General features: G+C 45.5%; 5 protein-coding genes and 1 long non-coding RNA gene across 6 annotated transcripts; 4 read left to right on the top strand and 2 right to left on the bottom strand.

Moving 5' to 3' along the window:
* The first annotated feature begins 11,808 nt into the window (after positions 1–11,808).
* LOC146185107 (uncharacterized) lies at positions 11,809–15,519 on the top strand. Its single transcript, XM_084605876.1, has 3 exons — positions 11,809–11,831; positions 12,642–12,792; positions 12,872–15,519. Exons 1-3 carry the CDS (start codon positions 11,809–11,811, stop codon positions 13,370–13,372), a joined length of 675 nt encoding a protein of 224 aa, XP_084462002.1. The 3' UTR covers positions 13,373–15,519.
* A 4,844-nt stretch (positions 15,520–20,363) lies between these two features.
* Positions 20,364–23,985, top strand: sNPF (short neuropeptide F precursor). The gene is made up of 2 exons (XM_084605471.1): positions 20,364–20,449; positions 23,806–23,985. The coding sequence occupies exons 1-2, from the start codon at positions 20,368–20,370 to the stop codon at positions 23,964–23,966; spliced, it is 243 nt and encodes an 80-aa protein (XP_084461597.1). The 5' UTR covers positions 20,364–20,367; the 3' UTR covers positions 23,967–23,985.
* Positions 23,986–31,269: 7,284 nt separating this feature from the next.
* Positions 31,270–49,395, top strand: LOC146185105 (uncharacterized). The gene is made up of 6 exons (XM_084605875.1): positions 31,270–31,344; positions 36,787–36,889; positions 39,640–39,725; positions 41,480–41,587; positions 43,536–43,589; positions 49,096–49,395. The coding sequence occupies exons 1-6, from the start codon at positions 31,270–31,272 to the stop codon at positions 49,393–49,395; spliced, it is 726 nt and encodes a 241-aa protein (XP_084462001.1).
* A 6,148-nt stretch (positions 49,396–55,543) lies between these two features.
* LOC146185104 (uncharacterized) lies at positions 55,544–57,273 on the top strand. The gene is made up of 2 exons (XM_084606090.1): positions 55,544–55,918; positions 56,534–57,273. The coding sequence occupies exons 1-2, from the start codon at positions 55,633–55,635 to the stop codon at positions 57,151–57,153; spliced, it is 906 nt and encodes a 301-aa protein (XP_084462216.1). The 5' UTR covers positions 55,544–55,632; the 3' UTR covers positions 57,154–57,273.
* Positions 57,274–58,713: 1,440 nt separating this feature from the next.
* LOC146185103 (uncharacterized) lies at positions 58,714–62,531 on the bottom strand. Its single transcript, XR_014707775.1, has 3 exons — positions 62,409–62,531; positions 60,324–60,453; positions 58,714–58,874 (listed from the first exon to the last, which is right to left on the bottom strand). It is a non-coding gene; the product is annotated as an uncharacterized LOC146185103 (long non-coding RNA).
* A 6,056-nt stretch (positions 62,532–68,587) lies between these two features.
* LOC146185102 (nephrin-like) lies at positions 68,588–139,046 on the bottom strand. The gene is made up of 21 exons (XM_084605470.1): positions 138,986–139,046; positions 134,007–134,156; positions 130,096–130,217; positions 125,454–125,511; positions 124,409–124,561; positions 123,133–123,300; positions 117,853–118,143; positions 116,210–116,424; positions 104,208–104,295; positions 101,112–101,248; positions 98,880–99,033; positions 98,485–98,543; positions 97,037–97,277; positions 95,084–95,371; positions 81,630–81,911; positions 79,811–80,110; positions 78,754–79,050; positions 77,827–77,997; positions 74,467–74,589; positions 73,776–73,777; positions 68,588–68,830 (listed from the first exon to the last, which is right to left on the bottom strand). Exons 1-21 carry the CDS (start codon positions 139,044–139,046, stop codon positions 68,588–68,590), a joined length of 3,603 nt encoding a protein of 1,200 aa, XP_084461596.1.
* Between the last annotated feature and the right edge of the window lie 3,567 nt (positions 139,047–142,613).

Genomic DNA, 142,613 nt, shown 5'->3' with positions numbered 1-142,613 from the left:
AGACGTATTGTTGGAATCGTGAAGAACCCGAAGTCGGCCTGTCCGATCGCGCCAGCATCGTCTGCGCGCACTACGCGACCATGTAGTGATAGTGCCGCGCTTCATCGTCTGCTGCCAACGACATCATCATGGCGGATTACCCAGAATGCATCGCTTCATGCAAGCTCCCTATATGGACCTCACGCCTGAGCAGAGTAGTCTTCGTATACCTCTGCTTCCCAAACGTATGCATCCAGAGTATCATACAGAGCGCAGAGCCGATCGAGCCCGGCAACTCCAGACACGTTTTGCCGGCCGCCTCGACGTATACATACACAGATGTCTCCAACCGCCCCCTTCGCCCTGCTATGGTTGCGGTAGCACTGGCACCGCACCGAAACTGTCACAACGCCTGCAGCGTCCTCGACGCCGCAACTGTTACCACCGCGGAAGAGGTTGCCATCGCGTTAGCTCTGACCGACCCCTCTACCAAAGTAGTCGTTAGCGATTCTCAACAGGAAATTCGTAACTTCGATGCAGGTCGTATATCCCGACAGGCGGACTCTATCCTCCGATCTCTCCCCTTACCGTCTACACCTCGTCTTCTCATATTGGCCCCAGCCCATGAGGCGCTCAGCGGGAACGCACAGGCACATGCTCTAGCCCGAGAACTCAGCTACCGGGCGGAGCACACTCCTCAGCCTGCCGCTTCCTCTGACACTCCCCAAAGCATTCATTTACGCCTTGTTACGTACACGAACATCCTCCAGCATTATCGGCTCGAACGGTGTCTATACCTTTCACACCGGGAACTACCCCGGCGCGAGGCCGTCCATTGGCGCAAAATACAAACAGGAACCTTTCCAAACCCATGGCTATATAGCAAACTTTTCCCAAATCATATTGCACCTACGTGCAAACACTGCTCACAACCGGCCACTTTCATTCACATAATGTGGACATGTACACGACACAACGCAGACAATTCAGCTACAGTGGGAGTCCCTCCTGCGTACCACCGAGCTCGCCCAACAGCGCCAGCTCATTTTGCGCGCATTGGAGGACGCAGAGTCCCAAAGGATCCCTGCTGACCTTCTCTAAGCAGTGCAACCAGTCTTTCGGCTGGTTCCCCTATTTTGGATGTAAATAAAGAGCTTATCATCATCATCATTGCGCAGAAAGAGCATACTCTACAGCTGTAGCAGATTCTTACCTCCCACGACTCCGGAGAGATAGAGGACAAATGAGAGCCGCGCTGCACAATGACCTGCTCTGCGAATGCGGATAACACGGTCTGATGTCTGTTTTTAGACATTGTTTAATTGCTTAGGTGCATCTAAATAGACTTTCAAAGATCTACCCCCATATTATTGCCCTAATATAATTTTGATATTTCTTCACTTGTGCGCCAGTTCGTAACAGAGGTTATTAGGTCTCACAGGTGTGATAGAAACATTGTTTAATAAGTTCTTGCATTGCACTTGAAAAAAAAAAAAAGAATGTCCTGCCAGCACTTTCTGGGATTTATTGCAGCGTCCTGAAAGACTACAGCGTTATTCTAATTGTTTTACTTTCCTCGCAGTGAACCATGTTGATTGACAAAACAAAAATAAAGAAATCGGATGCACTCTGCGGGAGTGGAACAGGAAATTCTGTAGGTGGTCTCCTTAAAGTAACCGGATTATTATCTCTTCCGCATCAATCTGGCTGACAATAGTTACTTTCCAATCTTAAACTTCATAAGATAAAGTAAAAAGTGATCATACAAATAAGTTGGGAAATGTCAGAAAGTGCTTCAGTCGCACGCCTTTTGGGAGCACATACATGCTTAGCCTGAACTCATTTCCATGGTGAAGGAAGTTGAAAATAGCTGAGGAACAGAACACAGCGACCGCAGGTGCCTGTGTTCGGGCTATCTTAGTGTTTTGTAAAAGGGCAACGCGTGCGATAAGAACGGTATATGCTCAAAACGCTTGGTCCCGCTACCAACACGTCGAAGCGATGACTGTGCAACTATGGGGCATAGTATATAGTTACGAAGCGGCAAGCCGATGAAGACAGGAGACAGAACATGACCGATGACAATGGTAGATGACGTTTAATGAATGTTCGCGGGTCTAGCGCGAGCGCTCCTGCCCGCGCCACTGCCCGCTTCTTCTTCCTTCTCGTCCGTAACATGACCCGGGGCCATCGAGCGATCGTCCCGATCGTGGACGAGGAAGTTTAGCGATGTTAATGATTTTATGGCATGATGATGGGCGTGTCTGGATGCTTGAAGAAGAGGAAGAAGGAAGAATAGAACGGCTTGCCGGTACGATATCTGATGCGTGGGTGATCCGCCTCCCTTGGAGCTGTCAACCATCCGTCACCAGAGTCCATGGGACCGATGGCTCGAGGTCATGTCGGGCAGCTTGGGCGGGGGTTGCGTGTTAGTGTCCATCGGTTCCTTCGGGTCATTCGAGTCTTTCGGGTCCTTCATCTCGGTTCTGATTGGTCTGTTCTCCTTGTCTTCAGGTCCGGGCTGGGGGCTGGACGGTGGTAGTTGTTCAGGTCTGGGCTTGAAGGGCTGGGGCGAAGCTGCTCGGCGATGTCCCTGGGCCCTCGGTGATGGTCCCGGCTTGAAGATGGCCTCGATGCTCCAAGGCGAGGATGGGGATGTCCATCTTGAAGGTAGCGCGAAAAACGAGGACCAAGAGTGGAAGGACACAACACAAGCGCTTCGTACGTCGTATGTCGTACGCCGCACCTCCAACCAAATGTTACGAAGCGGCAAGCCGATGAAGACAGGAGACAGAACATGACCGATGACGATGGTAGATGACGTTTAATGAATGTTCGCGGGCCTAGCGCGAGCGCTCCTGCCCGCGCCACTGCCTGCTTCTTCTTCCTTGTCGTCCGTAACAATATCTTAGTCTCTCTCTCTCTCTCTCTCACACACACACACACACACACACACACACACACACACACACACACACACACACACACACACACACACACACACACACACACACACACACACACACACACACACACACACACACACACACACACACACACACACACACACACACACACACACACACACACACACACACACACACACACACACACACACACACACACACACACACACACACACACACACACACACACACACACACACACACACACACACGCGCGCGCGCGCGCCTGCGGGGCGAAACGGTGTGGCGCCGGTGTGCTGTGCGATGTCAGTGCGCGTTAAAGAACCCCAAGTGGTCGAAATTTCCGGAGTCCTCCACTACGGCGTCTCTCACAGCCTGATCTGCTTTGGGACGTTAAACCCCACAAACCAAACCAACCAACCAACTCAGTATGATTTGAGCCTGTGCATATATAGGGCTCAGAAGCTCGTCAAGCTCGTTGCAGCTTTTTCTTTTGGTGTGCTTTGCCTTCCTGCCAAATAAAGGCTCAACGCTGGTACTGCATCCGCCACGTTTTCCCTGCGCAGTTGTTGCCGCTGTTATTCCACTACAAGGAGGAGAATTAGTCGCGGCTCCGATTCCGTTTCTCGGCGCGGCTTCGCTCAGGTGCGGCCCTCATGACAACGGGGGGAATTCCTCCGGGCAAGCCTGGGCGCTCCGTGAAAGTCGGCCCGGTGGGCTGCCGCTTCCTCGGCAGCTGCCGGTTGGTCCTCCTCCTCGCCTGGTTCCCTCTCAGCTGGTCCGTGAACCTGACCCGAATCGGGGCCGACCTCGTATAAGAGGCACATCCGGAAGCGTCCCCCAGACACCCCACTGCTTCGGACGCACGCAGACATGGATTCTTCATCGCCGCCTCGCTCCGCCGTAACTGCCTCGGTGAGTGCAACGGCCGCGCTCGGACCGGACGCCGCAAAGCTGTCCTTCGAACCTGTGGGTCACGCGCAGAATGTAGCTACCACGGCCTGCCGGTCTGCCCCGATCGTGGATGAAACAAGCAACGCCCTTGCTCCTTTGTATCGCGAAAGATTCAGGGTCAGCACAGCTCCCTCCAACCCTTTCCTGAAACTGCAATCATTGTCTCGGGGGAGCCATAACATGAAATTGCTTATTTATTTTTGTTGATATCTTTATGAGTACAGTGCTCATCAATCACTCATTAAAAACAAAAAGGAATGGTTGCTATTTACAGCATAACATGCCCAATCTGAGAGCATAGGTTAAAGCCAATAGGAAGTAGCTCAGTGGCAATTCGCGCTTTGAGATGTGTGTCAGCTCGAGCATAACGATTGGGCAAGTTGAGTTAAGAAAAGCCCATGAGGACCACAGAACGAGTCAGTAGTATAGGAGGGTTATTCACGCCGTAGTATTTTTTAAATCCTGCCCCTCTCCCTCCTCGTTCCCCCCCTACAGCCAAGTAACAGAAAAAAGAAATCATTGGGCTGGCACTGATTATTCGGTGTCAAGGCGTAGCAGGCACTGAAGTAAGTAGGGAGCGTTCTAGGATCCGTTGAGACGTTTGAAGTCGGCCGTCGCTGCAGTATGGTTGGACCTACGGTGCTGAGATGATCCCGATTTCTCGTGTGCGAATTCTGTGGACTGCTCTAGCCCTTTGGGCCTTTCATTTCCGGAGAGGACAAGGGCAGCGATATGAGGGGCGTGATTATGAAATGGATCGTGTAAATGGAATGCGTTAAAGCTCTTGTCTTTTGGTCAGGGTGGCTCTCTCGCGGTCACTGTGCGCGGGACAGAAATGATTCAGAACAGATAGAGGCAGAACGGGGGTTGCTTCTTCGTTAGAAATCTGGCTGCCCAGACGTGGTACCGGTGGCTTACAATTGTTTGATTATTAATAGTGGCTATTATAACAGGATAGCGGTCAAAGACCTTGCTAAGTTATGGTTATACGAGTTACAGCAGTAGACAAGTTCAAGATATCTGTCCACCCTTCAGCCACACTTGAATCCTCATGTGATTACTACCAGACTCCAGCTCGGGCTAAACTTTCGCCTGTTCACTTCAGTTATGTTCGCCTTTACAGAGTACTGCCACTGGTAAGAAGAGCTTGAATGTTTAGCGATTTATTCGTCTAAGTTCTTGCATGCTGCGAAATAAACAAAACTTTCTTAGCTTTACCACTTTTGTTTTCCATCGCTGTTGTTTTACTGCGAGCCGCGCCCACAGCTGCACGAGCGCGTCGTGAAACGACCGAGCCTCCTCTCTCCTCTCCACCCTCCTCCCTTTTTTTTTTTTTTTTTTACCCTCGCTGAAGAAAATGCTAACTTTCGGCTTTGGCATGACTTCATCTAGCCTTGCATATACGTCAAATATCAGCTTAAGGCTCGAATGCTTCCGGAGGCGAGAGTGCGTAGCACTAGCATGACGGGATCATTGCTATGCGCTGAAAGCAAGCATTCGCAGCGTGGGGAGCTTAACGAAATCCCCGACTTCGACACCTATAAGCACACTGACCAATGAGGCTGACAGTCGATCTTTGCATGCCTAAGTCCGTATGCCAAACCGCAGCTTGCCCATGCTTATAAAATCACAGTGGAAGCCGAACGGTGCGCGTCAATGTTTGTGTTCGGAGATTCGGGCAGGCCGTATGCGTGTCGACTGACTCAAAGCTCCGTTATGCATCGACCCGGGGGAATCCAGGAGGCGCGACGCCCGCTCACCGCAGTGGCGGCCTTCCCCAGACGACGACGCCCAGCGTTGCATTTAAGGTCACCAGACCAGTGGTGTGGGGAGGGGGATGTCGGCGCACGCGAGCGTAACCAGAGCGCGGTTATCAGACCTAACTGTGCTTGCGCAATGCAGCTGGTGAGAGGGAAGAGGACGCGGCGGCGACGTAGCGCTCTGCAGCGTCGCTCGTCTGAATATTAGCCCTTCATTTTGCAGGTCCGCGTACTAAAATATTGAGAGTTTTAGCATACCGGATACAAGTATGCCGGCCCGCACGCGCACTGGCAGATTTTCACTCCATCCATCCCTTGGTGCGCCCCGCCGGGGTGGTGCAGTGGTAAGACGCCCGACTACTGTGCCGGAGTTCCCGGGATCGAATCCCGGCCTCGGCGGCTGCGTTTCGATGGAGGCGAAACGAAGTGGCGTCCGTGTGCTGTGCGATGTCAGCGCACGTTAAAGATCCCCAGGTGGTCGAAATTACTCCGTAGCCCTCCACTACGGCCCCCCTTTCTCTCTATCCACTTTCACTCCCACCTTCATCCCTTCCCTTACGGCGCGGTTCAGGTGTCCACAGATCAAGTGTGACAGATACTGCGCCTTTCCCTTCCTATGAACCAACCAACCAACCCTTGGTGCAAGGATGCGTGTCCATTCGTCATATCAGCAGCAGCCTGACTGCGCTTACATCCATTGTAGGGCAAATGCTTCTAATTAGCTAGGTTCTGTGCTGAGAGCCGGGTGTATCATAAGAAGTTGGTGGCAAAGTACTGCACTAGGGCGGCAAAATTCTGTTCTGGTGTTCCCGACTGTGGTCACCGGGGCCAGGCTGCACACCAGACCTTTCAACGACACGTGACTTTCCTTTTCACCAGTGTAGAATTTCGCGGCACCGGGATTCGTGCCACGATCCTCTTGCAGGCGAAGCGGATGTTCTACCACTACAAACGCCACCGCTGCACCTTCATTCGGTATTCGGCTAAGCTAATACGTATCTGCTATGCTAAATCTCTCAAATACTTTCTTAGAGCTGCATGTGATGTCAGCTGCAGCTTTGCTCTGTAGGGCAAGCAATGAATAGAGAGCCTCCCAAATATAGGAGCACTCGCTACTGGTGTTGGCCACCTCATTAAGACCAGCGTTTTACATCATGCGCAGCCAAAAGTTTTTTCTAATATCGATGTTTATGGACATGCAAGTGCTGCGTTTGGGTAAAGCCGCACTAACCAGTATTTTGGTAGCTAATTTTTTATGCTACCTCAAGAACGCAGAATCAGTGGTCAATTAATACTTATTCACTCGAAATCGCGCAAAGCACAAGAATTTTAGTTGATATTCATGGCTTTTTAGTGGTAGGGTTCATGGGCCATAAGCGGTTCTACTCTCATACAAAGTTTTAAAGCTATGCACTAGTGCCAAAAGAAAAAAGAAAAGCGAATGTTGCGAGACAACGTTTGAATCTAGTCTTGAACGCTAATTTAAGCGGCACCCATTTAAGAGATTGCTAACAAATCCCTTAGCGACTGCTGTTATAACGACTGACAACCCTGCATGCATGCGATATCTGCTGGTGCGACGAGACCATAACACAGGTTTCTCGCGAATGCCCTGCATACAGTGTTGAACGGCAGTCCCTATGCTGTCCTTGCGAAGAAGTATCTTTATCCATGCCTGATGACGGTGCTGAAGATCGGCGGTGAAGGCCGACCAAGCCTTCAGAATGTCGGGCTTGCACGACAGGCTATGACTATGCCGTAGGCTTTACTTTCTTTTACTTGCCTTTCTATACTCCATCCATATATTCTCTTTCCTCTCGGGCGAGGTACCAAACCGAGCGGTTGTCCCCTTTAATCTCCCTACTTTTCTATGTCTTTGTCCTTCAAAAATAAGTTTTGGAGTCTCAACCCTGCTTAAATTCGAGAAAGTATATGTAAAATAGAAGAGTTATGAACAGCTGCAATTAGGTTACTGCTATATCCGTACCCGGGGCCGTATAAGGAACATCGTTTTTCTTTTTATTTCACCTAATTGTACACATCAGTAGCATTGTGTATGTTGGCTATTTATCAAACTTATGTTTCGCTTTTTTTTTTAAAATTTACAACCTATGGTGACTGTTAATGAAAATCTCATCTTGAATAAAATGGTAGATTTTAAGGTGTGCCTTTGGATGCTACGGGTTACGAGCAAAAAAGAGCAGCGGAAAGCGAACAAAGGAATTTGCACAGGTGTGGACATAAGTAAATTCAGCACGCTTTTCCGTTCTAATTACAATCGCGCCTTCTGTATTAGAGATAAGAAAACATTTATCCAAGTGAAAGCGCACTGCTGTCTACTACCAGCCTGAAAATACCACGACTGCCAGTTTAAATTATGCGACGCGTGAAAAATGCTACAAAATAAATAACGTTTACTTTTGTCTGCATCGGTACCTTTTCTGCGCATGTCTTCCGAACGCCAGCAGAAAACAAAGCTTCACTGACCATTCAAGCTTAAAGTCCTGTGCACTCATTACAATCTTGTAAAGTAACTAAGACGATAGATGATCCTTTGTGACGATATAGAAGACAGCTGCAGCCACGTACCGCAAGTGCGTCTTGCTACGTGTGCGAGCAAGCAGTATTCAGTACCTCTATTCCTATTGGTCCGTTGCGTTTAACGCCCAATAGCGACAAATGGGCTATGAAGGGTGCCGTAGTGGAAGGCTCCGGATTTATTTCGACCTCCTGGGGTTCTTAAACCTGCACTGACATCGCTCAGTACAAGGGCGTTTTAATTTCTCCTCCATCAATGTTCGGCCGTCTCGGCCAAGAACACCTGCCGTGCTCTCTCTCAGGCTCGGGAGTCGATCGTCGTAACCAATGAGCCACATCAGAGGGCGTCTGTATAAAGGCGGAAGCCTTTAATGGCTCATCGTTGTCGTCACAAAAGTGTCACGCTTTTGCGGCGGCTTTGATTGGCTGAGGTGGGGATGACGTCATAGAGGTCTCGACCAATCACAGGGCGCCACCATAGTATGCGCGAATGCATGCCTACATGGCCATATGTCAATGATAACTTAAAAATTAATGACTTATTTAATTAATGACGGGCTATCAATTACCAATAACTAATGATCAATTACCAATTAATTTAATTGCTGTCTAATTAATGGTATAATTATCAGTTATCAACGACTAATGATCACTTACTAACTAATGATGAATTAATTTAACTAATTACTAATGAATGCTCCAATGACTACTCAATGACTAATTATCAATTATGAATGACCATTGATCAATTACTATTGAATGCCCAATTATTTATTAATGTCATTGCGTAGACGATGCTTGGAACATTCTCGAAACTCGTCACCACTTGACAGCTCAATGCACTAGCAGAATGTGAGAGTACTCGTAGCAGCATTCATCGCTAACGCGCAACAGTTGCGTAGCAGAATGCGGCACTCAGGCTTTCGCCTTTCACTACTTTAGTCGCTAAAGTCCATCGTAATTTTTTGTCCTAGTCCCAGCCTTTCATTGAAGTTAAACCTTGTGTTTGTTTTAGCATGCACGGATCAATGCACGAGACCAGGGATCGAAAACATTCAATATTATAAAAAGGGGCAAAATAGTTTCGTTACATTATAGATTACTATTTGTTTGCTGCATGCAAACAGTTCTGTCATAAAACACCGAGACATGTAATAGCTGCATGCCAACATGTGGTTCAGAAAACGCAATATTAAGCCAACAGGAAAAACACAAGGCCGCTACCAAGCCTCGAGGAACCGCTCTTACCGGAAAATGGCTTAATGTACTTCAGTGACGCCACCACGCTTTTAAAATTTTTTCGGTGTTAGGCTGGGGGATTGGGCAAAGAAGAAAAAATAAATAATACTCCCGAGGTAGTCAACAGCACAGGCATGTCAAAGGTATATTGTAAGGTGACGAACGCGCGTCATTTTCATGCCAGAAAAAAGAAAGTGAAAAAGAAAAATTGTAATTCATTTTTCCCCCCTAAAATGCTCTGTTTGTTCTTTGAACTTCTGGCGCTGCAAATGCACAGTAGAGAACACAAAAAGACGTCCGCACCAGTGAAGCGCACTTTTCGGTTGGATTTGTATAAGAAGTTGACAAGAGTAATTATTGTTCTGATTAATTTTGCTACCACTGATTAATGACGACTTTTAACATCTGTACTTGTCCCTACTCGCAGACATGACCACATATTTCTTTCCTTTCCCGTTCGCTGAAGGCTCGTAGGTGACTGTAACAATAATACCGCGTATGCAGGTGGCTCCCTCTTATTGCAGACGTAGAACGTCAGTCTGTCTTTGGTGTGTACAATTTTGAGAAAGTGTATCTACTGCGCGTAGTCCTTCAACTCAGGGTGACCAGGATATGTCTCTCGCTTTTTAATTTTTGAAAGAGCGATTTGAGTTTCCACAACAAATGCGCCAGCTTATACAGCGTGTATAGCACTGCGAACGAGGGTAAATAAGGACATCATGCTGAATATTATAGAACGAAAACACTTGCTGAGGCCAAGTATAGGCAACCAGCAATTCAATTTGCTCTGTTACTAACCGTGTCGCCACTTAGTAGCCGAGACTAAATGCTGAGTCATCCAGGTAGCGCTCACTCTATTCGTCGCGGCCTCAGTTTTGGTTAGAAAGTGAGCATTACCGATTTGGATTTGATGGTTATGTCATAAATGATCTAGTTAGGCTCAAGTGACGCCTCAACTACCACTAATCTGCAGACAGAGCAGAAGCGCCGGTACAGATGTGTAACAGACTGGAACGCTACGGTCTTTGTCGCCCCAGGCGACAAAAGATCGCTTACCGATGAAACCTTGGAAACAATTCACCGAAAATTTACGCAACTGCCTTGTGCGAATCCGAATTAAAGCCGTGGATGGGCTGGCCTTGGTGCCGCTACATCGCATTAGCGTGCGCGTAAGCTGGAGGAGGGATTCTTTTTGAAGTGCTGCAATAGACAGGTACAGCAACCAGTAATATGAATCGAATATTTAAGATAGGCTTTTTGAGATGTCAAGAATGCTTCTGCGCCACAATTGTAGCAGTGTTTGCCAGAAAAAAATATTTTACTAGCAGACTGGTGACTAATTTCTGATAATACATAGCTGTCTAGCTGCAATCAGAGATTTGTAACCGGCCCCATAATTAATAGCCATATCATTCTTTTTTCCAATTCGAAAACGCGATTACCCCTGGTGTCGTGTGTCAACAAGTTCTGGCTATACCTCGCACCATAAGACGCTTACTTTCGAAAAACCCGCGCTAACCCTCACCTGCATGCCTGCGAGCCGTCAATTAATGGCGCCGAGTGTCATTGCAGTGGCGCCACATGGCCATTGCAGGTCGCCTATTATTCCAGTATGCAGAAAGGCAATCCCGTTGTAGAAAAACAAACAAAAATAAACGGTGGGAGACTGCCCCTGCAACCCCCCCCCCCCCCCCCCCCCCCCCGTCATCCTCGTGACGAAAAAAAAATGTGTTTTTCTATATTTATGAAAAAAGGGGCGCACTCTTTCGACTGAGAAATGAGGTAACGTGACAAAGCACGTGACGTTCGCACGATGTATAAAGGGAGGCTGATGATGATAATAATGTCCTTCCGCTTTGTGTCAGAACGATAAGTCCGTGTTGCCACTTGTCTCCATGCAGTTACTATCAGCTAGCTTACTTAGCGCACCACCACATGCTCTCAGTGCGAAGACTTACATTCTCCCGAATGACATGATCCTTGTAGCACCATTCAGATCGGCAGCATATACTTAAGCAAGCGATTCGTGTGTCGAAAAGCTGCTTGAAATACAGTTCTCGCCCACGTGGCAAATAGAAAGATGAGGCGACCAACACTCATATTTCACAGCAGCGCGAAAAGGACGGGGGCTGACTCTCAGCTGAATTTTTGTTAGCTATAGCGAATATCTGCACGCATGCCCGCTCTGAGGCCTGAGTGAAAGCAAGCACAATGACTGCGGACATTGTGCACCGACGCGGCGGCTGCTATCAGCGAAGCCGCAGTCGAAGCGAAATTGACAACGAACCACCGCGCGCCCGTATCAATTTTTGAACCAAAGTAGTGCGAGGAAATGCAACTCTTTTTTTTTTTTTTTTCGTAAGAAACCAAAATTGAGCTCTATAGAGCGCAGAAAGCATGGTGTAGAAGCGATGTCCGCTGATGACGTGAGCAGGTGAGCAGTGGCTGCGGCGCACAGTTCGAACGACAAGCGGTATTGCGCCACGTCCTTGTACTACCTTCTTTTGGCTCGCAGCTTGGTGCATGGCTAAGGCCAGTCATTTCTAAATGCGCGATCGTTATTTTTAAGAAAGAAGGAACGAAATGTATGACATGTCAGAGTAGAGAAGGTGGTTCGAATCCACTGTATTACTGTTAAACCCGTAGCTCTTGTTCAACCTGCTGACATCACGTTGCAGGTGTTTGAGCGCTATCTTACATGGCCTCCTCACCACATCACAAGTGTACGCACCTCTACGGCCGCTGCTTCTGAACCCTCGTGAGACGGCAAACGTGCCCCTCTAAACATCGTTGCGGTAAAAGTCAGAAAGTAGGCACAAATTGCGACGCACGTGCGGAAACCGCACTGGTCTTGCTTGGCATGCAGGGGCAGGCGCGAGAGTGCCGTGAGGATGGGGCCAATCTTGGGGGCATGCTTTGCGTGAGAGGCAGGTGGCGGACTCGCGGGCAAGGCGGCGGCGCGTTCGCGGATGTGGGTCAAGCGGCGGCGGTCACGGCCACTTCCTGCCCGGTGGGATCGCTAGCCTCGACGCGAGACAAAGACGCGCCCCGCTGTGACCCCCCGTGACGACGACGCTCCCACCAAGGGCAGCACTGCTGCTCCCGCGGATTTTCGGTGCTCGGCGGAAGCGCGCGCCCCACCGAGCGGGAAACGCTGCGGCCGGCGGAATGCGGTAACAGCTTCTTCTGCTTGTGATTTCTTGCGAGCGCCCAACTATGGAGCGCGCGCCCAATCACTGCCCAGGGTGGGGAATTCGGGGGCACGCACGGCAGAAATTATGGTCACATTGCTCAGCTCTGCGCCGTTCATCATCCAGTGGCTTTTCTGGAATGCAGACTCCGAAGGCACTCTGCGTTCTAATGGTGGGGCAATGGCAAAGGCAACCGAATTTGAAGTATGTACGAGGCGAGTGAGGCCATATTGTGAAGGCATGACTCGATGCACTAATGACACGATGAATGCTCCTTTCGCAGCTGCTCCTGTTGGTTCTCCTGACGCTCGCGTCTGGAGCGTGCGCCGACGCGGCCACCGAGCGCGAGCCGGCTTCTTTCCGGCAGCAGCAGCCGCTGGCGTCATACCCGACGGTGTACGGGCTGGCCTACCAGCAGGGCTTCCCGGCCGCCTACTTGGCCAGGCCGGCCGCGCGGCCGTCGCTTGGCTCGCGCTTGCGGGGCCTGGTCAACGCGCTCTTCTTCCGCCGCCAGCAACAGCAGCAGCAGCCGGGCTTCCCATCGTACAAGCCGGCGGCCGTCAAACCAGACCTGATGGCGGCCGCTTCCAAGCCGCTGCTTCACTCGGCGCACAAGATACACTTCCCGAGCTCCTTCCAGACGGACAAGCTCGGCTATGGAAAGCAAGGGTTGCAGGCGTACGCTTACCCCTACCTGTCCACTGCCAAGCTGTACAACGGCATCTATGGGGCCTCGAAGAGCACCTACGCCACGAAGCCTTTCGCCGGAGCCTACAAGGCCTGAAATCCATCGCCCTGAAGGCCCCGGTGTGAGGGCTGAAACTGTGCCCTGTTGTCTGTTCATTGACTTTGCGAATTGTCGTCGTTCTTTGTGAAGAGCAGTGCTGGGCCCGACGAGTCATTGCTTGCGCTTTTCCAAAACCTCTTTCATCCACTACATCGCACAAATGGGCATCAGTGAACAATGAGATGGTGTTGCTCTAATTGAAGCTGGATTGTGGGACGGCCGGATACGGTCTCTGAGCCCACTCGTGCAAGTTCAAGGATAGTGGGCTTGCCCCCCCCCCCTTTTTTTTTTTTCTGTAGCCAACTCAGCTTACCAAGCCACGGTGGTAGCGCCCAAGAGCTTCACAAAACATGAAAATTATTTTTGCACGATTTGTCCCGCGAAAATATAGTGCTTTCATTGTGCCTTCAGGTTACTACAACAATATTGCTAAGTTGGCTGCAGAAACATTTGCGGATGAAACTCTCAGCAGATGATCAAGCTAACTAAAATCAAAATCTCTACCTCCAGCGATTGTAGGTAAATGTCTATAGTGGCACAGAAAGCCTGTTTTAATGCCTGCTAGTAAAATGTTTTAAGTGCAACAAATGCGAAAATGATAAAAGCGAAAATGATAAATGATAAAAGCGAAAAGGATTTTTGTGAAGTAGTGTATATATGGCTGGATAGCGTGTCGCATATCAAATGGGTCAGCAGCTTTGCTTGTTTTTGTTGAAGGAGTGCGACACTTATGTGCAGAGACTCCAACAACAGCCTTCTGTGCTGTTCCGTCTTGCTTAACCTCCTTTGACGTGCGCCGAGGAAAAAAAAAGAATCGGCATGAACACACCTCTACTCGCCTTTACAATTAAAATTTGGACTTGACCCCAAATATTTACGTCGCCTTTACCAAGAGGCATATGATTGCATTCTGTTTACCCTCAAATCATCCTGCACGCCTACCAGGCGAGAAGCTCCAAATTCTTGGGAAATGGTTGAATGACCAAACGTAATCGAAGCTGAGCTGTCCGGGACAGTGAATGTAGCTTTCAGATTGGAAGCGACCACGTTCGTGAGACTTAAACCTTAAGTTGTGTGTACGATTCAGGCAAGTGCTCAGTTTCTCAGGACATCCAATATGTGGCACGTACTTTCACAGTCACCTTGACGTCGCGCGTGTGGAGATGTGAAAAACAGTGTATAACCCTTGTTGAATCTTGGACGCCGGCCCATAAGAAAGCCAACGAGAGCTAGCTTTGAGCCGCAATGCACAGTATGTGTGCGAGGGGAAGACTGTGGGACGGAAACTAATATTCACATATGCTGTCATGAATGGATGCGAATCGCATAACTATTATGAGTGTGTGCTTGCGTGCATGTATGAGACTTTGTCATGTCGAGCAAACCAATTCAAGAGGCGCTCAGAAAATCGTGTATTTATTTGTGTCATTTTGGTGATCATAATCGAATCCCAACCCGTATTCTCATCGTTAAAGGATACTCGACTTGAAGTTATTCTTTTTTTATTTCTGTTGTAATGGAATGATGACATGCGCAGCCTGCGAACCGAAGAAATGAGAGTGAAAAAAAAAACGTTTCTGACAGATATCCGCATACAGATACGTACGCTCACAAATAACAAAGGACATGTTTTGGAGACATAGAGAAAAGTTATTTTCCGGAAGTGAAGAGACATCAGAGAAGGGGGACATGGCGACCAGAACAAAGACATCGGGGCCCGACAGCCTGAAATGTGGACTTGTCGCTTAACAAAACAGTTCACAATGTTAACATCCAGCCCGGTGCAGGTAATACTGCAGAGCCCCACTGCAGAGCCCCTGAATGAATGGCACTTATGGGAATGAAGGCGCCGTGGATCCCGAAATCTTTGAGAAACGAAGGCAGAAATCATATAACTCCAAATATGAGTGAACGTATGCGCGAGATGTTGACTGTTCGATATGCTCTCGGGAGCCAAAGTCACCAGGCACGTGGCCTCGTATTATTCGCTTGTGCCCCATTCCAACGACGCGGGCGCCGTTTTAACTAGCTACGACGTACGTTTTCCCCACTAAAATGAAAGAGGCCGCAGGTTGTTGTTATGTCTGGTTCCACCGTAATTATAGTTAGTACAATGTCATTATGTCTGCGTAACAATGTTTTTGTGTCATGGTTCTAATAAATTTTTGTGCTGCTCTTATTGTCTCCGTGCCTCATTCTTGTTCTTTTTCTGGCATCGCTCTTCTGGAAGGAGATCAAAGGTGAAAGTTACTCAACGCAATTGACAGCAGTTAACCCTCGTATAACAACTTGCACAATGGCTACTACAGCGTCGATAAAAGAAGAATGTACGGCGGAGAAATGAGCTCCGTAAAAGTGAAAAAAAAAAAAGTAAAATAATGGCTTGCGATCGCTACTAGGGGCATGACACTTGACGTATACTAGCACCTCTCACTTTGACGAGCTTTGTTGGCAGTTGTTGTGGCCAATACGACGCCTGATTGCCGTAAGAAGCGTTTATCTCCTTGAGCAAATGACCTATAATGACCGGTGCAGAGGGAATAGAATCAGTACTGTTAACACTCGGTTAATGCAAGCGTAATTATTTTCACTTTATGATTGTCCCTTTGCATCACTGGATGCCTCTAAGCAATGTGAAGTAGAAAGTTGCTGAGTGTCAAGAGAAGCTTCTTGTGATGCAATTTTCGCATAGGTATGTGAAAATTGCTTTGTATTTGCGTAATGGGGCGAAAGTGTTCTAAATTAGAAATGTTCACCGCGAGAATAGCGGATAGCAGAGGGCAACAAACGGCGCAAGCGAAAAATAACATTTCCTTATTTCATGCCTCATGATATTTAGGTATGTAATCCTATGAACTGAACTGGACTCTTCGCTGGCATAACCTGACATCACGTGCCCGTAATTATACGAGCATTTAAGACTTAGAAGACTGGATTCTTCAAATCAGATAAATTGAATTACAAAGTGAGCCTTGTACAATAAGACATTTGTCGAAAGGGGATATATTCTGTGCACCACATTTTTTGTACTGGACATCAATCGACTAAGCATACGTTACTAATTTACTTAGGACAATCCAGCACGCATTCATTAAATAGATCTAGTTAGACATGTCTAATGCGAAGATTAAGAATGTGTGCAAGTTAGACAGGGCAGAACGCGACATTTTAGCGTTCTTCAGTACCTGAAGTAGTGATAAAGATTTTATGCGAAGCATATTGCTAGAGGTAAACCACAGCCCTTCGTGACGGTTACACGCCGTGCAAAGAATGTGGAATGCTACGTCACACCACGTGATACGCTGACGTCACGACAGAGGAGAGACAGGGGTCCAGCTCTCGCCGTCGGCTGCGGTTGCACGCCGTGTGAACCACGTGGTATGGTGACGTCACACCACCTGATACGCTGACGTCACGACAGAGGAGAGACGGGGGACCGGCTCGCGCCGTCGGCTGCGGTTGCACGCCGTGCGGAACACGTGGTATGGTGACGTCACACCACGTGATACGCTGACGTCACGACAGAGGAGAGACGGGTAGTTTACGGGGAGGCTTTCCCATACGGCCGTGTTGTTGCCGAAGAAATCAAAATCGTTGATTCCTTTAGCACGTCGGTGTTCTAAGAGCTTTTGCTTTGCGTACATATTCGCGTAGTGGCAATCGAGTATCGTTGGCCTGGGGGACGACATGTTCGTTGTGCGTGTCGGTAACGCAGTTAGATTAGAGATGAACGAGTCATGCTATTACCTAGTTTTATGCGATGGGAAAACATTGTGCATTCCAAGTTTAAACCGTGTAAAAGCACGTGTAACCAAGGAAAGAAAAGTTTAGCCAAGTGTAACCATGGAAAGCCGAGTTTAGCAATCAATATGCTTCGCATCTGACCAGGCTTAACCAAGCTAAGTCTCAGCCATTTTTTATTGCTTGTTCCAAGCTGTAACCTTGATTTATATTTCGCCTGGGTGGCTTGAGCGTACAAAAAAAAAAAGAAAAAAGAAAAAGAAATAAAGACATTGATTGCCGTGTGGCACGACGAAGGCATGAAAAAAGCACTTGACAGTACCAAGAAGCACCGGCGCCACCAAGCGTTTTGTAACTTCCCTTCGCTCCAGACATTTTTCAACAATATTTCTAAGATTTTTATCCTTCTATGCCCTAGGTTTTTTATTATCATTCTCATGTTATTTATTTATTAAGGCAGCTTACAGGCTCCACGTGCAGCGTAAGTGGGGCATATGCATGAAAATCCCTAACACAAGAGCAAAAATAAATAATAAAGACAAACTTTAATCAACTGTTAGCAAGAATTTCTTACCAGGACATGCTTATAAACAGAGAAACCGTTATAAAAAGTTTCAAAACGTTATACATGTGGTAATAACAGTTTTCAGCACTAAATACATTATTGCGATCCTGACGACGGCAGAGTGGGCAGAAGAACTGCACGAAATGCTCGCTCTAGCCCCACCCCCCTTCCTCCCACTTTTAAAGCATCGTCATAGCCCTAGATGTCATTTCGTTGTATATCCATGAAAGCTAAACATGTCACAGAGAGTGCCTGCATGCGGGAGGAGTCTGTGTTCTCAAGACAGTACGTGTGGATAAATGTCGTAGCCGTTGCGGGTCATAGAGGCCATTCGGCGTATGTGCTTGGACGGTAGGTCGTTCGGGTTCTGTGGATTGCCGAAAAGTAGCGTTTTACCAGCGCCATATTACCATGCATCGAAAAAGGAATGAAACAGCAGCTCTGACAGAGTAGAGACGTCTGCCGTGTTTGCTCTGCTCCGACAGGGAGAACCGACTGAGCCGGGTGTCATCAAACAAGGTACCCACGCTGGCAGGCCTGATCAGTGCGATGACTGCATGCAATTGACACCACGGACGAATCATAGGGCTCTGATTGCCTTCAGCAAGGATGGTATAAAGGTCCCGCTCGGGCCCACGTCTGGCACATTTCCGTCGACAGCAAGTCCGGAAAGCAACAAGGTGAGAAACCGCATCTCTCTTACGATTCTTGCTAATCACAATGTTCGGTCTTCCTCGGGTATAGGCGTTTGCGAAATATGTAGTTTGCTTCTAAGGCTTTTGGAGGGACTCTTAAACAACCCTGGAATCTGTAAATATAAAGAGCTTTTCTTTCCAGCTTCTAACAAAATTGGCTGGCAGTATTTGTAAATCAAAATAAAATACAGACGCTTTCAACACTGACAAGGTGAAACGATCCCACAGGGCACAACCAGGAAGCCAACGTTTTAGGCTACATTATCTTTGATAACAGCTATTACGCGAAAGATCAGCTTTGAAAAAATTGCCCCGAGTGCTGATAACTTAGCAGTTAGAGAAAACAAAACTGCAGCTTTACCTCTCTTTCTTTAATCACTTTTCTTGCAAACAGCCTAGATGCTTGCAGTCTAGCTACTTTACGATATATCACTATCGATTAGCAACTAAAATTGATGTCATTCATGCTCACTCATCCTCCAGGTAGTCCTCTTTTTCGTTGGTGAATTTGGTCATGGAATGGCGACTAAAGTGAGAATGATCGCTGAGAGTGAATAAATTTATGAGCTTGAGCGAACCTGTTTCACGAGGTCTTGCTTTTTGATTAACAAGGAAAGCAGTAATCATTTGAAAATGCGCGAAGAGAAAAGTTATAAGATAAACAGTGCTACAATGGCAGGTGGCAGGGACAAACGCACCTTGTCTGTAATGCCTTTCCTTTCACCAAGCAAGCTGGTCTTTTTAATTTTAATATTCGCCGCTGTTGCTCAGTGGCTTTGGCATTCGGCTGTTGATCCCAAGGACACGGTATCGATCCAGACACGGCGGCTGTATTTGAGTGGAGGTGAGATAGAAAAACCCCGCGGACTGTGCGATGTGGAGGTCAAAGAACCCCGAGAGTTCCAAGTTAATTTAAAACCCTTTACTGCGACGTCCTGTGAAGCCCGAGACGCTTCGGAACGTTAACTCCGCACAATTTTGAAAAAGGGCAAAAGTCGTTTAGTTAAATTCCACGAAGAGTTCAGGAAAACTGCGGACTTCCTCGGCGGTAAGTGTGAAAGGGTGCAGCTGCCACAGCCGCACGGAAGCAGACGAAGGCTTGCGTGTTGTGATAAACAGCGGAACGACTCAAGTTATTCCGTTCGTCAACGAGAACGGTGCCTGAGTTCTCCAAGGAAACTTCGACGCATACTTCATACTTCGTCTAAAAAGTAAACACGTGCGTGCGGTATGATGCACAGTAAAGATCAGTAAAATGTGTGTGCGTTTCGCTCCAGTGGCCGCAAGGTCCACATGCACCGATGAATGATTGATGTCGGCTGTCTATATGCCGCTCACATCAACCGACGCCAGCATCTTGGATAACGTGACGATTTTCAAATAGCCGTTTTCGTTGACGAGTGGAATAACTTGAGTCTCTTCGCCTTTCGTCAAAACGCGTAAGTCGTCGTGCAAGTCACATGCGTCGAGGCTGGCTCCTTGGAACTCTTCGTGACGTTAGTGTCCGTACATGTGAGCGGCAAACAGTCGACCGATGCTTGTGGCGACACCAAGGCTAGCAGACGGCGAGGCCTGAACTCTCACCATTCGCTAGGAAGCAGCTGGTGTCGATGTCACACTTGAAATGCTCAAACTGGCGCTGCGCCCCGCCGGGGTGGTGCAGTGGTAAGACGCCCGACTACTGTCCGGAGTTCCCGGGTTCGAACCCGACCTCGGCGGCTGCGTTTCGATGGAGGCGAAACGAAGTGGCGTCCGTGTGCTGTGCGATGTCAGCGCACGTTAAAGAACCCCAGGTGGTCGAAATTTCCGGAGTCCTCCACTACGGCGTCTCTCATAGCCTGAGTCGCTTTGGGACGTTAAACCCCACAAACCAACCAACCAAACTGGCGCTGCACACTTGCGGTACATGCCGCACAACTCTACGAACTGGTGCGGCGTGTGCAGCCTAATCGAATAGACCTTTTTTTCAAAGTCGTTCGCAGGCTTACCAGATGGCTAGTGTTGCTGCCGCCGCCCGCTGCCTGGTGCTCCTGCTTGTACTACAAGCAGCACTAGCCTTTCCCGACTACAAAGGTACGCAGACATGCCGCCTCCAGGTGGCAGCACATGATGTAAAAGTCCGCTGCCGTCCTAAAATCAGGCGCTCGTTCTTCGTGCGTCTTACCGTGTATGCATTAATTGTGCCACATATTTGACCCTGCACGGCTGCTGCTGAAAATTAATTTTAACCTTCTACTCCGCCTTCATTGCGTTTGCTAGGTAAACATCCAGTATATGGTTTAGAATTATCGCTTGCTTGATGGGAGTGAGGAGCGATTGTAGAGGGGGGGGGGGGGGGGGGCAATGATAGAAGGGTGGAATGTATAGCGCATAGCGCATTCTAATTTACTGCTTCATAGCTAACTCACAGTGGAGTATAATCAACGAGGCCGAGTCGACGGTCGCCGCGAGTGTGCAGTTCACGAGCGCCCACGAGCTATCAGACGTTTGTGCAAGGTGTCGTTCCGCGCACGTAGTCTACATGCCAGTGCCGATAGGTCGGTGAGACGGCGAATATATGATCAATAGCACATATCTCGAGTAACTACAAATGAAGAGCGAAATCGGCGCCATTTCTACAGCGAGCCAGATGACCCTCTTAACCGTGCGTAAATTTGGACGACCTATTACTGCCTATATTTGAATGGTTTCTTTTTCGAAGTGAATGAAGTTCACCTAAACAGGATCTGAGAAAAACGCGGAAGTTGTCTGCATGTATAAACCTCGGGATTGGCCTTTTTGAATCTAAACCTCATGTCTCATTTAGTTCAAAAACTTTTTTATTTCTACTGTACTAACGTATGATCTAAGAAAACAGCGCCTATATAGGGCTTTGCTCTGAAATGCATACATTCAATGTGCTTCACTAACATAAGTAAATGAAAGTGGTAGCCTTCTGTCAAGAGCTCACTTGAATGATTTTTTTTTCTTATGTTCGTATTCACAGCCGTAAAGTTAACTTGCTCGAATGTACGAAATTTAGAATATATCCCAGTTTATTGCACCAACCTAAATTGATGTTTAGTAGTAAGATGTTGCATACACGCAGGGCACAGAACGGGAGAACAACGTTAGTCCTTTCGATTCCTATCTGGGTGGGTCGATGGTTTTGCTAGTAATAATGAATTTAGGGCGCCAATTCGTATCACAATTGAATATATCGGAAGCGCAATCCTAACCCTGCTTGACAAGTGAGGGGCTATTTATTTCTTCTTTATCATCATCTACTGGTCGCAGATTTTCCAGGACTTCTTCATGCCATGCCCTGATGATCCACTCGCATTGATTTTGATCCCCACATGAACAGAACCTTTGTATTTTTTTAATTTCGAATATGGTTCACACGCAGGTTTTCCGAGTGCTAAGAGACTCGTTTCTTTCATCGTAGTTTTTCTGAAGAGATGTGTTCACGCGCTTATCTTTGCAACGTAATCTAACTTATTCTAGAAAGTTTGGCTCATTGCTCCTCAAGTAAATGTAATAATGGCGCTAAGCGCCACGTTAATTCAACTGGTTCGAATGAGCAAAAAATTTGATTATTATTTTAATTTTAATTATTCAATTTTAGCATTTTATCCGACTTGCGCTCATTGTTAACTCCTGATTTTGTTGGAAGTTGGAGTCATGCACTAAGCATTCCCTTTTCTGATGGCTCTTTTACGCACATTTTGCTGCATCAAATTTGTGAATGGCCACCGTATTTGAAGCAAGAATTGTTAGCTTCTTGAGAGAGTAATGCGATGTCTTTAAAACAAATGACAAGAAATAGGTATAATAGAATTGAGACAGCAATATACCATGCGTCCCACGTAACTTTATTCAAGAAAATCCGCAAGAAGAAGTTCGTCCGCCAGACAGGCGAGTGAGCTTGATATCTTCACTTTGTTTTTCAATCCAATCCAATCGCCTTCGAGGAAGCAACAGCGACACCTCTCGCGCGTTCTTCTTCTTTAACAAGGCATTTGTGCGTTCGCAATGTCGGAAGAGCTTACGCTGAGACAAACTCGTGCTTCCCATTCCTTATTTGCTGAAGTGTTAAAGTCTGTCTCGCGTGGAGGCAGAGCGACAGGCTGATAACTAAGATTTCTCAGTTGATTTTAGAGCGGTAGTCTTTTAGGATGATAGCAGATAGAATGCTGTGCTTTCATGTAGCTGGGGTTGTGTCTTGCTTGCGCGGGACGTTAATCATATGATAAAAAATATAAGCATACACTTCTTTGTCGACAACTCTTATTTTTACGACTGCGGCACAGAATACGTTATTCACCCACACCAGAATAGCGGTCCCTTCGTTCTTTGTTTATGGCGATGGTTGACATTTCATCTTGCGAGACGTGCCTGTTTGGTAATGACTAAGTAATGCTGTCTGGTAAAGCGGGATTTGGCTTATGGAGTTCACGTCCAAAAGTGGCATCGGCTGTAGGAGAAGCCTAATAAACTAAATCTGTTTCTATCGTTTTTACGTTTAAAGATAAATACGGCAGCAAATATACAAACCCATAATGAGTTATGTTACGCAACTATTTTAGAAGTCACAGTTATCTCAAATTTTAATCAAATTCTTCCGCCCAAATTAGCGAAATACGCTACACCGTCATTATGATTAGCAAGAGCAGTCATTTGGCGTTAATATGTACAGAAACCCTCTGGAAAAGTATACAGAACTGTGCCAAAAATACGGCAAAATATTCTGCAGGTATGTCGTTCACGTGATAATATTCTGTATTTCTGTAGTACTTTCTAGTTGTGTAGCTTTTTCTGTCGTACTTTTCTGTAGTCTGTAGTTCTGTAGTACTGTCCTGTTTTAACAACAGAAAATTCTGACTTCACGTATACAGACATTTCTTTTGTCACAACAGGTTTACTGTAAAAAACCGCGAAGAAATTTTGTTGTCACATCTTATGTAGTTCTTTCCGAATGGGAATATACTATTTTGGTGGCGAAAGGTCAACGCATGTACTTAAATCGCCTATTATACGTGCACTGCAGAAAAAAAATCAACTCATTTAGGATTCATATTTGTTACCTACGGTGAAGGCTACCCTTGAAAGTTAAGCGGTTGTAAGGCGCCATACCTGATTCACAGCATTACATAGCTCGAGGCATAAGCGCCCATGCTGAGCTCAAACTATAAAGAGAGCACTTCTGCACACGGATCATCAACGGTCATAAGGAAATCAAAAGCGCAGTAGAAATCTTACAGTGGATAGACACCAGCACCATGCCGTGAAGGAAAAACAAAAAGGGTAGAGATTTAAAAACAAGGGAAATTTGCGTTATCTATCCCTGAATATCGCAATTTATGACTGTTATGAGTTTTGTGTGACGTGCTGGCCCGTGGTAGCTGAGATACTCTCATAGCCGCCCTAACTGTCCGTTTTCGCCGCAGAAATGCGCGACCTCTACGAGCTGGTGGCCAAAGGCGAACAGGAGGCTCACGCCATGGAGCGCAAGGCTGCCCGCACACCTTCAATGCGCCTGCGCTTCGGCCGGCGCTCGGATCCGGCCTGGAATGAGCCCAGGGTCTGGGACGGCCAGAGGGCGGCCTGAACGGCTGGATTTTACCCGCGGGTGCACGTGAAATAAATGGCATCAAAAGCTTTCTCGCACAATGTCTGTGTCGTTGTGTAGTCGCGTCCACTTTCCTTAATAGCGCTGAGACTGAGAACTTGCCCAGTGTTATGTCGCTCCCTGATGCGTGTTACGGACGTTGAGAGTGAGAGACATGCGTTTTGAATTATACGTTTGGCGAATATGTATATTTTTGGCGAAAGATTACATTTTATAGGGATGATTCACGAAGAGAAATGAAATGGCGCTGACCAAAATATGAATGAAAGGGAAATAACAGTGTATAAACAAGCCTGGTAGCCTAAACGTCACTTCATTCGTCTTTTTCGCGTTCGCTGCTTTAATTTTCGGCGGTTATTACACTTGTTCTTTTCTCGTAACCGGAAAGAAGCAATGTGGTCAGTCTAGGGCTTGGCGGGAAACAGTATGCACACGAAACAGGATAAATGAAAAGACAACACAGGCGCTATACTAACGCCCCGTTCTTCAAGCGTGTACAGAAGTTAGGAGCTGATAGTGACGTTCTCCCAAAACCTTCCTCATTGCTAGGTCAGATAAGGGCGCAGTAAGTCTTGTAACTCTCATGCGCCGTAGCTGTCCAGCACCATGGCAACGATGGTCTTGCGCTTATTCTAAGAAAGTGAAATCTAAAAGTTTATTATAGTCTCTTTTTTTAAATGCGAGAGGATCAGCGAATGCGGAAACTATCCAGCGTCGGTGTCTGAAGGAGATTCCACCTGCCAGCCATAATAGAAGGCAAGCAGTGCTACCAACCTTGACAAAATAATCATGGCAGGTCGAGAAAGGGAAATCCTCCCTCTTTTTCTAAGGGATATTAGGAAGAGGCCGGAAAAGGATGACCAAGTAAAAATGAACCACGGAAGCGATTACGAATAGAAATGTTATGAATCGGCACTGGAACAAAATCGAAAGTGGAACAGAATCACAATTGGGAAGGATAAATGAGTGAAATGCAATGGAATCAGAATTAAAATATAATCAGAATCTGAATAAATTCACCCATTCACCCCGCATTATAATCTAATTGATTGCTCATAAACTTTTTTTTTTTCGTCATGCAACCTATTTATAGACGCAACATAAATCTCTTTATTTAACGTAGTTTTTAAAATGTGCCTGCTGAAGAAGCGTATGTAAAGGAAGCGTATTCGAGAAGGCCCTGGTCGCGTGAGAATGTTAAGTACGCTAGCTAGAGAGGTCCGTCAGCGCGAACTCAAGTTGTTCTTTGTTTCAATAGGGTCACGTTTGGCGCCAAAAAAGCTCTTACTTTAGCATCTTAAAGTTAGTCATCATACAATATCGCAGGAAGTGCCTATGTACGTGTCCAAGGGGACAAAACAAAGCTTTCGGCGCGGTTCAATCAGACTTGCAGGCATGCTTCACAACCGCAACATGCATAACTACAGCACTGCATTACCATATGCAATACATTCAAACCTCGCTATAATGAAACAGTTTTTAGTGAAATAATTGAATTGTTCTACAGAAGCCCATAAACTTTTTATTCGGGTGAAAACCTTACTTGAGTATTTTCGGATTTTGCGTGGAGATGGAAATGGACGCAAAACATGGACGAAAAACTTGTCGCACACCTTACGTCATTCAGTAAAGAGTTGGTAGTGAAATAAAGATTGTTGAGAGATAAAAAAAATTATGTCCCCGAATACCAAGTTTGAATGATGTGGAATGGTTAGTTAATTCATTACAGGCAAGAAAGTCGAATAAAAATCGAAATAGCCATGGACGTCGAAATAGTGGGAGGACGTGTAAAGCGATAGTAGCGATAGTGATGTGAGAATTGTGTGGAAGTAGTCGAAATTGCGGGAAAAAACGCAAAACATGCAAATAAAGGGTTGGAATAGATAATAACGATATCAATTAAGACGAAATTAATCATTCAACGATAATTAAGACAGAACTGTCGAAGACTATGTCAAAAAGGCCTGAATTTTTTTGAAGTACCAGCATGGGGTTGCTATGGTGACCACTGTTGCTGACGTTATGGCGTATCCTAGCACAGACGTGACGACACTTGTTTATGAGAACTTCGCGCAATAGGAGCGACTTGAATGAGCACAGCAACGAACGCGCGCCAAGCAAGGCCACGTGACAAGAGCGAGGGGCACCGTCTAATCTCACACTTGCCGGAGAAAGTGTGACAGAACTGCACCTTCTCTTCCCTGTAAACCAATTAAGGAAATTCCCCCTGTGCGACCCAGCCACGGTCTTGTTAGCAAAAGCTACACAATCGCCATGTGAAGCAGCACGCTTAAGTTTTCGCATTTAATAATCAATCAATCAATCAATCAATCAATCAATCAATCAATCAATCAATCAATCAATCAATCAATCAATCAATCAATCAATCAATCAATCAATCAATCAATCAATCAATCAATCAATCAATCAATCAATCAATCTTTATTTAATGTGCGCAGGAACAACCATGTGGTCTTTGTGCTGCAGCACACATAAAAAAAAGAAACAAAAATGAAAAAGCACAAACATGTTTACACACACAAAGAGAACACAAAAAAAGAAATAAATAATACATGAAATGAAACAGACGAAAAGTATCACGGAAAGTAAGCAAACAATGAGTAGCATCACTTATATACAATAATAATAATAATAATAATAATAATAATAATAATAATAATAATAATAATAATAATAATAATAATAATAATAATAATAATAATAATAATAATAATAATAATAATAATAATAATAATAATAATAATAATAATAATAATAATAATAATAATCTTTATTGAACACCCAGGAATCAGCAAAGCAAAACGGGCCCATCTAAACCAATAATGGCTTGTGCGACGTCGCACGACATCGTCGGCTAGGCGATATGGATACAATATACCGACATAAATTGAAATTCCAAAGTAGTAAAGAAAACAGAATGATTTGAAAACAGGTTGCACACAAAATGAGAACAAAGACAAGGAGCGGTTACAGAAAAAAGGTTTGACATGTACATTGATGCGTGAAAAACTTGGAATTAACAAAATGTTATAACATGTCTAATAAACGCTTCAATTCAGACCGGAAAGCAGCAGAAAAACATTTTTCTGGCAATTTGTTAAACACTTTCGGGAAACGCAGCGCCTTGCTGCTCCATATCTAGTCGTGAATCGCGGAACAACAAAAAACAGTTCTTTGCGAAGCAGGCGTGATATGACGGGCGAGCGTTTGAAATCATCGGTCCAGAAATGTCGCAGCACAACCATAGAAGCAAACAGAGTTTGAAAAGAAGGTAAGCCAAGCTCATGAAAAATATCTCTGCACGAAAATGCGACACGATTGCAGGCAACACTTTTCAATGTTTTTTAACAAGCTATAAAATTTGTTTTGCCAGCGTCTAGAACAGAAACCGTAAACCGCTATAGCGTACCTAAAAACATTGTATGCAAGAGAGTGCAATATCATCTTTTTGGTCTGAAAAGGCGCGAAAATTTTGATATTAAAAAGTAAACAGGCAACAGCTCTAAGTTTGGAGCACACATTCACCTCATGGTTTTACCATGACAAGTCACTGTCGAAGTGCACACCGAGATATTTATTAGTGCTTGTGTATTCAATAGGAGTACACTGACTTCTTGATGAAGGAACATTGGAATTGTAGTAGCCCCAATATTAAAGGGTTTTTTTGAAGCATACAAGTTTTGCCTTGCTTTGATTGACAGTAAGCATATTAGATAACTGGGACATAGCTTTATGTACCGACTGCTGCAGATATTGAACTGCTGTCTTATAATAAACATGTTGTGCAAGAAGGACAATGTCGTCCGCGTACTGAAAAACTTTCAGTTCAGTTCAGTCGTTCAGTCGTGTCCGACTCTTCGTGACCCTATGGACCATGTCACGCCACGCTTTCCGGTCTCTCACTATCTTCCTAACATCACATAACTTCATCTGCAGCGCCTAGAGGATGCCATCTAACCATCGCGTTCGCTGCCTACCCCTTCTCCGGTGACCCTCAACCTTTCCCAACATCAAATATTTCTCCAGCGACTCCTCTCTTCTCATCAGATGACCAAAGTAGCTGAGCTTTAACTTTAGAATTTGACCCTCCAATGAGCATTCAGGGTTTATGGTAGACAATATCGACTGATTTGATCTTCTGGCAGTCCAAGGAACTCTCAAGAGTCTCCGCCAGCACCACAATTCAAACGCATCAATTCTTCGGCGGTCAGCCTTCTTCACAGTCCAAAACTCGCATCCATACATCACAACTGGAAAGACCATAGCACGAGTTATACTGATCTTGGTTGGCAGACTAATGTCTCTGCTCTTTACTAGGCGGTCAAGGCTAACCATGGCTCTCTTTCCCGGAAGCAGGCGTCTCCTAATTTCATGGCTGCAGTCTCCTTCCGGGGTAATCTTGGAGCCCAAGAAGAGAAAATCTGTCACAGCTTCCACTTCTTGTCCCTTGATGCTCCAGGACTTGATAGGGCAAGACGCCATGATCTTTGTCTTTTTAATGTTCAGTTTAAGCCCAAACTTCTCACTCTCTTCTTGTACGCGCATCAGAAGTCTCTTGAGTTATACTTCACTTTCTGCCATTAAAGTGGTATCATCTGCATATCTAAGGTTGTTGATACGTTTTTCAGCAATCTTTACTCCAGTTGAAGACTCGTCCAGACCGGCCTTCCTCATGATGCACTCTGCAATATATAGGTTAAATAGGCAGGGTGACAGTATGCAGCCTTGTCTCACTCCTTTCTCAGTCGGAAACCAATCAGTAAGACCATGCCCAGTTTTGACTGTGGCCTCTTGCCCTTCATACAGGTTCCTGAGGAGACAGATGAGGTGAATTGGAACTCCTATTTCTTGGAGAGCTTGCCACAATCTGCTGTGATCTACGTAGTCAAACGCTTTTGCATAATCAATAAAGCAGAAGTAGATGGGTTTCTGGAACTCTCTTGCCTTTTCCATGATCCAGCGAAGGTTGGCAATTTGGTCTCTAGTTCCTCTGCCCTTGCGAAACCCAGCTTGCACGACCGGAAGCTCCCGATCCACATACTGCTGCAGCCTACCTTGGAGGATTTTCAACATCACCTTGCTAGCATGCGAAATAAGCGCGATCGTGCGGTAGTTGAAACAATCTTTGGCACTGCCAAATTACAAATATACCATTTAGAAATTACCACTTACAAATATATTGAAGAGAAGAGGGGATAAAGTAGACCCTTGAGGGACGCTGGCATCGAAAGGTAATTTGCTACTTGTATGTTCGGTGTCATATCACAACCAGTCGCGACCAGTCGGAAAGTTAATTGCGAAGCAAAGCGTATAAATGGCTCTTAAAACCGACGAAATATAACTTGCGAAGCAATATCTCATGGCAAACTGTATCGAAAGCTTTGGATACATCAAGAAACAAAACACACGTGAAAGAGGTGTTCGAAAGCTGTATATAAATCATCTGCAACCAGAAGCGCGATCGTACCCCGGCCTTGCACGAATCCGCCGCAGATGCCACGTGCCGCAGATGCCACGAAAGGTTCATGAAAAGCTATGTATAATCTTTATATATACAGTTCATTCACATCATAGAAAATGTTTAAACAAGCTCACAAATGTAATGGTAGCTTCTGTCCCTGCGCAGTTCATTTTATGAAAATACATTTTCTTATGTGACAGAAAAAAATATTGAAACAATGTGAATATTTCTGCAGAATTTCTAGCTTCTTGCGCTGTACAATAATTTTGAAGGCCAAATTAAAACACTGCTGAAAAACAAAACCTTCACGCAGATGGCAGCACGAACGAGCCTTATAATAATTTATTTACCCTTCAAGAAATATACAGAGTACTGACCGCTGGCAAAGAAGCTTAACTCGGCCCTAACCAAAACCATTACGGGATGCTAGCACACCTTGCATGGATGGAACTTACAGAGGCAAGCCGCCCGGGTTGTATCTCCCATGCGTGTCTGTTATCGTGTGCTAACAGGCACTGCTTTTTCGGTGCAGGTATCCAAAATAATAATTGCTGCCAAAAACAGCTCTAAACTGCACTTGAGTGCCGACGGCCGTCCTGGCAATGCTCTTTGCGTTTCTCGTCCAGTAGATCTTGCACGCTTTGCAAAAAACCCCATGTGAATATGAAGAGGTAAAACTGAAAGAGTGGCTTCTCAAACGACACATATGCTGATAAAATTAATATTTGTTTGCTGCTAAAAACACAAAATACTGCTAATCATAATTAGGTAAATTGTAAAAGGGGTTATTTATTCCCCCTCAGGGCTTTATTTTCGAATGCGTTAGTTTTTATTCATTAAGACAACCGATTCTTTTTTTCTCCGAAAGAAGCGAAGTGTGATGTAAAGAAAGAAGCCTAACAACCTTCCTCAGTTCGCGCAGAAGAAGAAGATCGACCAAAGTGACCGTTGCTGTGTGCTTACCGTCAAGGTACGTGCGATTGCTCACATTTAACGTATACGCTTTCTACCTGCGACCACAGTCTTCGTGCATATGTGTATTTCTTAGGGCCAGCATGTGTACAGGCCTGTTTTAAGATTCTTGCGCAAATTGAAGCCATTTTATTAAGAACGAAAGTAGCTGGCTATCATTGGTCTAACCTACTTGGGAAAATACTTCGAGATACGCGCTGAAATATTTATTTACACAGCCACAAACGCAAAGCAATCTTCCTCCGGGGCATCTGCACTGTAAAGAGAAATACTCGTATTTTGTGGCACTTCTTCTTCCACAGGGATTAGAAGACTTAGGGGGGGGGGGGGGGGGGGGGGGGGGAGATTTAGTAGTTGTACCTTTGAATGAAAACCAAAAGATTCTTAAGATTCTTAAACTGTTAAGATTCTTGCGCAAATTGAAGCCATTTTATATAGAACGAAAGTAGCTGGCTATCATTGGTCTAACATACTTGGGAAAATACTTCTACGCGCTGAAATATTTATTTACACAGCCACAAACGCAAAGAAATCTTCCTCCGGGGCATCTGCACTGTAAAAAGAAATACTCGTATTTTGTGGCACTTCTTCTTCCACAGGGATTAGAAGACTTGGGGGGGGGGGGGGGGGAGATTTAGTAGTTGTACCTTTGAATGATGCCCTGAGGCAATAAACTTCGCAAAAAAAAAAAAAAACAAAACAAAAAAAAAAAACAAACCAAAAACGCGTTTCCGGAGTGTAGACGATGAAGCAGCCTTTGTACTCGTGACCGTTGCAGCGGAGGTATGCATGTCGGTTTCCTCTCTCTGCTCCAGACAAGGCCTTACCATGGGAACTAGCTGCTACCACTTCCTACTCTTCAGGGACCGACCCAGCATCCAGACGATGGCCAGCATCTGCTTTGTGAGTGCCGACCTTACCTTTCTATGTGCCAATCGTTTTCGAGAACATGCACGTTAAGTGCTCGGCATGATTAAACTAGGAGCGTGAATTTTCATCGCACACTGTCAGAAAAACACGAAAGCCTTGAAAAGGAACGAACAGAAATCGATGGCCTTTTTTGAAAATATTTCAAGGTTCAGTAGTACAGTAAAGCCGAAAAAGAATGTACAAAGTAACTACTTTTATATCGGAATACGACATGTCTCATAGGCTATGGTAATCTCGGGACATTAGCCTCATTAGTCGCATCGCACCGAATCGAACCATGTCATACCATGTCATATATGTCGTCTTGCCATGTGATGCCGTGCTATGCCATATGGTACCATACCATACCATACCATACCATACCATACCATACCATACCATACCATACCATACCATACCATACCATACCATACCATACCATACCATACCATACCATACCATACCATACCATACCACACCACACCACACCACACCACACCACACCATACCATACCATACCATACCATACCACACCACACCACACCACACCACACCACACCACACCACACCACACCATACCATACCATACCATACCATACCATACCATACCATACCATACCATACCATACCATACCATACCATACCATACCATACCATACCATACAATACCATACCATACCATATCATGCGTTGCCAAGCTATTTCATTCTTTATCCGATATCCGCGATTACCCACTCCCTTATTCACAGCAACACGTACGCTTATACAACTGTAAACTGTAGTTCTGAAGCAAAAAGCTTCACTAGCTAGTCAACTCCGAGTCTCGCGTGTGCTCCGTCGTTATACACACATATAAAGCCCCGCTTTAACCAAGCCGTATGAACGTGCCTTAGTGGCCTATAGGGGTAACGTGGATGCAGGGGTCCTGGAAGGCTGAGTCTAACATAACCGTCCCATGTGAAATGAGAGACCCAAGTTGGCAGCTCCTGCCAGAGGACCACGGTCATGGACACGGACACGGCACTCAGCGACGAGCGGTTAGACTTGGCGTAGTATTCGCTTTTCGCTTCTGATATCCGTGCTTAACAAGCTAAGCCACTAACGATTTTTTTTTAAACGTCGTCTTCAACCTGTCAGCCGTCTCGCGTATTTAAACAACAATACATAAAATAGCTCTTAAACTATGCTCGAGGATAGCCAATACCATTTCGGTTACCGAAACGAGAGATATTCCAGAGATCTGTATGACGTTGCGCCTTCGCATTTCGCATGCGTTGTCCACTGAACAGTGCCCTTGATTATGTGGCCGACCTGTGATAACTGTCATACCGCTTATAGCTCATGCTCCTTGTTGCCGATAAATATAATTCAGCAGGCCTTACAATGCGCACATTTCAAAGTGCGCTGGCGAATTTCAAGTTCACTAAAGGTTACTCTTCACCACGAATGCTGTTGAAATCGTGGGTTAAAGACAGTTCTTGATTTCTCAAGCTGTACACAACTAGCACTGAAACTTGAATACTATCATCTTTTTCACATGACTTCCAAAGTATTGCTGACAGGGTCGGTAATGCTTTATTTTCGTTAGGAACAGCAATCAGTCGCGCAATCCGTCTCTGTCAAACTTCAAAAGCATGGTTGCGCAGTGGTCACATGTGCATGAAATTAACGCCTAAACTTATGCAGCGCGGGCTTTCAGTCTAAGGCTGGCTGCTGCCGTAACAGGTCATTCGCATGACTGAAAGTTGCAGTACAAGATATTGGACGATGTCGAACAGCCACCAAGGAGTCGCAACAGTAATATCATTCACCCGTTTCTGTAGCCTAGTGCACTCGAAATTGATCAGGGTCACTTCACTGAAAGTAATTGCCAACTGAGTAGGTTGCGCCCACAAAGAATTGAACAGCCTGGCAGCGGCGATAAGAAGCAAGTGCCCTGAGCGGCTTCGAATGGTATATCCAGTCGACGATATGGAGCAGCTTTCCGAATCCGCGAATGAGCAGGGCATCCGCTGCGGTCTTATCAGGACTCGGGATTTCAAAGCAGAACACTTTGATATACGCTCTTTCTTTTCGAGGAGCAATCATACCTGTTCAGGGCCGCCCATTGGAGTACACAATAAGATCAAAACCTTCCGATGCTCAAGGGCCCGCTTAAAGCTCAATAGCTTTCAAGATGCGGTGCATAAAGTATTTACGACAAGCTCGAACAACGCTGAAGCAGTTACGCGTAGATGCAATCTTTTCAGATAAATCTTATCGCGCCTCGAGCTCCAAAGTTATAAAATATTGCACTGGTGGCTTCGAGCATGACAACACAATCATCACAAAGCTTCGCGCCATACTTTACATCACTACATGAGTAGAAGGGTAAGTATGTCGGTGTAGTCATCGACGGAATAGCCACCGACGGCGCAGTTAGCGTTGTCACTGAAAACTTCGACTGTGTCACATTGTTACAAGTACAGGGGCTTTTATAAATATGTATATACACCTTTTCAATAAGCTGTCGCTGGGCGTCGCCACATTGCTCGCTGTATTGCTTTTCGCGCTTGACGCTATTACGGTGGAAGCCGTAAAGGAACAGGTTTTTGAGCAGACTAGATAGGAGACGTTTCGAGATCTTCCTCGCCAAGTGGAAAGGTGTATGTATATAAGCTCCGGCGGTATTACAGTTACATTGTGCTTTTTTTTCTCCCAAATAGAAGTTGGTAAGTTGTGGCGATGTCTCTCCGTTACTCGCCTTGGTGGCACTATATATGTGATATCTGCGTGGCAATCTCATGCTGCAACCGAGGTCGCATGTTCGATGCCTAATATGAAGGATTACACAAGAAATTGTGAATACTTTTCTGATACCACTCTACATGTTAAAAACAAATTACGTCCAAATGTGTGTGAATGGCTTGTTGCATGGAGGCACATTAGCGATCTATATTTTAGCACCCCTTTGACTTGGGTGCTGGATAAGCCCCCACTGGGATGCAAATCCAACTTATCTGCACCCTTAAAGAAAGGATGCTGCTGGCATAGGAGCTACGTTTGTAGGCTGAAATTCCATTTTATGCTTCATGAACAACTTTGTACAATACTTATAAAGCAGAAGCTAGTGCTGGACACACTGCCTGTATTGTTGTGAAGAAATAAAATAATGAAATGTGCAAGCAAGTGCACAGATATCATCACCATCATCCTCAGCCGTACTTTTTCCACTGCAGGGCAAAGGCCTCTCCCATTTTTCTCTAGTTACCACGGTCCTGTGCTAGCTGCATCCAATTAATTCCTGCGGACTTCTTAACCTCATCCACCCACCTAGCTTTCTGTCGCCGCGTGCTACGCTTTCCTTCCCTTGGAATCCAATTTGTTACCCTAAGTGAGCATCGGTTGTTTTCTTTTCACACTACGTGGCCTGCCCATGTCCATTTATTCTTCTTGATTTTCCCTAGAATGTCATTACCTCGAGTTATTTCTCTGACCCACTTTGCATGCTTCCTATCACTTAACGTTACACCTAACATTTTGCTTTCTATAACCCTCTGCGTTCTTCTCAAATTACGTAGAACCATTTTCGTTAGCTTCCACAAGCCCCATAGACGAGCACAGTTAAAATGCAACTGTTGTATACTTTCCTCTTGAGCGATACCGGTAAGCTGCTAGTCATAATATGAGAGTACTTGCCAAATGTGCCCCATCCCAATCTTATTCTTCTCGTTATTTCCCTTTCATGGTCCGGATCTCCGCTTACTACCTGCCCTAAGTAGACACATTTGCCTACTACTTCCAGTGCTTCGCTACCTAACGTAAACTGCTCTTCCTTCCCGACACTCCTAGTCTTCCACATATTGATTTCCAAGCCTAATTTTCTGCTTTTCCTGTCTAGGTCATCGATGATTCTTTGCATTTCATCCCCTGAGTTAATTAGCAAGACAATGTCATCAGCGAATCGCAGATTACTGAGGTATTCTTCGTCTACACTTATCCCTAACTGCTCCCATTCCAAGTCTCTGAGTACTCCTCCAAGCAAGCTTTCAACAGTACTGGGGAGATCGTGCCTCCTTGCCTAACCCCTTTCTTTATGAGAATTTTAGAATTTTGTCGCTTTCTGTATGCAGAACTATGGTTGCTTTCACATAAAACTCGTTTACACCTTGATTTAGTGTTTTTATTGAGTCATATGCTTCTCCGCAAATAATGAATGCTATGCATAAGTTCTAGTTCTCTTCCAATCACTTCTCTATCACCTGGTTAATGGTGTAATATGATCGATAGTGGATTACCCTTCCTAAAGCCTGCTTGATCCTTTCTGTGACTGAAGTCTAATGTTGTCCTGAATACCCTGTACGTAACGGATAGTAAGCTGATCTGTCTGCATCTTTTCAAGTCCTTAGCTTCCCATTTGTTATGATTTAAGGTAATGTAAGCGTTCGTCCATGATTTCGATACCTTCGATAAAACAAACCATTGCGGGTGGCCAGTTTTTCTACCACAATATCACCCCCGTCCTTCAGCAAATCTGTACTTAACCTGATACATCTCAACTGCTTTCCGCCTTTTCATAGTTTCTCAAGCTTTCTTAAACTCGATTTTTTGAAACTGAGGGAACGTCCGACGGCCCTTCAGTACTGCTAATCTCATTATTGTCCTGACTACTGTTGTATAGGTTAGTATAGAACTCATCGGATACTTTGACTGTCATGTCCGTATTCGTGATTACATTGCCCAGCTTGCCCTTTAGCGCATATATCTGATTTATGCTTATGCCTAATTTCCTCTTCACCGCTTTAAGGCTACCTCCGGTCTGTAGATCATGCTCGATTTTCTCCATATTGCACTTCCTTATGAAGGACGCTTTGCACCTACTGATTACCTTTGATAGTTCTGCCAGTTCTTTCTGTCTGTCGGGTTGGAGGCTTTCATACTTTCGCATTTCTTAAGCGGCACTACATCCTCAAGTAATATAGTGCCGCTTAATGATGTCACTGCGCAACTACATGAAAAGCTGGCCCTTAGGAAGAATTATTGAAAGGAGCTTATAGACTAAGGTGTAATTTTCAGTTTAGGCGGTCAGTGGTGATATTAGGTTGCTCTGCATGAACTATGAAAAAATCTAATATATTCCGTTTCTAACGGTTTTATTCTTTTTATGCGGCTGCATTGTGATGCAGCTTTCATAAACGGTTTTACTTTGTCGCTCAGCAGTCAATTCTTGAACCGAAATGCTGGACCTTTCCGAAGAAAAAGATCAATTTGTGGCTGTCTCAAATTATTGTACGCGGGCGTTTCAACAGGTGTAAAACGCTAAAATAGCAACGGCGTGGCCACATTTTCCTGTGCGTTAGGAATACCGGTGGCCATAGATATTGGCGGATAACTTGCGATATATCCCCCCAAAATGCCTAAGCGCACTATTAACCAAATGCGTGACTCTTATCCTAGGCGATGAACAGCATTCATCTCGTCGCGGTGCTGTACACGGCCATGAGCGCTGACGATGCCATTGTCATCCTCAAGTTGAACGGCATCGAGTCGACAGTCACGGGTGAGCAAATAATGTGTAACGAAATGTCCCTGATATGCAGCGACCACAAGTTTGTTGCGCAGTGCCTTCATGGATTAATCGCAGGCTCTGTAGTGCATGCGCAACGTGCACGATCGAAGCTGCAAGAATGGTGGATAACGTTTAGCCTCCCCAGTACCCTAGCAAAATAAGAAAATAACAATTCGCCTGTGATATGGTTGAGATAGAGGGCAACGAAGAACCCAAAATAGGAACTTGAAGGTTTTGAATGCTGTGGTTTAAAAAAATTGTGAGGGGTTTAAGCATGGCTTGAACACAGTGATAGAGCGAAAGCTGTGAGTGTTGCAGCGAATCTTTCTGCAGACACTGGATTTAATATGCCGCCATCACAATGTTTGAACGAACCTTCTGTCCTAGCAACTCACGGTTGTCGTTCGCCTCTCAACCAACACAGTTAGCTTCTTCTTCTTCTTACTTCATCTTCTTCTTTTTCTTCCTCGTTTCATTTGTCGTATCTTCTTCCTTTTCTTCTTATTCTTTTCTTCTTTTACTTTGTATTCTTCTTCTTCTGCTGCTTCTTTTACTTCATCATCTTTTTCTTTCTATTTTTTTCCTTTTTCTTCTTCTTTTACTCCTTCTTCTTTTTTTTTCTTCTTCGTCTTCCTCTGTACCACGGTGCTGCGCCGACGGCTTGAAAACCTACAGTAGTGTAGCTTTTGATAAAAAATAAAACTTTTGCTGTGTTTTAACTTGTGGTTAGACCTGGACACGCGAGAGCAATCTGCATGGCTACGCCTAGGTTCGGCTTGAAGATAAAGAAATGGCTTTTGAACATAGTAGTTTACTCTATAGTTCCAGCTTTATTTATATGCCATAGGGGAATCACTTCACGTATGAGCACCCCTTGCCTCTCGTCGTTGACTATTCTCATTCGGGTTCTAATGGTATGACATCGTCTCTACGTCGAACTCCAGGGCATACCGGCGTCACAACGCTTGAACGAACCTTTTGTCCTAGCAACTCGAGGTTGTCGTTTGCCTCTACCAACTACCAACTACCGAGTTATCTCATTATTATTATTATTATTATTATTATTATTATTATTATTATTATTATTATTATTATTATTATTATTATTATTATTATTATTATTATTATTATTATTATTATTATTATTATTATTATTATTATTATTATTATTATTCGGACAGGCACGGACAGACACTGCGAAATGGCGAGAGTGTGGCCAAAAGTTGCCCATATGCAAACAGTCGTGTTTCCCAAAACATCGATGTGCTCAGAGGTTTTTTCTGATGCCAGTAGTGAGACTGCGAAGTTCTAGTTCCTGGCAATTGGCTGATATTGCTGTCATCACAGTGCGCTGTTGGCTAATGCTGACTAGGGCGTGCGCTACGAGGCACCTTAATGCTGACGCTTTGCTAGGTTTCTATTCTATCTTTTTAGTCGCCCCATGAAATGTAATTTATTTTCACCAGTAACGTTCACAGTTGGCTAAGCACGGAATTATAGGCAGCTAAAGCGCTCGAATTTGTGTACGTTTACACATAACAGAGAGATATTGTTTACGTTGGCCCTGTAGGCATTCCGCGATTGATGTCAAAAAGCTGCGATTATGATTAAGAAAATTTGCCGGAATCCAGTAATAGCCTGATGCCTGGTTGCCTTATGGCGCCGTCTACGAGTTTCCAGATATTGGCCGCAGCTCGTGCCTAGGCTTCGATTACGATTTCTTAAATGGTAGGATTAGCGAACTCTCACTGCCATAGCTTGGGTCGGACTCAGCATGTCTCATGAAATGTGGTGTCTTTGCCGTCGCCATGCCTGACGGCATCCATAACTCCGCCTACAGTAGCAGTAGCGCAGCATGGCCCATCAGGGACTCCTTTTCACTGACAGCGGTGTTGAGGTAGGTGAAGGCGCGTTTCTAATGTGCAGGAAGTTTTCCGACCGGACTTGCGCCAGGAAAGCACAGGCTGTCCCTTTGTGAGGCTGAATTAGATGTATTATTATCACTTTAAAGTTACTGACACAATCACAAGAATACATTTTATAACGGCCATATGTCGTCACTTAAACTAAGGCGATCCTCTAATAGCCTTGCAATATGGGATACGCGCAACGGGCCGTGCGTCCAGTAGCCTTTGATCCTGAAAGGCGCTGTGAACTGACGGCGATATAGCTACACTGCCATCTTCTTTCTCTTTTACCTTTCTAAACTGTCCATCGACCACAACGATAAATTTTATCGATGGTCATCTGTCGTTACTTGAAACAGATTGAGCAGAAAATGAAAACGGAACCACTTCATTCTCGTTGCCTGGGAGGATCCCAATGTGGTGACGCCATTGAACTTTCTGTCAGGGCGTTGTACCTCCAGCGACCAAGACGACGCCGTAAACACATAAAAAGCTCCCCGATGAAGCCTCCTCTGTAAACAGAAGGCAAACCGTAGAGTTATGTCGGGGCTACCAAGTTAACCTGACAACTCGCCACTAGCGCCAACTTTTGGCGAGTCCCCCATGTGCAAGTCACTGGTTTACGCAGATCTACGGAGGGTAGAAAAATGACAGAGATGTATTCATGCTTGTTGGATAAGGCCTGCGTTGCACGTATAGAGGTTCTGAAACATCGCGCTTTGAGAGTACTGCAGTACTTTCAGTCTAGTGGGAAAAGTTGGCATACCTCTGTAGTATTGCAAGCAACATGGCGCTAACATTATGCACTTTATTTAATGATTTCCTTTTTTTCAGAACTCCACATTGCGGGGGGTTCACGGTTCGTCATTTACTACATAACAATATTCGCTGACTTGTTTCTCATCATCGGTATCGAAGATGTGAGTACGGGTATCTCATATGCTATTCGGTTCCTCGCGAACGTCCTTGGCACCTGTCAATCATTCAGAAACCAAAATCAATCAATCAATCAATCAATCAATCAATTAATCAATCAATCAATCAATCAATCAGTTAATCAATAAATAAATCAATAATTCATGATAATCAAATTTTGATTGGTCATAATCATTGTTAGTCATACACAACATTGAGCCACAACAGCTCAATGTAGACGGCGGCACTGCATGTCCAGACATGCCTGAACACTCCACGCGTTGTTGGCAGAACTCCTGTACACCACAGCGCATTAGAAGTGCCGACTCAGGCACACAGCCAGACCAGCAACAGGAGAGAATGCTTTCGCATTGCGTAAGGAAGCGTAAGTGCCCCCCCCCCCCCCCCCCCCCTTTTTCGATATTTTTTTATGTCACACATAACCACAAAAAATCTTGCCGAGTTAGTTCTTCCTCCTGGCATGCTTTTAAAATATGAAAAGGCCAGCTAAGTAAGAGCAAATTCTAGCGAAACCTAAAATTTTGGTATGTCGCAATTTGTCCTGACTCGTTAGTCTAAATGGGTGTACACAGGACAAAATGAGACAGTCCTCTAAGGTCAACTTATTGCTCATCCTTGAAATGAATGCGTTTAAGTTGTAGTTATAGACATCCAGACAATTTGCTAGTGTATTAGAATGACCTACACCGCACTCAGGCCGACCCCGGCATCACTGTGTTCCATGGCATACTATACATTCCACGCTATTGCGCCACCGATCTCTCCGCCGACGCAACGTTTATTAATTTCCCGCTCTTATCAGAACGCCTTGATTTTTCGATTTTAGTGTCAGAATTGTGGCACTGTCGTTATCCGTGTTTAGCAGATGTGTAATTTGGTCCCAATCGTGGAATCACAAGTTTTTGAATGTGATTGCAAGCCAGACAGAGCAGAACTTCTACTATTCTCCGAATGTGCAGTTCAAGGAGTCATTCATATCAGCTGGACACAGTGCGACGCTGAGGCTCTCAACAATTCTTATGCAGTTTTTTTCTTTCACATTTTCTCAATTTCTTTTCCGTTCTGCAATGAGCGTCTCTAGTAACACCAAAGCGCGACGCGGCGCTGAAGCTTCTTCCGCCTCTCCAGAGCTTTGTTCGTTTTTTTCTGCACGCTCGTCGTCCTTCAACATTTTCCTTTATGAGGACTAACCTGAAGAGCCCGTAAGCAAGCGAGCATGCGATAAAATAATTACATTTATTTTGCTTTCTTCCGAACACATCAACGTCTTGGTTTGCCCCACCACGAAGCCCGAGGCTGCAATATCTGTATCTTAATTACCCAAGGCGCCAATGTACTTAAACTTTGCGTAAGACTAATATTGTAATAACTAAACATTAGTGGTATTCTTGTGCGCCGTGTTGACTAAGCTGCACATATTCTAAACGTTCGGCGTGTAGAATGTCGGACATATTAGAACCGCTTTCTCGTTCCCAACGCTCATTTCTGCAGTTTAGTTGCCTGCTCAGAGGCACACGTTTGGTCAGCTTTCATGAATTTGTCATGAACATGTGCCGGCTCATCAGACACCTATATCAAGCCAAAAGTAGCATTTCGCTCCATGCCACATTTTGCTATCTTCCTCCTAAATTTGCAGCCTTGAAGCTGGTTCGTGTGTGCTTCTTAGTGCGTATGGAGCTTACAGCTACAGAATCAGTTGCCAGTAATGCAGTAACAGTGAACTTTTCCCGTTGTCCAGAATTGCAGACTGGGAATGCTAACATTCATATGGTGGAACTCGTTTCGCATATTCCTCGAAGTTCTCACTATCGTGGGCGTCGGGATATGGAAAGGCACCAGCGAGAATGTGAGTATCCGAATGCACGCTTTGTCGTGATTCCATAGCTAATGACGCGAAAAAGTCCGTCTTCACTTCCAGCTCGATTCGAAATGCTTGTTTCGACTGAAGAACGCTACATTACTATAGCCGACATTCGAGCGGCGCGCCGCAGATGAACACAGCTATCAGTTATAAAACGCACACATTCACATGCGTTGTTATGTTGCTCTTGGTATTTTTCATATGAACCTGGCTATGGTAACAGGTGCAGCTCTCTATTCAGGTTTAGAAAATATGCACTCGTTGCATTGAAGCCTAGTGAATTTTGGTTTCCAAACATGTTTAACGGTTGAAGTTTTGTCCTTCGGGTACTATGTATAGGAGATGACTATACAGTACTTAACATATCTCCAATGTAGTTTCTTTAGGTGCTTTCTGATACTCGCACAATGCTTCAGCAGTTGCAGTCAGCGCTTGAATTGGCCGTCTCACTTCTGCGGACCATGTATAGGATGCCAACAATCCATTAATTGAATTTTGTTTCTGCAATTATTCATCCGGGCGGACTATAAACCAGGTGCTTGCATTATACTTAAAATCAACACAGCTGTTATTCTTCCGCGTTCTCGTTGAACGCACAAGCGGTGTCAAGGAGAAAAATAAAATAGAGGCCCACTGGATGATCTGCAGGAATAGTTGTAAAGACACAACAATGCCTGGTTGACGAAGCAGGTTTATGACATACGTGGTCTGATTCTGGCAGTGCTGCCAGTAATTGCTCTATTTCTAGCCCTAGGCCTCGAAGTGGTTCGAGTAGTGGCCACTAGGGACGCTGCACTTCGCGGCGTCGAGGTTCGCTCGTTGTCACTTTTCCGCCCTTTTATTTAACTCGCTCGGTTTCTGTGGTCCGACTGCTCGGGGCGCTGCAGTTTTGCAGGTACACTAGGGTGCCTCTTTGCAGAATTTCTCTGATCACGTCTCTTGAGCAAATACAAATTAAAACTCAATTGGCGACATATCTTTTTTTTTTTTTTTTGCGCTAATCACTATTTTCGTCTCTCTGGGGCAATTGATACCATCCATTACTGTTTCTATACATGGAATTATTATTTCGCATTAAAGCTTAGGAGGCCATTGTGAAAACCTCGTAATCCAAGGTGACATCTTTTGACTCACCAATACTCGTCACCACAGTGGTAAAGCAGCGCTGTTTTGAGGCGCCCCAGAGCGAACCTGCCAGGCGCAAAGTCCCGATATTAAGTAATACAGTTGTGGCAGTGAAAATATTATTTTGAGCGATGTTGTTATTAGTGCGCTCGAGGTGGTGCAGAAATGTGCGTTGTCAGCGCACCCTATATCTGCAAGTAATCCTCCATTGTACAACTAGAAGCAATATGAGAGGGAACACAGGAGCGCGTGGCCTCCATGCTTTGAAAGGCTCTGTCAACGACAGGTGTTAAGAATCAACGGTAAAGGCGCATGCAAATAATCTTATTCGGCTGCTTTTTCCGAGTATGCCTCCAGTGCTACCCATTCTGGTCTTCTGTTGGTGGCAGCGCTTTGCAAAGCGCGGAGGCCACGCGCTCTCGTGTTCTTTCTGACGTTGCTTGTAGCCGCACTCAGCAGTATGGATGCTGAACAAATAATTTTTGCTTTACATGCGTCCCGAAGCACTGATGCGTGCTATTATTGCTTGAAAGCATTAGCAGTCTGAATAAACGAATGACAGAAAGACGGGAGAATGTTTTGCCTGTTCTGAACATATGACAGGAAACAGTCGGCTTGATCCTGAATCGTTGCTGCAAACTTCATTTATTCAGAGCCTTACAGTTTTATGCACATAGATGACCAATGTTTCCCGTGGGAATGGTTTGACCTTCCGACGTGTCTATCACCCGCTCTACAGTGCTGGATGTCCCTATTACTGCAGGCTCCGGCTGCAGTGAATCTTAAAACTAAGCCTGCTTTCTTGCAGTTCACCTTGATAATGTCCTTCCTGTCGTGCCTCGGCCTGACGCTTCTCATTCAGGTAAGAAACACTATGGCCGCTGGTGAGTTCATTTGTGCTTTTGTTCTAGGACGTCCTACAAGATAAAAATTTGTGTGTGAAAGTAACGGATGATCAGCTTATCTTGGGAGCAACTTGATGCACTTCGTAACTGATGCGACCAAGTATGTTATACGAAACCGCCCGTTCTTCTTTTTAACGTAAGATAGTTAGGGGCCCGTTTAGAGTTTAGTGGAAAACTCGGCATAGTTACCGGCGTTGTTGTGTCGCGATATCTCTGGCTGCTCGAGAGGCTCTTGAAGTCACGCGAAATTGAGCTTACTAAAACATCAGATAAACTGTGATTATAATTCACAATATGACTCCACTTCCATTATGGCATGTAAGAATGCAGAGCAAATTAATTGTCATGAAAAGAAAATTGGGGCAGTCAGATAAGAAGTGAACCTATGACACTTGAGTCGCGAATCATGCGTGCATACCTCTAGGCCATCCAGTTTCTCTCATGTGACTTGGTTCAAGGGAGGTCTTGAGTGTCTTGTGGTGAATAAAAAAATAGGATGAACTTAGCCCCTCGAGAGTGGACTACGATAACATTATAATATATGCACCGGCGGTAGGCTTCTTTCGTTGCAGCCCTGCGCTTTTGCTGCCATTTTTTCCAATTGATTTAACGCAGTAGCATTAAAAACACTCTTGGCGAGAAAATCCGATGTCGGCATTGAGCGAAACATCACGTGTAACCTTGTCGGTCACTTTGGTACTGCACCACAAGATCATCACCTTGACCTTTCAACTTTGGGTTACCCTTGTGACGTATCGTCGTGCCATTGTGCGATGAAAACAGCCATGACATCAATCGACGGGTATAAGAACGAAGTGGAACCGCGCCTCGACTCAGAGCCAGCCGTGGACGTCAGTGGCGATGATGCTGCGCTTAGCGCGTCGTACTGAGGTCAGTTAAATCGGGCTATACGAAGAGTTCTACAAGGCGTAACAACGCTGTGAAACTTCCACTGAATGCCACGTTTAAATATGCTAAACCTCTGATAAGGTTTGCTTTTTGTCTTGCGAATGCGGAGTTGAACAGATTTCTCTTCTGTAGCCTAGCTTTGTTTAGTTAGCTAAAATGGGACACACATGTGTCGCCAATTAAATCTAATTTCATTGGTTGGCTGCGTGACTGCAGCACCATAGCGCGGGACTCGCTGTTGCTTCGGCGTTGGCTCCAGCATCGGAGAGATTTACGCTCTAAATGTCAATGTCAAGGTGAAATGACATTGTCCAAGTCAAATATCAAGTCATGACTGACCCATGGTCATGACTATCTTGTATAGGAACAGTGTCATGACTATGCTTGGCTATCTGTTATAGTGCTGTTATGCGGGCATCAAGACTTGTGATCGGAGTAGATGGACCCAGGATCTTTGCGTGCTTAAGACAGGCGAGAGCTAGCGACACTCGCCTGTGGTTGTGTACCACCGGAGCCGGTAGGGTTGCTGGTAGCTGCAGAGTTGAGGACCTTGGAAAGAAGGTCCACTGTGGTGCCGCTGGGGTGTTGGCTTCTGGTTCTCAGGGCTGACTCAGTGTGGTCGAGCCCCGAGGAAAGAACAGAACCCGGCACCTTGGACACGCTTTCTTCTTCCTCTTTTCTCTACTTCTACTACCTCTTTTGCTACTGCGTGCAAAAGCCTTCAGTTATTTTTTATTCACATCATCACAAAGACATTTGGCTCGGTGTGGTAGCCCCCCGATAAGTTCTGGAGTTAGCCATTAGCATTGCAGTGCTGATCCTTTAGAAATTGATTGTCAGGGTCTGCGGAGTCTTTTACGGTTTACGCAGTTTCTTGCTGAGTTTTTGCTAAAGCTTTGAACAACGCTGACTACGCAGCACTACTACAACGCCTAGAAAATCTAAATGTAGGCGGAAAAATATACAACCTTATACAACCTCGTTAAGCACTTTTGTTTCAAACATAACAGTTATCAGCCTAGGAGGGCAAGAAGAGAAACACATATATAAGGCTGGACAACAAAGGCACTCCCCAGGGCTCGGTCCTATTACCGGCTCTGTTCAACATTGCAATGATTGGCCTACCGGAGAAACTGGCAGGTATAGGACTCGACCACACAATATACGCGGACAACCTCAAACTCTTGGTTACCAGAGGCAGGTGTGCGCACATTGAAAACACCCTCCAAACAGTCACCGAGGAAATGGAGTCATACCTAAAAAAGTAGGACTCAAATGTTCTGCCCAGAAATCGGAAGCGCTTTTTCTCGGCCCACGAAATAGACAAAAAAAGTACCAGAGACATGGGATAACGTTCACAGTAAATACCCTCTATAGACACGATCACAGTGCTGGGTCTTAGGGTGTAGTCAAATAGTACGAACGCCAAAACGATACAAAAACCCGAATGGAGTGTAGGCCAGACGTACAGGATGCTCAAAACAAAATAGCAAACAAACAAGCAGGAATGAAGGAGACAAACCTCTTAAGATTTATTCAAGCACTCGTAATCATACGTGGTACCATACCTACGGCTATCTAAATCAGAAAAAAATAGGATTGAAATCCTTGGCAGAAAAAGCGTCAAAATCGCCGTGGGCTTCCTTCCTCCTGTACACATTCGCCTAGAACGTTCTCAATATGGGGATTTCAAACTCACTATTTGAGCTCATTGAGATTCTTCAACATCAGCTCCCGCTAAGCATATTTCCTCCCGCCCCAATCATAAGCAACAGCTTCACATGCTTGGCGCTGCGTAAAAACGTTTTACAACTTATGTTCAGAACTAACCTTCATTTTTCGGCCATATCATTTTGGAATTCTTTGAACTTAGACGTCAAGCAAACTGATGTTCAAGTTCAAGGTTTTGCATCTTTAATAATAATAATAATAATAATAATAATAATAATAATAATAATAATAATAATAATAATAATAATAATAATAATAATAATAATAATAATAATAATAATAATAATAATAATAATAATAATAATAATAATAATAATAATAATAATAATAATAATAATAATAATAGGTTCACAGGAAGGGAAAGGCGCAGTATCTGTCACACTTGTAGCTGTAGACACCTGACCCGCGCCATAAGGGAAGGGAGGAAGGTGGGAGTGAAAGTGGACAGAGAGAAAGTGGAGCCGTAGTGGAGGGCTACGCAGTAATTAAGACCACCTGGGGATCTTTAACATGCGCTGACATCGCACGCAGCCGCCGCGGTCGGGTTCAAGCCCGGGTACCCCGGCACAATAGTCGGGCGTCTTACCACTGCACCATCCCGGCGGGGTGCATCTTAATGTGTTATTTTCATTTCATTGGCCCTATATATCGTAGCACCCGTGAGGGTTTTGTTTTACCTTCTTCTGCATTATATTGTTTGTATTTAAATCCATCCATCCATCCATCCATCCATCCATCCATCCATCCATCCATCCATCCATCCATCCATCCATCCATCCATCCATCCATCCATCCATCCATCCATCCATCCATCCACCCATCCATCCATCCATCCATCCATCCATCCATCCATCCATCCATCCATCCATCCATCCATCCATCCATCCATCCATCCATCCATCCATTCATCCATCCAACCATCCATCCATCCATCCATCCATCCATCCATCCATCAATCAATCAATCAATCAATCAATCAATCAATCAATCCCATCCATCCATCCTTCCATCCATCCATCCTTACATACATACATACATACATACATACATACATACATACATACATACATACATACATACATACATACATACATACATACATACATACATACATACATACATACATACATACATACATACATACATACATACATACATACATACATACATCAGTTTCAGTTTAGTCGTTCAGTCGTGTCCGACTCTTCGTGACCCTATGGACCATGTCACACCACGCTTTCCGGTCTCTCACTATCTTCCTAACATCACATAACTTCATCTGCAGTGCCTCGAGGATGCCATCTAATCAACGCGTTCGCTGCCTACCCCTTCTCCGGCGACCCTCAACCTTTCCCAACATCAAATCTTTCTCCAGCGACTCCTCTCTTCTCATCAGATGACCAAAGTAGCTGAGCTTTAACTTTAAAATTTGACCCTCCAATGAGCAGTCAGGGTTTATGGTCGACAATATCGACTGATTTGATCTTCTGGCAGTCCAAGGAACTCTCAAGAGCCTTCGCCAGCACCACAATTCAAACGCGTCAATCCTTCGGCGGTCAGCCTTTTTCACAGTCCAACTCTCGCATCCATACATCACAACTGGAAAGACCATAGCACGAGTTATACGAATCTTGGTTGGCAGACAAATGTCTCTGCTCTTTACTAGGCGGTCAAGGCTAACCATTGCTCTCTTTCCCAGAAGCAGGCGTCTCCTAATTTCATGGCTGCAGTCTCCTTCCGAGGTAATCTTGGAGCCCAAGAAGAGAAAATCTGTCACAGCTTCCACTTCTTGTCCTATTATGCTCCATGACTTGATAAGGCAAGACGCCATGATCTTTGTCTTTTTAATGTTCAGTTTAAGCCCAAACTTCTCTCTCTTCCTGTACGCGGATCAGAAGTCTCTTGAGTTCCACTTCACTTTCTGCCATTAAAGTGGTATCATCCGCATATCTAAGGTAGTTGATACGTTTTCCAGCAATCTTCACTCCAGCTGAAGACTCGTCCAGACCGGCCTTCCTCATGATGCACTCTGCATATAGGTTAAATAGGCAGGGCGACAGTATGCAGCCTTGCCTCACTCCTTTCTCAATCGGGAACCAATCAGTAAGACCACTCCCAGTTCTGACTGTGGCCTCTTGCCCTTCATACAGGTTCCTGAGGAGACAGATGAGGTGAATTGGAACTCCCATCTCTTGGAGAGCTTGCCACAATCTGCTGTGATCTACGCAGTCAAACGCTTTCGCATAATCAATAAAGCAGAAGTAGATGGGTTTCTGGAACTCTTGCTTTTTCCATGATCCAGCGAAGGTTAGCAATTTGGTCTCTAGTTCCTCTGCCCTTGCGAAACATACATACATACATACATACATACATACATACATACATACATACATACATACATACATACATACATACATACATACATACATACATACATACATACATACATACATACATACATACATACATACATACATACATACATACATACATACATACATACATACATACATACATACATACATACATACATACATACATACATACATACATACATACATACATACATCCGTCCATCCATCCGTCCGTCCACCCGTCCAGCCCGGAGTCCGGCGTGCGAAGGCAGCTTGTGCCGTCGCACAGGAGGAAGGTTTCCCAAATCTCTCAAGTGGAAATGGGGTTGGGAGAGAAGCGGGACTGCGTTGACAGGCCCCCTCCATGTGGGATATAGAACAGAACTGGTCATTATATGGGCATAAAGGATTTGATTCGTCATCTATAGGCGCGCATCTTAGTATGCCTCTGTTCCCCTCTCTTGCACAGGGCTTCTTCACTCGTCGTGTGTTCCACTACAGTGCGATAGTGAGGCCCAGTGGGCGGCTGCATGGCCCGCACGGCGACATGCCCAGCGGCATGGTCGCCCTACCCGAGCCCGCCGGCAAAGCGCAACTGTCAACAGGAGCCATCATGTCCAAGGACGGCGACGAGGAGACCAGCGAGACTAGGATCGCCGCGCAACGCGCCGAAAATTCCGAGAGTCGCGGCACGGCCGATGTCAAGCTGGACAAGGGCATGACCAGCGCCGATGGTTCCACCGCCTGCGTCAAGACCGCGAGTCAGTGATGTCACCGCTGCCGAGGCGGAAAAATAAAGTCAATTCACTAGCGGCGTCTCCACCAGGACACTGGCGGAAAGTAGTGATATGAGCTCCGCCTATTTTCACCTGAACACACTATTCATACGCCTCGCATTTCGTATGAAGCGATTTGGTGGCTCAGAAAATCCCCACGGTGTAGGAGGGCTTATACGCCAGGTCGAGGAATATAACTGTTGTCCCAGCTAACTTGGATCAAGTTTAAAAAAAAAAAATACGGTTTGTCCTAGCACTGTGAAACAAATTCAAAGATGTTCAGAGTCGCCTATGCTAACCTCCAGTATTTTTTTCGTTCTTCGTTCACTACAGTTGATTAATTAGTGAAGACTAATTAGCTAAATTATTGGATTGATAGAGAAGTGTAAATGCAAAAGTAGATCATCTCGAAAAACGGATAGCTACGTTGTTTACATCACGCTACGACTCCGGCACCCTACTTATAAGCCTTCAAAAAATTCTGTCACTTGACCAGCTGTTATTTTCAATCATTCGTACAATCAGCTTCATCGCAGAGAGCACAGGTCAGAAAAACGGGTTTTGTTATCTCGGACGCGTCTCGAGGCTTTAAAGTGATGCCGCAGTCATGAAGTTGTTTTTTTTTTCTTTTTTTTTTGTGCCAGCCGTCGTTTTCGGCAGGTAAAAATATCACTTTACATAAATGCTAGTTTAATGGAAGCAAAGTAGCTAGCTGTTTTTCGAGAATATATAAAACGTTTGCATTGACACTTCTCTCGCGCCAATAATTAAAATGCATTGCTAGGCACCTATAAAGAAAAAAAAATAACGTATACATTACATGATTCAAGAGAAAAATAAATTCATAACCAGGACATAGTACAAAAATATCTCGCGCGAACACATAACCAAAGTATCATTCAATCTCCATACAGAATATCAGGTATTAGCAAGACATCTTTAACGCGCTTTTTGAAACTGCCTGTGCTGGATTTTAAATTTATTCTACCTCCTGGTTTATTAATAACAGAAATCATTTTAAATGTGGCTGCTGCTATGCATAGCGCGTTCTTTTCTTCGGCGTGTCTTTTTATTTTGTTGGAATGGATGAGCAGATTTTCCTTTCCTGTAGCAGATGCACTGCTTTCGGAGTTCTATGAACTGTAGTATAATTGGACGGCCCTGAACCCTTTATACTTTAAGAACATAGGAAAAGTTCGTACAAGCTGGCGGAATTCATAATGAGTTTCAAAGCAAGATAATATATTTTGTTTCTGTAGTATTATAAGCTTGTTGTATTTCGAATTTGTGGTGGTTCCCCATGTCATCAGCCCACAGAAGAGTTTTGAACAGAACAGTGAGTTCTACAACAGCAGCTTTATTCGTATGTGAATTACGAGGACTGCTTTGCGTTAACACCTTATTGCTTGTACCTGGTCATATGCTGTTAGTGGTAATTCTTTCAATCACATGCCAAAAATGTTTGTCCTTTAACCGAGGAAAGACACTGCAACTGGAGTGCTTTAGTATTGCGTAATAGTTTATTAATAAGGCGAAGTACGACGCAAGGTGTCTGTTTTGTATTCAGTTACAGCATATTTTCCTACATACATCAGGCAGTTGTTCAATTTGGTTTGAATTACTGTTATGTAATGTGATGTAAAAAAAATGTTTGTATCTTCTACGTGCATAATGACCCCTGGTGATCCAGAGTATTTCATGATGTAATCTATACAAGTGTCCGTGCTTCGTTTTTGTCGTCCCGTGGTTTCGCGATGTTTTTGTTCTAAATCATGAACTAACTAGCTCAACAATATACCATTTTGAAGAGCAAAGGTCCCGATATAGATTCATCTGGGCACCCTGAGTTACTTTTAGCTGTGGTTAACTTGAGCTAAAAATGCGTGCTATTTGACAGCTGCCGTAAAGATACAAGAGAACAGTTGCAAGGCAAAGCCATTCACACCATTTGTTTAGTAAGATTCTATACTGAGTAAAATCGAATGCCTTTTTTGATATCCCAGTGCGTATTTTCTGTCCACGTTAGAAATTATTTTGTCCCTAATGGGTAATGAAGCCTGCGCTGTAGACTTCTCTCGAAAATCATGTGTAATATTGTTGTGTTAATAAAAAAAAATGACGCTAATATCTTATGAATGACACCTTCAAATATTTTTACAGCGCTGACAGCATGGATATGAGCCGGTAATATAAGCCAGGACTTCAACGCCCCCCATTTTGATATTGTCGAAACTCCTGCTATCTTAAACTGCGGCAGAAAGATTTCTGTTTACAGTTTAAGGTCTATAATGCAGGCCAAACAACCCGATGTCACAGCATGTATAGATTTCCGCTCAGTCGGGTCACTGGCATCTCTTCCAAGAAGAGCATTATTTTTCGCTTTTTTTTTATCAGGATTTCTATTTTAGAAGGACTTGTTGAATACGTATATACAGACTCATGTAACGGTGTTACGGCCGGTACTGATTGATCTATAATGTTCATTATTGTGCTTTTATAAAATATATCTTCATAGCATTGGCGAAGGCGTCACTGCACATTGCCGTGACATCAATTGTGATTTAAGTAATGTTTGAAAAGCTCTTTGCTCTTCCACTGAGAGTATTTATTGCCTAAAAGGGGCCTTCTTTATGTTATTCAATTTACCATGGAAGTATGTTTTGTTAGCTTTCTTCATGTCGGCTGTCATTGTGTACCGGTATTTTTTATATCTAAAAAATAAAGCTGAGTCTGTCTTGTGCATAAACCCATAGTACATTTTATGCTCTACATTTCTAGAAATGCCGCATTATACGGCGCGCGTAACAAGGTTAAGATTGTGCCAAAATATTTGTCAGCAATCAGCTCTTTCTTTCAAATGGACAGCGCACTCTATGCAGTTTCGCATCAGTGGTTTTCCGACGCGGATGAAGCAGCATCTCCGCATCTTTTCTAGTTCCTTTTTGGATACCGCGATAAAAATAGCGGTAAGTGGTCGCTAAAATTAGGTAACAGAACGCCAACATGAAATTCATAAGAGTCTAAATTTGTTACACATGTATCTAGCAATGTTGCACTGTGCCTAGTTATTCTTGCATGGTTGCATGGTTTCAGAATTGTATGCGGAAAACAGGGCTTTTAGTTTGTTTGCGTGCAAATCATGAGAAGATAAGTCAATATCTGTGTCTACCAGAAAAGGACATGAATAGTGCTTTGAACAAAAAGAAAAGGAACAAATGAAAAACAAAAACCAACAGCAACAGGTCAATAACTTAATTGCTGGAAGTTTCTTTTGTGTCCCATTGGTGACCGGCACACAGTGTAAATTACAAATTTTCCAAACGGCGCTCCTATGCATTCAATATTTGTTGATATGAATGAGAAGCCCTGTAATACTTGGTAAGTGAATGTTTGCTTAACTTACACTGACATTCATTCGTCTCTTTTGTGTTCACGATGTACGTGCCGAGAGAAGTAGCCGGGGAATTGCGGTGCATCATCACTCCATGTTTCAGAAAAGTCCTAGATTTCATAGCTGGTATTGAACGGCTTTCGATGAGCACAGACACAACAGAGTCAGAAAGAAAACAACAAAGACATGAGAAACCAACAGCTATCGATATGATGCTCAATATAATTAGTAAAAAGATAAAAGCATGTTATGGAAACTAACGCATATGAATTCAAAGCAACATGCACTAAACATATTAAATTTATTGAGAAATTTTTTTAAACGATGAACGATTATTTTCTGTATTATAGGATCAGCTGAGGGACGATAAAGATAATATAGTCTAATGATAACTGCCTCTATCCTTAGTGCGACACACATCGCGATACATGGTGTCAGAAGTGGGATCCTGCGACAGCTATGGAACTTCTAAAGGCCCCGCCACCTTTGCAACTGACCGGCAACCTCTCTGAGAATTGGAAACGCTTCAAGCAGAAATTCGACCTGTTCCTGCAGGCGACCGCAACGAAGGAGCAACCTCGCAGCGATTCTGCAAAAGCCGCACTCCTGCTGAGCATAGCCGGCGATGAAGCGCTCGACGTGTTCAACACGTTCAAGTTCGAGGCAGCCGAAAGCAAGGATGATTACGCAACGCTGGTTGGAAAATTTGAGACCTACTGTGCCGAGGTGAGCAACGAAGTTCACGAACGTTATGTGTTTCGCTCCAGGAAGCAGGCAGATGGAGAACCTTTTGAGAAGTTTGTCCGGGACCTCAAAAAGCAAGCCGCGCAATGTAATTTCGGAGATCAGCGTGATTCGCTAATCAGGGATCGTGTTTGGCACGAATAACTCAAAGCTGCGCGGGAAAATGCTTCGAGAGAACTCTTTAACGTTGCTGAAAGCTGAAGAATTCTGCAAGGTAGCAGAGTCTCTCGCACAACGAAACGAGGTCTGGAAAGCCACGGACGACCTGGTCGATGCTGTGTCAAGGCACGCGCCACCATCGCGAAGCAAAAGTGATGATGACTGCAGGAAGCAGTACCGTTGCAAAAAGTGCAACCGACGGCATAGACCCAGACAGTGCCCAGCCTACGGGAAAAAGTGCCATGAATGTCGTAAACTTCACCACTTCGCGGTTTGCTGTGAAGGAATGTCTAAAGTTGAACAAGTTAGTAAAGACAGCAGCGGTGACGACTTTGACATTCTAGAAGTAGGAACTGAAAGAGGAAGCAGCAAAGACTGGGTAGTGGAAGCACAACTTGCCGGAAGAAATATTTGCTTCAAAGTAGACACCGGGTCCCAGGCCAGTCTGTTACCATTCTCTATGTACCGCAAGACTAGGGAGTCGCAGCAGTTAACGCCCACAAGTGCGGTGCTGAGAGCTTACACGGGGGGTGTCATAACTCACTTCGGAACAACGACACAGGAAGTAACTATCGGTAACGCTTCCGCCACCGTGAAGTTCTTTGTTGTAAAGAACGGCCGTCAAGCCATTCTGGGACTGGATGCAAGCGAAGCTCTGGGACTTGTCCATCGCACGGTGGCTACTGTAAATGCTTCGGAGTACCAAGCGCTCAAGGATTTCAAAAATGTCTTTCAGGGGCTAGGCTGCCTGAAGCAACCGTACAGCATGGTCATGCAACCATCTGCGATTCCAGTTGTTCAACCAGCCCGACGGGTTCCCCTGTCCCTGCGACAACCACTTCGGGAGGAGCTGCGTAGAATGGAGCGTGCAGGCGTCATCGTCAAACAGGATGGCCCGACAGACTGGGTAAGCCCATTGGTTTTGGTTAAGAAAAAGGATGGCAAACTTAGGGTTTGCTTGGACCCAAGGAAAATAAACGAGCACGTAAAACGGCAGCACTACCAGCTCCCAAAGCGTGAGGACATGGAAGGGGAATTGGCTGGCGCAGCCTATTTCAGCTGTTTGGACGCAAATTCGGGTTTTCACCAGATACCACTTGACGAAAAGACGTCCAAAATATGCACATTTTCTACACCCTTTGGAAGATACCGTTATCTCCGGCTGCCTTTCGGTATCTCATCTGCTCCCGAAGTTTTTCAAAAGCGGATGAGTGAAGTCTTCGATGGCCTTCCCGGTGTACACGTTTACATCGATGATATTTTGGTGTGGGGCGAAACCAAACAAGAGCATGACCAGAGACTAGTTGCAGTAATGAAAGGAGCTGAAAAAGCCGGCCTAACGTTCAACGCAGAAAAATGCAAGTTTTGCGTCACCGAAGTGCAGTTCCTAGGCGATATCATCACACGCAATGGCATCTCGCCAAACCCAAAGCTTGTGCAAAGTTTGCTGCAAACGCCAGTGCCCAAGAACAAATCCGATGTTCAGCGCATGCTCGGTGTGTTGAATTATTTTGGCAAATACGTTCCGCGCCTGTCTGAGCGAACCGCGCTGCTGCGAGCACTTATCAAGTCGCACTCAGAGTTCGAGTGGACTGAAAACCACATGAGGGAGTGGAAAAGTGTCATACAGATTTTAAGCACGATTCCCGTGTTAGCCATCTTTGATCCCCGAAAAGAATCTAAGATAACTTGCGACGCATCCAAAGATGGCATTGGCTCAGCCCTTTTGCAGTGCCATAACGGCCAATGGCGGCCAGTGGCTTATGCATCTCGTGTGCTCACGCAAGCTGAGCAGCGTTATGCTCAGATTGAAAAAGAGGCGCCTAGCATTTCTTTTGGCTGCGACAAGTTTTACCAGTTCATTTACGGACAGAAGATTTTCATTGAGACAGATCATAAACCTCTACTATCTATAGCTGCAAAAGGAATTTGTGACATGCCCCCCCGCCTCCAAAGGTTTTTTTTAAAACTTCTGAAATACGACTTTGTATTGCAGTATGTCCCAGGAAAGCACCTCATTTTGGCAGACATGCTGTCACGATCATCTCCGGCTGCTCAAGACGACACCACTGGTGCCACTGACGACGTGGAGGTACATGCAGTTGCCGCCTTGGGCTACATGGTGACGGATGCAACACGTGAGCAGCTGGCAAATGAAACTGCCCGCGGTGACTACCTCCAGGCAGTCATATCTTGCCTGGCAACTGGGAAGAATGTCGACGGGGAACTTAAACCATTTTCGTCTGAGCTTTCCGTCGTAAATGGTATATTGCTAAAAGGCAAGAAAGTTGTGATACCCAAATGCATGCGGCGAGGCATTTTAGCAAGAATTCATGACGGGCATTTGGGACTACAGAAATGCAAAGAAAGAACCCGTCGTCTTGTTTTTTGGCCCGGTCTCAGCAGTGACATGAGTGTATTGATCAAGGGTTGCCCGACTTGTCGCGAATTTGCTTACAAGCAACCGCAGGAACCACTACTGATGCGCCCAGTCCCTCGATGTGCGTGGTATCGCGTTGGTGTTGATATTTTTTCTTTTGGGGGAAACTCGTACATCCTGGCGTTTGACGCGTTTTCTAACTTTCCAGAAGTCGAGAAACTTGTGGACACTACTGCGAGGACAGCAATCGCTGCACTCAGTGCCATGTTCGCGAGGTATGGCGTACCGCTTGAAGTGTGCACCGATAACGGGCCACAATTTGCCAGTCACGAGTTCGCAGCCTTTGCAAGAACATACGATTTCGCTCACGTCACATCCAGCCCCCGCTACCCGCAATCCAACGGACTTGCAGAGAAAGGTGTTCAGGTGGTAAAGCGGATCATGAAGAAATGTGAACATTCACAGGAAGACTTCTGGCTAGGTCTACTGGCCTACCGCTGTACGCCACTGGAGGACGGCCGATCACCTGGAGAACTTCTTCAGGGCAGGTGCTTGAGAGCTAATCTTCCAGATTTTGGCGCTGTGCAGACAACTGTGGTCAAGAAGCACCATCAGAAGAGTGGCGGAAAGCCTCTGCCACCTTTAGCTGAAGGTTCTGTCGTGAGGATCCGCGACAAGACATGGTCAAAGAAAGGTACTGTAGTTGGCACTGCGGCTCCCAGGTCCTACAAAGTGCGAACAGAGGATCATCGGGTGTTTAGGCGCAACAGGCGGCATCTTCTGCAAACCCGTGAGAAGTGTGCAGCAGACACTAGTGACGACGACAGCGGTTCGTCCGAGCGTGAACCAGATAACCCCGGACAATCTGCTCGAAATATCTCGCCTGGTGCCACAATACGAACATCTGCTGACGCTCCTCGGCAACAGTCCGCCACCGACAGCCCGGTGCTCGGAGGCTCTGGAAACCATATTCCACTAGCTTTGCCTGGACCTACACCAGTTCCAAGGAGGTCGGCACGTACAGTGAAGCCACCGCAACGTCTTCAGTACGACGCTGCTTTTAATCAAATAGCTTGAACATTTGTTGTTTTCATTACCCCTCGGAGGATGTATCGGGCATGCGCTGTCTGCCTTATCGTGTCAGCGCAGTCTTATCAGTGCTACCGCCAACTGTACGCTTAGCACTGCTACTGCCCCGCCTCCCTCCATTGCCTATAAAAAGGCGTGCTAATAAACCCTTCTGGTTCTTCTTGTTCCTGCAACCATGTAGTTGCCTCTATCCTTAGTGCGACACACATCGCGATACAATAACGTATTACATATTTGGCTGTATTCTTGAAGACCGTGGAATACCTTTCGCTATTTTAGGGTAAGTAGAAAAGGCCAGTTTTAAAGATGAGGTTATCAATATTAGTAATAATAAACCCGCCTTGGTGGTGCAGCGGTTACGGCGCTCGACTACTGTGCCCAAGGACGCGGGATCGAATCCCTGCCGCGGCGGCCGCTTTTCGATGGAGGCGAAAAGCAAGGCGCCCGTGTGCTGTGTGTTGTCAGTGGTCGTTAAAGAACCCCAGGTGATCGAAATTTCGGAGCCCTCCACTACGGCGTCACTCATAACCTGAGTCGCTTTGGGACATTAAACTCCATAAAACAAAACCAACATTAGTAATAGGGCGCTAGAAAAACAAGGTAAGAGACAATTTTCAGGTTTCGAGAGATTTAGAGTACATGCCTATAGTGTGTTTTGGACCAGTGACCAATAATGGCAAGAAATGCAGGTCTTGTACCTGGAATTCTTGTAATTCGCTCACAGCAGACAAGAGTGGGGCAGGTGAAGCATAGGAATTCACTCTTGTTCAAATGGTGCACATTTGATGTAAATATCCGTGAAATTGGAACGTGAGCACAAGCTATCTTGGCTTATTTTGTTTAGTCCTTAACGTGACGAGTGGAATTAGTGAGTTCGGCGCCCTTCGCGGACACGCTACCTTGTACTCTGCGGCATGATCTGCTATCTATAATTAACATTCAATTAATAACGACGCGACCGCTACAACAATACTTTGGGAGACACCTAAGCTCCGCATTTAACTGAATGACGTGATAGCGCTAATTCTAACACAGACTCCTTCGCACTCTTTGTTCACACTGAAAATCAACTCAACAAAGCAACCGCACATCGCAGGTGCGGTTGCAGCGCCAAACCAAGAAACCAAACTAAGATGACTTTATACTGCTCGCGTGCAGTAGGCTGAGGTAGCAGCGTGCATCAAACCGCGAAGGTTCTGCATGCCGGCTAAAGTATGCCCGGGCAAGAAAAGAAGGGCAATGACAGATAACTTTCTGGCAGCCTGAGCATCTTGAGGAACGAGGTGCCAATGCACACGCCCCACTACGTAGGCCCAATAGACGCCGCGTGTGTGGATGACTGCAGTGTATTGCGCGTTGCGCTTTCCTTTGGCGCGCTGTGCGTAGCGCTTACAATGTGTGTCGCGTGGGCTAGTTAAATACAGCGCTGTGGTAGCTTGAATTGTGTAGCTGCTGCTAACTCATTACCATCAAGGCTTTTTTAAGCTGCAGAAGTAAAATCTGATGACTGAACACATTAAACGGTCCAACTCTAATATGGAGGTTTATTCTTCCTATTGCGGAAAAACGATTTTTTTTTTTTTTAGCCACGAAATAGAGCCGGGAGAGGGAGCTTTCCTTTCGGAAGTATAGACGCTATGATTCGTCGATCCCCTGCAGGGCGGGCAGGAACGCTGCTCCATGCATTCGGCATCGGCTGTCTCGGCAACCTGCCAAGAAAAGAAAAAAAATTAGTAGAGGTTTGTTCAAGGGTCTAGCGCAAGAGTCAGCAAAAGCTGATAGGCATTAGCGGCCAAGAGATGTGGAGCTGCTAACCCGTTTTGGTATTTGACAGTAGATTGCACGGTTGGGACTCTCGCAGATCCGCTTTAGTGTTCCTACGCTAACTGGCAAACTCAGCGTTCTTCCACAGACTGTCTTCGGTTGGCTCGCTAACCGTCACCGCTGTAGCGCCACACTTTCATTATCCTGTACAGAATCCATCGCCTGACGCTGAGGAGAAGAGACAAGCCACCTTACTTTCTGCTGTGCCAGCGGGAAAGGAGGGTAGGTCCAGAAGTTAGGCCAATGACTCCGATGCTACAGGGCACATGCCTTGCACCAAATAATATATAGGTACAATATGAGCCTGTGTTTACCAATACGGATTTCATACTATCTTTTTAGTTCACAAGTATAGAAAACTGGGCGAGTTGGATTGGATTCATCTTAAAGCAGCGCGAAAACACAGGACTAAAAGGAACAGGAGACGACACAAGCGCTTGTGTCGTCTCCTGTTCCTTTTAGTCCTGTGTTTTCGCGCTGCTTTAAGATGTATCTTTTTTAGGCCTCATGTCACCTCCATCTGAAATTGTTGCTCCCTGTAAGCACTTCAGAAGGGGATATTAGCGCTATAAGAATTTACGTATTTCATAAAATTGTTTCTATATATTAAGAGGTGCTGACACGCTTGGGGGAGGCGGGCGGGGGGGGGGGGGGGGGGGCGGCTGTACTAATGAGATTTTCCTCATCTCTCATTAGGCGGCCGTTTTGCACGCTAGTAGATTTGTCGATACTGCCCTGGATGACGGTAGACAGCGAGAAATGCTGTTTTAAAGAAAAAGATCGTCGTGAGGGAATGAAAAACGTCGTTTCAGTAGTTTAACGAGGTCAGCGCATATTAGAAAGCGCCGCTGCAAAAGAAATGTATTTTCAGGTTGCGGCATATTTTGCTAGAATGCGGCAGTATCCTTTCAGATGTTAACGAAGGTAATGTGAATAGATATATGCTGAACGCTAGTGAGAAATACAAAGAGGACCGGTGACTTAAGAAAAGGCAATGACCTAAAGATACGGGTTTACCGTTCAAAGTTGGTATTGCGCGAAATTCCCTGTGATTTACACTTCAAAAGGGCGAGTTTCTAGATCGTGCAGACAAGACTGAAATACTGGTTTAAAACAAATTCAAAGTAAAGCAAAAAAAAAAAAAAGAAGAAGAACGGCACATGGAGGCACCACATGCATTACAAATGAGATGTTTTTGGCGCTTGAAAAAATGGCTTATCCAGGGGCCAAAGTTTCATTATATGAGTATCGCGAATGGAGCTGAAGCACAGTTGCCAGAGGAGGGAAACAGGAATGGGTATGTACTGGGTCGGATAAAACCACAGCGCTCTTACCGTCGGCCGACCTGTCCCTGGTAGCGTACTGGAAGCCCTCACCATCCAGCAAAAAGCCCAACTCGACCGGCTGACGCACCGGATCTCTCCGCAGCATACCCAGCACACGGCCCAATCTTGGTTCCTCCAGCTGCGTATGAACAGAAGGCGGACATTCGGCGGGAGCCTCGCACACTGTACCACGATTAAATTCGACCACACAAAACTTCGCATAACAAAGACCGCTGTGTGATTCGAAGCCGTAACACTATATTCAGATACAACCCCAGAAAAAAAAGTCGCCGATCACCATTAAAGAACGCCTCTCAGCCAATGGCGTCAACCAGTACTTAGAACTCCGCGGTCAGCCCGATTAAGGCGTGATGAACCTAGCTCCATTCATCTGCCGCACCAAGGCTGCTGTTGGGTAGCTAATAAAAGGAACCACAACTCGAGCTAAATGCAGCCAAAAATAGCCAGGCCATTAGATCGTAGCGCCAAATTTGTAACCAAATAGGACGGAAGCAATATTGTACTCCCAATATCTGTTATTGAACAATACATAATACGTTTGGTTTTGCTTATAGGGTTTCACGTCCCAAAGCGACTCGGGCTGCGAGAGATGCTTTAGTGCAGGGCTCCGAAAATTTCGTTAATCTGCACTGACATCGCAAAGCACAAAAGCGGCCGCCACGGCCTGGATTGAGTCCTGCATCCTTGGACACAGCAGTCGAGTGCCCTAACCACCGCACCGTCACGGCGGGGTCAATACATAATAGCATTTTGAATCAACACAACAAACAGCATTACGAGCACCAAAGTTGGCCGTTGTGCTTGGTCTTCAAGGCGAGGGTGCAATGCAAAGAAATGAATCATTAAATGTTCAATATGCATCTATATCTTGTGCCTGAGCTACAAAAGTCCATGAAAACGGAAGGAGTCGACGGAGAAACCAAGAGGGAGACGAAGGGTGCGGAGAGGAGCAGCGGTGAGGGTGAGCATGGAGATGAGTCTGTAAAGGTAGAGACCGAGGCTAATGATTCCTCTTCGAGCAAGGAGGGTGAAAAGGAGAATGGAGACAGGCCCAAGGAGCCAAAGTTCGAACCAGACCACGTTAATCGAAGTGGAAATTGCGGACATGGGGGTCATCGTGTGACTGAAAGCCTTCAAGCCGAACCCGTCCTACTTCGACCAGGTCCTCGACAACAACTGCTACCTGCTCATCAACTTCACGCGCCGGTGTGAGCATTGCGTTAAGGTGGAACTTGAGTGCGCCACCGTTGAGAAATGGCGTCCCGCGTCCAATGTCTACGCCCCGCTGCATTGCAGTGAGCGGCCGTTGTCGTCGGACGGCATTACTTGGCACTGCCGTGCACACTGGACTTTCCCTTGAGCCAGGGGAGGAAAGTTGCATACACCGCAAGTTTCCTTGTACGATGTCACTGCGTACCGTCGCAAATCAAACATGTTTGATCAAGTGTACCGCCGTCGGGCAGTACAGATTCCTTCGCACACACTGATCTGCATAAACATAAACGACCGAAAGGAAGTGCGGAGAGCTTCACATGCCCTCCATGGGGAAAACGTGGACTGCACCACGATATGAAACCTCCTCCTCATCAGGGTCCGTACGAAGAGCTCAGTTGCTAATTTTTTTTTCTCGGCTCAGCAGTTCGTGCTTTCACAATCACTTGACACAGTCCCTCGGCTTAGCATGCATGATATCCATGGAGAAAATAATTTAATGTAAGCATTTTAGATGTAGCCTATAAGCTCATTTTTAAAGTGGTGCTTCGCGCGTGTGTAGGCTTCCAAGGCGACCACAGTGTATAGCTTCAAACGTATAACTCATGAAAATCGGTCGACGCCGTTGGCTGCAGGGACAAAAGCCGTTTCTTGATTTCTATCTATGAAAAACAAAAACAAAAACAAAAACTAATCTCGCCGATACGCAGTTTTGGTACCGCGTTTTTGAGAGTGCACGAAAAAGAAAAAGTATTAAACAGTGTCGCTTAGGAGATAGACGACGATCTCAGAAAACCTCCAGAAAGTGGCTGGCGCGGCACCTTCTTCAGCATCCGAGAGGAGGTATGTACGTTCGCTTACCTGCGGATAGTCGACGGCCCTTCTACCCATCCTTGGAATCGTATTCGTTGTCTTCGAGAAGAACTGCGCGCACGTCACGTCGAGAATGACTAGCCAGCAGCAAAGCGCTAGAAGGCCCCCTGGGCGGTGCCACTCTGCGGAGAAAACATTGGAGATCGGGCCTGATTGCATGACTTTCAGGCTCATCATCCCCAACGCGAAGACTTTTGGTTTATATAAAACACGATAAGGAAACTCGCAATAATTTGTTTCTTGAGCCTTTAACTGAAATACGTCAACTATTTTTCTTTTGGTTTGACTTAGGTAGTCTCCAAGACCTGGTGATAGTAGTAGTCAGTCCATAAACCAAGGAAAGCACAAATTCAGCGTCCATAATCTGTGCCTCAAAGTGCCGCCCTGTCACATTGGCTTGCTACTGATTTTATCACTTCCAGGAGGCCATTTGAGCAGTACAGCGGGAACAGGGCAATAAGGGTGACGTCTCACCGTCAGCTGTCAAATTTGTCTGTGTCAAGATTCAGGGCTACAGGTTTATCCTGTCCCTGTCACCTTCCCATCTGTTGCTGCATTACGTTCGTTTTCTTTTATATGATGGTCTTACTCATGACCTAATTTGTAGATTAGTTTGTTAGTTGATGCACATTTTTCTTGACACTGGCGCCGTTAATAACGTTACGTTCTAAATAGCGCGCCTTTAATTTTTTAGCAATCGAATCCGAAAATACTTAGCTCTTTCACTACAGCTGCTTTTACACTATTTACTATTACAATACTCGCGTGAGCTATAAGGATGTACACTAACCACAAGAACGACCAAAAATAGCTTACCTCTCTATACAAGTGTGTCGCCCGTTTACCCGAGATCTCGACCGTCGAAGAAACGAAATTAACGTGCGCTGTCTACATACAGCCTCATTTCGTTAGAAACCCTGTAAGAGCCCCGAGCAGCCTACACGATTATGTCTTCCGTTGGATTCGCAGAATTAAAAAAGAAATGATCTTGTTCGAGCGGTAAAGTTAACCTCTAGTTTGCGTTTTAAGTAAGAGTTTGGACTTGTCGTGGAAATCTTTCGCTTCCTTCCCTACTCTGGATCAGCCAGCTCAGCGCGCTTCAGTTATTCGGTACAATATCTTCTGAGGGTGTGGACTAATCATAACCCTGCGCTTTACGAACGCTGAACGCCTCAAAATGTCTTGTTATTGTGGCTACCACATGTAAGGCAACAACATACAATTCGTCAAAACATGGCAGCCTATGGCTTCATTCCACGGGGTCGTCACGGCAACTTTTCCCTAGCTTTATTATTTAATTTTCGACATCACAGAATGTGGGAGATACACAAGAATGGACAGGCGAGGAGGTTAACCATATGACGCCCGGTTGGCTAACAACACATGGGAAAGAAAAGAGTGTCCATGCTCCCCTTTGGGTTATACAAAATCGAAAGATGCCATTGTACATTTGTGGGCCGGAGCTCAAAATACTGTCTTAAATAATATCCGACCATGTTGGTGGATTTGGCATCATGCCAAGGCTGCGCAGCTCTCCGCGGTCAGGTAGCGGTATGAATGGGTTCACAAAAGTTACAGGGATGCATTTAAGCCTTCTTTTATGCGGCATTGCGAAAACTTTGCGAGTTTTGTGTGGTGGACTGAACCGACACTACGCTCGCGAACCTCGCCCGCACTTGCCAGATGGTGAATACGTATGACGTATTTACCTAAGTTTAATGAAGAACTGACGCAGATTGAACTTCATGAGGACAAAGATGCTAACTACACAGCACGAGTGTGTGTTGCAGTTTTACACGAGGCTTGATTGGCGGCGGGGATATTATGCTTTCGAGCTTGGGCCAGGGAAGCTGATCAGGTAGTTCTGCACTGTTTGGAAACTCAGTCGCAACAATTTTTCTTTCGTTATCTGTTGACAGCTAGTGCAGACATGGTCTGCCGACATGCTTTGACCACAATTCTTGGCACGCAACTGACGAGACAATGATATGCTTTCGCACTAAAAGTCCCGTACTCCCTCGTTCTTGAACAATACCGTAGCGAGATGACCGTCGCCCAGTCGCGACAACGCCGGCCCTAGCAAGGGTGCTCACCTTTTAAGCTGCCGCCGTTCCTCATTGCCTTGGAGCCAAGCAGAGAACAGAGCTCTGCGCCGGCTAGCTCTCTCGCAACGTCTTTATATAGTGAACACACGCGCCCGCAGCTGCTTCATTTGGCGCGGAGTCGGCGGCGCAAACCCTATTACCGCCAGAGACGCGGGCGCCCGCGAACACTAATCGAGATCAGCGAGGGCTGCTGGTGACGAGCCGCCCCCGTTTCAGCGCCCTCCTTCCGGGCGAAGCAGTCTTCGCAGTTATGGCGACCACTTAGACCAGGTATATGGAGCACGCGAAGCTTCGATACTGTGCTACCGGGACCCGCACTGTGCAACGTGCTCCTTTCAGCATCAATTGTCCTCTTCCGCGAAGTTTATTTCATTTGACACGCCCACTCGGACGCTAATCTTGTTCTTCTCATTACCGCGAACTCCCATCATTGCGTGACACGCCTCGTGCCACTGCCATAGCCTGTAGGAAAGAGGACACGCTTGAGCAATGTGTTAAAGAAGGCGGCCGTCCGACTCGCTAAGTGGACTCGATATAACTTCTTTTTTTTCTTTCAGCTTGGATATCATTTGCTCGCATTTGCTCTCTAATCCACTCTGACTTCTTAGTGAACCCTAACGTTACACGTGTCTTACTTTTCATTCCATGCGCTGTCCTTGGATTTATCTTGAAACTTTTTGTTAGGCTCTAAGTTTCCGCCCGATATGTGAGTGACGGCAACCCAGTATAACTTCCTTCATAATCATTAGCCTGATAAAACGCAGCGCAGGGCAAATGCTTCTCCAATAATGCCGCCAATCAACCCTGTACCGTGCCATCTGGGAAATCACGGCCGCTGAGCCCAAGAAAAATTTATTTACAAAACCCCGTCAAAGCAGTTGCGATCCCTGAAACTTTATAAATGAAATGATCAGTGCATTTGAGATCGCGTTTTAATTGTTTCCGATGCAATTCACGCATGTAAGTTACTTACTGGTGGTTAGTTCCCGGGCGTGGTTCTTTAACGAAACCGTGAGATTTCATTAAGCAAGTTTATTTTTGTTGCCACACATACCAACGCACAAACACAAAAATTATGTAGTATAGCGTGTAAAAATGTTTATTTTTCAGAAACGCGAAGGAACATCAGTTCAATACAAAATTTCTTGAACTGCGTACAAATCTTTCTGCGGGTATGGTGATGCAGTAGTGCCCGAGGGTATACCTTTCGATTTACATTCAACATGCTACATTATAAAATTCAGTGCCAGTCAGAACCAGCATTTAGAAACCTGCGATACGTGACTTCGACATGAAATCAGTCTCGTCTTTCTGATACAATTTTCACACACAGTGTGCGGACACCAAATTACTTCACTATGTGGCCACAGAAAAATAAAATAAGAAACGCACAGGCTGTCATACAATGTGATGCCACAAATGTGCGAAAGCTGTTGGTTGTGTAGTTATTTTATGCAATTATCCATTTCTTCTAATTATATTTCATATTCGCTTCGTGCCATTGCTACGCGGGCTTTTGGTCGGTGTAAGTTTTTGGAGGGAGCGCTGGGCGATGTGTGAAGGCTGAAAGTGGGTGGAGGACACGCACGCACGCACGCACGCACGCACGCACGCACACACACACACACACACACACACACACACACACACACACACACACACACACACACACACACACACACACACACACACACACACACACACACACACACACACACACACACACACACACACACACACACACACACACACACACACACACACACACACACACACACACACACACACACACACACACACACACACACACACACACACACACACACACACACACACACACACACACACACACACACACACACACACACACACACACACACACACACACACACACACACACACACACACACACACACACACACACACACACACACACACACACACACACACACACACACACACACACACACACACACACGCGCACACACACACACTGCACGGATTTGGAGGCAAGTACTAAATCTTACCGCAATCAAAAATACTATATTGTCGAGTCGCACAGTCTTATAGCACCAGCTATTGCAGTAAGTGGCAGATCATAATACCCACGCAGTAATCGATTTTGTGAGAGTTTTGTATATATTTTTACGAAAATTAGCAGTTCGAAAATTTCGAAAGAAGTAGTGTTTCGTGGGCGTACTTTTTGGATATGATCCTAAGCTTGAAGCTTTAATTTAACAGCTGCGTTCTTACTCTAACCAGGTCGTCTGTCTGGACCATAGCGGTCGACTAACAGCGCACAACTAATTTCAAAGATTCCCACAGTAATGCCAATAGCTTTTTTGGCCGAGAAATGCGGTGCCACAAACGCGATGTCCATAACTAGAGAGAACAGAACATTACACTGAAGTACACCAGAGAAATGCTTCGGTAAAGACAGTGAATTCTCTGCTTTACTTAGGCTGTTCTGGAGAAACCCGCAGTTGCCGAATCGTTCAATTTATTTGTTTGCAAGGATAAAGCTTCCAGCTCCTACTCGACCAATATGAAAATATGTGGGCAAGGTTGTCCAGAATAAAGCTGGGTTGTAGTTTGCTGCGGGTGTAGCAGATAGTAAACAATTACGGAAATGAATTGCAGAGCAAAGAAGGCCTGACATGATTAGCGTGCTACCCGCATCGTGTGTCATTCCACTCCTTCAGATCATCTTTGTGCTGCACTTCAATTGAGGATTAGTAGCCTTCGGTGGCACCTCTCTCCCTAATATCGCCGCTTAAATGTCGCCAATTAGGATGGCTGCCCGTCTGTTGCAGTGCTGGCTCTATTAGCCTAGTTACAATCCATTTCGCATTGTCTTTCTGCTTGGGGTTATCCCGTCAGCATCCCATTCCCGTCAATATGCGGAGTGCACCAGCATATGAAGGCACGGAGCAGGAGTAAAGATTGCCCTGACCCGAGTCGTCACCGTTTTCTATAGTATGCACGTATGCACAAAACTATCAGGTTGGGCGCCTGTGGCTCTGAATACCTGTACACAGGCTCGCCTGCTACGGAGGGTAGAGTGGTCCAGGATAGAGTTAAGGCCTCCGGTACGAATACAGTTACCGATTTCGTTTTTGTCGGAGGGTAGAGTGGTCCAGGGTAGGTTTACAGCCATTGGTACGAATACGCTTTCCCAGGCCAGCCTTCTTGATTGTAGAATGGCATTTTCTGACGAAGGCGAACCTGGGAATGAACTGGAGGCCCGAACCCAGACAGTGATGCAGAGTACACCTCTCAGTCACGAAGCACCCAGTCATTTATGTATGCTACTCCGGCTATTTGTGCTTATATGGCCGTACGTGGCGCCGTATCGTCATTGCGTAAGTTCTTTCGCAACCTGGTCGTTATAGTCGCAGCTCTGATGAAGTGAGGTTAACCTACTGTCATGGCCTAGAAGCTAATCCGGTTATTCCGTGGTGAATCCTGATGCACCTGCAGGCCTCCTTCAATGCCACGCTAGCAGGTACAACGCGAGATTGCATCGAGAGCCAGTTCTGAGAGGAATCTGCCACTTCTTTCTTGTACCCTGAGATGAAGTGGCTGTAATTTTTGTCCTCTACACTTCCATGCACATCAAGGTGCACGTAGTCTAAAATGAATGAGTCGTGAATCGGCACTTACACCGCAGACTTCTATCGGATACATATCCGAAACGGTCGGGTCGGCCGCACATTACTACAACTGGCGGCAACGGATCACAGCTTGACTCATCCTACCGTTACAGTCACCGGGTCACGGCGCGGCATATTCGACCTGGCAGAAGCGCCACGTAAGTACCTCGTTGGATTGCTTGGACGATGGACACGAGGCGTACCAAAGGGGCACGGAATTCAGCGTAGGAGTGACAGGTTGCTGAGTCAGTATACAAAACAGAACCATGGCTGAAGCTCACTGTTCGATCCCTTCACTCCGTAAGATTCACAGTGAATGACAGTTCACTCTGGGGTCACAGTCTTACAGAGCGGCTTCAAAGGGGTGCTTCTGCATGTGTATCTCAGTCAATTTTCGACGCGCTCACAGTCAGACCATGTGGCTCCCCAGCTTTCCAAGAACGCAACTGACGGACGCCTGTTGATGGCTGGCATTGGCTCGCACTATGGAGTCCTGCGCGCACTGCACGTGATTGGACTTGCGCAGGAGCAGCGAGTCGTCGTCGTCGAGCGCATCCCCAGAGGGCGGTACTGCTCCTTGAGCACAGGCGGATCCAGTGCAACACTGCTGCAAGTCGGCACCGGGAGTCTTTTCTTCGGCTGGACGTATTTCCTGCACGAGCACGAATTGGTAGGCGTCTCAAGGCATGGCACCAAAAAGAACGATGTAACAGCGGTCTAAACACGTATCATGTGCCATTTTGCAGCAAGGAAGGGAAAGGACATTGAAAATAAATACAATTTTAACATGCCGTTCTTGTCTGCCTATCAGGTTGAAAGTAATTATGACGAATGCACTCCACTCCCAAGAAACATTCGGTTAGTTAAGTTGTGTTGACTCAGATAACACTTGGGATCAAAACAAAAACATACTGACTGCGGGGCCACAGTCCTAATCACCACGCTATGATCTCATTTTTCTTGCAGAGCATTTATTAATACGTTAAGCTATTCCCGCATAGCGCATGACGTATTCAAAGTATCTATGCAGGGAATATGTTGGGCAAAAGGAAGTTTAGACAACAGGAGATATATCTCGGAGACGAGCGTTAAATGGCATGCTTTGTGCGCGCCTTCTTGCAAGCAAATTATAAATGTTTTGTTGTCACGTATGCGAAAAGCAACATTGAGTGCATCGCTGGCAGAAAGCGCGAGACACGCTGAAGGATGCCGCATCGCAAGCGAACTGCCGGAATGAGCGAGGCGGTCGTACTGATTTGTGGACAGCTCTATTGTACGCAGGTGCGGTACAGCACGATTCTTATCATTAAAGGCAGAATGCAGTTCCATCCTTAATAAGATGTTATTGATTTGTTGCGCTGATGCAAGTTTTCTCGCCTCCCAGGCCGCACTGGCAGCGCGCAAGTTTTAGTTGCATTGAACTCTGAGCTGAAGTGAAAACGAAACTATGTCTTGCGACTAAAGCTGTCATGTTTGTAAACCAAGCAAGGTGCGCATTCAGCATATGATTGAAGCCAATATCGACTCATTTCATTGCGGGCTTTGCACTGAACACTTTTTAAAGTGTTCCGATTTGGCAAGCCCTTCGTGCTTAGTTAGTCTACGATGGCAAGAACATATCAAGTTGGTGATACAAGCTTTGCGCCAAAACGGGAAATAACATTTTTCTCCGCTTGAAATACGACGGCACATGTATGTCAATTCAGCTCTCACTACGAACGCAGAATATGTATATCTCGTAATATGAGCTTCTGAATCGGATTCCAATTGCTTGCGTAGCAATGATCTTTGTTTGATTGCTCCAGTTGTCTACGTCAAATGTGGCTGATATAATTTTAAAGCGAATAGCTTCTTTTGGCATGTTATCTTTCTTAATCTGGGCAAATCACGTCACCACGCGGTAGGAGAGACCACTAAGGGGAATAGGTGTAGCTAGGGGGACAGGGGGTTGAGAAGGAGGGGCAAGTCACAGTAACGAGCGAGCGAGAGGTAGTGGTAGCGTGAGCTCTCGCGTCAGGTATGCATCAATAGTGCGCAAGTTTGCAGAATTGGCCGTGTTCGTTTCGTGTCAGGAAGGAGCGTTACAATGGTGTCCGTGTAGTAGACAAAAGTTTTCGAAAATTCTTCAAACCAATTCCTCACCAACAAGAATTGGGAGAATGCCGTCGTTCATGAGTCTACAAAGCAAGCAAGGCTGGCCTTGCTGTGTTGAATTTCAGGGATCCATGGACTTTTTTCAGATATTTTTTCAGTGGTTGTTTTTCTGCTGAACCATTCAATGCATACAGATCAGATACCGCACCTGCCGTCTTTTTTTATGCAATGTTTTTCTGAACATAATAATGTGCACGGTTTGGTACTATTTCCATTCATTTATCCGGTGTAAGAACAATTAACGCAAATACCTAGCTTGAACTGTACGGCAGATAAATTGTACAACAATTTCACTGTAAATATGATGTGGAAAGAGAGGCTCTCCTCATTCGCTGAGCGAAACTAATAAACTATGGGTGTGCAAGATCGGTTCCGGAAGTTGTACCGCAGACGTCTCAAGTACGTAAAGAACTGCATTCGCAGTAGTAAAACCTTGTTTTATCCCATTATTTTTAGACATGTTCTATGAGGGTGTATTGAAGATGGACTCTGCATCGTCCTTTGACTCGTGAATTTAGACGAGTCGTGGAAACAGACTTTACAGCTGGAGACTAATTTTCCCTGCACTCTTCTCATTGGTTTGTTTCGTCGTGGATAGTTCACTTACAATTGTTGTTTATTTCATGTTATGCAGCATGGGTATGTACGGCTTTATTCTTTATTACTTAATTTGACATATTATACAGTAGACGAGCTTGAAAATAAAATAACGCACAATATAGGCAATAGACATAACTAACGGTGAACAATAATAATTACACTACACACTGCAAATTCTAGGATTGCTTACCCATTCTGAACGAATGTGGTCCTAAAGTTCTCTTTGAAGGAATACATATCTTTTTTGGGGACCGCTCTCAAGCTGGGTTGCGCTCAGGCATATGCATGCGAGACAGAGGAACAGTAACGACTGCACCTATATTTTACGCCACATGCAGGAAAGCCAGAATAACATTACCTAATGACACGTTATCATCATCCAAAAATTAAGTCTTCTTTAGTGTATAGTTGTTTGTAGTAGTAAGAACACTTTTTTTTTCATTGTTACCATAAATTGAGTGGGATAAATTTGTACAAATATGCCGTGGATTTTGTTCTACCGTCCACTGACGTACCTTCGTTTTGATAGAGGAATGACGTTACTCACAAGGTGAATATGCTTGTGTCATCTAGAGCGAAATTTTATTCTCTAATTTACTTCACGCGGGCGCCCTGGAAGTTAATGAATATGGCTTTTATGCCACCGGGGTGATTCACACCTTTTACTGGCTTTTCAAACCTAGAGAATATGAACACATCCTTCTGGACTGCTATAAGGGCGTGTTCTTTCGGAGAATTTAAGAAAGAACTTCAAAAAGAAGATAAACGCCACGGTGGCGCGAAGCGGAAACTAAGACGAAAGGAAATGCTTCAAATTCCAAATGCTGTAATGCTTGAAAATTAACTGTTGTCATAAAAAAGAAAGCAACGCTTTACTTAAGTGCGTCATCTCACGGCGCATGCTGCAACCATTCCGAACTATAGCTTTCTGAGGATCGCTGTGTGAAAGCTGGATCAGTAGTGTAACTGCGTCGCGAACTTAGTGGAGGGCAATATGGCCGGACAGAAGATTTCCTGCGTTATGCGAAAGTTATGTGCAGCTGACGGCTGATATCGAACGAACCAGTCACACTCGAGCAGCAAGAAAGGCTGAAGCCTGGAAGGGGTTGTATCGGGCGCGCTCATGGTGCCTCTAGCTCTGGTGCTTCTAACATCATTAGTGGCAGAATTATTTTTGAAAAAGAATAAATCAAATTACTAATTACTTTGCTGAAAATCGCAAAAATGTAATTAAATTACACTAATAATTATTGCTCACAAAAAGTAATGATATTATATTTCAATTACTTGTGTTGAGTAATATGCGATTGCTTTTAAATTACTTTCTAGTTTTCATCCATGCAAAAACTAAGCAAAGCTAGTAAACAAAACGACAACCTCTTCAGACGGTACCCACACATTCTTTCGTCTTCCCGCCGAATCCCGTCCCAGACAACTATTCCCTCCCTCCTTCCTTCTGCACGTGGCATTACAGAGATAACAAAACAGCAACTAAACAACAAAACAAACATATGCGAAACCTTGTCCTTTCATTGCGTTCCAGACATTAAGGAGCGGCGAGCCCCGCGCCTTACTGGCCCGGAGCTGTCTACCATTCAGCTAGGTTAGATAGACAGGGATTAGGATGGAAAGCAGGGATGAAGTTATATAGGTTGTTTATTGATTTCTTGGTCCCAGGAACCGACCTCGGTACTTTGCGCTCAGTAACGTACATGCTGTGCTGTGGACCTTTCAATTACTCTCCCTCCCTTTCCTCTTCTCTCACCTCGTGGTGACTCTGCAGTGTAATCAGGTACCACTTTGCCTTACACGACGCAACAGGGAGTGCCACTGCGCGCTTCTAACAAGTCTTAACTGCAGCCTTCTTGCACAACCTGTTCCTTCAGCGGCTCCTTGATTCCTTACATCTCTTCTTGGTGAATGGTTGTGACTACGCATAAGGATAGCTGCAGTAAGTGACCCGGCTACATACGACACCGTAGATCTCAGACGCACAGTTCTACTCAATGCTTTTCTTTGCCGATCCGCTGCGCTGGCTCAGGCTTGCTGTGCATCGTTCCTGCTTGCGTGGCACTCTACCATGTGTCGACTGAAAAGCAGTGGCGTACTTTAGTAAAATAATTTGAAAAGGAATTAATAACGTTTGCTGCGAAATTACTGCCCTAAAAAATTAGTAACATTACTAAATTACGAGATTGAAAAAATAATTACTTTACAAATTACACAAAACATGCCGTGCTGTGGATTACTGTAGTCCAACTACTGCCATGTCTGTATAACATCCATAGCTATAATGCCTCTAATGATGCCAACATCCTGCTATGATGCCAACATAGCAGGATGCCAACATCCCGCATGCCAGCATGCGGGATGTTGACCGCATAGATTATAGGATTCAGCCTCGGCGAACCCTTTCGCCAATGAGTGCCTCGCGCAAAAACAAACCGCCGCAGTCAGCTCATTTCTGCGTTTATAAAAGCGTCTTACGACAAGTGTTTGCATAGAGAAGGATCACAGCAGTGTAGAAAGTAAGGGAAGGTACAGACCTGAGAGCAGAAAATCGAAAGCAGTACAAAAACGATAAAAAAAGGCTGCTTGATTTTGCGAGTCATCTATCGTGATAAAAATTTTGTGCAAATAAAATTATAGTGAATTATAGCTAAACTGTTCGTATTTACTCTAGAAGGAGGAGGAAAAGCTTTATTTTCTGTCGGTAGGCAAGCGAAGGATTCCAAATGTGGGGCGTCTTCAGCTGCATTGACTCTTTGCTGTGGCGCAGGTTTTTTCGCAAAGCGAATAACTAGCGAAATAACCATAATCCTTTCTCTTTAACAGTCGCATACTGCTCCTAAAAGCTAAACAATGATCATTTCAAACTCTTTCGCGGCTTTGGAAAGAATTAGTTTCTAGTTCAGTATACACATGCCATTTAATGCTGCTAGTGGTGCGCTATCTGAGAGCAGAGCGGGAGGTTTCACTAGCTCTTCCCATCTGCAGGTGCTAATATGATCGCGATGTTTTAATAGCAAAGAACAAGGATTTTCTCAGCTATTTCAAGCAGCAGTGAACCTATTTGCAAGAACTTGAGGATGCCTCATACCGGTACACTGTTACCGTTACTGCGTACGAAACGAAACTCATTTACAGTCACGCAGTAAAAGCAGCGATTTCCACTCATTTACTTCATACTTGTGTAATGGGGATAAGGAAAAAGTAAAGCGGTCGAAGCGCGTTTTTAACTTCCGTGCTCTGCCCTTGGTTATATGGGCGGAAAGACGAGCGACCTCAAGCACACAATTAAGACGACAGATGAAGAAAGAACCGGCGACAGAGAGTCGCAGAAATGACAGTCTTGGGATGCACTGTTATGCAGTTGTTTAAAAATATTCGTAGTTATAGCACCATATATTACAAGCGCAGGCCGAACATGCCTTAACAAACTATACCGATATTTGTTGTGGCGTTGCGAACGAAAACTTTATGCTGTAGTGCAATTAGAGCAATTTTATACGAATCCATTAGTGACATCTTCACTTACAGTGTGGCCGAGGTAGACGTCACTTGTAGCCATGGAGTGTCCATCGAACGTAGATTCGTGGCTGGCCGAGTTGCAGAACTGCATATCTGCTGATGGACCGACAGAACTCTTCTCGGATGCTGCGGAGAGAAAACAATGGGCATCCTTGCAGACCGGTTTGCCTGCTTGACGAAAAGGTTGTGACAGCAGATCACCAAAACTGACCTAATCAAACAGTGCATGACATCGTGTTTTCTGAACGTAACCAGGCAGCGGGCTTTGTTTTTCATAGGTATAAGACATCATGTATATAGGGCCCCTTAATCTCTTAACTTGTGTAATGTAAATAGAACCCCTGCCCACGCTTTGAGACATGTTCTGGTCTTCAGGGGTACCGTAATGCAAGGGCTCCAAATAATAGCTGAGAAACAAACCGTGCTGCCGGCATACGTTTGGCAAAGATGGTACCCGCACCAACTTCACTTGCATGAATCTCTGCAGGGCGCCTCAGGACGATATATTAATTGCAAAATAGAATTTAGATTTGTTCGCCAGGCTTGACTCCTTTTTCTTCGCACACCCGAACACTCCTGTGGCGATGCAAAACTGCATGCATGCAAGATGCAACAATATTTATGGTTACATTGTAGTACCAAAACCGAATGAATGCGACTATAGAACGTTAGCCGCGTTGCTTTGTTCATATCAAATGAGCTTCTAACGAAGGGCTCATCTTTGGGTCACTCCGTGCGAGTACGACCGGAGGAGAGAAAGAGGGGGGGAGGCGGGGTTTCAGAAGTCCATTCCTTGAACATTTTTCGTCGATAAAATATATTCAGCGTAATTTTCCCTTGTGGAGTTTCCAGTAGGAGATGAAAGCGAAGTGAGGTACTGCCCTCTCCGCTCCGACCGCGGCCATTCCACCTCTGATTCCAGTGAGTATCACCAGACCTTATTGTGCCGAATGTATGTACACTCAATGTTTTACAGCGGCCGCACAACTATATGACTGCAAATTAAGATTTAATTGCCCAAAAAATGTCGTAAGAGTAGTCCTCTGATGACGGCAGTAAATATATATGAGTGGCTTGCCGTGGACGCCTTTTATTTTTTTGTTTTATGCTTGCTTCGGTTGAGCCGTTCCGTCATATATCTGCATTATATGTATTTTGCTGGGTTTAATGACAGACAAGCAGCTGCGGTCATCATGCATGCGATAAGATGGGCCGATTTTTGTCTGCTTGGCAGGGCGAACAGACATTATAAAATACTACAACTGGTTTAGAAATGTTGTTTCTTTTAAAGAAGAAACAATTATATTGCGACAAGTATATTGTATAATAAGAGCAAGCTTGGATAGAATAAGGTGTATTCCTTAAAAAATTATGGGAAACGTTTTTGTTTCTTAGTTTCAACAGCTTTGCGCATGAACGCTAAATGTTATTTATGGCTTCACACATCTCGCATGCTGATTCTTGTTTATTCTTATTTTACAAGAATAAAACTGCGGGCAAGATACATGTGTTTAATTCAAATTCGATATCAAATGACTTCACTGAAGCGTTATCGCTACGATCATGTCTGCCATTCTCCTATGATAGAATATTCGACATGTAGCTTATTAATTTCTTGAATATTCCATTTAGACTGCAATGTATCTCTTAGATTAACACAATAATGAAGCCTTTGCTCATTAACGTCCACCCAAGAACCGCCATATACCTTCAGAAAAAAGCTGCACAGCTTTTTCAGAAACTCTCTGCAAATGATGAAAGATTCGGCCTGGAAACGGATGCATCTACTCCACCTTAGGAGACTCCCTTAAGCACTGGACCAGCATAATTCCACTTCGAGTCGTTAATCGATCCACCTGATCTGCTGGCCGTCCTAGTTGTTTAGCTAGTAAAGCGACTGCCCCGGACAGACGGTCGTCTCAGGCTCATTAGCCAGAACAGGAAAAACTATGAAGTTTCTGGTAAAGCTGTATAGCTTTATTCTGTAGCCGTACAACTGCTCTTGGGTGGGTGAGAAGGAGTACTTACTTCCTCATTGCAAATATACTCCAGCTTGGGCAAATCTCAGAACTTTGTACCAGCAGTTCCAGAGCACTTCATACCATCTTTGCAGGCATTTTTCATTTCTCGATTTCTTTGAGCCGAGCTTATACATTGCATGCATCTGCTTTTCATTGAGACTGAGTCTTGTTTTGTTGGACATTGTCTGCGTATGTGCTGCGGTGCGGTCCCCTTTGCAGTTTGCAGAGCATGGCGTAACGTCCCAGTTGTTTGAAGCACGGTCAGCTGTAGCGGATTTTGCATACTTTTGATAAGTGCGCTACACTGCAAGCCATAGCCGAATCTCTCCTGTTTGAAGCAACGTCGAAGATTTCGTATGTAGCGTCTGACATTTATTTTGAAACACTAGATTGCCATTTTGAGCCATCCAGTATGGCAGATCTATGAACACGAGGAGCATGTGTTTTGTGGGTTCAGTTCGTAGGCTTTTTTGCTGTTATCTCGAAGATAGTTAGGCACTTTTGTGAGGGAGTCCTTGAAGCGTTTATATATTTTTCAGTAAGGTACAGGTAATCATTTTCTGAAATGACACCACGGACATGTGTTGAGAGATCGGCCAAATGGTCATAATATTTACCTTTTTTTTTTGCGTTGCACATTGTCACAGAGTTCAAGCAACAATACTTGAATGGCCATTTTTGAGTACCTTGTAGCCAGTATCCAAAGTGTCAGTTAAGCCCTTTAACGCATGAACGGGGCCAATATTTTAGCTTGCTTTAACGTGATAACGTTAAAGATCCCATAATTCAGAAAATCCGGTACCGGCGTCGGCGTTGTGAGCGAACAATCACGGGCATGACGCTGGTACGTGGTAGCTGGCGGCTGACATGACCAGGCACTGATTCTTCGATAGATTTTGTAACTTAATGAGATGACATGATATCGGAAGGCTGGGAGGAGCTGCCAATTCTGGTTGCTGATTAGAGGGAGAAAGATAAAATAAGAATCGACCTTCCAGTGCTCTTTCTCTAGTTTACTGCTTGCCTTCTTTCGTGCTATGCCAACATAACAAATCAGAGACCGTGCCGTTAACGAATGAAGTGGTTAAAATGTCCTAGTTTAGCATGACTAGGAAAAAATTGTGGGGCACACTTAAGCTCCGCCATAAGGGCATGACGGGACAGCGTAGGCGACCACCCGACATATAAAGCTTTGCTTTAAGCCAGCCGTGTGATCGTGCTTGCATCAAGGACCCTGGTGGGTTAGGATTTCCATCTCAAAAGCGCTGTCCAATATGGAAGCTCCTGCCTTCCTAGCTTCAGACAGACATCGGTGAAATCGGTCCTTCGTCGATGCACCCACCAGCAAGGCGCCGTCTTCTTCTCCGCCGCCGGCGCACCAGGCAAGCGGCCAGCAGCCCGTTCAGCAGCAGCGTGGCACCGGCGGCCACGGTGACCAGCAAGAACTGAGCCACCGTGGCTTGACGTCCTCCTAGTGCGTCCATCACCGCACCGCTGTCGGGCCAGCCGGATGCTGCGTATGCGCGCGCTCTGCGTTGTCTCGACGTGCACCGGTTCAAGCAGCGACAGTGCATAAAACAGTGAAATGCTTTCTTTAACTATCGCGCCGCGCTTCGCCGCAAATTTAACGAGAAGCACCGAGACGCTTACGGGCAGTTACTCAAACGAGCCCGCGTACAACAAGTGAGGACGTTTGATGTATGATGGTAATTATTTTGCCATTATTTTGGCATCCTTTTGCAGACGCATTGCCACTCTTCCTTTTTTTTTCTTTTTGTAGCTCGAAACTGACACCCATGCATAGCAAATGAACTTATTAGAGAACTGATTCTGGGTATACAAACTGCTGTGAATAATGCAGGTTCTGCCCTAAATTTAAAAGAATGCAGTCTAATCCTTGTTGCGCCGAGATAATCCCAATTCGGAGTGAATCCATGTTGATCAATGTTTATCTCATGCGTACACAGCGAACAGCACGAGGAACGTTGCCCCTAAGAAATCTTTAGGCAGTGTTTTCATTACGTTACTTGCCAGCATCTATGTTAAAGCAACCATCACGTACCAAGGTGTAAGAAGTAATTCACATTCTTACACCGTGTTTATGGGCGAAATATTGTATGAGCCAGTTGAAGTTGCAAGGCGCAATCATAAATGGTGTACTCGGTCCAGTCACTTCGAATTTTACTGCCTTGCTGACCATACCGCAAATTAAGGAGGAACGTTCAAAAGAGCGATAAATTCGAACCATGTCTGCGCGTCGGTGTCTCACCCTTAGTGCCGACGATCGGCGACTCGTGGCTGTAGGCACTCTCGCCGAGCGCGTTGCGTGCCTGCACGCTGAACGCGTATTCGGCGCCGGACTCCAGCCCCTGAACGAGCATCTCGGATACGCCCGGCGCCGAGGCTGCGTGCTCGTAGCGGACGCTGCCGGGACCTCCACCCAGACGCCGCGACCGCACGCGGAACTGCTGTTCGAGGCCCCCGTCAAAGCCCGGAGACCAGACAAGTAGCACGCTCGAGTGGCTCACGTTCAGCGCTCGAACGGAGGTCGGCGGGTCGGGCTTGCCTGCGAAACCAATTAAGACGGCCGCTCAGCAGTCCTATCTCTGTAGAAAGAAATCTTTTACGCGAAATAAGATAAAGTCGTTGGACCAAGTAACGAGGATAAGCGAGCCTTCGAATGCATACTTATAAATATACGAAGGGCGAAGCTAGATATAGGGAGAAAGTGAAGTTGAGAGCGATAATTAGAGGATAACGCCAGTGGATGTTATTTAGGCGCCCGTATATGCCGCCCAGCAGAATTATTACTTACATAGAGACACGGCAGCTTTGTACTGCTTGCGGTCTTGCGAGAAATTCGTTTCAGTACATCTCCTCAGCGAGCAACTCCGCAAATAATAAGATGAGAAGGAGAGCAAGTCACGTTTTTGTCGCAACAGGCAATATTGGAGGAACAACCTCGCTTGTGTTCTAGTGATCGAACATTGGATTGAAAAATAAAGGATGCTTCCCTTCCGTATAGGAATTTTACTTATCAACCTATGGTTCTGTCCAATGTCCATTCAGTACGGTTCTGTGTCGAGTATAGACAACTTTTCGAGTATAGACAAAAAATTAAAATAATGAGAAATCACGTTTAAATAATTTCAAACGACCCGGTTTTAATCCTTATCATTACTAATTTCCGGGGAGTGGGAAACTTTCGCGTGAGCTCTTCAAGGTTTTCGATTGCCTCTGCTGCCTCTGCTGAACGAGCCAGCCTCCAACCGGTAGAAGTAGCATTTTCTCTATTCGGTGGCGAGAGCGAAAGGAGAAGCGCGTACCTCTAGGGCGCACCGTGAACCGGGACCAGTCGGAGCCGAGCTCGTTGCGCGCCGTGCATGTGTAGCGGCCGTAGTCGTCGGAGTCTACCCGCTCGACGACCAGCGTGGACCTCCAGCGCACCACATCCTCCTGCTCGCTGCGCACCAGGCGTCGCAGGTCGCTGCCATCCAGTGGCGATTTGCCGAACGACCAGAGGAACGCTGGCCCCGGCGCCCCGTGCGCGGAGCACGACAGCGCCAGCGGCTGACCCAGCTCCGCGGCAAGCGTAGTCTCGCGGGCCTGCAGCATGGCCGCCTTGACTGCGGCCGCGAAGGAGAGTGCGGCATGGTCAGGACGGCTGAGCGTGAGCAGCAACAGGGCACTTCGGACAATCCCTAAATAGAATGTACAAAAAATATTTGCCAACTCTCTTCTTTTCTGATAATCATTATACCTGAAGCCAGTCTTTAAAGGTGGCGTATAGAGTCAACTAAAGTTCGCTCGTCTTGATAGATTACCGCGTTCTATTAAAAATAATTTTTTCACTTGAAAATGAAGCGTATGTTAGCTAATAAGTTAGAAATCGTCATATTTTTTACGCAGTGACGGGGCTTGCGAATTGGACTCGGAACATACTCGGGCTCCCTAGGATACGAGCTCGCATACTGCACAAAAGCGGATTTACAGCATTTATGCGCAGTGAGGGGATCGAAGGGATGGCACCATTTGAACCATGCATTTTTTTTCGTAATAAAATGCGGACTTCAGCAAGTCTTTACAAACAAAAATTTCTCGCTTGGGGGTGAGAAACATTCCCCTCCCCCCCCCCTCTTTAGATTCCCTCCTTGATACTGCTTATGCAACTCAAGCCTTCTTACACTGTCTTAGGTAATACGATTCCTCTAGTTTCAGCTTTCCAAGACAGCCTCGAAATATCCCACAATTTGCTGCTTGTAGGTGGCTACATCGTTCCTCTCAAACCATGGTGATAACGTCTTAGCAAGACGGAGTTTGCAAGTGATACGATGCCCTCAAAGAAAGCCCGGTCATCCGCCAAGGGTGTTCTCCTTTTAAAGGACAGACGTCTACTTCAATGACAACTAACCGTTTGCTCTTGTGAGTGACTGTACTCTATCACTTCGTGGTCCTTGCTACCTGAACTCTTTTTTTCACACTGACTTGCAGTGCCACAATGTTTGCCGGGGGGCGGCTTTTCAGTTACAATTGGAGAGTATAGTGCTCCAAGCAGTAGGAGTTCCAGCCTAATATACCTTGCTTTGCCCGACTCATTCTTTACTTTTTCAAATCGCACCTTGAATATGCCAGTACTTGCTAAATATCAAGTTATTTTTCTATACGTTCATCTGGCTAGGCAATTAAGGTAGCGCTAACCAGAGTGAGTCGGAGTCTGTGTGGTTCTGGCTGCGTTCAGTTATGGATCAATATACGTAGGTTAGAACATACTCATATTAAACATGCTTAAGTTGGAGCTAGTACAGAGAAGCCTGATGCTATGTGAGGCTGGGCGAAATTTTTGCACCAGGCGCGTGAGAACGACTGTCTTTATTCTTGGTGTCTCTTCGACCAGTTATAGAGCCTCCCATTGACTGCCTCGATGGCACGTACCTTAATCGAAGGTACTCCATACTATTCCTCTTTGACCATGTCTACTTTGATGACGTACCAATGCGTCGAAGTTGCACCGCACGACCATCGATGGACACCAGTGATCAAAGCTGAGCAATTAAGTGATCACATGAGGCGGGAATGATGCATTCCCTCTGTAGGTAAATAATAAAGAAAAAGGGAGAGGGAAAAAACACGAGCATGCGCTCTCACACTTGACAACCAGCCGCGCGGCGCGGGAGACCTGGCTACCAAGTCCGTTGTGGGCGACGCACTCGAAGAGACCCTCGTCGCCCTGTGTCACGTTTAGCACCGTGAGGAAGGCGCGGCCGCGCTCGAGCAGCAGCCGTGCGCGCCGCCTCAGGTCGAAGCCCGGCCGCCGCCAGCCGACCACGTCGTCCGTCAATGGGTCCGCGTCGGCGGCGCAAGCGAATGATGCATTCTCACCGGCGCCGGCCAGCACCTGCTCGGTGATTTTCGTGATGATGGCAGGGTCTGCGACAAGCGTCAACCCAGCTTCAAACAAGGGCACTTGGTGCCCGACGGCGCGAAAGGGCGGCATATTGGTATTCACGCGTTCCGGTAAAAACAGCCACGAAAATAAAACGGCCCCGGAAAAAATGGCCCTGGAAAAACCTTGCCCATAATAAATGTTCCCATTTGCGAAGTAAAAACAAATGGCCCCAAACGGGTACCATGCTATCAAACATACTGTAACGTCAAGCTTCGCCTCGCCTGATGCCTGGATGTTACCATCACCGGCTTTTACCGATTCTGCTTTACATCTTCTTTGGTTTCAGCTTGAACCTATAGTTTCCATTTCGTTTCAACATTCTTTTTTTTTTTTTTAATTTGCATGTGCTATACTTAAGGCGTTTCACGTGATGTGCTGCAATATTGCATGGTACAGCTCTTTCATCTGTTGGATTTAAATTGGCCAAAAGGCAAAACATCATACTGATGAGGGGCGTTCATAACAAAATAATTATGCGAGCAGGAAATGATTGGCAAAGGGCAAGGACCTTTCTGGATCTTTCTGTGCTTCAACGACATCACTGGTCGAAGTGTTTTGTAGTGTAATGTTTTATGATATGATGTGCGCTGCACTGTCGTGGTGCGATTTGGTATTCTAACCGTGGCCCCTTCGACAGCGCCCTCGTTTTCGCATTCTTTTGTGAGATAAATGGTGCGCTGACCACCGCCTTTGGTCGCCCAGGCGCTTCGAGCAGTACTTAAGATGGCCACAGTGAACGACTGTTTAGGGCTAGGCCTGCCGTTCCACCAGAACTGTGGCAAGAATTCTTCACTTTCGCCATCGAAAGGGTTGACGCCCATAACCAGAACATTTGCAAGGCTCTTTCACTGAACCCTTCTGCCACGGGTGATTCTCGAAAACTACCTGCTTGACCAGGCTATTGTACATTTCTTAATAAGTGATATTACCCTGTCGATTAGATCTGTGTTATTTAGTGTTTAAAGAGCTGGGGAACTGGGGAACAGACTTTTTTTTTTCTTTTTTTGTGAAGTGAGTCCCAAAACAATTAATTTTTATTTGAAATTTTTGGCTTTGGGACGTTTTTTCCCAAAGGACGTTTTCTCAAGGGCCTTTTCTTCAGGGGACGTTTTTTCCGGGGCCTGGGACGTTTTCACCTACGCCCCAACTGGTATTCACACAGGAACAAATGCACCGTCATCAGTAAAAATACTTATGACCGTGAACATGGGAGCACATCGAACTCTACTTGGGGCGATAATGGGCGGTTGCTTTTCGCAGGGAGGAAAGGGTTATTTTACCTCGCCAGCCTGCTTCTAGACAAGAGGTGAACGCATCTCCCTTTCCTGTTTCGTTCAGAAGATGGAAATCGCGTATTACCGCGAATAGGATTCCACGCTTTTTGTCATGTGCTACTGTATTCAAGCTCGTAGGTCTCCCGAATCTACAGGTGCACAAAAACATTGGAGCACGTGAGCTGTGGCAAAAATGTTTTACCCCACACTCTATCAACGAAAGTGTATGCAGACAGCGTGTTCCGGTAAAAATGTCCCCGGAACAAACGTCCCGAAAAAAAAAAAAAAGTCCCCTTTCGCTAAGTAGGAAAAATGTATCGCAACGTCAGTTTTTCGCCTGGCCTGGGGCTCTGCTTCTCAGGAATGAATTGCTTCGAAAAAAATGTTTGGCCTAACATAGTGTGAAAACGACCACAAGCTTTTACACGATGAATTAGCAAGAGAATATTAGTGAAGTCGCGCCCCAGTTCTCTTATTTGACCTTGCATCTCCTTTTATCATTTTAGTTTGAACCTGATTAGAATTTTTGTTTCTCGACGCGTTCTCTCGTTACACGTGCAGTAGCTTCTAATTGTGCTATAAAGACAGAGACTATGATTCTATATGACGAGTTGCAATGATCTTTGCCCATGCGGGGCGTTGACAACAACAAAAAAGATGATAGCAGCAGAAAAGAGTGACCAAGGGCATGACCAAGGGCAAGTGCGTATCTGGATCATTCTACGCTTTAACGACGTCACTGATCGAAGTGTCGACTTATAGTAGGAGTGTGCTCTTTCATGGCTTAACCTGCACTGCATGATCGCGCCATGATCTGATACTGCGACAGCGGCCACGTATTTATTTTGTTTGCGCGCTGACCACCTGCTTCAGCGGCGTACGCTGAGAATGGCGCTTCAGTGTGGCCATTTTTATTTTCCCATCACCACCGGCAATGCAGACCGTGGCAACTGGAACGGCTGACCATCGTCACCGAAAGATCTGCGAGGGTGTTCAAATAGCGCTTCCTCTCGTTCGCGGTTACTCAATGCTACTAATCAGGCATCCAGAGGACCCAGCTCCTATAATATGGTTACGTATGTCATCAAAGTCAGCACAGCATGCAATAAACTGTCCATGTTTTGCTAAGTGAATTCTGGAAGGTTAAATTCTTTAGACAAAGTTTTGCCTTGGGGACCGGTCCTCCTAGAAGCCGCTTCCTCGGAGGCCTTTTTTTTTTTCGGGGACCTTTTTCCCGGGGCTTAATCTTCCGGGTACCTTTTTACCTACACCCACAGACAGCGATGGCCCTGCGGGTCCATCGTGCATGCGCCATTTTGATATTTTGATGCTCGCCTTGTCGTTGGCATAACGCAGCCGCTCCAAGTGATCATTTTACTGTGGTCACGCTGCTTTCCCCTATATTAGTCAGGGGCGCTTTTAACTCTACATGAAAAGATTAACCGGTGGAACATCGTGATTCGGGGCTTAAAAATTAGCAGAAGTTTAGCAAGCTTTACTATGGTATTCAGCGAAAGCTTCACAAAATGGTTACTCTTTTTTGGCGTTTCTGCGTGGTTGCTCCCTGTGCAGCTTTTTGGCGCCGCCGCCTGGCCAGTCATTCCTTTCATTATCGTGGTGTTTCAGCAGCCAGTTTCGCTCGTTTGGCCTCATTTTTTTTTCGCATTTATCTTCGTACAGTGAGCTATATCAGCAGGATGATCGGAAGTAAGAAAGCTCTAAACGACATCTTTGCTGAGCGCTAATCGCACTGTCGTCTCCGTTCTCTCCCATGGCTGGCTGAGTCAAGGCGCGATTGCTCCGCACTCATGTACCTCAGCCGGAGCTGACGTCATTGCTGCTTACGTCACGTGATAGTGCGGTGTGGCGCCAATCATGTGACCAATCAGAAAGTGAAAGCTCCGCCCCATTTATCGCTCCCGCAAACCATATTTGAAAGGCCACCCAAAATGCCAAAGGTCATCAAAATGAATGGTGAAAGGTCCCCCAAAGGTCAAATAGTGGACTTTGTGGTGCGACACCAAGGTGAGGACAAGGAAAAAGGTAGTTTCAGGGCTCACCGCCTTTATCAGTTGACTTAAATGCTGCACGCTTTTTGAATTTGAAGCATTTCAAGAGGTCCAGCCTTTTATTATTTGAGTCTTCAGACGTCAATGACAAAAATTTAGACTGAGGTGGTGAGACTTATAGCCATGTGTGACCTCTGACTCGGTAGAGGTCAAATTATCAGATACGCGATGCGCGGCTCTACTTAGAGTAGTGAAGCTTTTGCTCCAATAACCGCGAAGCGAAGCTCGAACCACGCCAGGCACGCGAGCCAGTCTTCTGAAAGATGACAACATTGGCGACGAAGCAAGATGCGCCGTCCGCAAAGCCGAAACCTTCTGGCCCAACGCGTGCCAGCGATATATATTTGAATGAACATGCGCTGAAGCCGGCGACAAGGCGAGCATCAGAGCAGCTTTGCGACATGTGTCAGCTGTGCACTCACCGTCTGCACTCTAAGAAAAAAGGGTGTGCGAAAGGGGTAAAAAGGGCATAGCATGGTCATTTACCCCCTTTAGAAGGCCTTGGGGGTAACATTGCACCTGCTGGAAGCAGGTCCCTTTTCACTTACCCCCTCTTAGAAAACTTGCACCCAACTGTAACCCTACTTACCCTCTCTACCAATGTTTGTGTGTTTGTGTGTTTGTGTGTGTGTTCCTGCCCCTTAAACAGCGGTGTGATTAGTTGGGGCGCCTGTCACGATGGGGCGCTCGAGCAGCATTCTGTCCCATCATGTCTTAGCGTCGCTTTCAGTAAGGGGACGCCTTTTGTGCCACCCTCGCCACCGTTTTTCTCTCGAGGGTTTGGGTCCCTCTCCAAGTTTACCTCTCCCCAGTCACGAACTGCACGCTGCAGATGTGTCGTGGTTTCTATGGGGTGACGTCATGACTGCAAAACTGCTTCTAAATTGTAATGAAACAGCAGATACTTTTGTTTTGCTTGTGGGAGTAATGCTCTGGCAGTGCACAGCCTGTTTCAGGCTTAGTGGAGCCGCTCCGAATGCACAGCGAACTGTCACGGGCCGTTGTGCAAACGTATTTCCTAAGCTGCTTAAATGAACGAAAAGGCACAGTATCTTTCACACTTCTTGGTAGAATCCTGAACCACACCGCAAGGGGAAGTTTGGGAAGCTTCGAAGGAAGGTGGAATAAAAGAAGAGAAAGAAAGAGGTGCTGGTTGTGTTCAGCAACAACATTATGCACATATTTGATTTTACCTGAAGCGCATACAGCTTGTTCGGTAGAAAAGGCATCGCCATTGCCATTGTCGTTACCGAAACTCGCAGCTCGTGGAAACATATATGCTGATTTATATTAAAATCGTGATAAAACCGATTCCTTATACAGCTTTCAGGGTGGTGTCATACCCTTTTCGCGTCACATTTAGCATCCACTTGCTAGTCATGCTGAAGGTTATTTTGCGAGAGATTCGAACCAATGACAATGTACAGCTGCCAAAATCTTAACTGATGTTCGTGACGTCAGCACTTTCTGTGATTCTGAGCGTTACAGAGCAGCTAACCTGCGAAAAGTCCAAGTATATATATAAGAAAGGGCTCACCAAGCTCTTGCGAAATCTTGATCTTCTGGTAAGTTTTTTGCGCACTAAGGCGCAGTAGCACAGAAAAGGAGGTCGTCATGCGCACGCCAGTTAAAGATTTGGGCGGCTCTACTTCCTGTTTTATGCATTTCATTTTAAAGTTCGGAGTTCATCAAGAAGTGAGACAGACACAGCACCTTCCCTTCCCCCAAACAAAGCCAACTAAAGGCGTTAATCACATTGCCGAACTCTGCGTCTCTTAACGGCAAGCATTCGCGGAATGAAAACGTGGTGTTAAAGGCGCTATCGCGTCTACAGCTTTGGTGTTATCCTGGCTTTAAATAATTTAATTTTATAGCGTTAACTAGAGGTAGGCTGATGGGCAGCTGAAAGCTGTGACACTCGAGGACAAATTTCATTAAAATTTCTTTCTTTCTACTCGTTTTTTGTTAAATGCGACCAGCTACACTGAAATTAAGGATTTCTTCACCCTCATGTACCGTACCGCAGAAAGCATGTCAGTCGGACATTCTTAGTTTACAAATGGACACACACACACGTATATATATATATATATATATATATATATATATACCTCGTCCGGTCCTTTCCTTGTCCAAAATGATGACACGCTCAAACCTCGGCACGTTTTTTCTTTTTTTTTTTCATACTGAGGAGGCTGCCCACCTAGGGCTTAATATTTCACGCCTGCTCATAATAAATGCTTGTCTCTCTCTCTCTCTCGTTGCTCCTGCTGCAATGAACTGCAAAATAGAGCGCGTTGCACAATTACCGGCGTGCTGTAGAATGCTTCTACCAGCTAAACCGTGGAATCCTCGCAGCTCAAATTTCAGGCAGAAATGGCATTTGTCGATGGTATGGTTCTTGCCTGATTCGATCAGGAGTCGGATGTTCCCATCGTATGCGGCGGCGATGCCGGTGCTATCGCTGAGGCAGCAGCTTGTCTTGCATTGCCACCACAGCATATAATTGGAACATTCGACTTCTGATTGAATCAGGCAAGTACCCCAAACAAATTTAGGTTTCAAAATACTAACGGCAAAATTCCATTTCTGCGCGAAATTTGAGCTGCGAGGATTTTGCGGTTTAGCTGGGAGGAGCATTATACAGCGCGCTGGTAATTGTGCAATGCCCTGTATATTCCTGGGTCTCCTCTTTTAGAGAATTTTTATGTTTCTGCAAACGAAGTTAAGGCACCTACCTGCCTGTCTGTCCTATAATGCACTTTTCCACGGGCCATCGGAATGCGGTAAATAACCCGTCTTGCCTCGACCAAGGTTTTCATTTGCTTGATTTTACTGTTCTACACACATGCTCCCTTCTTCATTCCTTTTTTTTCCAATTTTCAAAGACAGGCTAATCAGCTTGGAAGGTGAAGAAAACAGAATGCGTACACCGTATTGCAGGAGACGTTATTTTGGCATGTCATCGTTCATAATTTTTTCATTGGCTCCGATTTCAACAGGTTCGTTTATATCCGTCTTTTGCGTCTTTTGTTTCAGCTAGTAACCCCATTTTGGCACAATTTTAAGGTTCAAAAACTGCCCCAGGAGCTGGCTCTATTGTTCCTAGTTTACCAGGGCTCTTTCTTTTCGCCGTGCTTCGGCGTGTTTCGTACTTGCTGCACCACGCTGTCGGGTGGTTGCAATCACCGCTTCTCGGGCGCTTTTGTGTTGAAACACGACACATGCATGTTTTCCGCCACGCCGCACACCATGCACTTCGCGTTTTTCAATGCAGCACACACATGTTTGCACCAGCATTGAGCGACATGATGCCTTCCAGCATAAGTTGAGTGGAAAATTTACAAAAGACCAGCTAGCTGGCTACCTGCGGAGCCAGGTACAGCCTGTGATACTTACTCGCGGTCACTTATCCTTTCTAGTTCCGAGAATCCAGGAAACTATTCATTGATTCCTTCGCTCGCCGTATGACAAAGCGCAAAGGTGACGCATGCTCTTTTGTCCCGATAAGCTTGCCCTTCCAGTGAACATCGGAATTTTGGACACTGAATCTCACTCGCCAATGACGGAGGCGGGGTACGGAACAATCAGAAGAACCTGCTGCTCCCCGGAACTCTTTTCTTCACAGCGCAAAGTCATTTTTCGTCGCACTTTCGGGAACCAGTTTGGCTGTAGCTTCCACTGTGCCTGGGCGGGGTACACAAGACTTCATTGTGAGCAATATGGCAGGGCCCAGGGAGCCCAAAATCAAATGCACGCCTCTTTTCGACAGCGAGCACCTGGTGGCTCTGGACACACACTCTTCTCAAGGCTCCGTTGGGTCACGAGTCATTCCAGCAGAAGCGATGTCCTGTTCGGACGCGGAAGCATCGAGCGGTCTCAGTCTTATGCCTATGGGCTGCACTGCCCTTGAGTTGTAAATATTTGTATCATACTCAACATGCAAATAGATATGTGCGAGCAAAGTCCTTCGTTGTCACTGCAGGGAACTACCCCCTATAGGGACGTAACCTTAAATTAACTGACGCGGCAGAATTTTGTTAAGGGTACAGCTCGCGACGACTCTGCAATCAGCGACGACGTGAAGCTTGGATAAAGCAAGAGGTACGCATCTTCTAGTGCTGCAACAGTCTTGAGCTGCCTAAAAGCAGCAGCGGAGGAGAGGTCACGTTAGCAGATTCGCTGGGCCAGCGTTGAGAACAAGTATGGATTTGAAAGGTTGCTGCTTCGGTGGCGCCGTGTCACAAAGACCAGCTTTGGACGCATGCCAATGATGGGCGACAGCAGCAGGTGCGGCGGCAGCGGTCAACGTAAACCGGCGCATGGTGCTTGTAAGTTTCATTTTTCGAACTTCTTGCTGCCCTTATTGTGGGTTTAAGCCGGTACTCATTTATACAGCATGCGTCGCAATAGTGAGCACAGTGTTGAGTCCGAGGTCCGAGTGGTCCCAATCTCTATGATCAGCAGGCTTGACGGCATTTGAGTGACCACCCATACGTATACCATGTGTGTCAGCGAAGGTGAACCGGAAGTTTTAAAACTTATTTTTGTGATATTGAGATGGTTTCAAATTGCAATTGTTTACATCAGGATACAGGTTAATCAAGCTAATATGGTGGTTAACTAAACTCGTAACAATAATTGACCTTTTCTCAGTGGCGCACCCCTCTTGTGACCGCCAGGTGACGTAGCCTTGACGGGACGGCTTACCGAGGTTCCCTCGCATATTTATAGCAAAAAATTTTTCACAATAGTTGAGTGGGCTTATTTTCCGAGCAGTAGTTGAATGCAGGGCTGTCATGGATGAAGCAGGTCAAGTGCAGGGGGAAGGTATATCAGGGTGTGTCCACAGATGCTTCAAGCATCACTACACATGCTAGCTGAAAGTAGCCCCCCGCACTTAACTATACTGCTTGGAAAATAGGCCGGCACCACTACTGCGAAAGAATTTGTGCAGGAAAAATAGGAGCAATCCTCGGTAACCCGCCCCGTGAGACGTTCCTCGCTGGCGGCCACAAGAGGGGTGTGTTGCTGGAAAAATGTTTCCCATGCAAGAGAAAGCGCTTGCTGTATCTGCAGCCACGACGCGGTTCCAACACACTTCCATTTTTTTTTGCCACGTCGCCGCAGTTTAGAAGCCGTGGTGTTTCCATCGCTTGCATGTGTATACATTTTAAATGTGTGCACTTCCTCACATCTCAATTGCTCTCGTTTTTCTCTCACACAGGTTCCTTCGGAGTATGGATTCAACCACGACGATGACAAAAGACTGCTCAATTATCCTGCCATTTTCAAATGCAATAAAAAGTAAACCCTGCCTTCCGTCCTCATGCACTAATATCGGTGTGCAATCTGCACCCTGAATGGCTACATGGCCCGTCACAAATATGTCGCTCTAGCTCGAAGGAACCAACATTGCGGAAACGAGGGCGTATGTGACCGGCTGACGAAGACATCATACATCTTTTTACCAAACGTTTTTCTTCTGTATAGGGTGTATGTTAAGGCTGTCTAATATTGCAACGAAGGCAGCATTACCACACTTATGCCAAACGAAGTCGCTTGCGTTGCAAATAAAGAAAACGTATGTCTCGTATCGCTTCGATAGCGGCGACGTCTTGTGACTGACTGCACACTCAGTCGAAGTGTGGTATTTTTCAAATTACTAGCGTACCAGTGTGCGCTTAGAGTATATATAGAAGGGCGCAAACATACCCTTCGAAGGAAAAGAACATTATCTTAAATAGGTGTAAAAAACACACTCTAATATGAATTTATTTTATTCCTCTGGGTAGTAATATTACCCCTTCCAAACGAAGCATAAATATGAACGTAAAAGTGCAAAGTTACGCCCATTCATAGGGTGCAAAGATGCACTTACAGGGTGCCGTAGTAAGCTCATTACCCTGGCATAAATGCAGACCCTGTGAATGTAAGTTTACACCCCAGGATTAGGCATAAGCTTATTCCAGCTGGGGGCAAATATGCACCAGAGTTTAGAGCATATTTTTGCACTTTTATGACCTAACCTTTAGTCCTTCTGAGAAAGGGCAACGTTACTCCCCAGAAGCATATACTTGCACTTCACCATATGGCATAACGTTAGCCTCGTAGCAGTGTAAACTTTACACCACACACACTTAAGCCCCCGACGAGGGTGTAACTTTGCACCCAAAGGGGCTCCCCAGTGCGTCAGGGGACTTACCCCCCTAAAGGGGTAAGATCACACCTTTTTTTCTTAGAGTGTGTATACACTTTCGCTGCTAGAGCACACTGGAAAACATTCGGTTCAGTTGGTCAATGGCACGCGCACTTCATTTTACTTCTGGGCCACGTACAGCCTTTGTCACAGGATGAGAGCTCAAGGAATCTGCTTCTGAGCCACACCCTGTAGTTCTTAGTGCATTCCCAGTGTTCTAAACCTCACGAAGATAAGATTTTTTTATCCTACACCATCTTCAACGGAAATTACTTCTATGAGTGCTAAACGGGCGGCACTGCGCTGCTTAGAAAGCAGACCCCTGGTATACAGTACAGTCTTTGTCAAAAAGTTTACAGCCCAAGGGGTTTGCTTCCAAAGCCCAGAGTGTAGCTCATAATGCATTCGTAGCGCTCCAAATTTTCTGAAGGGAAGATTTTTTGGATTTTTTCTCCAACATTATTCAATGGGAATCGCTTCTATGAATGCAAACCAGAGCTACTACACCGCTTGGAAGCAGACCCTCTGGGATCTCAAGTTCTAACGAAGACTGTACCTATACAGGTGCGGTGAAATTTTCTGACTGGTGCAGAGACGGCATAAGGGTGGGAGCATATGCGAGCGCATTAGCAGAATGTGGTGACATGTGTACAAGGTATACCTGCTGATTTTCGCTGGGTATGGTGCGACAAGAGTTTAATAGCCCAAGCCTACTCCATAATATTGTGGTCCAGACTGCACATGTGCGATTGTTGAAGAAAAATTGGTTCACCGCTATGACCCCTGTGCCTGCATCGCTTGCCTTGTGCGAGAAGGCATTGACGTTTCCTTCGCCTTCTCTTGCACGCATGTATCATGGCGCTTGATAAATTTTTAGTGCAGCATTCGGCTGCTCTGTCGTTGACGGTTATGAAGAGAGGCGTGCATTCCCAGCAAGCCGACAGCCGCAGGATAACAAAGCGTTGTACTGTGAAGGAACAAATGCTAGTTCCATATTTTGTCGGCGATATATATTCGCCTCATCTTACATATTAGTGCCTATGTACACCACTGCTTCATCTTAGACAACTTGGGAGAATGTTGAAGAAGGCGCTTGTCTCACAGCGCCTTTACGATGCTCCAGCGGGTCAGCTCTCAGCTATGCCATACCGTAAGGGAAAAATGGAGAGCGCACGTCATGCGTTTACAGCGGCGTTCTATATAAGACTCGATGCGAAGACGAGTCAGCCAAGTTGTCACCGTCGACGGCAGCTTTTTGTAGCGCTCGGAACATTTCCCCGCCAATCGAATATCATTTCTATCTGTTTCCGCGAATAAATTTTCTTGACTGATTAATTTCGACAATTCGTATCCCAGACATCTTTTCCTGATCGCAAAGAAAGTTTCATAACAGTCTAATTATCATAGCAGTCAATTAAACAGGCTTTCAGAGAACTTGCTGAAGCAAAAATAAACCCACCGCTGAAGCCTATGTCCCCCCCCCCCCCCCCCCCCCCTTCCCCCGAAAAAAAAAAAAAATATCGACGCATAAACACCGCCCCTCAGCAAAGCTCGCCTCCTCTAACTTATCGTGCCAGCGCCCGTCGCGGTGCCATTGCGACGGCTTGAGGAAGTGTTGCCTAAAAACGAGCGGCGGTGGGTGTAGAGTACCCACACTGATATGTAACGTGGGGGGCATAAATTCGCGTAAATAAATGCCCAATGACAGCAACAAAAATTATAGGGGACACTTACGCTCCTTCTTTAGGGTTATGATGCGATAGCTTAAGTCAGCCACACATACAAAGCCCCGCTTTAACCAAGCCGTTACGAACGTCCCTGTGTGGCCTTGGAGTAGCGCGCTTGGCTTGGCATCCGAAAGAACTCGAAGGTGGATTTTTATTCCACCTTCCCACCTCAAATGAGCCACCCGAGTTGACAGCTGCTCCCAACTTTGATACTAAGTGGTCTCGCTAAGTCGCAAAAATCATCGAAGAATCAATGCTCGGCCATTTCAGTTACCAGTTGGCACCTGTCAGCGCCACGTCCGTGATCTTTCGGTCACGACGCTGGCATCGAAATATTTACGTAACGAGCCCATTAACGCTACCCCGCTAAAAAAAAAGAAAAAAAAAAGCGAGGACGGGTTTTCCTTCACGTGCTGCGGCCGCCTGCTACAGAGCACCATGTGCTGGACTACTTCGTTGCGACCGTCAGCAGTAAGAATATCCTAACGCTTCACTAGGAATGTATCAAGTATCAGAGGCACCAGCGTGTGAGAGAGGGCAAAGCCTGGCGTTATTCGGGGCACTCTCACCATAAGCGCGCGGAAAGGGATCGCACCGCTGCAGTGCGGTCCCGCAGGCGCTCCGGACGCAGCAGCTGTGGTTCATTTACTTCTTTGGCCGATAGTAGATTGGCGACACTGTAGCAGAGTACATTAAGATCTGAATGCGAAGATAAATTTTGTCACATAATGAGAGCTTGTGCTTGCCATTACAAAATAGCGAGTAAAAACCAGCGGCAGGGACGTGGGGCATACGAACCTAATACGAGTGCTTCCCCGACATGGTAATTAGTGAGACAGCAAAGTCCAGCATGCCGCAGATATATGAAAACAGCATCAATGTGCATGAGATGATTCTTAGCAGTTTCTTCTCTTAGATGGGTGGGACATGCATATATTATGAGAACCCGCCAAGGATCGGGTAGAGAAAAGCCGTTTTGGTGTCATAGGCGTTGCATAAGCCAGCTCGTTCACATCGCTAATGAAGTTTGGCGCGGGATTCGGTGAATGGCTTTTGAAGACAAGTCCACCATTTTTGACGCAGCCACCAGGTTTACGTGGTAAAAGTACAGGGTCAATCAAGCATAGCAAGGACACGGCTTTCTGTGTCTACGCATATGTGAGGTCCTCAAACCGGCAGCCAACTTATTCAAAGTAGCAGATGACACAAAGCATCACCCTGAGTTCCCTCTTTTGGGCGAAATACTGCATTGCCTCGTACACATGGCCATGTGGAGCCGTGTTCCCGCTAAGCGTGATTTATACTGTAGCTTGCTCGCTCAGTCGGCTTTCGTCGTAAGGGACGATGCCAGCCATTTGGGCTCTCATCTAGCATCAGCATTATAGCGTAGTCAGTATCAAGCTTGCGTAGAGAGCTCGAGCGGCGCACAAAAATTCAGCGTCATAAAGATTCGCCACAATTAACAAAGAGAGGTGTAGTCGTATCAGCAAGCTTTTAGTGGCAGTATTTGCCCGAAACTAGGGCAAGAGTGACTCAGAAGCCACGTGTACGCGAGCATGTTAACTAGAAACCATCACCCCTTGACTGTATCACTTATATGTAACAGGCTGCGAACTATTCATGCAAACTACACAAGTGTGACGCCGACTTTACTGGAGCATACTGAGCTTAATATCGGCACGCAAGACAGTCGTGAATATGAAGTTAAGGCACGCATCCGCACAACGCTATTTCCCAACAACATTCTCTATCAAAGTAAGTGTGTTGAAAGGTGGCGTAGCGTGTGTCTTATCATTAGTTCATGTCTTTTCTTCAGGCCGATATTAAGTTCAATTTGCTCCACCAATCTAATTTCAGCACTGTACACTCTAGAAGTATACTTACAGCGCACTTTGAGAAGAAGCGCCGCCCTGGCGGCTCCCACGGTGTTCCTGGCCTCGCACTCGTATCGTCCGCTGTCCTCCTTCAGTGCGCGCGCGATGACGAGCGCTGAGGCGCGGTAGAAAACCCTACGCGTCTCCCGCCACGATTCCTCCGGCAGCGGAGCGCCCTCCTTGGTCCATGCGTAGCTTATCTTCGAAGGATAAGCCTTCGCGGACAAGTTCAGAACGATGCTGTCGCCTTGCTTGACCTCGTGTTTTGGCGCGGGCGGGTGCAGGAACAGTGGCTTGTCTGGGAAGACCAAAAACACAGGCCAACTCTTAGACCTCGCCTGCAACCGCCATCCGGAGCGAAATATTTATCGCCAATTCTAGCACGAGTGATGCGAAAGATGGGCAGGCAAAGTAGATTCTCAAGATCGGCGCCCACACATGCCAACTGCTTCGGCACCCGGCCGCCATAAAAACAGCCCGATCGGGAAATGGGTAAGATAGTGAACATTTAGCGTTTTCAAGAGCGAATTTACCGCGGTGTTTGCGCTGCGTCGCAAATGGCCGAATATTTTAAGATTTCTTGAACCAATTTAGATATTCAGGCTTGCTCGGTAAGTATGAATATCTGGAGCAGTCAGAATAAAAGTGCGTGTAATGTCATAAGAATTCCATTATGAACATGGACATAATTGTTTGATTGCACCTCAATGCTCTTTTCATTTCTAATCACTTTTCGCCTTCATCTGAAAGCCCTTTTCAAACGATTTATTTGATTCCGTTTAGTGGCTCACACAGTTTCAAAAGTGTGACTTCTCCGTTGTGTGGACAGATGTCAACACTATAGAAGGCCATCTTTTATGCCAAATGTCAGATGGGCCCCGAAATTGATAGCTTCTCTTCTACGCTTCAAGGTCGAAACATTTTCGTGAAAAGTGTCCTGGTATCACTATATATCCTAAAGCCAACCACCTAACGCCAGTATAGCTTATGTTTGCACTTGGGACCTCCATTAGGTTTCCAATGACCTGTAGGCCACAGTGAATGCGATCCCATAAAGTTGCAGCGCAAGGAATCCACCGCCTAATATTACAGAAAAGAGGACCAATCCAGCCCTAAATACGCAGCGTTCATGATTTGCAGCCTCGCTTCAAGCTATGCAGCGAATTGCAAATGGTGTCATGTGCTCAGACCAATTCACGTGTCACCCATTTACGGCCTGGCGAGGAATGCACGTGAGGTGCATGTGCGCATAACGTGCCGATATTTCAGCGCACAAAGAAGTGGCCCATTATCTATAAGTGGTGAACAAAAGACAGCACAATCGTAAAAGCCCTGTACCACGACACTAGAACAGGTGTCGAAGCTTCCGCCTTTAATTACGAGATGTTCAAGACACCCCAACTGCATAGAAGGTATTGCAGGAAGGTAGAACCCAGGATAATGGTTCAGTGTAAGTACGTCTGTGGTAAATGAATGTCTCCAGCGCTGAAGCTCTGTCTGGAAATAAGCAACAAATTGGTGTCCCTTGTCAAACAATATATAACAGTTAAATCCTTTTGTTTTTTACGAGCAGCTGTGACTAAGAGCGCTGGAGTGCAGATTCTTTATTCTGTACGCAGCTGTTAGTTTAGAAGGTGCAAAAACAAATTTGGTACAAAAACGAGGGAAAGACAATATCCCGGCGCTGTTACTGCTCACTATGCACAAAGACTTCAGCGAGGTATTGAAAACAGGAATGTGTTCTTGTGCTTAGAGGGTGAATGGCGGGTTTCGAGTACTAGTGTTTCACGAGGGCCGGAACAAGGCGGCTTCAGGGTTGCGACGCATGGCCGTGAGTGAGCCATGCTGCGCTCGTCGGTAAAAAAGGTCTCCTCGCGTCTCTGCGGCCGCGTCGCTCGGGCGGCTGAGTGAAAGGCAGGCTGGCCGGCACCGTTTTATTACTGTTGCGGCGAAGGGCCCTTACGTCGCACTCGCAGCGCCAGGCTGCCGCTGGCGGCCGGCTGCACCTGGTTGGAGGCCAGGCAGGTGAACGTGGCACCGTCGTCCGCGGCCGTCACGTTGAGGCGCAGCCGGCTGCGCGTCGCCTTGCCACCGTGCTGCGCCGCCACGCGGCTCTGGTGCTGGCCGGACAGGGAGCGCCCGTCGCGCTCCCAGCGGATGCTGCTCTCCGGGTTCGAGCTGCCGGACTCGCACGTCAGAACCACCTGGGTGCACGACGCCCTGTGCGGTCAGGAGCTGTACCATGCAAGCCGTGTTGAGATGTTCAAAGGAAAGATTATTTTCTCTCGCCCGTTTTTTTTTTTTTTTTTTTTTTTGATAACCCGTAGCATGACACAACAATCTCGTGACAAAATATCTGGAAATTGCCCCCGACCAACCGGCCAGCTAAATCAAAGGGGCATGCACAATGATACGTGTGAAGTTGTCTTCTCCTAAACAAAGGAAATGAGTAGACCGACTACCGTAAGAACTGCGGACGTATCCCCCATCTCGAGAGCGAAAGTCTGAAATGGAAAGAAGCACCATGCACAGCCGCCCCGACGAAAGTGCCGCCTCGGTAATTGCTGAGCGCACTGTCAAAGACGTCCACCATTCGACCCACCTAAAGACAACCTTGTCGGTAAATACCACGTTCCCCGGGGCTGTTCGAAGTACCAATATACTGTGATGCTGCCGCTACTTCGGCTTTTTATGTAGAGTTCAGCCTTCCAAGCATAGGTACTCCAGTAATGAGGACGCCGAAAACGCCTAAGTCAAGGTTGCTTCAGGTTCATTAGAGAACCTGTGTGTTTCCTAGCAATTACGACGAATCTTGATCAAATAAATTTTCGTGAAAACGAAAAAAAAAAAAAAAAGAACGGCGTTCTAAGTTAGGAGCTGTACACTACGTACACAATGCATTCACCAGAGTTTATTAGACAGATTAGTAAAACATGCGTAGGATGGTGCCTAACTATACTCTGCGAGGATGTGAATAGCGGACGAAAGGCTCCCGAACCTTGCACTGCTTGTCTATTGATACCTTGAGCAAGTTTGGAAAGCGTGTAAATCCCCCGCCCAACCGTGTTTTGAATGCGAGTGGGCTATTATTGCTCAACAGGAAAGCTGACCATAGCCTGCCACTTTGGTTTAGAACGGGCTCAAGTATGGTTGGTAAGGGAAACCGTTTTCGGTTAATAATGTATAAAGGTTTCGCGCACATAATCTTTCATGCATACAACGGGCTGTTTTGCAAAGTCTCCAACGCTGAGCACTACTGACTTAGATATAGAACGTACTGATCATCTTTGAGTAGCACTTGCTCGGTGCCACACATTGACGCAGGTCGGAGTTGTCTCAAATTCTTTTCCGCTAAATATTAAGACAATCCACTAGCGTATCTTTAAAGTAGAACAAAAAAGCACCTCTTACCGTGTCGCCTTCCTTCGGAGTTTGAGGAACAACCGTGATGGAGACAACTTTTGGAGGAACTGCAGGTAAAAATCCATAATACACCATTATTAATTAGACGTAAACACCACATAGGCGAGTCCAGAAATTGAGGTCGACATTGCTTTTGGAGCCAACGAAATGCAGAAGAAAAAAATCCTAGAATTTTTGCATATCTCCCAAGCGAAGGCGGGACAGTGCTCATTCGCTGCCACAAAATGTCGCCCGAGATTGCTGACAGAAAGCGCCTGGGTGTTCACTGGCAATCCTAATGTTCAGAATGGGTGACACGTGTTTGATGCAACCTTAGAACTTCTGTAGTTCGATGCTGGAGGAGCAAAAGCCCGAAACGCATATAGGGGCCAAAGGTTCCTTACACAATACCGTTGTCTTCACAGACGTTGTGAGGGGCTCCGTTGTGGCCGAATTGGATGCCTTGCAGTGAAACGTTGCCTGATTGTCGTCGGGCTGAGCCATGATTTCCAACACACTTGACACTCCACTTCCTGTGACCGTAGACAGCGATGAGTACTGAAAGAGAAAAAGAGGACCACAACGCTTAATGCTTAAAGGGTCATGACACCAATTTTGAAAAAAACGACAACTGTTTATTGTATCTTATTCCAAATATGCCAAGCCACTAAACCTCAAAGTTTCAGCTACATCGGAGCTGCAGATATTTTTTAAAAGCAGTATTTTTGTTTCTTCGTGAGCAGCTTGCTGACCTGGCAACCGGTGCAGCCGGTGACGACATAGGCCGACGACGCGTCGTCTGCTGCATGTTCTGTGCACGAGCAGCGTCGGTTACGCGAAGTCACGGTAATGTCGGCCTAACAACAGTAATGCCGCTTACCGAGGTTACCTCAAACTGAGCTTTTCGTCTATCTCTGTCAGTGCTTTTAACCTATGGAATAAAGACATCTGTGGGCGGTATTCAGGGGCACGTCGGCGTCCGAGTACGAAAGGCGCACGAGCTGACTCGCTTGAACAGCGTACGCATTGTACACTGAAACACGTCTCAAAAGCAAAAAATAAAATTCTGAATGTATATAGTGCCGTCCGATAGCGCTTTTGTACAATCTGCATGTACAGTCCGACGGCGCGGCGCAGTGCATCGAGACACCCAGTACCGGCGGCCCTTAGCAGCATCGTTTACGCTGCTTATTGTCAGGCCCAAGTCTGGCCTTAACCGCATCATGAATGTAGACGATAAGCTCATAAGGCTTACAGCATCCGGATGCCGCAAAAGCAACGGCGGTCACGAACGCGAAGGACGACGGCGCTCTGACTGTCTGCTTCTCCCTGATCGTCGCTATCCTAAATTACTTCGCATCGAAGCTACAACGGACAGCACTTCGTAATAGACCAGCGAGGCGTTTTAGTAAATGGACCACTCGATTATAAAACTTATCTGCTCTCAACCCCACTGTTTCGTAGTAAAGGAAATGACTATGAGCAAAAACTCCCATCGTATGGTTCGACATTTCACAAGAAGCATTAATTTTTGAAATTCCCTTTTCGAGGGCCTATTATTATTACGAGAAAAACAATTGAGCATGCTCTTCTGACGCTGTCGCAAGGGATCCGCCGTATCGCTTGCGCGGAAAGCACGGCCGGCGCGGCGGTGTTTACGGCGGTGGGACGTAGTCGTACGATGGCGGAGGCCGCGATGAAGGTGGATGCCTGGGCAAGAACTAAATCGCGCTTTACTACAGTCTGCGTTCTGTTTTCAGAAACATGCTGAGTACACTTACTGGAATTCATGTTAGCTAGCGAGAACACAGTGCACAGTGCAGTGCAGTGCAGTGCAGTGCAGTGCAGTGCAGTGCAGTGCAGTGCAGTGCAGTGCAGTGCAGTGCAGTGCAGTGCAGTGCAGTGCAGTGCAGTGCAGTACACGCAGCGTATCGGCGCCGGCACAGCAGCAGATGATGCCGTGCCCGGTGTCGCTCTGTGACATCCCTAAACATATCAACATGGTGGTCACTGTCGGTGGGAGGAGGTTCCCGGAGTCAACTTCAGCCACTTATTTCGAAATAAGAAATGCATCTAGGGCTCTCGAAGTTCGGAAGTAGAATAATAAGGTCCAGTATATATTATCTGCCAGACTACAAAACTGTAATATGTCAAATGACCGTGGCATGACCCAGAGAGTCGAATCAAGCGTTAAGCAATTTTTACAAATCGCGATGAGGGATAAAAGTCCGTATCAATAGCGATGCATTTCTTTTCACGAAGGAAAACTCTTCTTTTCTTTATTCCGTTCTCAAAATCTAACTGTAGGCGCCTGAGGTTTTTTCCAAGTGCTTGCCAAAAAATGCTGTGCGAAATCATTAAGGGCTCAAGAAAAAAAAAAAGGACTTGAACAAAGCAACGTCTGCTTTGAATGGGGCCTAGACGAGCATGAATGGAATAAAAAAGGAACTTCATGTACCTACTCATAAATTTGAATGGACAGCCATGTCGACTGCCATCAGAGCTTGCGTAAGAGACGAACTCCTGAAGCTGGCTTCAGAGCGTGAGTGTGAGAGGTGGGTAGTTTGTGCTCATCTGATGGCTTAATTCAGAAAATGTTTCAAGATGCGTTAGTGAGAGATTAACGGTGGTCTTACCTCCTTGGTGCCCTTGTACCACTTCACCGATGGCAGCGGGTTTCCCCCGATTGAGACGCACTTGATGCGCTGTATCGAGTTGGCCACAATAGGGGTGCCTTCGTCGTAGCCGATTATCACAGGCGCGCGGGGCGGATCTGCGATACATCGAGCAGGTTTGTGAAGCGGGAGTAAAATTTTAAAAGAGTACAAATACAATTACGAATAAAGAAGGACAATAACATGCTCTTTCATGTGGAACACAAAGCAGGAGATACGAGCAGACAACATGAATATAACCAGCATTTTTAAATAAGGTGTATTCAGTCCAGAAGACAGAGTAAAGCCTAATGCCTGACATTAAACTTCTTTTGTATTCACAGATACGACTTTTCTTCCCTTTTAGTGCTCTATAGCACATAATATTTCTTGTACGCTGAACGCCATTGTGGGAGCGTCTATTAGTTCTGCTTCCAACCTGAATGCAGACAGCATATGCACGCCTGGTAGTTTTTACGCAGAGCAAACTACACGCCGGAACTTTTTGCATAATCTTTGTAGATGTCGAGCAGATGGGAAGGGAGTTGTGTCGCCTGGAAATCATCTGTATTCAATCCGCAAGAATATTCCGAAGTTTGTTTCTATGGCCTGTTCTGATGTTCATTAGCGGTTGTGCGTACGACACTGCAGTGTAAAAGGCAGCTGGTGGGCGAGTGATGCCTACTGAGTGACACATATTGTGCAGGACGGCCCGAATGAGCACAGTGTGTTCAAAACGTGGCGTAAAATAAGTAGCAGAAGCAGTAAAATATCTATTTCGTATTGAGAGAGTACTGCTATTGATCTTCCTTGCCGTTGGCGAATTGCACCATCAATTTATCTAAAAATCAGCGGTACGCGCGGAGGACGTTTTCGCAGTAGAGGCAGAACTCTACAAAAAACAAAAACAAAATGAACATCGGCGCAAAAGCTCTCTGCGTTGGATACACTGAATTCACTCTGACGGTATCGAATGAGTCATTGCACTTGTTACAGCTATCCGAACCGCAGTCATTAGCTTCTACGCGCGCCGCAAGATCGCGCAGAGATACGGGGCAGCTGACGGGTATGAAATAACTAACCTGCGTGGCTGACTCGGAAGTACTGGAAAGCTTACTTCTTTCTTCGGTTCTATGCGGCTGGTCATAAGGAGTCAAGAAAAAGTCGGCTGTATGGAGGAGGGGTTAATTTGCTCCCTCATGGGGGAAGTGGAAGTCGCGGCAAAATTGCGACCTATATGTACCGCGGTCTATTCCCACGGGAAGACGAGATCCGAGAGACGACGCGACAGTGACTGCATGATCTCGACGAATCCCATTCACCACTACCAACACCACGAAGTGGGAGCGAGTAGAAGACAGCCCCCCCCCCCCCCCCCCTCCTTCTTTTTACATCCCTGAGTTGGGCACCAGCATACGTTATGGGAGATGAAACTTGTGCGTCAGTAATCAGAGCTCCACTCGGCATATTGGCGATATTTGCTCGTTTGTCCGGTCCTTCTCAAGAGAATATTTCTGACAGATGTTAGTTGACAGGTGACGTGGACGGGGACTGATTGTTCTGTGGTTTATGTGACTTCACGAATCCCAACAACACATATGGCATGGCTGCAATGGCAGCAGCTGCCAATTTCGGCAGCACTTTTGAGACGGGAGTCGAGCCCATCGGTGTTCTGAAATCCACTAGTCGGACATGCAACACCTGGGCCATGTAGGCACGCTCGTACGGCTTGGCTAAATAAGGGCACTGCAACTATATAGCGGAGTGCTCTTCCACATGATGTAATAGGTTACGACTATAGTATAAGCATTATGTACAACCCAAAGTCGAAGAGAAAACTGAAGTGCTAACAAACAAATTCTCATCGGCCCTCATTTTTTGCTGGCTGGTTAAAGGCACACGTAGTGTGATCAAGGTGGTCCATTTTATTAATAGCCGAAAGAATCGAAAATGGAGAGTGAATTGCAAAACACAAGCCGGATACCTTTTCGCCTGGAATGTTTTATTCTTGCCTGAGGGTGCACGCATGAAGCATCAGAATGCGACCATAGGCGCAGATGCAGAGAGAGGTGCAGAGTGAAACTTCACTTGAACGAACTTCAAGTGACCTTAGGAAAAAGCTTTTTAAAGTGAAAGTTCGCTGAACTGAAATAAGTGCGCTGAAGCTTGTTTCCATTAGCTCCAAGAAAGATTGGGTGCTCAAATCATATCTCAACCCATTTATTTATCACTGCGTTTATTTGCAAGCAATGACTGCATTAACCTTTTGCAGCACTTTTGAACTACCCTAATCTTGAACTGCGTGTGCAAGCTCCCATGAACCTTGTCCGGCATAACGGTCTGCTTGGGAGAAAAGGTCTTCACTTTCTCTAAGCAGGTCATTGCTTCAGCTGATCATGGTTAACTTGCACTCATACGTACGCCTTTCTTGAAGCTAAAAAAACCTAGTAGGGCTGAAACTCTAGTCATGGCTAGCTATATGACTGTGGAGCCAATTAAGCGTGCAAAGCCAGCTATGCATTAGGTTGGCTACAAGCTTGTTTACATAGCAAATTCAATTTAAAGCTATATTAAGGACACTTTTCTTCATGCGCGGTGATGAAACGTGGTTCTCAACGTAAAAATATGCAACAATAATGCTTGCTGAAATGCTCAATATCATGTGGGAGCCACAAGATGACGGTGCGGAAAACTTTCGTAGAACTATATTAAGCAAGAATTTAATTTTGTTAAAATGAAGCACGTTTGCATTGCATTCAATGTAGCTTCGGTTGGGGGTTTAATGAAGTTAGTACAACTGAATATTTCGTTTAAGTGACATTCGTTCGAGTGGTATTCTACTGTATGCAGTTACCTTAAAATTCACCAGTACCAGGCCTAACAACTCTGCCTGTAGCCATTTTTTCCCTTGGCACCTGCGATACTGTAGTGGTGCGTGGAATCTTCTGCCAGATTAATCTATAATCTGCTGTTTTCATACCGTAATTTATGGCGAAGCGAGAATGCACGTGCTATACATTGGTTCTTAAGATACATGGGGACGGGCGCTGAGTGTGCTGGAGGGGAACGGTGTCTTACATATGACTTTAACTGTCACTGTTTGGACGACTGTTGCTTGAAGCTTGTGATTTTCTGCAATGCAGGTGAAAGACTTGACGTCGGGGTCCTGCGAAAGAGAGGCAGTGCAATAAGGATAAGTGCACAGTAAAAAAAAAATATCTGGAATAAAAAGAAACAATTGCTTACTTAGTCGTTTCCTCTTCCCCGCAGTGTTTCTTTTTCACCCCGTGCGTATACTAGTAATGTAAGTGTAAGTAGCGTAGTCAGCTAACAGATTATACGCTACTTACATTTACTGCAACGCTCATAAATGATTGCCCATTATTTTTATTTTTTTTTATTGGGCACTTCTTCACATAACAACCTATTATGATGTTTTAACTCTACGAGGATGTCTCTGGTTAAGCCCGTAAGTTATTCTGCAAGGGAAGCTCATTTATCACGTGATAAAAAGAAAGAAACAAAGATAAAGTGTTGGAATTATACTATATGTACTACATAACTACCTGGTGGACAATGTAGACCATTTATATCAATTAGACTGCATCCATGATGACACTACTTATGAAGTGCGCAGCGCAAAGCACGTAAATCCTGCATGCTGCTTAATCACAGCAAACCGCCATGTGCATATACTTCTGGTTCTTGTTGCCGCCTAAGAAATACGCCACACACCAAAGCTAGACACAAATTAAAAGTGTCGGCCTAACTGAATGAATACTGCTGCCGCCGTAACCGAGATGGTGACGACTGCTCTAGATTGTTCTAATAAAGCCGAAATTTGGGCTAGTTGGCACTTAAAACACAGCTACACTTAAAATACCGGTATACATGGTTGCGAGTACGAAAAAAAGAAAAGAAAAAAAAAAACAACCCTCCAGACAAAGAATTGAAATTGAGTTCGGGGTATTTGGTTCATAGCTGAAGTTGATAAAGACGGCGTGTAAGAGACTAGAGCGAAGACTGCAGATTAAAACAGTGAATACAGCGTGAATACAGATCTCTAGACTCATGTTCTGTGGGTTCTCTTCACTTCTTCCTTGCATTTTTTGCGCTGCCAACCATGTCACAGTTCCTGTGTCGACTTGCTGCAATTAAAAAAAAAAATGTGTGTATGAGATAGTCAAAATGGAGCCATTCTACTGCGCACTGCATCGGCGCCACCTGAAGTGAGACGAGTTACACCCGTTGACGTTTTAATTATTATGATTACGCTCGCTCGTAAATCTTAATGTGGATGCATACGGCGAAGAGTGAAGCTTTTAGTAGTATAGCATTCACACATCGAACGATCGATAATTTTCGTTTGGTTATAGCGCCCGTGTTTTTGTACTTTTTTTCCCCCTCCGTCTCATTAGGGAGTGTAGAGTTAAAATGGAGACAACGCAATTTTCCGCGTCATATTTCATGCCCGGAAACTGCGAATACCATTTACAAAAAAAAAAAAAAAAAAAAAAAAAAACTTTCCTTAGTGGTTTTCTTTGACACACTTAAGTACTCAGTGCGAGTGGAGGACGAACTTTAACACTAAGATTTTGTTCCGCATTGGAGGGTTAGACCATCCTCCAATATCTCACCTTATCGTATCTTACATTAAAAGCGATCACCAGAAGAAGGTGGACTGATTTGAGGCAAGCTGAATTCAAGCATTCCGTGATCTTTTCTAAGTTGTCTCACAATTAAAAGCGATCCCCAGAAAAAGGTGGACTGAACTGAGGAAAGCTGAATTTAGGCAGTCCGTGATCTTGCAGAAGTAATGTATAGCTTGATTTAGACAAAGTGTCAGTTCATTGCGCGGCTAACCGCAAGAATTTTGTCAAATGCAAATTTACGATGGGAGACATACGCAGCTAGGACCCGAATGCCTGTACGTTATGCAGCATTCCTAAGGAATAAAACTTCGCCAAAATATATCAGTCCACTTGTATATTGCATTCCACTGCTGCTGTAGGCTTTGCGCAGCTGCATTAAAAAAAAAAAAGGAGAGAAAAACAAGTAGGACACCGTAGTGAAAGGCTCATGAGATTTCGGCCACCTGATCTTTTTTAACGTGCACTAACGTCGCGCAGCACACGGCCGCCTTGCTTTTCAGTGAACCTCAATATAAAATGTAGCCGAAGCAGCCCGGATACCGGGCCCTTGAGTCCAGCTTGGTTCCGTTTATGGGGTTTAACGTCCTAAAGCGACTCAGACTATGAGGGACGCCATGCTGGAGGGCTTAATACGGTTCGACCAATAGGTTCTTTAACATGCATTGATATCGCTCACTACACGGACGCCTCACTTTTCGCTTCCATCCTAGAACGGCAGTCGCGGCCAACCATCGATCCCGCGACCTTGGGCTCAGTAATCGAGCACCCTAACCCCTGAGCCACCGCGACGGGGCAGTCTCAGTGTTATATCCAACACATACATACATAAAGTTAACATACTTTAGTAAGCATGACATCACGGTATATTTGCTCGAAATTGCCAGTATATTCATGTTTCGCTAAAGTGGGAGCGAATCTCATAGCTATATTATTAACGACACCCTACATTCTAGTTGAAAGTTTCTCATAAAGTTTAGAAGTTCAGTTTTCTTGGACACCACGTTTCATTGTAGTAAAGCTGCGGATTAATATGAGATACCTAAAATTTCATTCTGTAGCGAAACTTTGCTCTTAATGTTTGGTGTGTGCATACTTCTATACCGAGTAGTGAAGTGTCATAGAAAACAGTTTTTGACAATACCTGCACGACAACTGTGGAATATTTTAGGGTACTGTTATGAAGATATCGATGAGAACTGATCCAATTTTATTTATTTCGATAAAATATCGCATTAAAACTTGCCCTGTGGTAGGACCGAGTATTAAAACTTCTATAGAAAACCAAAGAGGTGAGGTTGTGGCAATGAATCTCGAAAACGACAAGCGTCACGCTCTGCGAATATCTTGAATTTTAGGATACAACCTTGAGCGGTAAGAAATCAAAATGATTTCATAAATTATTTTCCGTTAAAAAAAGTGCGACTCCACAATTCGAGAGCTCCCTTCCGTTCGCCCATGTCTGCTAATGAGTGATCACATGGACCCCTCAAACAATTTTTGTCGATAAATTCGCACTTTTTCTAAACGTTGATATATATATATATATATATATATATATATATATATATATATATATATATATATATATATGAGGCTTCTATTTCGCTTCTTGGAGTGGAGATGGTGCACTTCGTTCATTTTGTGTAGTTAGCCAAATAAATTTGTCCTAGCGAGCTTGTTTTAGGAAAGTCATTCTCTAGACCCTCCTTCTCTCCCTCCCCTCTCGTTTACATTCGCTCTGATGTTCTTAAGCGGCATTTATTGCCTGAGAAATGAAATCGATTGCCTCCCACACGAAATGAATTATTCATCTTCTTTACCTATAAAGTACTTTACGCCTGAAGATGAATGCAGGCGAGTTTATTTCTGCGGCCTTAGCATAACTTTATTAAGCTCCCATGAAACAGGTGTCGGCCCAAAAAGGTAAGGTTTCACGACTTATCGTTAAGTGCCTTTCCCATTTTGCCTGCCATGTCACATTATCTCCACCGCTGAGGCACGCTTTTCAGGTGCGATACATCATTGTACATGTGTCGAAATTGCGAAGAAACCAGGTATCTCTTTTATTTACATCATGTTCCGCATATGATTTCCGAAGGCTGCTATAAGAAACAAAAACAAAAAGCGCCCAAGTATGGACAATTTGCTGGTTCGTACAAATTAGAGGGACAGCGTTACGAATACCTTTAAGGATTACGTTTATCACGTAAGCAGTGTCGCCTTCTAGACGAAGGAAGTGATCGAAGCATAAGCGGTCCGAAAAAAAAAACAAAAAACAAAATGTGCGAACAGGTATTTTGAGCGTTTGTACCTAGAGTGTGCGGAACAACAAACACATATACGCGTATAAAACAGACGAGTTAGGTCTCTTCTGGGATCTTTTCTGCCAAAGGTACTTGCCACTGCTTACTGGTGTAAGAAATCAATAATAAAGTGCTTGAAATAACGCTGTCAGCACAAGACGATGATGAACTGAAAGTGCACAAATGCCTCCGGTTCATTTGCTTATCTTCAAAAACGCAATTCAAAGAACAGCCGCTTGGATATTCGAAGTCGATCTCCTTCAAGGCATAAGCTATATACTGCATTTCTGTTTCACTGGGAGTTGTGTAGAAAATAAGTCAACATGGAGGTCTTAAAAAGAAAAACAAGTTTACTCCGATAACCTCATCATCATTATTATCATTATCAGCCTGACTATACCGACTGCAGGGCGAAGACCTCTCCCATATTTCTGCAATTAGCCCGGTTCTGTGCTAGCTGCATCCACTTGACCCCTGCGAACTTCTTAACCTCATCCGCCCGCCTATCTTTCTGCCGCCCCCTGCTACGTTTTCCTCCCCTTGAATTCCAGTTTGTTACCCTAAGCGACCATCGGTTATCCTCTCTTCGCACTACATGTCCTGCCCATGCCCATTTCTTCTTCTTAATTTCCATTAGAATGTCACTAACTTGAGCTATTTCTCTGACCCGCTCTGCACGCTTTCTATCTCTTAATGCTACCCCTACCATTTTTCGTTCCATAGCCCTCTGGGTTGTCCTCAACTTAAGTAGAACCCTCTTGATTAGCTTCCACGTTTCAGCCCCATTTCAGCTCCACGTTTCACTGCCATAACATGGCAGTGCAAATAAAATCTTGGCGCACAGTCCACTCTGTTAGCACGACGCTCCATACGCAAGCATAGGCTCGCAAGCTCGCTCGTCGCGAGTTTTCGCCTTGAGGAGCACCACCCTAGAGAAGCTATGGATTAGAGAAGAAACTCAGGATTTGTTGGTGCACGGCAAACAAGTAAATAATAGAGCAGCGACGAGACGAAGCAAGGACAGACAAATGTGCAAACGCGCCTGTTTGCTGTGGCGTGTTAGCGTGCATTAAGTAACCCCAGGTAGCAGAAGTTAATCCACAGATGAGCACTTCAGAGTCCGTCATAGCCCAGCAGCTTAACAGGGTCCTTGAACATTTAGATTGTCCGATTGCAACGAATCTGTTTAACCTGCTAATTCTTATTTCTATTGAATTAGCAATTAACCAAAATTATAAGATGCTAATATCCAGAAAACCATAACAGAGCCTTAGAAACATGATGTAAGGATAATAAAAAAATCCATCAACAACATTGTCATGAAACTACACGTGCATTAAATGTCTAAACTGGTGACGGTAAGCCACAACTACAACCAATACTGAAGCTTGGCACGAATGACTCGAAGACGAATGAAGGCCGACGTTATGGTATGGTTTGGTTTCATACCATACCATACCATACCATACCATACCATACCATACCATACCATACCATACCATACCATACCATACCATACCATACCATACCATACCATACCATACCATACCATACCATACCGTACCACGCCATTTTGCCGAGCACCCCGCCGGGGTGGCGCAGTGGTTACGGCGCTCGACTACTGTTCCCAAGGACGCGGGATCAAATCCCGACCTCGGCGGCCGCTTTTCGATGGAGGCGAAAAGCAAGGCGCCCGTGTGCTGTGCGATGTCAGTGCACGTTAAAGAACCCCAAGTGGTCGAAATTTCCGGAGTCCTCCACTACGGCGTCTCATAGCCTGAGTCGCTTTGGGATGTTAAACCCCACAAACCAACCAACCATTCTGCCGAGCGCTGCCCCACAAGCCCATTGTTGGCTTGGGCAGGCTCGTATTTGTATGCCATTTTTGAAATAAATAAATAATTTATATATATATATATATATATATATATATATATATATATATATATATATATATATATATATATATATATATATATATATATATATATAAAGGGGAAATGAGGGTGCTCGTTATAATACATGAAGGAAAGAAGCCAACAGTCGGCGAGGCCAAGGAAAGCGTTGGGGATGGTCCTCTTACGTCTTTTTTTTTTTTAATGTTTGCTTAAATAATCACAGAAATTAGTAACGAATCTGTTTAGGGGAAAGATAATTAAACGCAAAGTAGAAGAAAAAACAACGTGCCGATGGTGGGAACCGAACCCACGACCTCCGAATATCGCGTCCGGTGCTCTACCAACTGAGCTACATCGGCCGCTGTCCCCCCTGCTACTTGCTTGGGTATTTGTGTTGTCTGTATACGAACCTTGAGAGTGTTCACCAGCGCCACCCTCAGCCATAGCGGCGGACGTAGAACGTCCTTTGTTACCGCCAGCGTCACGTAGAACGTGATCAAGAGCGAGGGCGAACGCTGTGCTAGAACCCTCTTACGCTACCTATGGCTTCAAGACTGCCAGAACCGAGACCCCCGTAAGCTACAAGCAGGTCAATTAAGGGGAAATGAGGGTGCTCGTTATAATACATGAAGGAAAGAAGCCAACAGTCGGCGAGGCCAAGGAAATCGTTGGGGATGGTCCTCTGTGATTATTTAAGCAAACATTAAAAAAAAAAAAAAAAAAAAAAAGACGTAAGAGGACCATCCCCAACGCTTTCCTTGGCCTCGCCGACTGTTGGCTTCTTTCCTTCATATATATATATATATATATACACACCATACCATACCATACCTTATCATACCGTACTATACGATACCATATACCATACCATACCATGCCATGCTATGCCATACCATATACCGTACAATACCATATCATGCCATGCCATGCCACGCTATACCATACCATACCATACCATACCATACCATACCATACCATACCATACCATACCATACCATACCATACCATACCATACCATACCATACCATACCATACCATACCATACCATACCATACCATACCATACCATACCATACCATACCATACCATACCATACCATACCATACCATGCTATACTATACCATACCGTAGCCACACTGGAAATGCAATTTTAAAATTGTGTAGCGTTCTTGCTGTTCATGCTTGCTTGCGAAACCCTTCACGGGAGCAGCTTCACATAAACGACGCACTCTCTAGTCTACATTCCTCAAGGATCTCAGACACAGCAAGTTTATTGAAGGACTTTAGTACTTTCTTATTTCTGGCACATAGAGTAAACACAGGCGCTCCTAGAAGCAACTTCCCCCAAATAAGGTAGCTCAATGTTTCACTATTTTGCATTTGAAGAAAACTGCTACAGGAATTGTTTAAGTTATTAAAAGCTACAATAGTGTAAAGTTGTAAAGTGAAATTTACAATAACAAAGAGGCCACGACAGGGCAATGAGAAAATGATATAATGACCAGCATCGCCTTTGGCGAATTTCACCTTTACTCGACGGACAGTAAATCCTCGAGAAGTCGAACTCTGTCTCGCGGCGAACAACAGTGCTTTTTTTTTTCTCTCTGTCTCTTCCTTGATGGATTTCATCACAGAAGGTGGATTTGGGTCGGTTTGAGAGTCGAATTACAATAAAGGGTTGAGTGGGCTTTTCCGCACAAGATATAGTTCGACCTTCCGAGGATGGATTTTAGCATGAAAGGGAGAGGGGGGTGAGTTGCCAGATTTCATTTTCCGAGCATTTCACTCCAAGAGAGCCGAGAAAAAGGCCGGTGGAAATCATTTCCCGGTTAGAAACCCTGTGAGTACCAGGCAACAGTTGGGATTGCTCCCAGCATGCCCAAGACGAGACAGCCGCTTCGATAATCTATTGCGGTGGCAGCAAAATAAGGGACCGAAATATGAGGTCAAAGAATCTATGATACGATTAGATTGTTTGACAGGAAGAGATGGAAATGCCTTGACCATTATGGCCGCAATATGACGTGGTTTAGAAGGAGGTCTTGGCTGAGAAAGGCAGGACGATGAAATTCTTGAAGGAGACAAAGCAGGTCTATGGCTGAGAAGGGCAGGACGATGAAATTCTTGAAGGAGACAAAGCAAAGTTAACAAGGATTCAAGGCAAGTCTCCATGCGCTAGCCAACGTTTCAGTAAGTAGAGAAAAGAAGAGAAGTGATCTTGTCGAAATGTTTGCTCCGATATGAGTTTTATGTATATATGATTCAGCATACCGGCTTATTGTACAGGGTGGAACAACGCGAAACCTGCTGGGAAGAAAAAAGGACTAGAGCTGGGAAAAAGTTCAGAGCTGTAAAAGAAAGCGAATAAGTTTAAGAACGTAAAAACAAAGCTAAGAAATATATTTCCATGCCTAGCATAACTGCGCTCTTTCATAATTGCTACATATTTTCGCAAAGTGCAGGAATTTCGGTCGTAGTTCGCCGATTGAGTTGTAAGCATGCTGTATCTTTTCGCTGGCTTTTTGGTTGTGTCATCCCGGCCACGCATCTTTGTTAGCGTTATTTTTTTTTTGGAGAAAGATGTCAGAGCATTATGATTTATGACTTATGATTATGATTTATCAGTGCTGACTGCTTTGTCACATTTTTAGAACGAATGCGATCCTTGCAGCATACAGAGATATCTGGCACAGAAATGCTGACCATCTTGCGTCCTTTAGCCTCATATATATGTACCGCGATACAACGACACCAATATTTCACGTCCGATTAAACCTTTTGAAAGTATGGGCACCCAAGGAAGCTTTTAGCAAACGGCAGCTTGGTTGGTTTATAATCGAACTGCTACAGACTGTGCTCACCTGCATTTCTTCCTTAGTCTATGGTTGTTCCATTACTACTATTTTTACAGTGCATTTTAGACCGTTAGCCTACTGCGGTCATTTGCAAATTTCTCTTTATTCCTGGACGTGTTCCGCAGATGTCGGAGCCTACATATCTCGCGCTATGCAGCAAAACATCGTCGTCTTCATCACCGTGCCCAGACACAAGATCACTATGCCATCGCCGCAACCGATCACGCCTCGTGTAAAACAGCAACACACTCTCGCGCTGTGCATCGAACATCGCCGTCTTCACAAAGTTCCATCTGCGCCGCTCCTTCATTTAACCTAAGTAAACACTCCATACACGCACGCTATCGCGCTAAAGGCAGAGACCACATCCGTGCTAGACAGGCTGCCTTAACCACCGAACAACGAGAAGCCATACGAGCCCGTTGCCGAGAAGCTTACTAAGCGCGGAAGCGAGCCAGAAGCGAAGCAGCAGCAGCGACTGCGGCTGCGGCCTATGGCTAAATGCTGGTTCACATGTAAGCTATTGAGCCAACTAAGCGGCGAGCGGCAGCGACAAGAGCGAAAAATTTCCAGCGATTTGGAACTATGTCGCTCTCGCCTCTCGAGCTGCCGCGATAACTCATAACAGGTTTTTGCGCCACCGCGGCAGGAATTGATAGCGTTTTTGCTTGCATGTGAACCAGGCTTACCGCTCGTGAAACTTCGTTCAAAGATAGTGAACTTCTGCATTTTTTCACTTGGTCGACATCAGAAGGTAGCGTATGCATCATAGTTATCTCGTGCTCTACGTCGCCTGCTATGCAGTTAATGCTACTTATTTCGGAGGGAATCGTTGTTTTTCACGTATCATCATCGTTACCATCAGCTGAATTATATCTGCAGGGCGAAATCCTCTCCCATATGTCTCCAATTAACCCGGTCCGGAGCTAGCTGCATCCATTGACCCCTGTGAATTTCTTGACCTCATCCGCCCACCTAAGTTTCTGCCGCCCCCTGCTACAGTTCGATTCCCTTGGAATACAATTTGTTACCCCAAGAGACCATCGGTTATCCGATGGTCGCATGTAAAATATGCTAGAGCATATTTTCCAGCTCTCTGGAGAAAAGCTAGAATCTACGTTGCATTTTTGCTTTACAAGGTGTTTTTCAGTCAATGATATGACGGTGTACTGCAACATCGTGTGAGCTAATTAAAAAGTCGGCTCACCTCCAGTACGGCGGCTGTACCGGACTAAGGCATATCTTTATAACATTTGAAGGCTCCGGTTTTCTTTCGCATGAGCGCTAAACTGACCGTGGTAGAACCTGTTTCAACCCCGGATATCACCGGCTTCTCTAGTGCCTATGAGCTCTAAGTAGGAAAAGTGGTGTCTGTTTCAGCGCCGATTGCGTCGGTCTCTCCGGAGCCAGCGATAAACCAGACTTTGCTAAATATGTTAGAGCTTCGAACAGTTCCGGTCTCTCTGGTATCCGGAAATGAACAACCAGGTTGTAACGGTATAAACCGGTGCTTCGCAAACCGGACAGATATGGAACCTCATCATTTCTGTAGGGTCTGATGTCCTTGGGCACAGGAGTTTCCAGTGCGGTTTCTGCCCCTTGAGACGAAGACAAGGGCTCTTGTCGAAACTTTGGCTATAGTGCAGAGATTTCCTGTCAGTCCTTATCCTATCTTCTTGGCGTTCTGATTTACAAAGCGCCTTACCGCATCTCAAATTTGCTGTGAATTGACTGACTCACATGTAAAGAACAGTGCACCTCAAGGACTATGAAGGGCGACTTTGGTTTTTCGTGTTTTTTGTCTTCTTGTACTTACATTGTTCGTGTGCGTAAATGTTAGGTGTAAACGGCGCCCCAGCATACCAAGTTTTCTAAAAGCTTTGCCGGTTATGTGATCTATGTGAGCCTTTCAAGAGAGATTAGAATGCAAATGAACGCCAATATATTTTATAGAAGAAGCAGATTCAACACTTCTATCGTTGATTGTGTAAAGGCTATGTAACAGTCCTGGAACAGGCGAAAATCTGATATGTTTAATTTTTTACTGATTAATTTCCATTTGCAAAGTGCGGCACCATTCAGTTGGCTTGTTTAAATCGGACTGGAACGTGTGTGCATCATTCATGTTAGATATTGTCTTATAGATTACGCCGTCGTCTGCAAAAAGGCGGATTGTTGAGTTGATGTTAAATGCTATGTCATTTATAAAAATTACAAAGAGCAAAGGCGCGAGAACTGCCCCTTTTGGGACACCTGACCTTACACGTATAGGGTTAGAGTTGCAATCGTTTATCTTATCTGACTGAAACCCATTAGTCAAGAACTGTGGTCTACCTGGTCGTTTTGTCTTCAAGCTGTAGATTTTTAATTTTTAAATGTTTGTGAGGAACAGGATCAAATGCTTGGGAATAGTCGACAAAAATTACGTCTGTGTTGAGGGACATATGTAGCATGTTGTGCAGGTCAGCAACTAATTTAAATAACTGCGTTTGGCATGATCTATTATACTGGAAACTATAATGGTTTTTATAGAAGCAGGCTATTTAAATTTAACTGATTCATATTGTGAGAAAATCAGAACCGCTATCAGGAGGACGATAGCAAGCTGCAAAAATGCATTTGATGTGCTGGAAGCAGACAGACAACCAAATCAGCTCGAGAGGTGTGTCGATCTGCACAAGAGAAGGCTGATAATTGTCTTTAACTGCGATCATAACACCGCTGCCTCGGTATCTAGTTATCTCTGTCTGGCAAGCTCGATGTTGGACATTTCTTCAGATAGCCATATTTCTGTGCTGATCATTACGTCAGCGAAGCATGCGTGCAAAAAGGATTTTAGAACATCAACTTTTGTAAGAACGCTGCAGAAGTTAGCTAGAAGAATTGAAGTTGCTGATACACGAGTGGCATGAAGTTGGCGCGAAGAAGGCATGCGTAGGTGAAGCTTGTTGAAACAGACACTGAAGCGCTGCTTCTCGTGAAGGTTCGCCTTAGCGTATTCGCGCAACTGACTTCGCCGTGCGTACTTTTGAATTGTAAGCCTGCCTGCAACAACTGTACTACTGCATTAAAACCATTCGTGCTTTCGATAAGTGCACGCTATCATTCAAGCGTCTTATCGGCGTTCTGTGCGACCCCCCCCCCCCCCGAAAAAAAAAAGAAACGTAGCAATGTTGAAATGGATACTGGTTTTATCTGGAGTCGTTGTACCGACAGATTTAGAAACGCAATTGGAATTCACGAGCTTCAATACTGATCCAGAATTATTCATTTGATGGACGAAAGGAACCAACAGCAATATATACACAGTAGGTAGTAATTCACGTGATTATGTACAGGGCCCAAAACATGCTCTGACGGAGAGCTGGCATACCTGCCTTGTCAACGTGATGGTCAGATTTGAAGACGTGATCCAGCCATTTTTGTTCTGCACCGTGGACTGGTCGGAGGCCGGCTGCACGGTTCGGCCGTCGAGTCTCCAGGAAACTTCAGCTGCCGGGTTGCTGGGTGCCGTGGTGCATGAAACAGTCACCAGATCTCCAGCTTTGGCCTCCTTAGGCGCCGTCATGAAGACGCGCGAGGGCGGGACTGCGTATTAATGCGGGACGCATTTATTATCCTCCCCCCGATGGAGAAAACCTGTCCCCTAAATTTAAAACGAAATTGTAAATGCGATAAAAAAAAAAGAAAACGGGAGACCATTCCTTGAGAGGCCTAACCATATGGTTCCTGATGACCTCAGTTTCACGTGTGCAGTTAGAAAATATTGGGGGTTGTGGGCTAATATAACCTCCATAAACGACCAGTTGCACAAATTTCCTCATATAATGCATTGTAGTCTGCGTGGAGTCCTTTAACTGCAAGAGCTGTTTATGTGAACCTGTCCATACTGGTGCCTCATCGAAGCCTCTGGCTTCAGGAAGGAACTCCGGACTGCGTTTTGAGGCTAGCGCTGTTCTCTCGCTGCCCAAAATTGACAGAGCAGAAAGCGCCAGCGTGATGCGACGTGAGCCAAGCGCGCGTGACTGCACTACTGGGCATATGAGCCCGGTATGAATAGTACAAGGCGCAAGGCTGACAGTTCTCGCTAAGCAATGCGTCAAGCATGCTAAACAGATAGTGCCAATTTTTTCTGTAAGCGCACTTCTGAAACCTCAACAAAACATCACATATCAGCTTTACATGGTACACTTACGAATCTCTTGGATATCTAAACACCCAAGGACATTACGAATACGGATAAGGTATAGCCATTATATCGTCCGCCTTATAAATGCTTAAGTGTAAGAAATTCTCACTCTCTCTTCTCCAGAAAGCTGATCGGTCTTGTACTATTTCAGTAGTTCGAATGCTGAAAGACAGCTAAGGAGGTGCGAAATGTAGATGTCACTTCTAGTGCTTAGTACCTCTGGGTACGGGGCAAAACATCTGTTGCGTTTACGCCGCTATGCTCGCATTAATTCTGTCGCTTCAGTGAATACGTCACGTGATGCCGCGAGTGTCATCAGGGCCTTGGGACTAATCAGCGACTAGCGCTCTAGCCAACAGCATGGCAAGTTGTCACAATGCCACGTGTGACAGCACTTCATTTAGACAAATCTGTTGTAGGCCGTCATTGCACCCGCCACCGCTTCGGTGGTGGACGGCGGCTGTTGCGACGCACGTCTTTATTTCCCTCTTCTTCTTTTTCTTTCTTTCTTGTATATTTTCCTTTCTGCCCGCACAAGGCAGCGGATGTGGCTCAGCTACAGGCCAGTAGCAGGCCCGTGCATTTCTTTTTTTTTCCTACAGTCGCAACAACAACAACAACAACAACAACAACAACAACAACAACAACAACAACTTCCTATCTTGAAACGCGGCAGCTGATGTACTATACATCAGTGACACTCATGCCGCATGAACGGGAAAGATGACCTTAACAGCTTCTGCTGCAAGACTAAAACATTGCACAAAAAAGACCTAAGCTGGGGACGAAACGTTGATTTGAGAGCAACCCCCAGACCGAAAACTCACAGAGGACGCTGAGTATGACCGACGCCTCCGAGGGCTGCAGGGTGACCAGGTTGCTGGCCTCGCATCGGTACACGGCGTTGTTGTCGGCCGCCGTCACCGTGAACGTGTAGGCGCTGGTAGCTTCGCGCGAGGCCGACTTGTAGCGTGCTCTAAGCGGTCGGCCGTCGCGGCTCCAGGCGAGTGAGGCGGGTGGGTTGCCGCCACGAGAGATGCACGCCAACGTCAGGGTGTCTCCCACCTGCACGATGTCGCCCTCGTGGTAGCCCTCAATCTCAGGTGCGCCGGGCGGGTCTGTGTAGAAGAAATTATGCATGCGCGTATGAACGCAACCGTTGCTGAAAGCTCGTTAGAAGTCTGCAGGAGTGCTCTGACAGGCTTTGCTGAGAATTTTCTCTTTCAGAGGCGTTTCATCATGTCCGCGAGCACATCTTGGAAATCGACATTCACTGTAATAATTAATAGACAATCCAAGCCCCGTCTAGAAATGACGTCGCGGGCGAAGGATTCTATGCAAAATTCAAAAAAGCGTACAACTCAAAGCCAGCAATATCTTAGTCCCCTTTATGTTTAAAAGGGTGACTTTATAACATCTACAATCGTAACTGGCATGAATAAGTTTAGAACGCAGGAACTATAAGCGCGAAAGGCCGCATAGCTAAACTTATTGGTCTAGTGCATCGATCAACTTGAGCTGATTGGAATTCGCTGTCGGAATGTGTGAAGAAGCACAAGGCTCCTGATCTAAGCCGGGAGCACAGACGACCAGCTTTGTTCTCTTTCCCTGCTTTTTAAGCAGCAATATCGTAGAGAAGTCCGAAAAGTTATCAACGACTGCGGCGAGGCATTGCTGTCCAAGCGGGTGCGGCCAAGGGTTCGAAGTTTGGCTTGCACGTGCAAGCGCCTGCGTGGTCTTGCTTTAAGACGACGCGCTCGAATGGAAGTTAATGCCGACGATGCACCGCGCGAGAAAGTGGCTGCTCAATACAGCACGCAGTATAATTCTATTTTTGACCATGAGAGGCGCCGTAGTGGAGGGCTTCGGAGGTTTCGACCACCTGGGGATTTCTAACGTGCACTGACATTGCACAGCACACGGACATCTTGCTTTTCGCGTCCATCGAAAAGCGGCCGTCGAGGCTGGGATTCGATCCCACATCCTTGGACACAGCAGTTGAGCGCCCTAACCACTGCATCGCCACGGCGAGGCCCTGGATAAATCATATAAATTTTACAACTGTTCGCACGAATGGCTTCAGCTCTATATCGGTTGAAAGCGAAAGAAGTTAGCTTTCCACTCTTCACAAGCTGTGGAAAAAGTTTTCATTGGACCCATTTGTAGGTAAGATGCACATGTTCAGAAACTTCGCATTGTAACGCTTGAAACCACGGACGAAGAGGGTCATCACTTCAGTCATTTAGTCATTTCAATTGTGCCTCTCAACTAGCCGGTACTCAAAGTGCAGAAAATGCAACACCTAGCAGAACATCGTTATTTTTGCAGTGTGTAGCCGGACTAGGACAAAGCACGGAGGAAAAAGTAGGACACACAAGCGCTGAACTGCAAATTTAATTTGGTAATCCGCCAACCACATCACATATACTAGCAGAAAAACGCCCATGAAGGAAACAAAAATCTAAACACCGTGGAAATAAAAAAAAAATTCCGGCGCATAAAAAAAGCAAGGCATTGAGTGCAACAAACCACAATAAGTTTATATATCAATAAATCGGCAAGCCTAACCCACGATTAACAGAAAAAGCAACATGAGATGGACGCAAGACGACATACGTCCTGATGGTAGCCAGTGGCAAACAGTGCATGAAAAAATAACAATATATACAATTCTTAATGGGTTTCATTGACTAAATAAGTGGACGCATAAAAAAATATTTTTATTAAGAGCAAAAAAAAAAACGCAAATGAATACATCAGATAGCCAAAAAATGAGTGAGAACGCAGAGTGATGGAAATATTTTAACAAAATCTAGAGCCAACTATTAACACGGCAAAACAAAAGCAAAACTCAAGAATGAAACAAACAATTCAGCTAACATGGGTGTCCAGGCAAAAAGGAATGGTAAAAAAATAGGGTATAGGAGGTCTGAATGTGAAAGGTTAGAATCTAAAAGAGCGAAAAACCAGACAGAAATAAATTAAAATTAAAATATATAATATATAAAATTACCGCATGTAAGAGCGCCAATAAAGTCAATGATGAGATTAGGCAAAACCAGATATGAATTCAATTTCTTTGCTCGGAAGAAAAAAAGAATTGCCGGCGATTACGTTACTTCCTAATGCGAAATTTGAGCGCAGCTCATCAGCTGTTACAGCTTTTCGATAGATTGAGGCAAAGAATTCGAGCAAGACATGTAACTTTCTTATTGTTTTTCACACATATTCCTTCAAGAAACACTCCAATAACAGTTCTTTACTGTCATGAAGGAAGCTTTGTGGTCGGAGAAATGAAGAGAGCAATAAAGTTATCTGGAGGTTGCGGGAGGCAGCGCGTGGGCCCATAGTAAAAACGTTGCGCGGCGAACAGATAACAGCGACTGAATGATGCCGCTGAGGCCGCTAGCGAGTCAAGTCAACGTAGCTGAGCTCTTCGGCTTGGTATGTACGCACCGTGATCCGCCGATCCGACAATTTTAGTAAACATTCAGTCTAATTCCTACTTCACACTCACAGAGCACGATTTTCGAAAATCCTATTCATGTGATACTCAACTTGCCTGCTCCACAACAAGCTTCATCTGATCTTAGAGAATTTTCTCTTCCTTGATTTACATAAATCGTATCTCACTTAATATATCTTTAAGTACACGTCCGTTTGCAAATGACTACTTTTTGTATAGAAAAATTAGCACTGCAAGCGATGCTGTTCAGCTCGAAACTGACTTAATGCTAATCCATGCTTGGTGTTTGAAATGAAAAATGTATTTGAATACAAAAAAGTGAGCTCAGCTTTGTTTTTCACAAATAAAAAATAAAATTGTAGCTCAGTACTACATAAATAATGCATAAGTTAGACATAGATGCACATACAAATACTTAGGTGTTACCAATGCTGATAGGGTGCTAAATTTTCTTCAGCGAAATTTAAAGTATTAGCTTCAAAACCTCAAGAAAACTGCTTTCATGTCCTGTGTGCTACCTATCGTGGAATATGCTTGTATTGTATGAGACCCTGCGCAGCAACTTTGATTAACAAGCTGGACAGAATCCACAACAGCGCAGCAAGGTTTGTCTTGGATTGGTACGGGCGAAGAGACAGTTGTACGGTTATGAAAAATTATTTACAATGGGAACCCCTTGCTTCTCGTAGGAGGAAGGTAAGACTACAATTATTATACTCAATATTTTACAATAGAACCGGCATAAATCAGGAAAATTATATTAAACAGCCCTTTTATATTTCGTGATCATTCTTGTAAAATACCATGCCAGGACAAACTTGTTTGCGGATTCATTTTTTGTCAAAACTGTACAACAGTGGATTCGGCTATCGGAAGTGCAAGTGTGCTCTGTAAATGAAGATGTGATTTTCGCCAGTTTGTAATCCCCCTGCAATAACGCCTTCGGGCAATGTGGGGTAATCTTCGAATAAAGAATAAGGAATAAACTTTCGACAAGGTATGTCATCGCTTACTACTTTTTGAACTAAATCGGTTGAGCACTGAAATAACATTCTGAAGTGGCTCGAATCCTTCCTTCTTTACCACCCCGCCGGGATGGCGCAGCGGTTACGGCACTAGACTACTGTGCCCAAGGACGCGGGATCGAATCCCGGCCTCGGCGGCCGCTTTTCGGTGGAGGCGAAAAGCGAGGCGCCTGTGTACTGTGCGATGTCAGTGTACGTTAAAGAACCCCAGGCAGTCGAAGTTTCTGGAGTCCTACACTACGGCGTCTCTCATTGCCTGAGTTGCTTTGGGACATTAAACCCCACAAACCAAATCAAACCAAACCAAACCTTCGTCACCGATCACGATTTGCTTGCGCTAACAATTATAACTCACCTTTCAGTGATGTTTACCCGGACGCGCCTCAAGGGTCAATCATTGGACCACTTTTATTTCTCATTTATATCAACGATCTTCCTTCCAAAGTAGCACATGACATCCATCTGTTCGCTGACATTTCTGCTGTTTTTCCCGAAACAAATACTCCGATGATGATAACCTTCGTCAGAGCGATCTGACAGCATTTCATCTTGGTGCAGATATCGGCTCATGGACCTAAACATTGTAAATGTATATTTATGTAATACCGTTTCCTTTTAAATGTAAATAAAAAAAAACACATTGTAAAATGTAAATAACTTTAAAGTGTAATTTTGTTTTGTAAATGTAAAAATAACCCGACAAGCTATATCCCCTTCTAGGTATACGGCCTAAATAACATACCCCTGGAAATTGTCACTACGTATAAATACTTGGGCGTCCACAATTTCACAGACCTCACCTGATCACACCATATCGGATACATTATCAACGACGCTAACTGCATGTTGGGCTACGTACGCCGAAGCTTCACGAAAACTCCGTCATCTCTTAAATTATTGCTTTACAAAACACTAATACGTTCCAAACTGTCCCCATCATGATACACTAATTACTTCGCTGAAATTGACCCAAAATAATGCCACGCATTTTATTTTGTCTAACGTTAACCGTAGTGCAAGCGTAACCAGCATGGAAAGTTACCTCTCCTTACCACCCTTTGCGTGCCACCGAAACATTATTCGTCACAGTCTCATTCCGCGCTCATTCCTCATTCCCACACGTGACTCACCCCACTGATAATCGCCATAAGGTAGTATTTATGACCGAGTTTTGGTGGTTTTTTTTTTTGCCTTTTAAGCGGTGCGTGACGTCACACAGTGACGTCGGCAGAGAGGCTTCAGTGCCACATGGGTTCATACCAGACATTTGCCGGCGCACAATATTTCGTTTTGCGCATGAGCGAAAATGCGAGCATATTTATGCGAGCGGATAAGATCACACTAAAATCCGCCTTTTCCGTTGGCTCATTTTAGGTATCATCCAGCGATTGCTTCGAGCCACAGTTTCAGACGAGCTTATAGAGACAAGAACTGGAAATTGATGCACTATACTGTCGCGTACGCACAGAACGCAAGATCACGCGTCGAAGAATGTCATGGCGCATTCATTGCCACAGTGCCTAGCTGACTTCCCAAGACAGCTCCCCTAAAGCATTAAGAAACGCAGCTTACACTGGAAAAAAAAAAGTTGAAAAATATGTTATTACGCTACTTACACAATACGCTAACGGTGACCGACGCTTGCAGAGGGCTCTGGAGGGCCGGATGCGTGGCCTCGCAGGTGTACACGGCGCGATTGTCATCCAGCTTTGGGTACAGCGTGACAGAACTGTAGACCGAGAATAGCTTCTCCCCGGAGGCATTCTTCCTAGTCAAAACTTTATCTGTGAGAAATAAATCGCGACACATTTGAGCCGGAGTTACGATGTAAGTATAGTTCAATAAGAGCAGCCTCCAGACAAGCTCGGCATCAAGTATAGGCAATACATGCAATTACGCAGTTCTTCCTGTGGTATGAGAGTGATAAGACACTTATTTGATAGCAAATGCACAACACACGTTAAATAGACAGCCTAACTGCAGCTGAATACACCGGTGACAACATATAGTCTTTTCGGCACTTATCAAACATTACTAGGGCGTTATTGCGTGGGTGAAACGGGACGCTGAATTAGTAATCTGCTACGTGAACAAGCAAACGATATAGAGAACCAGTCGCGAAGCAGCCATCTATAGCCATACATTCTTTTGGGTGCGAAAATTGTAAAGCAGTTTTCAGTCGGACCCCTACCATCACACACTTTAAATATAAGACCTCCAGACTCAGTTCGATACACGAAGGTTAAGTGAACGTATACACCAGCAGACCATCTATATATCTCTATGCACAAGATGCATTCTCCCTCGGCTTTTGGTTGGTTAATTATTTTTCTCTAATTCCTGGCCGACGCTATTTTTTTTCTTCTCTTCTTCTTCTTCTTTTTTTTTTTTTTTTTATGCCGCGTTTGCTTCTGAGCCCTCGCTGATCGCAGACACGGCTTTGAATTTCTGCCCTCGCAAGTGGATGATTTTGCTAGCTGTAACACTTATTGTTATGAGTCTTTCGAACAATATAACATCGCGCGGGATTAAAGGTCAGCTTACCTCAAGTGAAGAAATGCCGGATGGAAAAAAACAAAAAAATCTATATTTCTCTATTTCTCTTGCTTTTTTTGGATTCCGAGACATGATATTTTGATATGTATTTCCGATGCCTCGAAAGTGCGCGGTTACTCGGGATATTAAGGTATCTTCAACAGTGACGATGAGGGATTTCGATCTGCATAATGGTGTATTTTATAACCTTTTCTTAACTGTTTTTATGCTTATATGTTGACTCAATTGTAGCAGTAAAGCATTTGGCTGCTAATCAGCGCAAGTGTCTGTCTCTGCTTCGCTCTCTAGTCCCGTCGTCTGTTACATCTTTACCGCCTGGTTGACAGGATAGCGTACCTTGGGCTAGCGGGAGGTCATTTCTCAGCCACCTGATGTCTGCCGCTGGCTTGGTGTTTCGCACCCAGCAGGCGATGACCAGGCTCTCGGCTTCACGAACTTCCACCACGCTGCCGTTTCCCCGGTGTCGGAGCTCGATTTCTTTCGTTGGCACTGCACATCAACAATTAAACGCATCAAATCTGAGCTGGCTGAAAGGACTTCAATGTCAATGAATGACACTCGAAATAGATGTGAGCTGTGTACGCGTGGTAGAGAGTGCTCTCAGGGTAGCTTCGTGCACAAGTTCTTGCTGTTTCTGCGGACGATTGTTTCAGGTCTCCGATCGTGCTCATCGGCCGCAAAATAATCTGAAAGTACATCGAAAGCTGCACAAGCCCAATGATGAAGGCAGTTCTAATGCAGTCGTGCTCTAACTACAGTGGGGTAAAATTTAAGGAACAAGAAACCTCCGGCCGAACAGTAGACCCTGGCCCGCTGTGTCGTGTGTTAATCTGCTAAGCAGTCAAAACAGTATTTTCCCTCCATATCGCATGCTATTATTTGCAATACAAAAATTGTTTTGTGCATGTTATCAGTCATTTTCACTGAATCATCGTACAAAAACCATTAATAAGATTAAAGGGTATAATAAAAAATGAATTCAAAGCACTTTGCACATTCCGTCTCTGAGGCAAATTTTGTGAACTGGCCTGCCCAAGCCCATTATCGAACAAGATAACACAGCACGTTCTAGGTATTTTGCGCGTCGGTGCGTCATTCATGCATACGGCAGCCATCTGTACAGACATCTTCGGACCTATATTTTCTTTTGCAGTTTTTACAAGGTGATGTCAAAACCATACGACACAGTAGACAAAGTCCAAGCAGAAGAAATGGCTCCGTGATCTTGCCATTTCAGCCGTTTCCTTCAGCGCCGCCCAGCTGAGTTCTGGCGCTCTTCAGTTGCTAAATGCAGAGAAAGCGTGAGAATTTCCTGGCAGACACGTCCTATACCATTGAAGAGTACAGACAATGAGCCTCAGCATATGTACAAACAACTCACCGAGCACTGTCAGGCGGGCTGCAGTCCATATAGCGTGATTCTTTGGGGCTGGTCCCACCTGGCAAAAGAAAGTGCGCACTTTGTTAAGAACAAGACCTAAAGGATGGATGAAGCAGCTTATAGGCTGGCGCTCCTAGCAGTTCATTTAAAACAAAGTTTGGATAGTTGGCGCTGGTTCGAGACCATGGTAAGAAAATGATACGTTTCCAGTGGACATAATCAGAGGTACGTTCTTTGTCAAAAACTTCAAAGGACAATGGGGTTTTATTCTGAGTCACGCCGTTTTGGCCCATATGGTTCCTCACAAATCCAGATCTCTTGAAGGCAAGTGCAACCCTGGCCCTCACAATGTGAAGCTTAGGACTGCTGCTGACTATAAACTTTTGCAAAGGCACAGAACACACATCATTTTATTGCTACTTTGGTTTACAAGCAAACGAGACAAAAATATTCATTACAAGAATAAAAGGGACACACTACGCTTTCAAAAATAGCGCACGAACATTCCTGTCTCTTGCCTATTTGAAAGCAGGTGAGCTCTACGGACTGTCTTGATATACGCAGACACCATAGCGCATGCCTGCCAATTATTACTAAAAGTGAATGAGGCGTGCTCATGCTGGGAAAACACAAAACAAAGTCGTATAATACAGAGTGTTTCAAATTATTTGGTACAATTTTTTAAAGCTGTGAAATGAACTGGTGAGGTTTATTTAGGGGGATTGCACGGCAATGGGGACGTTATATACGTCATAGACAATACCAATTAGAGGATTATTAGCTTAAGTGAATACCCAACAAATATTTTATGTTTAGGGATCAATATTATAATGCAAAATTGAATACAATATAAAATAATAACATCATAAGGTGAATCTCGTTCCAAAAGTTTCTTAATTGACAATGCTTCTGAAGATATTGAGCTTCAGAAATACGTACTTGAAAGCTTGCTCAGTTGACTTTCATGCATTGCACATCTATAAGATAGCATCACTGCACCGGGAATTAATGTCAAAATCGTCATCTGCATCATCAGATACGCAAACGTCGTCTATATTTGATAATACAACATGTTAACGATGCCACTTCGTAAGTGTCCAATGCGTGAAACTCAAAACACCGAATATCAGTATTTTACCGAGCCACGTTGCCGATCAAGAAAATTTCGAAAGGGGACTCATCTTCGATGTTGATGGCCTTCCTTCAATTTAACACTTTGTTCATTAAAATTGATTAGTTCATTGTAATTAATTCAACGCTTAATAATTAGGCTCTATAATGCCTTAATTGCAACGCAACCCACCTGAATAGAATGCTCCGAAATATTTGGCACGGTTTCGAAAACACAAGTCTGTATCGAATGATTGGAAACACCATATAGTTTTAAGATGCGGCTATTTAGTATAGAGATAGATGTATATTCACACGAAAAAATGTGCTTCGGAGATACTAGAATATGAACTTTCCCATACTTGCGATTTCGGACGGGTGGAGCCTGTGGTACCCGAAATCGCCGCAATCGAAGGTCACATACAGGCTACCGTCATCCTCAGGTCATCCCCGGTACGCAGATCGATTGAGATTGACACCCCTTGTCTTCCAGTATCCTTCTATGACGTCCACTAAGGAGCATGCAGAGGTCCCGTTCGTGGATGTAGTAAGGTAAGCATCGGGACAGGCAGCGAACCTGGTGCAAATGGAAGTCTCCTAATTTGGGAATTGCTAGCTAGCCTCTGGTGGACAGGTTTAGCTTCTGGAAAAGAGTCCCTGCAAGGCTACACAACCAACAAAAAAAGAGTCCGAGACAAGGCTTTGAACTGTAACTGCAGAGGTTGGCCTTGAATATAAGACCCTCGCGGCCTTTGGAAACCAGAGAGGTGGCTAGCCTTCCATAGTATCTGAAAGACGCACTCATTGTGCGTGATATTGAAGATATCTTGATCAACTGCACGAACAAACGCTTTCCAAGTGCCCGATGCCATAGAAAGAGCTCTATGAGGACAGGACAACAGAACCATGCTGAGCAGAAATACTTCAAACAGAACACGCCCAGTAAGGAACCAGCAGGCCCCCGAAGCCTCAACAGAAAGCATTTAGTGATGAGGTTCAAATCGCAGTCGAGGAGCGAGATGTGACACTAGGCTTGCAGGTCAGTGCTTATCGACTCCTTAAAGAACAACGTGCAGCGCTCCCCCGTCGCTAATCTGACATAGCCCCATCCCTATAAGAAGCTTGTTCACTAATGATGTGAAGGAATTGCAAAGCTTCTCCCAAAATTTGGCTCTAACCGTTCAACCCTTGATTTCCTCTAGAACGACCTAAGTAGAATAAAGGGTTTCACAATCGCAAGTGCACCATTTTGGACATCCACCACTTCAGATGGCCTCTCATAAAGGCAATAGCTCACGATGAAGGAGCAGCCAATGTATACAGTGACCAATGTAGGGCTGCCGGGCCAGGTTGAGGACAACCTCAGGTTTCTATTTGAGGAAGCCTGACTCGGGGAAATTAAACCAGAAAGGGTGGACCTTGTACTCGCTAAGTGGAGGGGGAGCCAGCGGAGCTAGAAGAAGACCGCCGGCATAGCCTTGATGTACGCCTATTCAACTCGGACCACCCTTACTGTTCTCCCGTCTCCCTCATCATACCGGACTCTGTCATCACACGGCTTAAACGTGAGCGGAGAGGATTGTTGCGGGACCTTGTCCCGATATTACTCCTCCGATTCCCTCCGGCCTCTCTTGTCCAGCCCAAGTTCTAACTCACAAGGCGCGAGCCGGTGCAGCGTACACACCGGACATCCTGAGACAATGGCGTCGAACCAAGGTCAGCTGCCCAACTGTCCTGCTGACTGCATTGACCTGCAGCACTTGATCCGGACCTGTCCTGGCACGGCTGGCCTCCGCGCACGCTACACATCTGCTCACCACATCCAGACTTACAAAGACTGAACAGCCCCAATACCAACGCCAAGCGCAAGCTTAGGGCCTTGCTAGACTTCATGGCGGAATATGGCGCCCTCAACCTCTCCTAATCAACCCCCTTCCCCTCTGGGGCTCAGGTCATCCTCATGAATAAAGGTTTATTAACGAATGAATGAAATGAGGGTGGTTTTTATTTAAAGGACGCACTGGAAGGAGCGAAGAATATAATGAATTATGATAACCACTCCTAGAAGAAGAAAGGACAGTGTGCAGTCCCGAAAATTAGCAATATTATGCTGACATGTAGTCACGTGGGGCACTAAAGTGAAAGTAATAAGGTTTCTCGCCTAGATAGCGCCTTGGTTGTTTTTATGAAATTTTAAATGACAAATGGAAAATTAAAATTGTAAAGCATTTTTTCTTTAATATTGTAGTGCTCGATCTGTATTATATGAGGCAAGATCTTTTCATCTCCACCATAATCTTATGACATATTTTGGCCAGTGTTCTGTCCCTTTAAAAATATACTTCAGCTGCTGAAGTGCAGAAGACCATATAAATGGAACCCCCTTTACCAGCTTCACCACAGCTGACCATCCAAAACATCTTTCGAACATGCACCATTTTCCAGTGGAACGCTCGTGGTTTACGCTCGAAACTCTGATTTTCGCCAGCTTGTGCAAGCGTGAAGGAAACTTTCAGACTACGCGGATGTTATTTTCATCATTCACAAAACCAGATGACGTTAGCAGATTGCTGATAGGCTTTCGCAAGGATATCCCGGCCTCCTTGGTTGAAGTTCCGCCTCACAATGACAACGAATATATGTGTGCCATAACAGTAATTGGGAGACAAGAGTACACTCTTATTGGAGTATATCTCAAGCCAGGCATGCCATTCGGCGCTTCGAGGCTTGAACAGTTGATAATAATGACGCCCACTCCAAATATTATTTGCGGAGACTTCAACTCTCACAATGAAATTTAGGGAAGCTCACACACATGTGCCCGAGGTGCCAAGCTTGCAGAACTTCTTGCAAAACATTCAATTGAACCGGTAAATGACGGCAGCATAACCTATCTCCGAGGCCTGACTACTGCCAGCAGCATTGACGTGACCTTTGTGACAAGTTCAGCTGCCCACAACTTTGGCTGGCGCACCGATCTGAAACACGTGGAAGTGACCATTATCCAATCCTCATATCTTCTGTCAGTGCGCAGATGGCGCCAAAGAAATTTCTTATAAAATCTACAGATTGGGATGTATACAAAGACGCTGCAAGCACAGGAATTACTGCCGCAACCCGAAATAAGGAACTAATATCGACAACGGCTTATTGCCTGAGAGAAAGCACGCGAATCAGAGCTAAAAGCGACAGCTTACCCTCAAATGACGAAGCATTTCAAAGGCTGTGCGCTATTCGCAGGCGAGCTGAAAGGAAAGCTTTGCGCACAAAAGTATTGAAGACCTTCGTGCCTGCCGGCGTACACAACGTCACATTCGACGCTATCTGGATAAGCTTAGTCGGCAAAGATGGCGTGGCTTTTGTTCTACGCTGAATGTGCGCCAATCAGCAGCTAAAATTTGGCGGATAGTTCGCGGTATGCGCACGCCCCTCCAACGGGGCTGCAGCCGAAGAAAAGAAGTACAAGCGTATCTTCCATCGCAGTGCTGAAGAGCTGTAAGAAAGGAAGAAGCCCAACAGTGCTGCCTCTCACCTGGCACTGGTATTCCGCCTCGTCTTCCATCTGAACATTGGTGATGCGCAGGTTATAGACGCCGCGTTGATTGTCTACGATCATGGTGTACCGCGGAAAACCGGGTATGGACGGGTCGAAACCTGTAACAAGTAAGTTAAGCATCACAAACGTGGGAGAGTAGCGGTTCACCACGGCCTAGCGCCTTAGCGAAGGTACTAAACAAAAAAAGGCACACAACATGCAGACAACGAATTAGAAGGTGTGGTCGGCAAGAACACAAGCGCAACCTCCAGACAGTGTAATTGATTCTTCGTAGAGGAAGAGGAAACAGACCTGTGCACAACATATTGCTACTAGGGGAGATTTATTGCCCGGAGGAGCGCCGGAAGCCAGCCAAGTTCGCTTGCGAGCCCCCGCACAAGCCGAATCATCACGTTTTCGGGGCTTCATACTTCTCCCTTCGCAGCTGAAGCTCGCTTGGTAGTGATATGCAACTATCGATATTACTATGTATTGATATTATTGATAGTTTCGTCACAATAACATTATCGATCGCAAAAAAGCGATTGATATTATTATCGATGCCTAATTATTATCGATAGTTAGTGCTTTCGCTGGTATATCCATCGATAACACTATCGGTATTTTACTGCGGAATAAAATATTGCATTCGTAAAGAACATCGTTCATAAATGCACAAAATGAGCATTGCTGACAGTTTTCGCAAGTGCTGCCGCGTTGGCACAGGTGTTAAGCGGTAACTGCGTGAGGCGACAATCCTTGACGATCCGTCGCGCGACGCCGCCGCCAGCGCGTGTCGTTGCCATTTATGCACACTGCACGCAGCGATGGGGCTAAGCGACAGAGAGGCGCGTTTTCAGCGTTGCTCTGTTACCTTCGGCAAGTCGTTCGGTCAAGGGGAGTACGTTACGCTATATCCCGTTTCTAACTAACACTAAACAGCATGAAGTACGACAAAACACTGATGAAATTTCTTGTAACGCATCGCATTTTAAAGAGTCACAGAGCAGCGGTGCGCTACTATACACTGCAATCTCGACTTGCATTGCAAGCATTGACTTTCTCCTGCTCCTTTCGAAAATTAACAATATCTAGACACACTAGCCTCTTTTTTTCTTTTACTATCATACTAAGCTTTTACTGAATCGTCTCGATGCGTTCATATATACACGTATCAGAGGAAGTGAGCGTCTGCAGGCAGCAGACTCTTCGCCCAAACTGGAGTAGGAAAACAAACTTCTCCCGCAAAAAAAAAAAAAAAGAAAAAAAAAGAAATGAAATAAAAAGGAGTCTAAACGGGAGTTGAGCACCCCAAAGCCTTCTGCGATTGGCTACCTCGTGAGCTGCTTGCGGGCAACACGCGAAATTTTCTAAAAACCCAGGAACTGAGCGACAACGACAAGCGGCAATGCTTTGGCGGCCCTCAGCCCAACGCGCGACCAACGCGCGACGCCGTCGCGAATTGTCGCCTCATGCGGCTAGCGCTTTATGGTACCCGGCCGCTGAGCCCGAAGACGCGGGCTCGATCCCAGGCTGCAGCGGCTGCATTTAAAAGGAAGCTAAATTCTTGGGGCCCATGTACTGTGTGACGTCAGTGCCTGTTAAAGAAACAGATGTGGTCAAAATTATCCAGAGCCCCCGCTACAGCATCCTTCATCGCCACAGCCACTTTTGGACCTTAACCTCTATAGAGAAAACCAAATAAATTATGCGTTTCCTATTTTTTTCAGGGTACTTGAAAAAAATAGAAACAATAAAAGCGGATAATTGTTTCCAAGAGATGATTTTTGTTGTGTTTATTGAACGCTCAGTGTTCGTAATGGGAACTTTTTGTTTGATCATTTTTTTTTTTTTTTTTTTGCTTTGCTAGGCATTATGTTCCGATTTCGGTCCGAAAAAACTTATACGCTCATCATCACCTACCAAGAATATTGGCTGACCGTTCTTGTTGGCTTGTGCCGCCACTCTGATTGGCTAAGCGGTTTCGTGATGACATAACCAAGTGTCCTCGCGCGAGTATTTCAAACTGAGTCCTGTATAGCGGCTCCAACGCGCAAGTCTCCCAGACGGGCCTTTCAAGTTCGCCAGCCAACAGATAGAGCGGTGGAGCCTATGACTGACTATGTAAGGTATTTGTAATAAATAATTGCCTTGTACTGCGCGTTCTATTTAACTAATTGTTCCTATTGTACTTAGCTCGTTATTTTGCTCCCCCTTACTCAATGTGCTTCTGGGCCCTGTAAGGTATTTTGAATAAATAAATGGCTGATAATGACTATTGTAGCTCTTTCAAACTGCAGTAGAAACCCGCCATAGTAAACTAGGATATAGTAGAAACTCGGATATAGTAAAATGAAACTGAAGTCCCAGTTCATCTTCCATAGACAACTGTACATTTTCCACCCTTTAGTAAAGACGACTCCCAAGATGTGACATCGTCGCCCGTGCACTACCTAGAATCGCGAGGCTAAGATTTTTTTGTAATTGAAAAGAGAAAAACAACACCGAGTCTTCTTTTAGGTGCCTTTACCACTAGATTTAGCAACATTCAGAAGAAGCCTACTTTGTGAATGAATCGGAGCCTTGAGGGTAAGCACGCAGCGCGTAGGGGGAAAAAAAAAGTGAAGCTGTCTACAAACATGGAGAGGAGGCGGCACGGTCGGTTCAGAAAGTAAAGGAGAGTAAAAGTGCAGCAAGAAATAGGGAAGGGGAAGAAACGGGCCAACATTCAGAGCACTGTGCAGCATGAGGCAGCGGAGGCAAGAGGTGGAGAGCAGCGTGTGCGGGCTTGCAGCACTTGACTGCCACGCGCATTTATCATTTATTGCCTTTTAAAAGACAGAAACAGCGAAACGTAACATCGTCTTCATGCAAGGCTTTGGTTTTTACATGAAATCAAACTTTGTTGTTTTCATAGCCACGTTGTTCTCGTGCCTTATCGTATACTTCCACAAGATGTAAAAAATTCTTATAACTGAACAAATTGCACATTTAGATGGCAAAAGAGAGATGGAAGGCATTTCAGAGCTTTCTTTTTTTTTTTTTTTTTTTTTTCATTAAGCAACAAGACATTTTCAGTCTTGTTGCAGGGCTAAGCGGCGTGTTTTCAGCGTTGTTCTATTACTTTCGCCACTGTCGCCTGATTCGCGTGTTTTTTTTTTTTTTTTGCATCGCCCTAAAGATAAATGCGCATAATCGGCCGGCGTACATTCAGGTATATAATTTCTTGGGATGCAGGTTCGCAAAAGGGAATAAAATATTAATCCTTCGATTTCATGCAGAGGAGCTCTGCGAAGACATAAGAAACGTTAGTATTCGTGCGTGCTGCATGTGCAGCAACGTATGAATGCTGAGTGGGGTGTCGAGCTAACGCCGGAATGCCGTGTTTCCGGAAAGTTGCGTCCCAAAAACTAGTGCTTCCTGTTGTTCATGACAAGATGACAAGCTGCACAAAACGTAACAGGAACTCACCACTGCAGCTGGGTAAAAATACAACGCCTCCCGTACTGGTTTCCTGAATACAGAGTACCATCTAACAAGATTAAAAAAAAGAGAGATGCCAAAGTGCTCTTACCAAATGAAATCAAGTCAGCGTTGTTGGGAGTGATGTAAAGTAGCGACATTCTCATTCCGCGTACTTGAATAATTAGTCGACGTTAACTACTGAACATTTAAAATACGCAAACGATAAGGTGTAAATATACTTGACGAGAATATATTTGTTGATATATACTCGATGAGATGAAACTTCGAGAAGTACTGACTGCGCGAAACATCAGCTGGGATGGTTCTACCACAGTGGTTCTTCGGCTACCCTTCAGGTTTGGCGAAAGGCTACCGCTGCTTGCACTTTATTGGCGTGAAAGCGAAAGACGTGTTAACAGCAGTAGTGCGCGTCGACCACTTACCGAGCAGGAATCCGTCCTTGCTCCACTGTACAGGTCCGGCCAGGTTGCCGACGTGGCACTGCAGCTCGGCTGTCTGTCCCTCGACCGCCTGGGCATCGCGGGGCCGCACGCGGAAGTACTGCTGGCCGCTCGCCCACGCCACCGAAATCGCTGCTGTGAAGCACAGGCAGAGGCATATTATTTTTTATTAGTTTTGGGTAGCCTCACAATAACATATGTGAAGCTCAGCGCAGGACTCATCATGCTCCCGCGCACTCTTTTTTACAAGACAAAAATATGTTATAGAGCGCTCGCAATCTTTTGGAGCCATGGCAGGCAAGTGATCGTCGGCGTGGAGTGATGTAACTGCGTGAGTCCGTGGAAGAGCGTGGATTGAGCATCAAGCTGTATCCGAACATATGGCGACTGTGATGATGAAGATGACGATGCATTTTAATGACATAAGGGCGGTTGTCACAAGCTGTTTTTGTATACTTAAGGTGAAGTCATATATTCATAATCTGATATTTTCGCCAGAAGGAAGGCGAGAGCCAGGCGAGACGGAAGCATGCACTCTTTGCATCCCTGGTGGGCGGCCGAAGTCACCGCAGGGGATCGAACCCCTCACTTAGCCTACGAGGCGGGTGCTCAAATCAATAGTTATAACTGTGGACGCCTAATCGTATAACCTACTCCAACTCTGTGTTTCAGTTTGAACAGCTTGAGCGCAACGTCCAGCTGGAGCGAAAAAAAAAAAGAAAAAGAAAGAAACGTTAGCACAAGTTACTCATGACCGGACTGGAGGAGTAGAGAGACGCGGCGCTGTTGCCGTAGGTGCCGATACGAAGAGTACAAGGCACATTGCGTTTTCCGAAATGGGGGCCGGTGGGCGGCAGAAAGCAGCTTATCATGCAAAGCTCGCATTTGGATTTTGACAGTGCATCACGCAGCAATTTTTTCAAAAGAAAATCTGCATTAAAGATACCGTTGCTCTCAACGCCAGCAAGAAAATAGACAAACTAAATCACGTGGGTAGCCACATATATGGATGATTGTGCCGATAAGGATGACACAAGCTTTCATTTATGATGCGGGCCTTCAGATAGGCCAACGTCGGGAGGAAATCCTTCCTGCTCGCCACCTCCGCTCTGGGATATACAATGTGCATGGTACGCTAGCTATCTGCTCGTGCGCCAACACCAGCGCGCTGTCAGTAGTCGTTGAATTTATTGTGCAACCAGCCGCAAAGCGAAGCTCTCTCATGAACTGTGAAGATAGAGCTAATTTTCCGGCGTTTTACCAAGTCGGGTTGAAAGCACATTAGTTGCGGCGCATTAAGAAGCACGGAACGTAGGCTCACGTGGCGTCGTTTAAACTTGGAGGGCTTTCATTTCTTTTCTTTCTTTTTTTTTTTTTTCAAATAAAAAGCGCCGCTTCAAGGCTGCCTTGTCGGAAACTCCTGGGTCAGACCATTTTCATAATTGTCGATAACTTTCCTCATCATATATACATTTCAGCGTAAGGCCACATTTTAAGAGGTGTATATTAATTTCAGCAAACTATTCTCGCAGGCGTAAAGCAAGAAAAAAAAAAAAAAAGAAATCTCAGTGGGCACTTACATGTTTCCTACGAAAATTCGCTTAGGTCTGTTTTTAAAGTTTGATCCATCTTAGCTGGGACTCCATGTAAATGCGACAAGAGTTTATTTTATTATCAGAGGAGAAAAAAAAAAGAAATAAATTCTTATGTGTGCCTTAAGGGAATGGTTTCTTCTTAAACAAGGCATATGAAAATATGCTTGGTACCATAGCTATCCACAGAGCAGCCATTCTCTGACAGCTTATGCGCTCATGGTGAGACTATATATCAACACCTGAGCTGCTGGTACTCGACCATTCAGCACGTAAACTCTTCTAGGAGAAACGAGTAGCTCGTGATATCCAACTAAAGTTATTGCTGACGCAACTGTGTGCCCTTATACCAAACAGATGGATGTTGAGGTTTATGTCCAGCCTTCGAGACATAAACGTATTTGGCCGCATGCATACCTTATGACAAGTCTGCATACTGTGTAAGATCGAACGTTGTACATGAAGAGGGCAATTATTTTCGTATTACTTCTAATGCGCCCCGCCGGAGTGGCGCAGTGGTTACGGCGTTGGACTACTATGCCCGAGGACGCGGGATAGAATCCTGGCAGCGGCGGCTGCTTTTCGCTGGATGAGAAAAGCTAGACGCCCGTGTGCTGTGCGATGTCAGTGCACGTTAAAGAACCTCAGGTGGTCGAAATTTCCAAAGCCTTCCGCTACGGCGTCTCTCATAGCCTAAGTTGCTGTGGGACGTTAAGCCCTACAAACCATACAAACCAGACTCCTTCTAATGCTGTAGGCTTACGTATGCCCTATAATCGCCATAAATGATTATAATGCTCTGAAATAATCCAAGCTATAACTGACGCATGTTGAAGAGACCGCCGTGAATCAATAAATAGCCTCTAACTCGCCCGCGTACCATATGCCGAATAAGAGTTCCAAGCCTTTCAACCTTTTCTCTTCTTTACTTTAACTGGAGGTACTGCCGTCACCCCTTCATATGTAGGGAAATGCAGGTGTTTTGGCGCCCATACTTGAATATGGTAGTCTTTATGATGAAGCTTAACTATTAAAAACTTTGAAACGAGCTTTGTAACCTGACTTGCAAAAAATTGGTGCAAGCCAGTGGTGTGCGACCGACTACAGCTGCTCGAACAAGATATTGAGAGTGCAGAGTTATCTTGGAAAACCGCATTAGCTGCATTATTTCTGAACGCTAAATCTACCCTTTCACCGCAGACGACCGCCCAGCATTTGTCTTGACTTTTCCGCAATAGCGCGCGAAATTCACAGAATATTTGGATGATATTGCCAGGGATAACTGATAACGCCATGCGAAAAACTGGCCACGCCAGCCTTCTCAGCCTAAATAAGCCATGTTTTGTTTAAATTGCCCATGTCCTCATAGAATGGTTTATAGTCGCATTATAGACATTTTATAGACTCGAATGTTTACAACCGATTGCTTTTGTCAATAGACTAACCACAGATTAAGCAGTATTGTCGCTCATATATAAACAAATAAACAGTGTTTAGAGAACGCGTTGACTGAAGTCTATAAAAGATTTCATTTTTTGTTGATAGATATTCCATAGAACACTTAGAGAGTCTTGAATTTGTCTATAGACAAGAGTATGTCTAAGGATAGTTTGAAAGCTAAACATTTTGACAGATTTGCCTGTCTGGTTGGGTTGATGACTAAGTAAAACTTGAAATTTCTCCAACCAACACTTTTTTATTTTACAAAGCCCGACATTTCATAGCCGGTTCGGCTCCTTCTTCAAGGGTGCATGACGCGGGGCTGCGTGCAGCTATAAGTAAAGGAATGGTCGAGGGGGAGAAGGGGGGAGGAGAAACGCAATTTCAAGTTTTACTTAGTCTAAGGATAGTGTACGGGTATAAATCTGTAGACAGTCTGAGGGCTGTTAAGAACTATTTAAGAGCATGTAAGAGGTTTAAATAAACGGATTCCAGACAATTTCTGCACGCCATGTAAATGCCTTAAATGCCACGTTAGAACCATACACTTGAAAAACAGTACGAATGCTGTCTACTTAAACGCACGCATCAAGACACACACTAATCTGTCGGCAAGCGATAGCGACTAAAATTTCATTTTATGAAGTTAACTTTACTATCTCTGAAGAGAGTAGTCAGCAATCATCAGTAATCATTGAAGAAACTATTCAGTTAAAAGTTATAGTAGTAACTGAAACGTTCTCGTGCTGCGCCAATTCGCATTCCAATAATCATTCGTCTGCCAAAATCAGTCGTTTCGACAGATAGCAGTCAGTACTATGCAGATCCTTGAAGGCGTAGTAACCGGAGATAGCCCTCGTAAAATTAGCACCTAAGAAAAAAACAGGCATGTGTTCAAGCATGGATAGATTTGCCAGCTGCTTTTTATCACATGCTATAACCCTGATAAATATGTGATGAAGAAAGCATTTAATTCACAAATGAGATGTCCAGACTAGCCATTTTGTTGGTCTTTTCTTCACTAATATTTGAAACAGAAGCTTTGGACAAAATGTTTAACGGAAGCGTCTCTTAACTGACGCTACTACCTGCATTGATATTTTCGTGCGCTTTGCATGTGTCCTGAAAATTGTTACGTGAGGAATATAGGCCCTTGGTCTTCAACCATCAACGCGCTGCGAACCTTTGCTTTCAATAATGAAGTCGTTGCAAACTAGCCATAGGCTTGAAAAATTTGCAGATGGAAAGTATATCTTCAGCCGACGTCGGACTGCCGCCTGCTGCTTAGGTACTAAAGAAGGGTCCTGGCTGTATACATTGACCTATCGTGAGCCGAGTTGACTGTCAAAAACACCGGCTGTATCAAAACCTCAAATTTAATATTATATCATTCTCTTAAAAAAGACCTATACAGGCGACAGGTTCAGGCTGAAACGGTGAAATCGCAGCAAAGGTCTTTGACAATTCTATCGGAGTCGTAGCTTGCTGAGGCTCAAGATTAATTCCAATTAGCGCTTCTTTGTTAATGAGCCCCGGATCGTTCCCAATGCGCAATGCGCAATCAGGGCATCACTCTGGCTCCCACACTCATTAAGGCTTTCCAGAGGGGCAATGTGTACGATTTACTCCGAGACGAGCTTAGCTGCAGGATGAGTGCGAAATATAAAGTGTGTTAACGAAACGTTTGTGATAAGTGCGATAGTACCCGCAGCTGGCTATAAGATAGGGATCTAGAGTCGTGAAAGTGTAAAGACAATGCGCGAGTCTGAATAGCTGCGAAAAAAAGAAAAAGAAAATCTAAAACTGAGATCGACTGGCGCCGTCAGTGGCCCGCACGCAGTTCAGATACGAAGTACATCCGGGTTCAAATTAAAAGGCCGTAAAAATTCGACGCACACTTATATACACAGATTTCGGCGGGCCGCTCACCTTGCCACCCAAGGAGGGCGAAGGCCAGGGAGAGCCGCGCGCAACCTCCGCGCGCACCCATCACGTCGATGGCCGCAACACTGCGATGGCCGCCCGGCCGGGGACGCGCCGATCCCAGGGGCGAGAGGGCGCCATGTAGGGAGCGAAGAGGGAGACACTCTGCTCGGACGTCGGCTGGGACCGAGGGCATGACGGGAATGGGAACTTCCGGGCTAGGAGCAACGATTCGATCAACTGCGAGACGCCGTCCGAATAAAACGCGCGATGGGATACAAAAAATAAGAGAGAAAAAAAACAAACAAACAATATTACGGAAATATAGGAACATCAAAAGGGTGCTCTAGCAACACCTGTCTGAAATGATTTTTCATCTGAAGAATGCTGATTACAGCAAACAAACAACGGTTCCAACACGTTGCTCTCCTTCCGAATTCAGCCGCCTCGATAGTGCAGTCAGAGCTGTTCTCTGTGCACCCGGTCTTTATAGTTCTCTCAAATGGCAAGTTAATTAGTAAAGTGTTAATATTTTCCACAGTGAACTCTGCAAATTATCTTCTAATCCTTCTTGCATCGTCTCATGTTTTTAAGAAAAACTGCTTTTGGAATTGAACATGTGCTGTAATCCGTGGCGTGCTGCACATGTGTCCGAATTTCTGCTGAAACACAATAATTAAATATATTGTTTTTTGTTACGAGGATATTACGCGTACGAAAAAAAAAAAAAAAACTTCGGGCAACGTGATATGCTTCCTCGTAGTAATAATATGGTAAGCAAAGAGATCTTTTCATTCTGATGAAAATTTTTGAATACAAATTCGCTTCATTCAAATGGAGAATTTCCTGCAAGAAAATAGTGGTAAATAAGACTTTATCATGGTATATTCGTTCTGTATACAGTTTAAATCCCGTGTCATCATACCCGCTTTCCTTCTGCTTCACGGCAATTAATAAGGGTGACTTCGACTACAGGGGAAAACGAAGCAGACGACGCGATCCGGAAATGAACTATCATGACGTCAGGCGAGGATGCCACTGGCTCGCATATAGCTGCCCCTCTCGTGAAAAATCGAACAGCGCTGTTCCCTGCAATATCCTGGACAGATATAGCAGAAACAGCATACAGTGCTAGCTTGCATGGAACAACTACCAGGCGGCGGTCGGAACATGTTTTTCTGTTGCATTTCCACGCGAAGAGCGTTTTCGTGCATCTTCTATTTCCACACTTACCTGAATTTTTTATCCACCACTCATCGCTGCAAATCCAAGCTCGCGCACCACTCTGCCGTCATTGATCGGTGCGCTAGGTCACGTGGAGCATCCGCTTCCGGAGGAAAACAACACCTGCGCCTCGAATATCTCCAGCGTGTGACTGTTTACTCGGCGCTGTGCGATCAGCGCGCAGAAAACGAAATTTTCAGTGATACGAAATCAATTGTAGTAAAAGTGGATAAAGGGCGCTATAGATATCCAGACATATTCAAGTTTTTACGCAGTTCGTTCATTTCCGATATCACCCATGCATTGTCAGTGGTGATGATTCCACTGACAATTCATGAGGATCCACTGACAATGCATGATCCCAGAAGTGATGTGACAAGTTCGCTTTGCACGAACGTGTCAACACAAAATCGATGCAAGCGCCTCTCGAAGAGGTCGATTGCTCCAGATCTGTGTCAAAAACCAACTTCTCTCCTGTCATATGACGTATCAACACTTTGTATTTACTACCTCTTGCCTGACGCTGTCCTTCCACGCGACTGAAACGCGGTCTGCTCCCGAAGCGGCGAACCGGTCCCCGTCAACACAACCGTTTGTGCTGCAGAAACGTAAGCCTCGTTGACATAAACACCAAGGAACAATACAGAGTAACGCATCACTCAGAGCAACGTCCGCCCGAACCGACAACTGCGCGTCAATCTTGGGGAGTCACGAGTCGCGTGACTGCAGCGACACAAAGCGTGAATCAGTGCAGTGAAAATTCGGAGTCAAAGATAGCGATGCGCGTCTGCGAAACCCAATGGCGCCGGTACAAACCAGACTTCGATCTATCATTTCCCCTGCTGATAACCAGACTCCCTTATAATACCATGTTTAGATTCACTTCGCAGAGAGGGTCAGTCGAGTGAACCTACTTTCTGCGTGCGAGTGAACTCGGCTCGCCCTGCCGCCTGCATCACGCGACCCGATAAGCGTCACATGCACCCAGGAACCAATGTTTTAAAATACCCTAGAAACGATTGAGTACGCCACTAATTTTTGTGGCTGCTTCAACTTCTTCCCCAGTTTCCCTTTCTCGACGCACCCAAAGCCAGCGAGCGGGAACTGAAGACAGTATGCAAGGCAACATCTATGAGCTCGCATGCTCTGGAGTGGTTACAATGCTCGAACTCTTAGTGGCTGTGACAGCACCCATGCCTGCATGATTCTGCACTGGTTTGGCCCTCTGCTAATGTGAGAGCACCGGCGCAACAGGCTTGTGAATATTTAACTCACAATCAATGCAACCGCATTCATGAATGGAAGAAGCCGCAAACTGCAACTAAAAAGAACTGTATGCTGTTGCTTGACCACATGATTAGCAAGGAAAGGTGTGCGGCCTGACCCACAGAAGGTGGCCGCTATCAACTAGTTCCCGCATCCAAACGACGGTAAAGCCGTGCGCGGATTTACAGGACAGTGTGTCTATTACAGGTCATTTCTGACAAACCTCTCACGCACTGTCGAACCTGTGATCGAACCTACAAAGACTGGCGTGCCGCTTGCAATGAATGCCCACCTGTTCCCGAGCTGATGAAAACGCCGAGACTGAAGTTCACCCCAACGTCAAGCAGCGTGGACCTAGCAGCGGCCTTTGCTCATAAAAGTGACGGATAGGAGAAAGCTGTCGCGTTAGCTATAGCCGTTTCCTGTCGAAAGCCTAATACAACTATTCTACGACCGCAGATGAGGACGTCTCGCTGTCATCGGGGGCCATGCCGAAATTTCGCCTATATACTTGTACGTACTACCATCCAAGGTTGTGTGCAATCATTGGGGCCGGCGCTGTCCCGGTTGTAACGCGAAAATCAGCATAAAGCAAATAAATAAAATAATTAGGAAAACGCATAAATATTCCTTAAGAGTAGACGCGATAGCGTGTGCGCTCATTGCCTCATTTCTCGGTACTGTGGCGATAATTTGATCACAATTGCTTCTTTGTCTATTACAAAACGATGTTGACGTTTCAGTTCGGTATTTTTGGCTTTATATAAGAAATGATTACAATCGTTGGCAGTTCACTGATGTTCCAGTTGGGCTTCCTCTGCACACTTACGGCGCTTCGCTTCCGTTTCTAACGTTCATATCTCGGCATCCCCATTCGCTTCAACTGTCTAGCTGCCTCATACGGAGCGTTCTTCCCCGCCTTTTCGGCATCCGTCTTACGACTTCTCCCTGACCGCTGAGCAGCATTATGATGGAAGACACTTCCCCGGACGATTGAAGACACTTCCCCGAGACGCTTCCCGTGCAATGTTAGAAAATGTTGTTGCACTAGTACCAGCCACGAGTCATCGCGCATGTTCGAATGTAGTGACCCATACATACGGGATAATTTTTCATGGCGGTGGTTTCATTCAGTACTCACAAA

This window comes from Amblyomma maculatum, chromosome 6 (genome assembly GCF_055883805.1).
Source record: "Amblyomma maculatum isolate TAMU_Amacu chromosome 6, ASM5588380v1, whole genome shotgun sequence".
NCBI classification, from domain to species: domain Eukaryota; kingdom Metazoa; phylum Arthropoda; class Arachnida; order Ixodida; family Ixodidae; genus Amblyomma; species Amblyomma maculatum.
Note: the sequence above shows the minus strand (reverse complement) of the source record. Positions and strands in the feature narration are given on the sequence as shown.

Excerpts from the sequence above, each read along its gene's own strand:
- LOC146185107 (XM_084605876.1), top strand. The coding sequence starts at position 11,809 with ATGTCCGCTGATGACGTGAGCAG. Across the intron at positions 11,832-12,641 it reads TCCGCTGATGACGTGAGCAG|GGTGGGGAATTCGGGGGCAC; the intron begins GTGAGCAGTGGC and ends ATCACTGCCCAG. Across the intron at positions 12,793-12,871 it reads CAAAGGCAACCGAATTTGAA|CTGCTCCTGTTGGTTCTCCT; the intron begins GTATGTACGAGG and ends CTCCTTTCGCAG.
- sNPF (XM_084605471.1), top strand. The coding sequence starts at position 20,368 with ATGGCTAGTGTTGCTGCCGCCGCCCGCTGCCTGGTGCTCCTGCTTGTA. Across the intron at positions 20,450-23,805 it reads AGCCTTTCCCGACTACAAAG|AAATGCGCGACCTCTACGAG; the intron begins GTACGCAGACAT and ends TTTTCGCCGCAG.
- LOC146185105 (XM_084605875.1), top strand. The coding sequence starts at position 31,270 with ATGGGAACTAGCTGCTACCACTTCCTACTCTTCAGGGACCGACCCAGC. Across the intron at positions 31,345-36,786 it reads CGATGGCCAGCATCTGCTTT|GCGATGAACAGCATTCATCT; the intron begins GTGAGTGCCGAC and ends CTCTTATCCTAG. Across the intron at positions 41,588-43,535 it reads GGAAAGGCACCAGCGAGAAT|TTCACCTTGATAATGTCCTT; the intron begins GTGAGTATCCGA and ends GCTTTCTTGCAG.
- LOC146185104 (XM_084606090.1), top strand. The coding sequence starts at position 55,633 with ATGCCCCCCCGCCTCCAAAGGTTTTTTTTAAAACTTCTGAAATACGAC. Across the intron at positions 55,919-56,533 it reads AACTGGGAAGAATGTCGACG|ATTCACAGGAAGACTTCTGG; the intron begins GGGAACTTAAAC and ends AGAAATGTGAAC.
- LOC146185102 (XM_084605470.1), bottom strand. The coding sequence starts at position 139,046 with ATGGGTGCGCGCGGAGGTTGCGCGCGGCTCTCCCTGGCCTTCGCCCTC. Across the intron at positions 124,562-125,453 it reads AGCCCGCCTGACAGTGCTCG|TGCCAACGAAAGAAATCGAG; the intron begins GTGAGTTGTTTG and ends GTTGATGTGCAG. Across the intron at positions 123,301-124,408 it reads TGACCTCCCGCTAGCCCAAG|ATAAAGTTTTGACTAGGAAG; the intron begins GTACGCTATCCT and ends TATTTCTCACAG.